This window comes from Micromys minutus (genome assembly GCF_963924665.1).
Source record: "Micromys minutus genome assembly, chromosome: 5".
Taxonomy (NCBI): Eukaryota; Metazoa; Chordata; class Mammalia; order Rodentia; family Muridae; genus Micromys; species Micromys minutus.
This window is the reverse complement of record NC_137974.1, coordinates 50408802-50552980: the sequence shown is the minus strand read 5'-3', so window position 1 is coordinate 50552980 and position 144179 is coordinate 50408802. Positions and strand designations below refer to the sequence as shown.

General features: G+C 37.6%; 1 protein-coding gene and 1 pseudogene across 2 annotated transcripts; one reads left to right on the top strand and one right to left on the bottom strand.

Annotated features, from left to right (window-relative positions):
- Nucleotides 1-85131: 85131 nt before the first annotated feature.
- On the bottom strand, nt 85132-127436 carry LOC308421129 (sal-like protein 2; the record flags this gene model as incomplete). Its single annotated transcript, XM_080917434.1, is given in 6 exon segments — nt 85132-86390; nt 86393-87263; nt 87267-87347; nt 87349-87672; nt 87674-88041; nt 127313-127436. Coding segments are annotated over 6 exon segments (3027 nt in total).
- A 1381-nt stretch (nt 127437-128817) lies between these two features.
- LOC308421128 (small nuclear ribonucleoprotein-associated protein N-like) lies at nt 128818-129506 on the top strand (annotated as a pseudogene). Its single transcript has one exon. The product of its transcript is annotated as a small nuclear ribonucleoprotein-associated protein N-like (transcript).
- Nucleotides 129507-144179: the final 14673 nt, after the last annotated feature.

Genomic DNA, 144179 nt, shown 5'->3' with positions numbered 1-144179 from the left:
GCACATGGCTTGTTTACTGCTAACTCCAGCCGGATGTCAGCGCCATCTTGTAATGGAGAATGTGCAGGCGGCGCCGCACAGGAGACGTAAACATTCAATGGAAAAAGAACAGCCTATTCAACAAATGGTGCTGGTCCAACTGGCACTCAGCATGCAAAAGAATGAAAATAGACCCTTTCTTATCTCCTTGTACAAAGCTCAAGTGTAAGTGGATTAAAGATCTCCACATTAAACCAGATACACTGAAAGTATTAGATGAGAAAGTAGGGAAAACCTTAGAACACATAGGCACAGGAGAAAATTTCCTGAACAAAACACCAATGGCTTATGCTCTAAGGTCTCATATTGACAAATGAAACTTAATGAGATTGCAAAGTTTCTATAAGGATAAGGACACTGTAAGAAAACAAAATGACAGCCAGCAGATTTGGAAAAGATCTTTACCAACTCCACATCAGATAGAGGGCTAAAATCCAAGGTTTAAAAGAGCTCAAAAAGCTAGACACCAGAGAATCAAACAACCTTTTTAAAAAATGGGGTACAGAGCTAAATAAAAAGTTCTCATTTGAGGAATATGGACTGACTGAGAAGCATTTAAGGAAGCTATTGACATCTTTAGCCATCAGGGAAATGCAAATCAAAACAACACTGAGATTCCATCTCACACCTGTCATAATGGCTAAAATCAAAAATTCAGATGACAGCAGATGCTGGTGAGGATGTGGAGCAAGAAGAACACTTCTCTACTGTTGGTGGGATTGTAAACTTGTACAACCACTCTTGAAATCAGTCTGGCGATTCTTCAGAATATTGGACATAGTACTACCTGAAGACCCAGCTATTCCACTTCTGGGCATATACCCCAGAGACACTTTAATATACAACAAAGATACATGCACCACAATGTTCATAGCAGCCCTATTTATATTACCAGAAGCTGGAACGATCCCAGATGTCATTCAGTAGATGATTTTATACAAAATTTGTGGTATATTTGTACAATGGAGTACAACTCAGCTATCAAAAAAATGACTTTTTGAAATTCTTATGAAAATGGATGCATCTAGAGAATATCATCCTGAGTGAGATAACCCATTCACAAAAGAACAGACATAATATGCAGTCACTGATAATTAGATAGTAACCTCAGAAAGCTCTGAACACCCCAGAAACAACTTACAGACTATGAAGTTCAAGAAAAAAAAGAAAAGAAAATGGAAAACCTCCATTATGCTTAATCCTTACACACCAAGAAAACTTTGACTAATTCCAGGTTACATCTTATTTTACATGTACTTTATGCTCATTGTAACTAGTAAGATATTAATGCACACTATCAAACCTTTAAAGAAACCAAGTACTGACAAAAATGTATTTGTGTACTTATATTCAAAATGCTTAAAATCTGTACATTTATATTTGTTTTTTAAAATAAAGTTGTTCAATTAAAAGTAAAAACAGAAAAGAAAAGAAACCTAACTTTAACATCTGTTATCTAGTCTTTTTGTAAGCTTAGCAGGCTCAGGACTTGACTGACATTCTCTCTGGCTCTTTCTTAAAGGCCGGATGAACCAAGTTGATTAGAAATTAGCAGCTATTCCTGATGCTGTTTTTGGAGACAGGTAGCTGGAACAGCAGGTCATTTCAGCCCTAGATAGAGTGCCAATATACCATTGGCGTATATAGTTGTGACTGTTTTATTTCTAATCTGAACAGGCAAGCCTAGTTGTTTTGGTACCTCCTTAACGAAATATCTTTGAGAAAACATGATAGGAAAATGCTTCCTTCTCACCAAGTGCATTCCAAGCTTAGTAATACTTCTTCCCTATGAAATATGTATATGAAATATTTAATACCACACAGTCATTGAAAGCTCCATCAATTTCTTGTTCAAACTCAAATTTCACAGTGAATACATTTGATTGATTCTTTTAATTCAATATTTGTACCCATTCAAGAATATTATCACTGTGGCACTTGAATAAATTAACTTGGATAAGCATAGTCACACAGCCAAGAAATATGTGCACACTGACAAAGAAAAAACCTCTTCTGAATATGCAATAGCTTCTGTATAAATCAAACTGACAGGAGGCTGACCTATGTATTTCAAGTATGATATTGTCAAGCCATGAAACTAAAGACTATGTGGAACTTCAAAATGCCTCCCAAAGTCATGAAACAAGTGAGAACGCCTAAAATAATGTTTTCATGACAAGGATCACATTGCAGACTAAGTGACTCTACGTGTATCACTTTCACATACCCAGAAGTATGAAAGAGTATCTATACTATCTGTACTCTGGTTTGGGTTATGAGTAGTCCCCAGAGGTCCATGTGCTAAAAGTCTGGATGTCTGGGTGGCACTGTTGGGATGTGATGGAAAATTTGTGAGGTTATTTATTTATTTATTTATTTATTTATTTATTTATTTATTAGTGAGTATTCTCTAACACTGGAATAACAGTTTCTTACAATCTAGATCTGGTAGGCAACCAAAGGCAATGACTATAGCCTATGATGTTGGAAATCTCAGGGGCTTTGCTAAGCAACAATTTATAAGCATGTATCTCATAGCTAATCCTGAGATACTCCTTTAATAAAGTTGTCTTCTTAAAAGAGCATTATCAGAAGGGTGTTTTTATTCAAACATTTTTAATTACATTTTTAATGGATGTATAAAATAAGACATTTGTATATAACCATAGACTTGGCTAACTCCTTACCACAGTCTTTACTTTCCCTATATCCTAACACCTTTCCCTATTTATATCTTTCTGCTCTCTGTGATTATCCCCACTGTTTTCATATCTTGTACATTCAGCTAATCTGTCTCCATTAAGGCCTCCCCCAATGACAACCACTCTAATGGTCTCTTTCTAGCTTCAACTCTACTACAAAAATCCTAAGCTAAGCACAATAGTTTAAAATGTTAATGTTAGTATTTTTAAATGAGAGAAAATATGGCATTTGTATTCCTAGGCCTGATTACCTTGCTCAGTATAATTTTTACCTATTTCATTAATTTTCCTACAAATTTTATAATTTTATTTCTTTCACCCTGGATAAAATAATATTGTGTGCATTTATATTCATCATTTACTTCTCACTTAATAGACATCTCATTTTGTTCTATTTCCCTAATATTGTGAATAGAACTGCAATGGATGTGGATCTGAAGATGTACATGTATCTTTACTGTAGAATAGAAATTGAAAAAGTGGGTAACAAGGAGGATCCTTCTCAGCTTTAAGAAAACCTTCACACTTATTTTCACAGTGATTGCACCACTATGTATTCCTACCAATAGTGACTAAGGATTCTTTTCTTCCACATCCTTGCCAGAAACTGTCATTTATTTTTATTATTAGAGCCACTTTGACATGGATTGTTTTATTGTTTTAACTTGCATTTCCATAATAGCCAAGAATATTGAAAATTTCATAAGATATTTACTAACCATTTGTAAGTTTTCTATTGAAAACTTTGTTCAACTTCACACCTATTCTTTAATTGGATTGTCTGTTATATTTTTAAAATAATTTTAGATCTTTTCTTTTATTTCTTATACATGTGGGTGTTTTGTCTGCCTATATTTCTCTATACCATGTGTGTGCAGTGACCACAGAGGCCAGAACCTGAGCTACAGATAGTTATGAGCCATCATCTGGGTGCTAAAATCAAATCTGAGTGAGTTCTGTGCAAAAGCATTTTTCTTAACCACTGCGACATTTCTTTAGCCCTGAATTGTCCATTTCCTTGATTTTTATGGAATTTCAAATATATATTAAAAAAGTTTTCTAGACTCTAATCCTGTGTCAGATATGCAGTTAGCAAAATTTTTCTTGCATTCTGGAAGTTCTCACACTGCAGGTTTTTTTTTTGTTTGTTTGTTTGTTTGTTTTTGTTACACAAAAGCCTTTTAACTTTTTGTGATTCCATTTTCCGACTGCCACTATCATCTAAGTTACCAGAAACCTATTCAGAAAATCCTTACCTATTTCTACATCTTGACAGATATTCCTTCATTTTGCATAAAGCATTTTCCAAGTTCCATTTCTAATGTTTATAAGGTCATTTAAGCAACTGGAAGGTTTTTTATTTGTTTGTTTCCCATGCTGAGGAGGAGGTAAGAATCCAGGTTCATTCTGCAATAAGTTGACCACCGTTTTTCCCAGCATCAATTTTTAAAGAGGATATTCTTTCTCAGTGTGAAATATTTGGTATCTTTTAACATTCAGGAAAAAGTTTCTATCTAAATTTGTATCTGAGCACTCTATAGGTTTCAGGAATTTTCTAGTGCCATCAGATGGAAATTCGAATGTTCGACTTCTTCCTTTCTCATTTGTGTACTCCACCTTCCCTTATTCTCCTGTTCTAGCTAAGATTCCAAGTGCTGTTCTGCAAAGAATGGAGAAAGGGAATGTCTGATTCTTGTTCTGACCTTATTGTGGAGACTTCAAGCTTTTAACTATTTACCATGATATAGGCTGTATGTCTGTCATATACAGCCTTTGTTATGTTGTATTATGCTCCTTCTATCCATAGCCTCCACAGAAATATTAGAATTTGTCAACATCCTTTCCTGCCTGGACTGAGATGATCATGTGATTTTGTTGTTGTTGTTGTTTTGTTGGTTTGGGTTTTTTTTTTATCTTTGAGTTTGTTAATGTATGAATTACATTTATTATCTTAGATATGTTGAACCATCCCTACATCTCTGAAATGAAGTCAATTTTGTGGTTGTACATGATCCATTTTAGATGCATTCATTCATTTCCTCTTCTCCTCCTCTTTTCTTCATTTGAATATTTTAATGTCTGTGTCTTAGTATTTGTCAGTGACCCTGGACCATGACTTTGTATGTACACTGAATATTTAACTGACTATTTATCTGACTGGGTTATTGAAATAATATTAGCTTCATAAAGAAATTGGGAGTGTCCTTTCTTTGTTTTTACACTAGAACTTAAGAAAGATGAGCACTACTTTTACTTTGAATGACTGGAACAGGTTTCCATTGACTTCATGGCACTTAGCACTGATGGATGCTTTTATTTGTTCATCTGTTTTATTACAGGTCACAGTCAATTATTTATCTCATGTAGTTTACCTTTGATTATACTAAATTTGTTAATTTCCTTTATGCTTTTTTGATTTATTATTCTTAGTGTTCTCTTGCTTCCTTTTAGTAAGTTTGGCTATGTCTCTCTCAATGTCATTTATTCCTTTAGATAGCAAATTTTCAGTTCACTGATTCATTTTATTATATTTATCATTTCTATTTAATTGATTTATGGTCTTATCTTAATCATTTTTTCCATATTTTTTGATTTTAAGTTAACTTTTGTTGTTGTTTCATCAGTGACTTTAGATGTATACATATTTTCTTTCAGCTAGATCTGATTTTTTTTAAATGTAAGCACATAGAGCTTTAAAATTTTTTCTCTTACTAGGACTTTTATGATATCTCAAAGAAATTTTATATTGTGCTTTTATTTTTAAGATAGTTATAAAAACTTTTTCTTATTTTTGTTTCTCCAAAAGATTATTCTACGGTGTGTTGTTTAATGTTCATAAGTTTGTATGCTTTCTATAACTTTAAATTCTGTTAGCATCTAGCTTTATCCCATCATTTTTCAATAAAATACGAGTTGATATTTAAAATCTCCTAAATTTGTTCAGACTTGATTGGTATACTAATGGGAGATCAATTTGTGAGAAAATTCTATAGGCTGGTAAGAAAAATTGTGTAGGGAATATAGTACTATGTTCTGCTAATATTTTTCATGTCCATTTTATTTATCATTCAATTTATTTCAATTTTTCTTTAATTATTTTTATTCAGGTGACTTTGTTATCAATGAAGCCAGGCATTGAGCTTTGCCATTAATATTGTGTTAGGGTTAACCTCTGACTTTATATCTAGGAACATTGCCTTGTGAAATTGAGTGCAGCTGTATTTGGCACACATGTTTAAGATTGTAAGATCATTCTGATGGATTGTTTCTTTGATGTTCTCTGACTAGATTTAAAGTCTACCTTGACACAGATGAAATCAGTGATGAAGAGCTATTTCCTGATTCTATTTGTTTGAAATATCTTTTCCAACTATTTTACCCTAAGGCAAGACCTTTCTTCGGTGGTAAGGTGTGTTTGATTGATGGATAAAAGAGAAAACATCTGTAATTTTTAAATCTAATTTACTAGCTAGTAACTTTTCATATGATAAATAATAGCATTATATCCAGCGTAATTACTGAAAGGTAGATATTAATTTCTGTCATTTAAAACTTTTTGTACTTCTTTGCTTTTCAGACTTTTTTTTCCCTTAACAGAATATTAGTATTCTATAGTTAGTTATCCAGTAGCCTCTTAGATGAATTTATCTTCTTTTTAAAAACCTGGTTTTGCATTTATTATATTTCAAAATTTGAAATAAATATTTGTAAAACTTTTCTGGCTTTTAACCTTTCTACTGAGAAGCTCAGCTGTTATTCAGACGGACCTGCTCCCCTGTGTTCAGTCATTACTTCTGGAAGCATTCCATACTCATTCCTGTTTTTTAACTGGCTGTTAAAACTGTTTGGTTGAATTATGAAAGGACTAGAGTGGAGAACTGCCAGACTGGTTTTCAAAGTGGTTGTAACAGCTTGCTGTTCCACCAAGAGGGGAGGAAGGTTCCTCATTCTCCACTAGAAACCAGGAGAGTTTATTTTCTGTGCTTCTTTATTTGGTGTCATTTGTATCTGCATAGACAATTTCTTCCTTAATATTTTATCGGATATTCTCTGAATTTACATTGCAAATATTATTATTCACTTTCTTCCCACTTCCATCATCTCTCAACTTCTTCATGCTTCCATGAATATGCTACCTCTCCCAACTACCCTCTACACCACAGCACCTTGGCATTCCCCTACATTAGGAAGATGAGCCTTCACTGTACCAAAGGTCTCTTCCCCATCTTTGTCAGACAATGCTATCCTCTAATACATATGCAACTAGAGCCATGGTTCTCTCCATGTGTGCTCATTGGTTGGTATTCCTTATCCTTCAGTTGAGAATTTTTTGTTTAGCTCTGTACCCCATTTCTTAATAGAATTGTTTGATTCTTTGGAGTTTAACTTCTTGAGTTCTTGGTATATATTGGATATTACCCCTCTATCAGATGTAGGACTGGTAAAGATCCTTTCCCAATCTGTTGGCTGCTGTTTTGTCCTCTTGTCAGTGTCTTAAGTCTTACAGAAACTTTGCAATTTTATGGGGTCCATTTGTTGATTCTTGATCTTAGAGCATAAGCCATTGGTATTCTGTTCAGGAAATTGTCCTCTGTGCCTATGTGTTTTAAGCTCATCCCTACATTCTCTTCTATTAGTTTCAGTATACCTGGTTTTATGTGGAGATCTTTGATCCACTTGAACTTGAGCTTTGTACAAAGAGATAAGAATGGATAGATTTGCATTCTTCTGCATGCTGCCTGCCAGTTGAAGCAGCAACATTTGTTGAAGATGTTTTTTTTTCCCCCACTAAATGGTTTTAGCTCTTTGTCAAAGATCAAATGACAGTAGATGTGTGGGTTCTTTTCTGGGTGATCAGTTCTGTTCCATATTCCATTTACCTACCTGCCTGTTTCCGTACCTTTTTTTTTTTTTTTTTTTTTTTTTTTTTTTTTTTTTTTGCACTATTGCTTGAGGTCAGGGATGGTGTTTCCCCCAGAAGTTCTTTTATTGTTGAGAGTAATTTTTTGCTCTATGAAAATTCAGTTGGAATTTTGCTGGTGATTGAGGTGAATCTGTAGACTGCTTTTGGCAAGATGACCATTTTTAAAATTTTGATCCTTCCAATCCACGAGCATGGGAAGGATCGTTTGATCTTCTGAGATCTTCTTCAATTTCCTTCTTCAGAGACTTTAATTTCTTTTAGATCTTTCACTTGCTTAGTTCTTGTCACACTGAAGTTATTTGTGTTATTTATGACTATTGTGAAGGGTGTTGATTCCATAATTTCTTTCTCAGCACATTTATGCTTTGAGTAGATGAAGTCTACTGATTTGTTCCAGTTAATTTTAAATCCAGCCACGTTGATGAAGTTGTTTATCTGCTGTAGGACTTCCTGGTGAAGGTTTTGATGTCACTTAAGTATACTATCACACCATCTGCAAATTGTTATATTTTGACTTCTTTGTTTCCAATTTGCATCCCTTTGACTTCCTTTTGCTGTCCTAGTGCTCTGTTGAGGCCTTTGAGTACTAAATTAAATAGGTAGGGGGAGAGTGGGAGCCTTTTCATATCCCTGATTTAAGTGACATTGCTTCAATTATCTCACCATTTAGTTTGATGTTGGCTACTAATTTGCTATTACTATTGCTTTTACTATATTTAGGTGTAGATATTTAATTCTTGATCTTTCCAAGACTTTTAATATGAAGAGGTATTTAATCTTGTGAAATGAATTCTAAGCATCTAATGAGATGATCATGTGCTCTTTTCTTTGAGTTTCTTTATATAGTGGGTTTGGTTGATGGAATTTCTAGTAGTGGACCACTCCTGGATCCCTGGGATAAAGCTGACTTGGTCATGGTGAATGATCATTTTGATGTGTCTGAGTTCTCTTTCTTCGTAGGGTCTTTGTGTGGCTTCAAACAATAAGCTAGGTAATGTTCCTTCTGTTTCTATTTTGTAGAAATGCTTGGGGAGTGTTGGTACTAGGCCTTCGATGAAGGTCTGATAGAATTCTGCACTGAACCAATTTGGTTCTGGTCTTTGGTTTAAAGGTAATAGAGTTTCCTTTGATGTGTAAAATGTGTCCTTCCTTATTATATTGGATAAAAAAATTTTATCTATTTTATTCTATATTAAAATAGCTACTGCAGCTTGTTTCTTGGGACCATTTGCTTGAACAAATTCTCCAGCCTTTTACTCTGAGGTAGTGTCTGTCTTTGTCACTGAAATGAGTTTCCTCTATTCAGAAAAAAAGCTGGATCCAATTTATGTAACTAGTCAGATATGCATGTCTTTTTATTAGAAGAATTGAGTCTATTGATGGTAAGAGATAGTAAGGAACAGTGATTGCTGTTTCCTGTTATTTTTGTTGTTAGAGGTAGAATTGTGTTTCTGTGGTTTTCTTCTTTTGGGTTTGTTTCAAAAAGGTTATTTTTATTATTTTCCTAAGGTGCAGTTTCCTTCTTTGTATTGGAGGTTTCTGTCTATTATCCTTTGTAGCTCTGGGTTTGTAGACAGATATTATGTAAATTTGTTTTTCTCCTGGAATATCTTGGTTTCTCCAACTATGGTGATTAAGAGTTTTGCTGGATATAGTAACCTGGGATGGCATATGTGTTCTCTTTGGGTCTGTATGATATCTGTTCAGGATCTTCTGGCTTTCTGATTGGTCTGCCTTTATATGTTACCTGTCCTTTTTTTTTTTTTTTTTTTTTTTTTTCTTTTATACTGCTTTTAGTACTCTTGCTTTGTTTCAGGAGGGATTTCTTTTCTGGTTCAATCTATTTTGAGTTCTGTAGGCTTCTTGTATGTTCATTATCATCTCTTACTTTAGGTTAAGGAAGTGTTCTTCTATAATTTTGTTGAAGATATTTAGATTACCAGCCATCTCCTAATGGGTTCTGTCTTCTTAAGGCTTATTTTTATTTATGTATTTTAATTTGTGTCTATATATCCATATATGTCACATGTCTCCAGGTACACATCATGGCAAGAAAAGGATATAAGATCCATTAGAGTTGGACTGATAAGTGTAAGTGTCTGTGAGCTATTTAGATGGGATGTTATTCTTCAAGTGGTGTCCTCTGAAGAATCAGTGTGCAATATTTAACAGATCATCTTTCTAATCTCTTTCCAATTTGTTTTTTAATTGTATCCTATAAACACTGGCAAATGCATTTAGTCACTTTTAGTGGTGTCAGTAATCTGAGTAGTTGCTGATAATTTTTTTAGTCATACACTTGGACTCTGTCCTTGCATGCTTTACAGGAGAGCAAAACATGAGCACTGCTGAGCTACTGTCAACACTTTGGGGCTCTTCTCTGCACTGTTTTTCTTTTCTCTGCCCTATTGTGTATGTCAGTTTTCTTACATTAAAGCTGTGTTATCTGGAATGGATAGAATGCATCATTTGAATGTTTTCAAGCATAAATTTTACATACTTTAAGCAGTATCTTCATTATTCCCATCTGCAAATTTGGCAAGAAAACAAAACAAACAAAAAAAACTTTAACATGGAAGTTCTGGAAACACAACTTGCTTTGTTTTTGATTTGCTGCTAATGGCATGGAATTAGTAAATTGAATTTCTATTATCTGATATGGCAAAAAACATAGTTTCTGAAAGTTATAGACCTACCAAAGTTATCTTGGAAGTACAGCATTACAGAAAAGTGTAAAACACTCATGAAGTTTAAGTGTTGGTAAGTTTGAATGTCAAGCTCAAGTGGAGATATCTAAATGGGTAATAAATTAAGCTGTTCTGAGCATTATATGATTGTGAAAAATAACACAATCATGTTGAGATCACGGAGTCTCATACAGCAGTAATAGCTCTTTGTATGTCTTGGAACATGAGGTAATCCATAAATCTTTTGGTGCACAGCAAAGCTGTAGGTTGACAGTAATCACTAGTCAAACCACAACACTTTGAAGAAGTCCAGAAGATTCCAGATAGATTGGCCTGCCTTCAGAATACGGTAACTTTGTTTGTGTCTTTCTCAATCCCCTAGTCTTGGTGAGTTGGATACTAATGATATAACACAACACATTAGAACTTCTCACCCACAGCATGCTTTGACAATCAGGAATTATTAGCATCAAATTATAGTTTTTCTGCTGAAATTTCAACTCCAACTATTCACTGCCTTCCCTTATTATAACTAGAGTACTGCTGTCTGTATAAGGATTTATTCCACTGCCAGAATAATTTGGACTTAAATTAATAGCAAAATAATTTGGAGCATTTTGAAAATTCGATAGGCAAGAGGAAAACTTCCCAATATAAAATAAAGACTATAGGCAGTAGTTAATTACTGTAATATTTTGAAAGTTATAAAGTAAAGTCTAGGTATTCATAAGCATGCCTTATTAAATGTCATAAATCAATTTACTTTTCTATTGTTTTTTCACTAGCCACAATAGATTGACTAAATAGTAATTCAAACTCAGTTACTGCTATATAAACATATTTAACATTCATATATTTTAATGTACATGATTTAGTACCTTTGATTAAAATAACTCCTTCCATCTACATTCCAATTTCTACAAAATAGTACTTTCTACATGACACTTTAGCTCCGTTAGACCAAGTGTTCACTGGTGACATAAAACGTACACATAAATCTGCACTTGAAGCTTAAGTACTGCTCTGTCGCTGTCCCCATTCCAGCTCAAAATCCCTTTAAACCTGGTGATTAGACCATTCAAGAACCTTGACTAATGTTTCTTGATCTTGAAGTTCACTATTAGCTAGATGATTCATTTATGCTCATGAATTATTTTGCCAAAGTTTCTCCATAGCAACTAAAAAGACCTGGAGGAATATTCATAAAAATTGCCATTTCCTACTCCATGAATATCTTTACAAATATTTCAAAATGAAGACAATAATTACAGTCTTTCCAAATGTACATTCACAGCTGTACAAGTATGAGCATTCATACATGTGCTGGTGCACACATACAGACACATGCACACACACACACACACACACACACACACACAGAGAGAGAGAGAGAGAGAGAGAGAGAGAGAGAGAGAGAGAGAGAGAGAGAGAGAGAGAGATGCATGCATTTACATGAATACATCCAAATTGAAATTTGCTAACCTTGAATGCTAGTGAATGTCTTTAATCCTAACACATAAGTTATCAAGAGTATTTGAGTTGACAGTTGGTATACAGGATATAATAAAACCCTGTTTTAAAAGTAATTACTTAAAAAAGAAAACCAAAAATCTTGCTGTGGGGTCCAATCTATGTACATAGGAGGCAGAGATAAGAGATTATTAAGTCCATTACTAGCCAGCATTACATGATAAAGATTGTGTAAAATCAATTAATTAATTTGTGAAATAATTACTATCTTAGGAAAGAAAGAAGAGGGAAGAAGAAGGAAAAGGGGGTGTACTTGAACTCATACCTTCTAACTCAAATTCGAAAGTTATGGCATTTATTTCAGTTCAGTGGGGTCTGGAAGATGTACACAGCATCTGCATGAGTACTACCTTTTTTTAAAAGTTTTTATTTAAGGGTCTTGAACAATTCTAGACCTAAGTATGTGAGAAGGATTGGAACCAACCTTTCCTAGGAAACATATAAGGCTATTTATTTCTGAAAGGAGAGCTAGAAACCTGACTAGTAAGCAGTAAATAGGTGAGATACTAAAAACTAAATTACATGTCAACCACAGTCAGATTTGTCAACCTCATCTATTTTTCAAGACCCATTCAAATAAGATACATCTAAAATTTCTCAAGACCCTAGTGACCCTTTATTCTTCAGATAAAGATGTAAGACTTCCTCTCCAGTGCTATGACTACCTGGATGCTGCCATGCTTCTTGCCATGATAAATAATGGACTGAAACTCTGAACCTATAAGCCAGCCCCAATTAAATGTTGTCCCTCATATAAGTAGCCTTCATGAGAATCTCCTCACAGCAGTAAAACCGTAAGAAAGAAGTTGGTGCCAGAGACTAGGGTATTATGTGATAGGACTGACCATGTTTTTGCTTGTAAAAATGTGGATTTGGGGACTTGGTATTTGGGAAGCAGTGAAATTCTTTGTTTTGTTTTGTTGTTGTTGTTTTTATAATTCTTTTTAACTGTTTTTTTTTTTTTTTTTTTTTTTTTTTTTTTTACAGTTCAGCCTTTATTCCTCTCTTAGACCTGGTCTGCCCTCTGACTTTTTCTCATCTCATATATCCTCCCTTCTCCTCATCTCCAAGAGATCTGAAGAGTCCAGGTTATCTGAGACTGCTGGTCTTCCTATGTGGTCACCCTCTTCCTCAGCTTCTTACAAGTTTTTCTTAATTCAACCACAAGTGTCTCTGTATTCTGTCCATTGGTTGGGTGTGAGTATCTGCATCTGAATCTTTCAGCTGCTTGTTGGGCCTCTCAGAGGGCATTCATGCTAGGCTCCTGTCTATAAGTACATGATAGCACCAGTAATGTTAGGCCTTGAGACCTCCCATTAAGCTAGATCCCAATTTGGGCCTGTCATTGGACCTCCTTTCCTTCAGGCTTTTCCGCATTTTTGTCCCTGCAGTTCTTTTACATGGGAACAATTTTGCATCAGAATTTTAACTGTGAAATGGCAACCACATTCTTCCACATGATGTCCTTGTCTTTCTACTGAAGGTGGGGTTTACAAATTCCCTCTCCCCAATGTAGCACATTTCATCCAATGTTCCTCCCTTGGAGTCTTGAAAGTCTCTCACCTCTTAGGTTTCTGGTACATGCTAAAGGGTCCCCATTTCACCTACCCCAAGAGGTTGCATGTTTCTATTCTTTCTGTGGGCTCTCGGGGCTTCAGTCTAGTTTCTCCCCAGAAGCCATCCCCACCCTGCCATTATAGTGTATGCATTTTCCCCTCCTTATTTCCTTTACACCCAGGTCCTTCCCTAACTCTGCCTCCCATTACTGCTTTCTTAATTCTCCCAAGTGGTATTAAGGCATTCTCATGTGGGTCCTTCAGCTTGTTAATTTGAGCTCTGTGAATTTTATTCTGGGTGTTATGTATTTTTTTCTAATATCCACTTATTAGAAAATACATACCAAGAATGGTCTCTTGGATCTGAGTTACCTCACTCAGAAGATATTTTCTAGTTCCATCTATTTGACTGAAAAACTCATGATATCCTCATTCCTCAGATGAGTAGTATTCCATTGTGTAAATGAACCACATTTTCTGTATCCATTCTTCCAAGGTAAAACATCATAGTTCATTCAAGCTTCTGGCTATCACAAACAAGGACACTATGAACATAGTGGCACATGTGCCTCTTTGGCATGGTGCTGTATCCTTTGGATATATGCCCAAGAGTGATATAGCTGGGTCTTCAGTTACATCAATTTTGAATTTTCTGAGGAATGTCCAGATTGATTCCCAGGGTAGTTATTCAAATCTTCAATCCCACCAACAATAGAGGAGTCTCCTTTTTTGTTCCACATCATTGCCAACATTTGTTATTACCTCAGGTTTTGATCTTAGCCACTCGGATTGATATAAGGTGGAATCTCAGGGTTGTTTTGATTGACATTCCCCTGATTACTAAGGACTTTGAACAATTCCTTAAGTGATCTCAGCTATTCAAGATTTTTCTGTTGTGAATTCTCTGTTTATTTCTATACCCCAGCTTTTGAACTGGTTTTTGGTTTATTCATGGTTTACTTAGTGAGTTCTTTATATATTTTGGATATTAGTTCTCTATTGGAAATGGAGTTAGTGAAGTTTTGGGGGTTTTTTGTTTATTTGTTTTGTTTTGTTTTCCAATCTATAGGTTGCTGATTTCTCATATTGACTATGTCTTTCGCCTTACAGAAGCTGTTCAGTTTCAGAAGGTCTCTGTTACCAATTCTATTTTTTTTAATTTTTATTTTACAAAACAAAAATAAATGTACAAATTTCAAGCATTTTTTGCATAAAATTATACAATACATTTTAGTCAGTACTTTTTTTCAGATTTTAAAATAATTTTTACATAAATCTATATGAATAGTCAGTACTTGATCTTTTTAAAAGTTTGACAGTATGCATCGAAAACCCAATAGTTACAATGAGCACAAAGTACATGCAAAACAAAATGTAACATGAAAATAGTCAAAGTTTTCGTGTTGTGTAAAGATTTTTTTGTTTTGTTTTGTTTTCTTTACTTCTTGGACTTCCTACAGTCTGTGAGTTGTTTCTGGGGCAGTGCAAGCCTCTGGGGTTAGCATCCCACTATCAGTGACTGCATATTATGTCTGTTCTTTTGTGACTGGGTTGTCTCACTCAGGATGATATTCTGTAGATGCAGCCATTTTCTTAAGAATTTGGTTAAATCATTGTTTCTGGTGGCTGAGTAGTTTTCCATTGTGTATATGTACCACAATTTTTGTATCCATTCATCTTCTGAAGGACATCTAGGTTCCTTCCAGCTTCTGGCTATTATAAATAGAGCTGCTATGAACATTGTGGTGCATATATCTTTGTTGTGTATTAAAGTGTCTCTGGGGTATATGCCCAGAAGTGGAATAGCTGGATCTTCAGGTAGTAGGAAGAGATAAAAACATCACTCTTTGCCTATGACATGATAGTGTACTTGAGTGACCCCAAAATTCCACCAGAGAACTCCTACAGCTGATAAACAAGTTCAGCAAAGTGGCTGGATACAAAATTAACTCAAACAAATCTGTAGCCTTCCTATACTCAAAGGACAGACATGTGGAGAAAGAAATTAGGGAAAAGGTACCCTTCACAATCGTCACAAAAACTATGAAATACTTTGGTGTGACTCTAACTAAGCAAGTGAAGGACCTATAGGACAAGAACTTCAAACCTCTAAAGAAAAAAATTGAGGAGGATCTCAGAAAATGGAAAGATCTCCCATGCTCATGGATTGGAAAAATCAACATCTTAAAAATGGCCATCCTACCAAAAGCAATCTACAGATTCAATGCAATCCCCATCAAAATTCCAACCCAGTTCTTCATGGAATTGGAAAGATCAATGTGCAATTTCATATGGAATAACAAAAGACCTAGAATAGTGAAATCCATCCTCAACAACAAAAAAACATCTGCGGGAATCACTATCCCTGACCTCAAGCTATATTACAAGGCAATTGTGCTGAAAACTGCATGGTACTGGTACAGAAATAGGCATGTGGATCAATGGAATAGAATAGAAGATCCGGAAATGAGCCCTCATGTATATGGTCACCTGATTCTTGACAAAGGAGCAGTAAACATTCAATGGAAAAAGGACAGCCTATTCAACAAATGGTGCTGGTCCAACTGGCACTCAGCATGCAAAAGAATGAAAATAGACCCTTTCTTATCTCCTTGTACAAAGCTCAAGTGTAAGTGGATCAAAGATCTCCACATTAAACCAGATACACTGAAACTATTAGATGAGAAAGTAGGGAAAACCTTAGAACACATAGGCACAGGAGAAATTTTCCTGAACAAAACACCAATGGCTCAAGCTCTAAGGTCAAAGATTAACAAATGGGACTTAATGAGATTGCAAAGTTTCTGTAAGGCTAAGGACATTGTCAAGAAAACAAAACGGCAACCAACAGAATGGGAAAAGATCTTTACCAACACCACATCAGATAGAGGCCTAATATCCAAGGTGTACAAGGAACTCAAAAAGCTAGACACCAGAGAATCAAAGAACTCTGTTACCAATTCTTGATCTTAGATCCTGAGCCATTGGAGATGTGTTTAGGAAATTTTCCCATGTGCCAATGAGTTTGAGGATCTTTCCCACTTTGTCTTCTATTATATTCAGTGGATCTGTTTTTTATGTTGAGGTTCTTGATTCTCTTGAACTTGAGCTTTGTGCAAGGTGAAAATATGTACCTATTTTCATTTTCTACATACAGGCTGCCAGTTAGACCAACCCCACTTATTGAAGACACTTTTATTCCCGGGTATATTTTTGTTTCTTTGTCAAAGATCAAGTGTCTGAAAGTGTATGGTTTTATTTCTGGGGCTTCAATTATATTCCCTTTATCAACTTGTCTGTCTCTGTACCCATATCTTGCAGGTTTTATCACTATTGCCCTGTTGTATATCTTGACTATTGCTCTGTTGTATATCTTGGTGTTGGGGATTGTGATTACCACAAGAAGTTTTGGCATTGTTGAAGGTTTTGTTGTTATTTTGTTTAGTTTTCTTTTTACAGATAAATTTCAGAATTGCTCCTTGCATGTCTTTGAAAAATTGTGTTGAAATTTTGTTGGGTTTTGAATTGAATCTGTGTATTGCTTTTGGTAGAATAGCCATTGCTGTTAATTTTATCAACCCATGAGCATGGGATATCTCTCTAGTTTATGAGGTCTTCCTCTATTTCTTTCTTGAGAGCCTTGAAATTCTTGTCATACAGATCTTTCAAATCTTTGGTTAGAGTTGCTCCAAGATATTTTATGTTATTTGTGACTACTGTGAAGGGTGTTGTTTCCCCATTTTCTTTCTTGGCCTCTTTATCATTTGTATAAAGAAAAGCTGCTGATTTGTTTGACTTAATTTTATATCCAGCCACTTTGTTGAAGTTGTTTAATCAGTTGTAAAAATTCTCTAGTAGAATTTTGGGGATTGCTTATGTATCCTATAATATCTTCTGCAAATAATGAGACTTTGCCTTCTTTTTTGTTTTTCCAAATTTATATACCCTTGGTCTCTTTTTGTTGCCATAACACTCTAGCTCAAAGTTTGAGTACAATGTTGAATAGATATAGAGAGTGTGGATATCCTTGAATTGTTCCTGACTTTAGTGGAATTACTTCAAGTATCTCTCCATTTAATTTGATATTTGCTGTTCATTTGCTGCATATTGCTTTCATTATGTTTAGATATAGACCTTGGATTCCTGATCTCTATAACACTTTTAACATGAAGGGGTGTTGAGTTTTGTCAATTGCTTTTCCACAATCTAAAGAGATGATCATGTGTTATTTCCCCTTGAGTTTGTTTATAATAGTGGCTTATTTAATGGATTGTCATATACTGAACCAACCTTGCATTTCTGGAATAAAGCTTATTTGACCATGGTGAAGATAGTTTTGATGTGTTCTTTGATTTGGTTTGTGAGAATTTTATTGAGCAGTTTGCATCAATATTCATAAGCTAAATTAGGCTGAAATTCTCATCTCTCTCTCTCTCTCTCTCTCTCTCTCTCTCTCTCTCTCTCTCTCTCTCTCTCTCTCTCTCTTCCTTTGGTTGATCCTTGTGAGGTTCAGGTATCAAAGTAATTTTGGCTTCTTAGAATGAATTAGGTAGTGTTCCTTCTGTTTCTTTTTTTATGGAATATTTTGAGGAATATTGATATTAGGTCTTCTTTGAAGGTCTGGTAGAATTCTGCACTAAAGCCATCTGTTCCTTGGCTGTTTTTTGTTGGGGGAGGGGTTTTAATGACTTCTATTTCATTAAGGAATATGTGCCTATTTAGATAGTTTACCTGCTCTTGATTTAACTTTGGTCTGTGGTATCTGTCTAGGAAATCAACAGTTTCTATTTCTTCTATATTTTCCAGTATAGTTGATTATAAGCTTTTGTAGTATGATGTTATATATTTTTGAATTCCTAATTTTCTGTGGTTATGTCTTTAATTTTATTTCAAATTGTGTTAATTAGGATACTGTCTCTGGGCCCTTTATTTTGGTGAAAGGTTTATTTCTATTGTTTATTTTCTCCAAAAAAAAAAAAAAAAAAACCTGCTTTTGACTTTGTTTATTCTTTGTATAGTTCTTTTTGTTTCAGTTTGGTTAATTTGGCTCTGAGTTTGACAGTTGCCTGCCATGTACTTCTTTGGGGTGTTTTTGCTCTTTATTTTTTCTAAAACTTTCAGATGTGCTGTTGTTAAGATGTTAAGATGCTATGGAGGTGTGTTGTTAAATTGTAGGATCTCTCCAATCTCTTTACTTAGTAATATGAGTTTTCCACTTAGCACTGCTTTTATTATGTCCCATAACTATTGGTGTGCTGTGTCATCATTTTATTGATTTTTAGGAGGTCTTTAATTTCTTTTTTTATTTCTTCCCTGACCAAGTTATCATTGAGAAGAGATTTGTTCAGTTTCCATGTGTATGTGAGCGTTCTGTTGTTTCTTGTTGTTATTGAAGACTAGACTTAATCCACAATGATTTGATAGTATGCATGAGATTATTTTAATCTGTTTATATTTAGTGAGGCCTGTTTTATTACCAAATATATTATATCATAAGATGCTGAAGAAAATTTTTTTTTCTTTTAGGATGAAGTATTCTATAGATATCTGTCAAATCCATTTGGTTCATAACTTCTGTTAATTTCACTGTGTCTCTGCTTAGTTTCTGTATCCATGTTCTGTCCACTGATAAGAGTGGCATGGTGAAGTTTCCCACTATTATTGTCTGGGGTTCAAGGTATGTTTTGAGCTTTAGTAAAGTTTCTTCTATGAATGTGGGTACCCTTGTGTTTAGGACATAGATATTTAGAATTGAACATTGAAATCCTTGGTGAATTTTTTGTTTTGGTTTTTTTTTTTTTTTTTTGGATGAATATAAAATATCTTTCCTCATCTTGCTAGATAACTTTTGGATGAAAATGCATTCTATTGAATATTAGGATGGTAGCTTCATTTTATTTTTGGGCATCCTTTGGTTACAAGACTTTTTTTTCCACACTTTTACTCTGAGGTAATGTTTGCCTGTGTTACTGTAGTGTGTTTCTTGTATGCCCCAAAATGCTGGATCCTGTTTGTGTATCCAGTCTGTTAGCTTATATTTTTATAGGGGAATTGAGTCTATTGATATTGAGAGATGTAAGAGACAGATAATTGTTACTTCCTATTATGTTTGTTGTTGTCAATGGCATTATGTGTATGTGATTCTCTTCTTTTGGCTTTGTTTTGAGAAAATTTATATCTTGTTTTTTCTTTGATGTAAGTACCCTCACTGTGTTTTCATTTTCCTTCTAGAATCCTCTGTTGTGCTGCATTTGTATATAGAAATTATTTAAATTGGATTTTACCTGAAATGTTTGTGTTTTTCCATCATTGTTGAATAAGAGTTTTGCTGAGTATTATCACTTGGGCAGGCATTTATATTCTGTTTGGGTTTGCATGACCTTTGTGCAGGCACTTCTGTCTTTTAGTGTCTCTGTTGAGAAGACTGTTATAATTCTGATTAGTCTGCCTTTATATGTATATATGTTTATAGGTCCATATGTTTATATGTTCATATGTTTATACATTTACTTGTTTTGTGTTTATACATTTATATGTTTATATGTTATATTTGACTTTTCTCCCTCACTACCTTTAATATTCTGCACATTTAGGGTTTGGTTATTATGTGACAATAGGATTTTTTTTGGTCTGGTCCAATCTATTTGGTGTTCTATAGGCTTCTTGTGCATTTATGACCATTTCTTTCTTTAGGCTAGGGAGCTGGGGGTTTTTTGTTTGTTTGTTTGTTTGTTTGTTTGTTTGCTTTTATTGAAGATGTCTTTGGGTCCCTTGGCCTATAAATCTTCTCTCTCCTTTATTTCTATTATTTTTAGATTTTGTTGTTTCCTTGTGTTCTAAGATTCCTGAATGTTTTAGTTGAGGAGATTTTTATGTTTTGAATTTTCTTTGACAATTTGTCAATATCTGCTAAGGAATCTTCTATATCTGAGATTCTGTCACTTATCTCTTTTATTCTATTGGTGATACATCTGTAAATTTTTACCTCTTTCCTATTTTTATCATTTACAAGGTTGCCTCAATTTTTGTTTTCTTTATATTTCCTACTTCCACTTTTAGATCTTTGACTACATTGTTCAATTTCTTCACTTGTTTGATTGTGTTCTCCTGTATTTCTTTAAGAAATTTATTTGTTTCCTTTTTATGGGCTTCAACCTGTATACCTCTGTTTTCCTATATTTCCTTCAGTGTTTCAGTTGTTTATAACCTACTGAAAGGACTCTATTATATTCATGAGATCGAATTTTAAATTAGCTTTTTGATTTTCAGGTTTGTTGGTATATCTAGGGCTTACTGTGGTAGGAGAACTGGGTTCTTTGATTTTTGTGGTTTTATTTTTTGATTTTTTTTGTTATATTTTATTTACATTTTAAATATTATTCCCTTTCTCAGTTTCCTCTCCATAGAACCCTATCCCAAGCCCCCTCCCCCTGCTTCTATGAGGGTGCTCCCCCACCCGCACACCCAACCCCTCCTGTCTCCTCACCTTGACATTCCGCTACACAGGGGCAATGCACCTTAGCATGACCAAGGACTTTTCCTCTCAGTGATGCCCAAGAGAGAACTGGGTTCTGATGATGCCAAAGTATATTGGCTTCAGTTACTTTTGGTCTTGTGGCTAGCTTCTTACCATCTGGTTATCCCTGGTATTAGCTGTTCTGGCTTTCTCTCTATAGAGCCTGCCTCTTGTGTTCCTGGGTTGCTGCAGGTCTCCTGGTAGACCTGTGGCCCGGGTTGTAGCAGTCTTCCTATGAGGCCTTCAGACTGTGAGGTCTTCAGAGGGGCATGTACACCACTGCCTTATTATGCTGACTGCAATGGTTCTTCTGGGAGGCCTTCAGACTTTTGGGTCTTCAGAGGAGCAGTCCACCTGTTGTCCTACATGTAGCTGTTCTCCTGCCAGGCCTTCAGACTATGGAGACTTTTGCCCTCTGTGCAGCAGAACTTCAGGGAGATGTTCCGACTGTAGGGTCAGTTGCGCTACATGCAGCAAAACTTCTGGGAGGCCTTCAGATAGTGGTGCATTCAGAGAAACAGTCAAGCTGATGATATGTCCTGGCAGAAGACCCTGGACAGATGGGGAGTTTGATTCAGGGGGCTTCGGTTTTGGGTAATGATGGGTCCTGAGTCCCTTAGGATCCTTGAAATTCCCAGAAGCTATAGATGTTTGGGGAGATCCATTTCTAGTTACCCTGTGTGCAACAAAACTCTTGGGAGGCCTTCAGACTGTGGTATCTTCATAGAAACAGACAAGCTGGTCATCTGCCCTGGCAAAGGCACTGACAGGAAAGGCCAGCAAAATGCTTTTTAATTGGACTTTAATTAGCCACCTTAGTCAAAATATGGAAAATATTTTTGATGAAGTAGATTTAAACTATACATTCCTGACACAAGATGTTTCTGTGGAGAATTTCACTGTGTGGTATAGAAACTGCTGTGGTATTTTGTTAAAGAATGTGGCTGCTTTTTGCCCTTGTCTGAAGAGTTTACTTAATGCTGAGGTAAAGAGATTTATTTCAATTCTTTATATTTCAAGAGAAGTGTCAGAAAAGCCCAGCATAGATTTTTGTCCTCTGGTTTAGTCTTATGAAGAGCATTTTGATCAAGATTAACAAGTTTAGACAAGAAAGAATACAAAATTTTCAGTTTAATTGATAAAAAAGGCACCAGAAAGTGAAATGGAATGGAATCATGTGTTAAAGGAGATAAACAGGTTAAGGGAGTGTTGATCTCACAGCAGGATGCCACCCAGCTAAGATAACTGCATTGGCAGTTGAACAAGAAATAGTTATATCATGATAGCTATTGTTATCTAATTCTAGTTTTAATTCAAAATTTTAATCTAGAATGAACTACAATCCAGAAATGGAGGGCACACCTGAGATTCACTTCTTGAGACTGAAAGACTCAAAGATTTGTCTGGATCTTAAGGAATAGTGGCTATGAGAAGCTTAGGCAGAAGCATGGTGATGTGGTACATACCTTTAATCCCAAGTCACAAAGGCAAGCACATCTCTGAGTTCAATACCAGCCTGGGACATAACAAATTTATGTAAAGGATAGGTTAAAGTCAGCCATGGTAGTATACATCTTTTATTTCGGGAATCAGAAGACAGAGGCGAGCAGATCTTTTGAGTTCAAGGTCAATCTACAAAGAAAGTTCCAGGACAGCCAAACTTAGGCATTGAAAATGCTAGAAAACCAAAAGCTTGAGATGATGTATTGGAAAATTAGGTACCATGTTCAAGCTTTAGCAAGCACTGGAATGTAGCAACCTTGGTCATGTAGCTCTGGCTTTAGAGTCAAGAATAGAGGAAACTATTAGAATAATTGATGCTGATTAGCCAGAACTAAGATATTAGTAGTGATTTAGAAGAGACAAGAGTCACTAAGAGAATATCTTCTTGAAAGTGTTTCTGAGAGCACAAAGAAGCTGTGCTACAGAGATATCCAGGTTGTACCTTGTTCTGCGGCACTTGGTACAGTTTAAGACATGCAATGTATACTTATACTTGGTAATGGATAAAAATCACCCAGAAGGTACTGGTTTTGAAGGCAGAAAGCAGTCATAGAGAACAGCTGAGGCATGGCATAGTAAGAAGCTATGGAAGGCCAATGGTAAAGGTACAGCTTCAGTAGCAGTTTGTGGCCCAGAACTGAATGGCTCATGAAAAGGAGCTAAGGCTTGGCATCCTTAAGGGAGCCACTGAGAGTCTATTGGTAAAGACTAGTTTCAGTAGAAGAAACCAGTAAAGTAGAGATGTGAGTACCATGTGGTACTCACCAAGAACACCAGCAACAGTGCCATCAACTCCACCACAGCTTAGAGTGCTACAAAGTACAGAGCTGGAGAAGCAACCCAAATCCTTTGGAGGAGCCAAGTAAAATGTGTGTAAATTCCAGATATTTAAAAAAAGAATCTGTAATGTTGAAGTCACCTTGGATACTCCTCGATGTTATAGATGGCAGACACCTGCCAGGAAAAGCTGCTAACAGGGAGTGGAACCAGCCAAAGAGGAAACAAATGTGCTTCAGTCAACAAGGCAGGAAAAAGTAACTGGAGATATGAAAGAGTGCTTTGCCATCAGGCATAGGGATGTAGCTGGCCTTTGCATTAGTTCACTATTTTCTCACTACAGCCTATAAGGATTTAGAACATTGATATTATGTTGAAGGTATGAGATGTGCTTTTTGGTTTTATAGAAAATTAGAGTTAAGACATTGCATGAATATCAGAAGAGACTTAGAACTTTGGACTTATTCTTGAGCCTCATATAGACTATTGAGACTATTGAAGCTAGATTAAAAGTATTTTTAATTGTGCTATGACTAAGTATGGATCCCATAGACGTGTATGTTTGAATGAGCATAGGGGGTGCTAGACAGTGGAATGTGGTCATTTGAATGTGCTTGGCCTATGGAAAGTGACACTATTAGAAATTGTGTCTTTGTTGGAATAGGTGTGTCCTTGTTAGAGAAAGTGTGTCCCTGTGAGGGTGAGCTTGAAGACCCTCCTCCTAGATGCTGGGCAGACAGTCTTCTCCTGAATTCCTTCAGGTCAATATGTAGAATTCTCAGGTGCTTCTTCTGTCTCTTATAGAAGCTGCCTTGGTCATAGTATATGTTCACAGAAATAAAAGCCAAATTAAGACAAACCATAATCCCAGCCTCTCCATATTTCTTCAGCAACTGAGCTAATTTTCTTAAAGCATAACACAAGATCTACTTGGTGTATCTAAGTGTTTCCATTTTATTCTAATGCCCCCTAAAAAAAAGAAAGTGTTTCATTCATTTCTATAAGATTCAGTCATTGCCTCATCCTCATCCTAGGCTGCATGGTGTTCAAATGGACAAGTGTAAATGATCTCCTATGATAGACATGTATAGGTGATAAATTAAATAGCTTATTGCTAAGTATGTATCTTATATTAAAACCACATCATTAATATCTGTTAAAAACAAACAATGCTATCAATCTTGCATGTAAGGTCATATTCATGTTTCACAGTTATTAAGTTGTTAGTCCCATTATAGAACCTTAATTTATTGAAAGGTTACGAAGTGATGTGTTTTTTTAATTCCCCCTTCTACAAATAACATTGAAACAAAATACCTACCCAAGGCAATTTATCACCATGCCAGGCTGAGAAAACATTGCATACGGCACAGTAAAGAAACACTAATTAGACCTAATTGAGAAAAATTAACACTAAACATAAATTACCAAGTATTTTAAGAGATAGTTTTATGGCTTTAAATACAGAAGAAATCATTCAAAATAACTAACTTTAGATAACATGTTTTCAAGAGCCATTCCTACTGGGTCTGATTAGCAAATAAACACAATTATAGTCTACTGAGCAGATCGTTTGTTTTTGTTCAAAGTAAAGATGTTAAAATACGTGATGTTCTACAGTTCCTGGCTTCAGAAGTTGTGCCTGGTAAGATTTTTTGTTTTGTATTTTCCAGGCTCTCTCACCAGTTTAAACTTTAACGCTGTATATACCAAGGTCTCTTCCTAGATCTCATTAGCTACATCTTTTATTGTTCAATGTGTATTTATTCATGACTGTCTGATTGGTTGATTGATGATGCCACTGCATATGTATGAAGGTCAGAAGAGAACTTATGAGAGTTGATTATCTCCTTTTACTATGTGACTTCTGGGTCTCTAACTCAAGTTGTTAGTGTTGGTACTAAGTGTTTCTACTTGTTGATCTGTGTTGATGTTCCTCAGTCATATCTGCTTATACTTAACAAGATTAGCCATATCTAGCCATTTGAAACTTAAGAAATAAAACCATTGGGTTGGCTGTTTTTACTTTACAGTGACCTTTGTTTTAGTAGTGACAGATACTGATTTCATCCCTCAGTATGAATAGTTATATTACCTTTTGCATGTAAAGATTATAGAAATATGGCATAACAAATAAATGTAGGTACATATTTAATAGGGAAGGGTGCTATAGCATGAGAAATATATGCCTTGGAAAATCCACTTAGTAAACAACAGAATCAATCTAAAATTTGAGATTAATCTGACCAATAATCCTTCTTCAAAGTCTTCCATGTAAGGCACTGGAGTTCCATCTATGCCCTTCATCTACTTAAGCACTTCCAGAACATTCCCAGGCAAAGTCAGATATGCCAGTCTGTGGTCTCCCCATATCTGTAAAGACCTTCAGCAACTTTGTAACTTGTAGCACATCTGAACAAAAATAATTCAAAAGAAAAAGCCTGGGCTCTGGTCATCAGAATTTTCTTACCTTGTATAAAATTACAAGAATGCTGCAACTGGTAATGTAACCTTATCTAATGTAGTATTCATTTTTTATCTGGAGACTTGAAAAATATTGAAATCAAGATATGCTATTACCTATTCAGTGACACAGGGTGCCCTAGCATACAAAACAGTTAATATCTAACTGAATTTACATCAGTAGCTATCAGGGTCACCAACTATCAGTGGTACTGCCAAGTGGATAGTTTCTTTAGGATATAAGTAGGAAATACATGCTCATGTAATATAATGGTAGTACTAATACACTTTAATAAAAGTTTTTTCAAGAACAGCCACTTTTTAGAACATACTTATGCTGACTCATGAAGAAAGAATAAAATTCTGATTGAGGGCAGACTTTCTGCCTGCCAGACCATTTGTCATCACCACAGACTCCATGATATTTAGCTCATGAAGCAACTAAAATATCTTCCCAGCTGCCTAAAGTCAGCAGCTTCAATAAGTTTAATTCTAAGTTTCTAAGAATATAACATAATGAAGTTCATATCTTTATTTTCCAGACCATAGTTTTTCAAGCTCATATATGTATTCTCTTCTATTCCCTGGTGTCTGAGAGGTAGTAAACAGTGAGCTGTGTTTCTGGATCAATAAATGACTCAGTGTGTAAATGTTTTGCAGGATGTTAGAATGAGGTTGATGTCCATGTATCTGTGGATCAGCTTCAAATGAGCAGTTCTGTGCATTATAGTTCCTGGAGGTCCTGAACAGGTTTGGATGATATCATCTCAAAAGTCTATGTCATTCTTTCAGAATCAAAATCTTCCCAGAAATTTGTTTCTATACATATTCACCCAGTGAAGGTGATCTTTGGAAATACATTCCTTTCAGAGAAAGATTGCATTAGTCAGACTCTAAAAATAAACGAGGGCCATATGGAACTCTGGATGTCACCTAGACTAAGTAGAAATATTTAAGCTGATGTAAATGACAGAACAATAACAGAATGATTCAAAGAGTTCCAAGGATAAGGTAAAAGTGGATTTGGGGATGTGAGTTTGTGTTTCCACAGTTAGCTTGAATGGAACACATCAAAAACTATCAAAACTTACTTCTAGGTGTGTCAGTGTGGGCATTTAAAGACAGGATTAACATACAAGACACTCACTATGGGAAGATATCACAAATTCTGAGGACAACTTTCAGTAGGCTGGGGGCCCAGATTGAAAAGTGAAAGTCAAAAGTACGGTGTATAAACTCCTTTTCTCTATTAACAAGTGTGTCTATTTCTGTGACCATTCTCTCTAGATGTCAGAGTCCAGCTTTTTCTGCCTTTTAATATAAACTCAAATCCAGGGAGCACTCTAGAGACCCCTGGACTTTAGTATCAGGTTGGCCATATAGAGGCGTCCATGCTGTTGCATTTACTATCTCTCTCTTTTGCAGAAAGTTGTTATTGAACTGCACAGACTTCAGCTTAATAAACCAGTCTGTCTTTGTTTGTGCTCTATTTCTGTGATAAGCACCATGACCAAAATAATATTGGGTGGGAGATGTCTGTTTGACTTATTTATCCTAATCATGGTCCATATGAAGGAAAGTCAGTGTAGGAACATAAGCAGAAATATGGAATCAGGAATTAAATCAGAGGTCATATGTAATAAATTTACTAGATTTCTCCCGAGCTTGCTCAGTTTACATTTTCATATATCCCAAGACCACCTGCTGGGTTGTGACCTTCTACATTAAAGAGTCAAGAAAAATTTCTCCACACTTGCTTATAGACAGAGTCGTAAGTGAAATTTCCTCCTCCCAACTGACCCTAATTTGTTTCAAGTTGACAGAAATAAGTAGCCAGCACATGATTTAACCAATGAATTAGAAAAACTGCACCTGTTCTCTGCTCTATTTCCAGATGTGCAACAGTGCATGCCTTCCCAGAGGCCTGCCAGCACCAAGGAAACCTAGATAAGGACCCCACTCCTGATCCTCTTTCTGACAAACCCAATATTTATAACTGCACCCTGTCCCTGCTATTTACATCTCCCCGCACAACTCTGCCTGATTTCTCAGTGTAGCCATTCAGAGATCTTAGGTCACACTGGTTTTATTTACCCCAGGGATAAGATTAGCACCTCACTCCCAGAAGACATGCTGGCCATAAAATTTTCAGGAAAATTACTGGCTGATCCTGAAATTTCACTAGTGAACAAACTCCAAGCCACTCAAGCCAGAAGACAGAGAAGAAGCAAAAACCAAGAGGGCAGGAGAACATTCAAAAACACTCATCCAACAAAGATAAACTTAGAAATCAGCCTCTAAACTTATAATATTTTCAAAACCCAGATGGCTAAAGGTCAGAATAAGAAAACAATGGCAAGACCCAGGGCACTATGACACCACCAGGGCCAAGCTATCTTCTATGACAAGCACTGAGCAAACATTGCTGAAGAATAAGAAAATTAGCTTAAATCCAATCTTATGTAGATGATAGAGGCCTTTACAGAGAAAATAAATAAATCCCATAAAGAAACACAATGAAATACAAACATGTAAAGGAAATGAACCCAGGTTCTCAACAGAGACTTTAAAAGCCCAAAGGGCCTGAGCAAATATTTTGCTGTCTGTTAGAAACCACCGATGCCAGTCTAGACTAGTATACCTAGTAAAACTTCCAGTCATCACAGATGGAGCAAACAAGATAATTACATGACAAAATCAATGTCAAATCAGTCTATCTACAAATCCAGCCCTACAGAAGATAATAGAAGAAAAACTCTAACCTAAGGAGGTCAAGTACACTAAAGAAAACACAGTAAATAATTTCACGTCACCAAAATGATAAGAACGGTAGCTTTGAAGATATCTATCCAACAGTTCATACTATCTCCCTACTAGGTCCAGAGTAATTCCAAAATTCTTGCATAAGCATTATGTTCCTAGCAGATGCCTAATAAGGGGTTAGGTAGCATTGATGAGTCCCCTATTTTAATAACAACAGTGTATAAGTTGGTGGCATAAGCCTAACTTTTTAGAAACACTCAGGAAGTAGAAGAATCATGAGTTCAATCAATCAAAAGGCCAAGAATAAACTATTGTTACTTTTATATTAAGATGTAAGTAGAAAACAAATGTGTCTTATAATCTTGAAAATTTTGCCCTCCCCAATTAATTTTCTTTGAAACTCCAAGGACTTTTTCCAGTCTGTGTACTACATGCTATCAGCTGAGATCTTTGGAATGGCAGAAGTGTTCAATTAGATAAGAGACAGCATAAACAGGGAGTTGTTATGCTGCCCAGAGACTAGCCAGTGTGTGTGTGTTGGGGGGAGGAAGAGGAGGTAGTGTGTGTTGTCTAGCAATGAAGGTACAGAGGAGTTTTGGGAGAGTGTTCTCTTCCCTAGGAAGTGTTACAGCTCTTATATGACAAATGCTCTCAGGTGATGAAGTAATTTTCACACACCTTTTTCCTTTTGGATAAGATCTTATAAAAAATTTTGAGGTAGTTTGCAGTCTGACAGTAGATGCTTTTTATTGCCTTTGTCTATGGTATTAGAGATGGCTCATCTTGATTTACAGGGGGTTGGGAGTTCTGCCCCTATTGGCTGATGGTCATGAACCTCTCTATGGAGAGCTATCATCATGTGATAGGGGCCTCATGGAAAGTAGATGAAGCTCCTACCATACTGTTTGAATTCTAGAGCCTCCAACCCAGGTCAATCATACCAGGTTTCCTAGCACAGACCACTGCCCCACAATTCTCCCTTTTCTTTTGACAAAGGAGATTTGTCTTCAGAATAACTGTCTTCTTTGTTGAGGAACAGTTTGACATTGAAATAAGGTTATTAGTAACCTTTGCAATGCTACTACTTATCAGCTGCTTTAGAAATTGGATTAGGCAGTGTGCTAAGAGAAGCAAGGCACCAATAGCTAGTACAAGGCCAAGGAGGGTGAAGAAGGTGGACAATCAAGAGATGAGAGTACTTGGGGGTAGGGCATAGCAAACCCAGATGTTTTTCACAGAGCTCTTAGAACATTTATACATCTTGTTCTAACAGCCCAGATTCATTGTTATAGAAGCAAGATTCCTGCCCAAGCAAAACACAAGCCCCTCCCTATTCAGCACTCAGTAAGACCAGGGCTCTTTGGCTTCAGAGAACAATTCCTGCAAAGGAGGTTATTTGGTATTGAAGGAGCTCAGGGCTGTCTGCAGTAGAAGCCATTACCTAGTCTACCTAGTCTACCTTGTCCTGGAAGTCACTGGCCATATGTTTTGTTTGGACTTGGGCTGCTCCAGCAGTTCCCCTCACACCCAGTCAGACAGCAAGGCCCAGTCCAATAAACAGAGGGAAGAGCTCTCTTATGTTTTGGCTTCCTCCCACCTCCAACACAAGTTCTTCAGATTCATGGAGACAAACCCGAGGAATAAATATTGGGTGGAAGGGGGTACAGATGCCTTAGAAATGGGGGGGTGTTTTAGTTATGGTTTTACTGTTGCAAACTATGACTAAGGCAAGTTTTATAAAGGACATTTAATTGGGCCTGGCCTACAGGTTCAGAGGTTTATTCCATTATCATCAAGGCAACAGCATATAAGCAAGCATAATGCAGGAGGATTGAGAGTTCGATATCTTCATCTGAGGGTTGCTAAAAAATATTGTCTTTCAGGCATCTAGGATGAGAGTCTTAAAGCCCACATTTAAAGTGATACACCTACTCCATGGCTATACCTACGCCAACAGGGCCATATTTTCTAACAGTGTCACTCCCTGGGCTGAGCATATACAAGCCATAGCAGGGGTTAACACAGGCACCTGTAGTACCTTTGCACCACTGGAAAGCAAGAGCTGCTACATAGATGAGGCAATAGTAATATCACAGGCACATGTAAGTGGGGTTTTGAAGAGGGTCCTACAAGGCAAAGGGGGTGGGGAGTGGGTTGAAGAGAGAAATATCTTGTGGTTTCCTTGTGGGTACATGGAGTTCATGAAGAGAAACACTAATGGGAACAAATAATGGTTGAGAGACAGAAGCACAGAAAAGGCATTGAAGGAGATGGGGTGGGTGGTTAAGGAAGGAAGTCAGCTGCATATTGAATATTCTATAGCCTGAAGAATGCGGCTTAAAGTTTCTTTTGAGAATGATTTTTTTTTCTGTTAAAGGATATTAACATTAGTAAAGACAGATTTAGAGCTAGAGACAAGCTCACAGATGACCTGTAGGTCAGTTATTGGCATAGTCTTTAAAGTAAAGCTTATTCATGACTCTGGTTTGCCAATGAACTCATGGGTCACTGATGAAATACTAAAAACGAATTTTTAAATTCAAGAGCATAGTGCCACTGTGGTTGGTAGATTCTATTCTGCAGCTCCTATGTCTGCAACATATACATGTGGATACCTCCTGGAGACATTGGCCTGTGTTTCAATAAGAAAAGTAGAAGAAAGTACTAGGGGGTAGTGGAGATACAATCTGGGTATAAGAAAATCTGAATTCTGGCCCAACATCCTTCACGTGAGCAATCCTGGGTTCCTATGACTTTGTTTCATCTGGTGTAGGTTTTCCTAGTGAAGGATCTCCTGTGGTGTGCATTGGGAAGGCTAGGAAGAGAGAGGCTGGGCAGTAGCAGAGTTAATATAAAGAATGACAGAAACAGTCAAGACAATAGAGAAAAGGGAAGCTTGTAGAAGGTACATGGCCTGGGCAGGTCATGGATGTCTTTCCAGGAAATCTTGCTAGAAAAATCTTCTTGGTGTAGTGCTTCCTTTGTCTCCTCCTCCATCCCTGATCTTCCAGCAAGAGGGGGGACATCTTCTTGATTAGTTGGTTGGTATCAGGCATTTTGGCAGAAACTCAGATAGGCTCAGCTTGCTCCTGTGAAAAAACAAACAAAACCCCTCCTAGTTGTAAGGAGAGGGATTGGTCCCTTACAAATTCCATGCAAAGGATCATACCATCATACTAGAATGGAGAGGTAACTTTAGTATATGCCAATGAGGAGAGATAGAAGGGTATTTGGAGGTTTTATAGATGTTAAATATTTTTAGAATAGTCAGAACCATCATTAATTGTAGATTAGGATGGTAAGTATTTGTTTCTTGTTTTAGAAGTTGAACTTTTAGAGATTGATGTGTTCTCTGTATTAGTCTCTGGCCCTGGGTGTTGTTAGGAATTCCTGTATGGTAAGCAATTTATCCTGAAGGTTTTGAACTAAGAGCTAGTGAAATCAGGGCCATTATCAGTTTTTATCTGTTGAGGAATTCTTATAATGGCAAAAGTAGAAAGCATATGGTGAATTGACTTTTTTAAGTTTTCACTAGTTTGGGGTGTAACCCATATAAAATGCAACTATTATCTTTGGCAAAAAGAAATTTCTGTCTACTGAATTGGGAGTACAAGTAATATTAATTTTCCATAAGGCATTGGGTTTGCAGTCTCAGTGATTGATGCCCATCATTTGTAAATCTGGGATGGTAATAAGGAATACAAAAGGAGAGCATGCTTTTATTATTTTTTGGAGTTGAGGAAGTGAGATGTTGGTTAATAGTCATGAAGTCCCTTTATATTTGTCTGTGTTCATGGATGGAATTGGACTGCTTGCTCAGTGGAGTCTATGCATTTTCCTTTTGAGTGGCATTTTATCAGCCAGTGCATTTCCCTCAGATATTGGACCCGGCAGGAGCCTATGTGATCTGACATTCTAGATGTAAATGGGGGAGGCTTTTCCTGTAGAAGAGTGGAAACCTGAATGAGTAGAGGGGAATATAGGTTGATGTCTACTTTGACAAAGGATCTTAACAACTAAAGGAGCAAATTGACAGCATACACATTGCCTAACAAGAGGTTAAGGGGGGTGTTAACTTCTTCTTCTTCTTCTTCTTCTTCTTTTTTTTTTTAAACGACTTTATTTTGCAAAACAAAGGTAAATGTAAAGATTTTAAACATTTTTTGCTTAAAATTATACATTTTTGTCAGTACTGTTTTTTCAGACATTAAAATAAATTTTACATAAAACCATGTGAATATGTTTTTTAGTCAGTACTTGATTTTTTTCAAGGGCTTGACAGTATGCATTGAAAACGTACTAGTTGCAATAAGCGTAAAGTACATGCAAAACAAAACGCAACATGGGAATAGTCAAAGTCTTCTTGTTTTGTGAATATATGTATATTTTTTGTTTTCTTTATTTCTTGGACTTCATACAGTCTGTGAGTTGTTTCTGGGGGAGTGCAAGCCTCTGGGGTTAGCATCCCACTATCAGTGACTGCATATTATGTCTGTTCTTTTGTGACTGGGTTATCTCACTCAGGATGATCTTCTCTAGATGCAGCCATTTTCTTAAGAATTTGGTTAAGTCATTGTTTCTGGTGGCTGAGTAGTATTCCATTGTGTATATGTACCACAATTTTTGTATCCATTCGTCTTCTGAAGGACATCTGGGTTCCTTCCAGCTTCTGGCTATTATAAATAGAGCCGCTATGAACATTGTGGTGCATATATCTTTGTTGTGTATTAAAGTGTCTCTGGGGTATATGCCCAGAAGTACAATAGCTGGGTCTTCAGGCAGTACTATATCCAATTTTCTGAGGTATCACCAGACAGATTTCCAGAGTGGTTGTATTAGCTTGCAACCCCACCAACAGTGGAGAAGTGTTCCTATTTCTCCGCAGCCTCGCCAGCATCTGCTGTCATCTGAGTTTTGGATCTTGGCCAATCTAACTGGTGTGAGGTGGAATCTTAGGGTTGTTTTGATTTGCATTTCCCTGATGGCTAAGGATGTCGAGCACTTCCTCAGATGTTTTTCGGCCATTCGGTGTTCCTCAACTGAAAATGATTTGTTTAGCTCTGTACCCCATTTTTAATAGGGTTATTTGATTCTCTGGTGTCTAGCTTTTTGAGTTCCTTGTACACCTTGGATATTAGGCCTCTATCTGATGTGGTGTTGGTAAAGATCTTTTCCCATTCTGTTGGTTGCCGTTTTGTATTCTTGACGATGTCCTTAGCCTTACAGAAACTTTGCAATCTCATTAAGTCCCATTTGTTAAACTTTGACCTTAGAGCTTGAGCCATTGGTGTTTTGTTCAGGAAATTTTCTCCTGTGCCTATGTGTTCTAAGGTTTTCCCTACTTTCTCATCTAATAGTTCCAGTGTATCTGGTTTAATGTGGAGATCTTTAATCGACTTACACTTGAGCTTTGTACAAGGAGATAAGAACGGGTCTATTTTCATTCTTTTGCATGTTGAGTGCCAGTTGGACCAGCACCATTTGTTGAATAGGCTGTCCTTTTTCCATTGAATGTTTACTGCTCCTTTGTCAAAAATCAGGTGACCATATACATGAGGGCTCATTTCTGGATCTTCTATTCTATTCCATTGATCCACTTGCCTATTTCTGTACCAGTACCATGCAGTTTTCAGCACAATTGCCTTGTAATATAGCTTGAGGTCAGGGATAGTGATTCCCGCAGATGTTTTTTTGTTGTTGAGGATGGATTTCACTATTCTAGGTCTTTTGTTATTCCATATGAAATTGCACATTGATCTTTCCAATTCCATGAAGAACTGTGTTAGAATTTTGATGGGGATTGCATTGAATCTGTAGATTGCTTTTGGTAGGATGGCCATTTTTAAGATGTTGATCTTTCCAATCCATGAGCATGGGAGATCTTTCCATTTTCTGAGATCCTCCTCAATTTCTTTCTTTAGAGGTTTGAAGTTCTTGTCATATAGGTCCTTCACTTCCTTAGTTAGAGTCACACCAAGGTATTTCATAGTTTTTGTAACTATTTTGAAGGGTACCTTTTCCCTAATTTCTTTCTCCACATGTTTGTCCTTTGAGTATAGGAAGGCTACTGATTTGTTGGAGCTAATTTTGTATCCGGCCACTTTGCTGAACTTGTTTATCAGCTGTAGGAGTTCTCTGGTGAAATTTTTGGGGTCACTCAAGTACACTATCATGTCATAGGCAAAGAGTGATGTTTTATCTCTTCCTTTCCGATTTGTATCCCCTTGATCTCCTTTTGCTGTCTAATTGCTCGAGCCAGGACTTCCAGTACTATGTTGAATAGGTAGGGGGAGAGTGGGCAGCCTTGTCGGGTCCCTGATTTTAGTGGGATTGCTTTAAGTTTCTCGCCCTTAAGTTTGATGTTGGCTGTTGGTTTGCTCTATATTGCTTTTATTATGTTTAAGTATGGGCCTTGGATTCCTGTTCTCTCCAGGACTTTTAACATGAAGGGGTGTTGGATTTTGTTGAATGCTTTCTCAGCTTCTAGTGATATGACCATGTGATTTTGGTTTTTGAATTTGTATATATGGTGGATTACGTTGATGGATTTCCTTATGTTAAACCATCCCTGCATCCCAGGGATGAAGCCTACTTGGTCATGATGAATGATCGTTTTGATGTGTTCTTGGATTCGGTTTGTGAGGATTTTGTTGAGTATTTTTGCATCAATATTCATAAGTGAGATTGGTCTGAAGTTTTCTTTCCTTGTAGGGTCTTTGTGTGGTTTAGCTACGAGGGTTATTGTAGCCTAAAAAAATGAATTGGGTAATATTCCATCTGATTCTATCTTTTGGAATAGTTTGGCGAGTATTGGTGTTATATCCTCAATAAAAGTCTGATAAAATTCTGCACTGAACCCGTCTGGACCTGGGATTTTTTTGGTTGGAAGGCTTTTGATGACTTCTTCTATTTCTTTAGGTGTTATAGGGATATTTAGATGGTTTACTTGGTTCTGGTTTAACTTTGGGACCTTGTATCCGTCTAGGAATTCATCCATTTCCTCCAGATTTTCCAATTTTGTGGAGTATAAGTTTTTGTAGTAGGATCTGATGATTTCTTGAATTTCCTCAGTTTCAGTTGTTATGTCCCCATTTTCCATTCTGATTTTATTAATTTGGATACTCTCTTTTTCCCCTCTAGTAAGTCTGGCTAGGGGTTTATCAATCTTGTTGATTTTCTCAAAGAACCAACTCTTGGTTTTGTTGATTTTTTCAATGGTTCTTTTTGTTTCTATTTGGTCTATTTCTGCCCTAATTTTCATTATTTCTTGCCGTCTACTCTTTTTGGGTATATCTGTTTCCTTTTGTTCTAGGGATTTTAGCTGTGCTGTCTGGTGGCTGATGTGAGCTCTCTCCAGTTTCTTTGTGGAAGCACTTAGGGCTATGAGTTTTCCTCTCAATACTGCTTTCATTGCATCCCATAGGTTTGGGTATGTTGTGTTTTCGTTTTTGTTGAATTCTAGAAAATCCATAATTTCTTTCTTTATTTCTTCTTTGACCCTGCTATCCTTTAACAAAGCATTGTTTAGTTTCCATGTGTATGTGGGCTTTTTGTTGTCTTTGTTGTTAAAGACCAGCCATAGACCATGGTGATCTGAGAGGATGCATGGGAGTATTTCAATCTTCTTATATTGATGGAGGCTCGTTCTGTGTCCAATTATGTGGTCAATTTCGAGAAGGTGCCATGGGGTGGTGAGTAGAAGGTGTATTCTTTTACTTTGGGATAGTATGTTCTGTATATATCTATTTATTTTAGTTGGTTCAAAGTCTCTGCTAGTTTTGCAGTGTCCTTGTTCAGTTTCTGTTTCCCTGATCTGTCCATTGGTGAGAGTGGAGTATTAAAGTCTTCCACTATTATTGTGTGGGGTGAAATGTATTTTTTGAGCTTTAGTATGGTTTCTTTTATGAATGTGGCTGATTTTTTATTTGGAGCATATATGTTAAGAATTGAGAGTTCCTCCTGACAGATTTTCCCGGTTATGAGTAAAAAGTGTCCTTCCTTATCTTTTTTGATAACTTATGGTTGGAAATTTACTTTATTTGATATTAGAATAGCCACTTCAGCTTGCTTCTTGGAGCTGTTTGCTTGGAAGTTTTTTTTCCACCCTTTTACTCTTAGATAGTGTCTGTCTTTGTCTCTGAGATGAGTTTCCTGTATGCTGCAAAAGGCTGGATTTTGTTTATGTATCCAGTCTGATAGTCTATGTCTCTTTATTGGGGAGTTGAGACCATTTATATTAATAGATATCAAGGAATAGTTGTTTCTGTTTTCTGCTATTATTGCTTTTTTGGGTTGAGTTGTGTCTGTGTTTTTTTTTCTTCTTTTAGTTTTCTTGTTTAGGAGTTTTCTTGTTCTTACTAGGCTGTATTTTCCCTCCTTGTATTGGGTTTTCCACCTATAATTCGTTGTAGTGCTGGGTTTGTGGTCAGATATTGTGTGAATTTTGATTTTCTTGAAATATCTTCGTCTTTCTATCGATGGTGATTGATAGTTTTGCTGGGTATAGCAGCTTGGGCTGGTACTTGTGCTCTCTTAAGGAGTGCATGATGTCTGTCCAGACTCTTCTAGCTTTCATAGTCTCTGTTGAGAAATCGGGTGTGAGTCTGATTGGTCTGCCTTTATATGTTACCTGACCTTTTTCCCTTACTGCTTTTAGTATTCTTTCTTTACTTTGGGCGCTTGATGTTTTTACTATTATGTGTCGGGATGTATTTCTTTTCTGGTCCAACCTATTTGGAGTTCTGAAGGCTTCTTTTATGCTCGTGGTCATCTAATTCTTGAGGGTAAGGAAGTTTTCTTCTATGATTTTGTTGAAGATATTATTGTGCCCCTTAATTGATACTCTTCTCTCTCTTCTATTCCTATTATCCTTAGGTTCGGTCTTCTCATTGTGTCTTGGATTTCCTGGACATTTTGGGTTAGGAGCTTTTTATTTTTTGCATCTTCTCTGGCTGTTTTGTCTATGTGTGCAATGTTGTCTTCTGCCCCCAAGATTCTCTCTTCGATCTCTTGTAATCTATTGGAAATGCTTGCTTCTGTGACTCCTGATTTCTTTTTTTGGTGTTCTGACTCTAGGGTTATCTCTTTTAGTGTTTTCTTTATTGTGTCAATCTCTGTTTTAATTTCCCTCTTCCATTCCTTTATTTCTTTGGTTCTGTTTTCCTCTAGTTCTTTGAGTTCTTTGAGTGTTTTTCTTGTTTCTTCTTTAAAAGCTTCTGAATCTTTTTGCTTTTCCTCACTTTCTTGTTTAAGTAACTATCAGCGTCTTGAGGCATGATTTCAGGTCTGTGTCTCCTTTTTCTGGAGTGTTTGGAGTTCCGATGTTTGCTGTTATGGGAGAGCTGGGCTCTGGTGTTGCTAGATTGTCTTGGTTCCCTTGGGATATACTCTTTCTCTTTCCTCTTGCCATTTTGTTGTCAGTGATATGTTCTTACCTTTCCCTTGTATCTGGTCTGTGTCCCTGGTTCTCCAGTGGTTGAGGTGTCAGATGGGTCAAGACCTGTTTTATGCCTCAGAGTCATCGGGTGTGAGCAGAAGTTCCAACATTTTGTTTCTGTTTGCTGGATCAGGCACAGTTGCTCAGCCTCTATGAGCCGCCGTTCCGCCTGGCAGGTAGGTCAGGCTCCGCTCTGCATCCGGAAGTCGCCTCCGAGTGGAAACAGAAGTTCTAATTTTTTGTTCCCAATCGCAGTTGCTCAGCCTCTATGAGCTGCCGTTCTGCCTTGCAGGTAGGCCAGGCTCTGCTCTGCCTGTTTTGGTAAATATTAAAAAGTAAAAACCTTTTTTCCTGCTCTAGCGCCAGCACCCAGGGGGCCATAAGATACTGTGGAAATCTCTAATTTGGTGGCTCCATGCCACCTCTAAGAACTCAGATGTGGTTGACTTCACTGCTCCTGCATATTGTTTTCACTAACTTTCCTTGACCACACAGTAAAAACATGACTCACAATCATTAACTCATCAAACAGGTTTATATGTTAAATTTACAATTCACAAACCCTTTACTCCATAAACTTACAACTCACAAAGTTATAAACTGCACATCCAGAGAAGATAAATTAGACCCTTGTAAAACTTTTGAAATAATGATAGCAACCTCATCAAGCTAGAGATGTGCTGAGAAAAAAATAAACATTGACTTTCATTTTCTTCTTCCAATATCCCCCTCCTTTCTCTCTCTTATACTCTCCAGACTCTTTTCCCACCTACCATTCCAATGTCCACTCATGTATCGCCTTATCATCAACCCATGCATCACCCTTTCTGTTTACTTAAAAAAATTACCATCAAATGTAAGCTGTTTAAAAACTATTACCTCTTGAAAATATTTGAAATGACTATGTTTTTTCAAAGTTAGTTAGCTTTGGTAGACTATAAAAATAAATTTGTCTTTAATTCCATCAGAAATCTGAGAATGGCCAAATATCTAAAACATAGGAAGCCTAACATGGCTTCTAAAATTGAAACAGGTTGTTAGGACAAATATCTATTAGTAGTCCCCTGTTACCAACATGTGAGAGCAAGTCTTCAGCCTCTGGCCCAGGATATTAACAGACTTTTGAAATGCAGAAATCTTAAAGAGCTGATAATTTTGGTTCAGCAAAGATTATTACTTAACTATTCTGCACAATGTGTCTCTTTTTGGACAGTATTAGTCTGTAGATGAAATAGGCAGTTTCTGCCCAGTGGCTGCTTAACCACAAAGTATACCTCACCTGGAGGTAGAGATGCTCAGTTTCTTCATTAAATCTACCAAAGAAGAACAGTAAGATACAGATATGTATGAAAAAAGATAAAAAAAAAACATAAAATGTCCTAATTTGTGACTTTATCATGTTTTTGAAAACCACTTATTTACAAAAAGCACTTTCGAACTGTTAAGCTTTGACCACTCTTGGCCATTCCTAATTGAAATATCTCAAAAAAAAAAAAAAAAAAAAAAAAAAAAACACCCTTTTAATTGACTCAGAACCATGAGTTTGTTATTTGGCCCTTAACTTGTATTGTTTAATCAACTATAAACAGTGTATAGGAGCAGAAAGGTAAAAGTTGGAAATATGAGAGGTTGGAGTCAGTGGAAGGTTCAAAGATGGTTATGCTAATAATCATGAACAGATTGAATCTCAGGCTGTTTAAAAAGGACAGAACAAAGGAGAGAAAGGCATGAAAATAAAGACACACTTTGCAACCTTCTCCTCCATCCTGGCTCCTTTGTGGTTGTGGCTCCTTTGTCCTTCAAGAACACTCTATTCCAGAGCCTTATTGAAGGCTCTGCACTTTGCTGTCAGGCTGGGTTTGTAGCCCAGCTGGCTGGACTTTAATCTCAGCACCCCACTGAGCATTGTCCCAGACCGAGTTCACAGGTCTAGCAGCACCCTGCTGGGATTTGTTTCCAAGCTTCCCAGCCCGAACTCTTATGGTCCAGGCAGAGCACACCAGAAGGTTCCTTCCTTTGGAGAGGTTGCTTGAACCTGCCTTCCCTCAGACTGGCTGTGCAGGACCACACTCAGTGTACAACATATAATAGCAGTTATAGATCTGGGTCTAAGCTTTGCATACCCAGATGTATTATATATGTTAAATATACAATACCTCTATTAAAGCAACAATATTAATCTCAATTTTAAATCAACAAGAAATTATACCAATGAAAACCTTAAATATGTATCAAATAAATTCTATACCACTGTAAAGATAATAACTTCATCTTTGTATCAATTAGAAAGACTTTAACCAATATAAGTTATGAATTTAGCTTAGTTGCCAAAGAAGATTATGGCTGTACAAATCAATCTGGCTAATTCTTCCCTGTTAAGTTATAACCATTTCTAAATTCTTTATTTAAAAAAAAAAAAAAAAACAACCTTAGAATAACCACCTTCACTCTCCAAAGTCCAGGGATTTGGGACGATGACTCTTCATAGCTTCTTCAAGCTGTATATATGGGTACTGAGAATCTAGAAGTGAGGAAAAGAATGAGGAAGCCACCCAAGCTTCAAGAAAGAAAGCAGAACTGATATTTGATATAGTCTCTGACATCAGAAATCTAAGCAGGCCAGTTCTGCATTCTGATGGCAAGCTTTACCATAGCTGTACATTCTACAATATATAAAGCTCTAAATTAAACAGTTTACTATGGAGATATGTGTTTTTGTTTGATCCTCTTGAATTCAGTTTTTCAGGTGGTCTACCTCTATCAAATCTGATCCATACAACTCTAGAAGGCACACAGAGTTGAATCACACTTTTTTAAAAACATAAAGACAAAACCTTTCTCCCAAAGTAGTGTGTCCCTTAGTTGGCAACTAGAATATCTTGTTGTTTTTTTTTTTTTGCCCAGAGAAATAATATAACCATAAAACTCAATATCACACCCATTTTGAAATTTAAAACAATATAAAACAAATGAATAAACTAAAAACTCATATGATCTTATTATTAGCCATCTAATGTCAAGCAATCTACTGAAATTCCCATCGATCCCACATTAAGAGAATAAGAGCCTTTTGTTGTAATTTTAAAATAAACACAAACCCTCACTAGCCAGCATCTGACAAGCCACATGGCCTTAGCAGAAAATTCACAAAACAAACTAATACCTATTATCAATTTCAATATTAATAAGAAGAAATTTGTAAAACCAGGACCTTAGCCCAAAGCACTTCGGTCTGTCCAGCTATCAATCTGGAATATCAGATCTTCATTTATTAATAATTTCCCTAATATGTGTCCATATTCATTTTACCTGGTGTACAGACATTTATCTTAGCCTTAAAAACACAATGAGCAGGTTAAGTTGAGATTTGTGAGGGGGCATTTTGAATCCTAGGGCAATAAGGGAAGATATTAGCTCATTTTTAAGTTGGGAAGGGAAGGTAGAAGAGTGTCCCTATATTAAAATATGATCCACATAGTGGTATATATTGAATTCTTTCTCTAAATAAGGCTTTAATGTAGTGGCCACAGACTCCTGTCAAATGGTTGGACTGTTGGTTATTCCCAGTGGAAGGACAGTCTATTCATATCATGAAGCTGGGCCAGAGATGCTAATGAGTACTTAGAATGCAAAGTGTTCACTATCTCAGGGTGGAGAGTGATGAAAAAATAATAGTCATTTATGTCTATTTCTAATAGGGGAACATTGGCTGAATGGGTGAGATATGAGGCAGCTCCCTTTGGAGAGAGCCATAGACTCTCAATGGTTTTGTTAATTGACTCAGATCTTGTATTATTTTCCATCCCCCCTGAGCTCTTTTTTTTATATCATACCCAGGGATGTTTCATAGACTGTGGGAAGGCTGGCTATGTTGTAGTAGTAGCTGTTCTCCAGCTTTGTGAGAACTCTAAGTGTCTCCCTTGATAGAGGCCACTGCGGGATACAACTGGCTTTACTGGAGAGTCAATCAAGGGAGAAAGTATCAAATATAAGAGGGGCCCCTAGAATTGGAGGTAGTTTGGAAGAAATTTTTAAGGAAATATTTGATATTAACACTGTTTATAGGTAATATCCTGTCTTGATGTGGTCTCTTTATATCATTGAATTGTAATTACTACCTCTACAGCTTGTCAGATACCACTCCCTAGAAGACTAGTAGCTACTTGAGCTACCAGTGGGCACATGAGGGTGGCAGCTCCATTGGGGTCCTCCCACCTATAGACTGGTTTGATGATAAATGCAAAAGAGATAACCCCTATGCCTGTTTGTGGGGGTCCAGGTATCAGTTATGTAAGATCACTTGTCTTAAAATTGTCTTGTCATTTCCAATATCAGTAAGGCACTTGAATGGCTGCCACACGTGACTGAACTACAGATATAATCCATTGTGATGTGGTCTTTATATCCTGGTTTGCCACAATCCACCTCCTAGGAACCTTGGAAAGCTATTCTAGATTCAGAAGTCATACCTCCCCATAGAGTGGTTTTAAGAAGATCTCTGACTGTGGGGTTGTGATTTTTTTTTTCTAGTCTCATTCTAGTTCTGAGAATAAAATCAGATTGGGGTTCTGCCATCTTTCTTTTTCTTTTTCTAAATTGGCTATTTTCTTTACATACATTTCAAATGTTATTCCCTCTTCATGGTTACCCTTCTGGAATACCACTATCCTATCACACATCTTTCTGCCTCTATGAGAGTGTTTCTCTACCTACCCACTTTCTCCCATCTCACCACCCTAGCATTCCTCTATATTGGAGTAGTGACCCTTCACAGGGCCAAGGATTTTTTCTCTCATAGATGTTTGGAAGGCCATCCTCTGCTACATGTGTAGCTGGAATAATGGGTCCCTACACATGTACTCTTTTGTTGATTTAGTCTCTGGTAGCTTGAGGGGGGGTGGTCTGGTTGATTGTTATTGTTGTTCTTCCTATAGTGTTGCAAGCTCCTTCATTTCTTTTTCTAACTTCTCCATTGGGGACCCCATTCTCAGACCAATAGTTGGTTAAGAGCATCTGACTCTGTATTTCTCAGGGTCTGGCAGAGCCTCTTGGGAGATAGCTATATCAGATACCTGTCAGCATGCATTTCTTGGCATCTAAAATATTGTCTGGGTTTGGTGACAGTATATGGAATAGATTCCCTCAGTCTCTAGATGGTCTTTCCCTCAGTCTCTGCTCCAGACTTTGTCTCTGTATTTTCTCGTGTGAATATTTTGTTCTCTCTTTTAAGCAGGACTGAAGCATCCCCTCTTTGGTTTTCCAACTTCTTAAGCTTTGTGTGGTCTGTGAATTGTATCTTAGGTAATCTGAGCTTTTGGGCTATTATACACTTATCAGTAAGTGCATAGAAACTCTGTGTGTGTGTTTGTGTGTGTGTGTTTTGTTTTATTTTGTTTTTTTCAGATTTGGTTACCTTACTCAGGATGATATTTACTAGTTCCATCCATTTGCCTAAGAATGTCATAAAGTCATAAAGCTGAGTAGTACTCCATTGTGTACCACAGTTTCTGGATCTGTTCCTCTGTTGAAGTATCTGGGTTATTACTAGCTTCTGTCTATTATAAATAAGGCTTTGATAAACATAATGGAGCATAATGGAGTATGTTTCCTAATTATATATTGGAGCATCTCTTGTGTATATGCTCAGGAGTGGAATGGTATAGCTGGGTCCTCAAAAACTAATATGTCCAATTTTTTGAGGAAATTCCAGACTGATTTCCAGAGTGGTTGAACCAGTTTGCAATCCCACCAACAATAGAGGAGTGTTCCTCTTTATCCACATTCTTACCAGCATCTGCTGTTATCTCAGTTTTTTATCTTAGCTATTATGACTGGAGTGAAGTGAAATCTCAGGGTTGATTTGATTTGCATTTCCCTGATGACTAAGGATGTTGAACATTTCTTTAGGTGCTTCTGAGCCATTCAATATTCCTCAGTTGAGAATTCTATGTTTACTTTATTGGACAAAATGAAAGCAGTGTTAAGAGGAATATTTACATCTCTAAGTGCCTCCAAAAAGAAACTCGAAAGAGCATACACTAGCAGCTTGACAGCACAAATGAAATTTCTAGGACCAAAAGAAGCAGATACACCCAAGATGAATAGAAGGCAGTAAATAATCAAACTCAGTGCTGAAATCAATGAAGTAGAAACAAAAAGAATTATAAAAAGAATCAACAAAATCTGGAGGTGGTTATTTGAAAAAATCAACAAGATAGATAAACTCCCTAGCCAAACTAACTAGAGAGCACAGAACCAGTATCCAAGTGAACAGAATTAGAAATGAGTGGGGAGACATAACAATAGAAAATGAGGAAATTCAAAAAATTATAGGGTCCTACTACAAAAGCCTATACTTAACAAACTGAATGAAATGTCAATTTTCTAGACTGAGTGCAGTTACCAAAATGAAATCAGGACCAGATTAAAACCATCTAAACTGTCCTATAACTCCTAAAGAAATAGCAGTAGTCATCAAAAGTCTCCCAACCAAAATAATCTCAGGACCCAATGAATTTAGTGCTGATTTCTATCAGACTGTCAAAGAAGACCTAATATCCATATTCTTTAAACTAGTTCATAAAATATAAACAGAAGGAACACTCCAAATTCATTCTGTGAAGCCACAGTTATGCTTATACTTGAACCACACAAAGACATTCTAAAGAAAAAAAAAAAAAAAAAAAAAACTTCAGACCAATCTCCTCCATGAAGATCGATGGAAAATAGTCAGTAAAATTCTCAAATACTAAATCCAAGAACACATCAAAAACACCAACTATCATGATCAAGTAGGCTTCTTCTCAGGGATACAGGGATGATTCAATATATGGAAATCTATCAACTTAATTCACTATGTAAACAAACTCAAAGGAAAAAGAAAAAAAACACATGATCTTATCATTAGATGCTGAGAAAGTTTTCCACAAAATTTAACACCCCTTCATCTTAAAAGTCTTGGAAAGGTCAAAAGTTCAACACTCATACCTAAACATAATATAAGCAATATTCAGCAAACCAGTAGCCAACCTCAAACTAAATGGTGAGAAACTTGAATCAATTCCACTAAAATCAGAAACTAGACAAGGCTGTTCACTCTCTTCATACCTATTCAATATAGTACTCAAAGTCTCCTGACTTTTGACAAACACATACACACACACACACACACACACACAGAGAGAGAGAGAGAGAGAGAGAGAGAGAGAGAGAGAGAGAGAGAGAGAGAGAGAGAGCAGAGAGGAGGCAGGTCTTCTACACCTGAGAGTAGAGTGAGCCTATCCAAAGTTTGAGTTGCACAGAGACCTGTTCATAATACCCTGCTGGTTGTGCCTATTGTGTTCCATTGGAAACGTCTTCCTGACCAAAGAGTTCATCAAAACCCCATGAACTATCTCCTTGACCCCAATTTTGCCTGACATCTTAATGACATTCATCTCAAAATATGTCCTCCCATGTTAAAAACATAGGGATGTGCAGGGAGAAGGGGCAAATAGGGGCAAATACTCTCCCATCTTAGGGCATATGTAGGTTGGGAATATGGCTCTGTAGGAAAGATTTTGCCCAGGTGATGTGGATGTCATCTTCTGTCACTGCCTGCCTAAATTCTTTTTAAGTCTGAGAATTGGAATAGGTACCAGTGGAGTGGTTTGCTTCAATTGTGGTTAATATTAACAAGGTATGTGCATTGCTTTGAGATTCTAGTCCTGTATTGGAGTTCTGAGTAGCATGGCGAGGAGCAGGGCTTGTTTTTGCAAATGAGTCACAAAATTTACCAAGGTGTTGCCTGGTAGATGGTTCAGAGTAGAGGACTACAGAGTTTGGGAGGGTTTTGTCTAAGTGATTTTTAGGTCTTTGCTTTTTCTGAGTTTGGGAGTAAGGAGGAGGTATACCTTGGTTTGGTAGGAGAAGACAGAGTAAGGGGAGTGAACACTGGAAGTTCATTTGGTTTTGTTTTCTTTTGTTTTTTTTTTTTTTTCTTTCTTTATTTTCACCAAAGTAGACATTTTAAAATTTATTTGTTATTGGATATTCTCTGTATTTACAGCACAGGTGTTATCCCCTTTCCACCAATTTCATCCAACCTCCCCACCCATTGCTTTCATGAAGGTATTCCCTCTCCCAACCTCCCTCTCCTACCTCAGCATTTTCTTACACTGGGAAAATGACCCTTAGCTAGACCAAAGTCCTCTCCTCTCATTGATGCCAGAGAATGATATTCTTTGCTGCATATGCACCTAGAGCCATGGGTCTCTCCATAAAAGCTCATTGGTTGGTGCATTAGCCCCTAGGAGCTGTGGTGGGTTTGGATAGTTGATAATTTTGCTCTTTTCAAGGGGTTGGAAACCCTTTCAACTTTTTCGGTCCTTTGACTTGCTTCATTGGTGTTCACATTTTCAGTCCAATGGTTAGCTGTAAGCATCCTTTTCTGTATCACTATGTCTCTGGCAGAGCTTCTGAGGAGGTATCTATATTAGATTCCTGAAAGGAAGCACTACTTGGCATCAGCGATAATGCTTGGGTTTAATGACAACATATGGGATGGATCCCAAGGTGAGGCAGTCTTTGGATAATCTTTTCTCCAATTTCTGCTCCTCTATTTGTCCCATTATTTCCTCCCATGAGTGTTTTGGTCTCCCTTCTAAGAATGACTGTGGCCTCCACCTTCGGCTTTCCTTCTCTTTGAGTGTCATAAATTCTGTAATTTTATTCTTGGGTATTCTGAGCTTTGGGGGGGGAGTAGTACCCACTTATAAGTGAGCACATACTATGACTGTTCTTTTGCTCTTTCTAACTCTGTGAAAAATTAAGTTGAAATTTTAATGGAGATTGTATTGAACCTGTAGATTGCTTTAGGCAAGATGACTATTTTTACTATGTTGATCCTTCCAATCCATGAGCATGGGAGATCTTTCCACCTTCTGAGGTCTTCTTCCATTTCCTTCTTTAGAGATTTGAAGTTCTTGTCATACAGATCCTTCACTTGCTTTGCTAGTGTCACACCAAGGTATTTTATATTCTTTGTGATTATTGTAAAGGGTGTTGATTCTCTAATTTCTTTTTCAGCCAGTTTATTGTTTGAATAGAGAAAGGCTACTGATTTGTTTGAGTTAATTTTATATCTAGCTACTTTGTTAAAATTGTTTATCAGCTATAAAAATTCTGTGGTATAATTTTTGAGGTCACTTAAGTACACTATTATATCATCTGCAAATGGTGACATTTTGACTTCTTCCTTCCCAATTTGTATACCTTTAACCTCTTTTTGCTATTTGATTTCTCTGGCTAGTACTTCCAGTACTATATTAAATAGGTAGGGAGAGAGTGGGCAGCCTTGTCTAGTACCTGATTTTAGTAGAATTGCTTCAAGTTTCTCACCATTTAGTTTGATGTTTGCTACTACTGATTTGCTGTATATTGCTTTTATTATATTTAAGTATGTGCCTTAAAATTTCTAATCATTCCCAGACTTTTAGGATAAGGAGGTGTTGACTTTTCTTAAATGCTTTCTCAGTATCTAAAGAAATGATCGTTTTTGTTTGTTTGTTTGTTTTTTATTTGAGTTTGTTTATATAGTGGATTATATTGATAGGTTTCCATATATTGAACCATCCTTGCATCCCTGGAATAAAGCCTACTGGTTCATGGTGAATGAGCATTTTGATGTGTTCTTATATTCAGTTTTCAAGAATTTTATTGGGTGTTTTTGCATCAGTGTTCATGAGGGAAATTGGGCTGAAGTTCTCTTTCTTTGTAGCATCTTTGTGTGGTTTACAATGAGTGTAATTGTGGTTTCAAAGAATGAGTTGGGTAGTGTTCTCACTGTTTCTGTTTTGTGGAAGAGTTTGGAGAGTGTTGGTATTAGGTCTTCTCTGAAGGTCTGATAGAATTAATCACTAAACCCTTCTGGTCCTGGACCTTTTTTGGGTGGGAACCCTTTTAATGACTGCTTTTATTTCTTTATGTGTCTCATTTGTTTTTCTAATGGAGCCCTATACTTGGATAAGGGAAAGACATATAGGAAAAGCAGATGTTTTATTTCCTGTTTCCTCTGAGAGATAAGGAGGCAGAGGTGGGTAGATAAATTTTATTTATTCTGCTGGAGCCTGACAAATACAGAGGTGGGTGCTTGCAGCCAACCATTGCACTGAGAATGGGGTCCCAAATGAAGAGAAAGAACTGAAGGAGCTGAAGGGGTTTGTAACCCCATTGGATAAAGATCAATATCAACCAACCAGACCCCCAAGAGCTCCCAGGAACTAAACCACTAACCAAAGAGTACACATGAAGCAAACTATGGCTCCAAATGCATATGTAACAGAGGATGGCCTTGCTGGGCATTAGTGGGAGGAGAGGTCCTGTGAAATGCTAAGTGCCCCAGTGTAGGGGGATGCCAGAGTGAAGAGGCAGAAGAGAGTGAGTGGATTGGGGGACACCATCATAGAAGCAGGGGGAAAGAGAATGGCACAAGGGGTTTCTAGAGGGAAAGCAGGAAAAGGCAATAATATTTAAAATGTAAATAAAAATATATCCAATGAAAGGAAAGAAGAAAAAGAAAATAATGAAAATCACCAGAGAATCTATTCAGCATATGTTCAGTATAGTGAAAGCTAGACCGAGCTAGTGAACTGTAAGCATTTTTTTATAATTTAATAAATTATATATTAATAAGAAAAAAACTTATTGCTTTCTTTTCAGTGTTTTATTCTAAATTCCAAGCTTTCTGTTTATACCTTCTCTTTAAAATTAGATAATTAATGAATTTTCTTCTTTTTTAAGTACAAAGTATAAAAAATAATTGTTTTTCCTAAAACTTATATCTTCAACTGGAAAAGCAGAAGCTCTTATGTTTCATTTCAGGATGCCTGTGAGGAGGAAGTAGAGAACAGATGGTTCACTTCCATTCAGTGCTTCTCTTGCATTAGGAGCAGAGCAAACACTGATAGATTTCCTCATCAACTTCTGTACTCATATATAAGTATTATAAAAAAAAATAGAAAAAATTTTCCAAAGCATCCCAGAAGCAACCCAAAACTTCCAGGAGAAAAGTTTGTCAAGTTATAAAATGCATATGAATGTTTAATTTTTAAAAATGCAAACAGTTTGATGGATTTGGGAAGACTGTCATTATTTCTATAATGATTTTGTGTAATTACTACCCCAAACAAAGTTGGATTGGTTATCTGAAATCAAAGCAAAATACAGATTAGTATTAATGGTTTTCCTGTAAATCATCCATTGTCTAAAAGATAGAGTTTAATACTCAATTGTTCTCTCTTGTACCTGATGAGTCTACCAGTTTCTTTGATCTGAAGCAGATTACAGTTGAATGCTAGAATGAGTGAGTAGAAGGTTGGATGAAGGATAAACCTGCTATATGTGCTTTTATGGTCTTGGATAAGTCTAAAACTGCTTAGAAAAATCCAAGGAGCATTGCTACCAAAACCATGCTAGCCAAAAGCTTTGTGTTGATATACTATCCTTTCCTCTGTACATGAACATAAAGGCAAACAAACTTGAATACAAAACTCAGTGTCAGCAAAAGGAACCTGATACTTTTAACAATTTGACCTTTGTTTGAAAACCAATTATAACACCCCTCTTGGTTACTTCTTCAAACATACCAATAGTTGAGAAATAATCACTAATATTTGAAACTATTCATTGGTGGTGGAAACTTTGAGACAGAGGCAAGGCCTAGCTGATGGAAGAAAATTATCATAAAAAAGATTTATTTTATTCCTTTCTCTCTCTGTCTGAGTTAGGGTTTACATTGCTCTGAAGAGACACCATGACCAAGGCAACTTTTATAAAGGACAGCATTTAATTTAGGCTGGCTTAGTGGGTCAGAGGTTACATCCATTAAACATGGCTGTGCTCAGGCAGGAATGCTGGAAAAGCTGAGAGTCTTACATCTTCATTCAATGGAAGCCAGGGGCAGAGTGTTTCCAGGCAGCTAGAAGAAGGGCCTCAAAACACCCACAGTTAAACACTTCATCAAACAAGGCCATTTCTACTCCAACAAGACAACACCTTCTATTAGTGCCACTTCTAGGTCAAGCATACTCAAACCACCTCTCTCTCTCTCTCTCTCTCTCTCTCTCTCTCTCTCTCTCTCTCTCTCTCTCCTCTCTCTGTCTGTGTATATGTGGTGTGTGTCTCCATCTCTCTGTCTTTCTCTGTCTGTTTCTCTGTCTCTCTGTCTCTCTCTCTGTCTCTCTCTCTGTCTCTCTCTCTCTCTCTCTCTCTCTCTGTCTCTCTCTCTCTCTCTCTCTCTCTCTCTCTCACACACACACACACACACACATTTAATCCCTGTCTATCATGAGTTGAGAAGCTGCTTCTATCACATGTTCCCATCATGATCCCCTTTTTCTGCAAAAATGATTTTTTATTCGTGTTAACTTACTCAGATATTTTGTCACAGCACTGAAAATTACAACTGAGAGTAGTTATGAAGAAAATAGAGGACAGGGGAAGCAACAAAAAGGTAAGCAATGAATGTTTAATCTACTTTTATGAACTGTTAAATGCCAATGAAGGGTATAGCCAGAAAGTAACCATTCTATCTTCCTTTCTTACTATATGACTCAAATAAAGTCTTTAGAAAAACAAGAATGCAAAAGGAAGAAGTAAAGGAGGAAGGAAAATGTCCATACCTATTCTGATACCCATTATGAGCAAGAACCTGTGAGGGAAAGAAAAGAATAGGTACATATATTTTCTACGTTCTAGTTAAAATATTATTGAACAAGTAGAAATACTTGTAAAGTATTACAACATATTATTTGTAAATTATTACAAAAGTCTTTATGTAACTATATGTCAAAAATAACTCTGCTGAGTAAAAGATGCCAACCTCAAAATGGCAAGCCATGAAGACTAAAAAGAGTTGTTAGTTATTAGGCAGAAGATGGAAGTAGAGACAGTTTTGACTGTAAAGTAGCACAAGGGAATTGAGTTGTTTAAAAAAATTCTGACTATAAAAAGCTCCAAATATGTTAAAATTAATAGTGTTGCATATTCACAATGTAATTTTTACAGTATAAAGTATTTTAAACAAATAAATGCAAATGCCCCTTGATGATGCCAGTATAAATAATCAAAATGGAATGTGAGTAAATTATCATAATAATTGTAATTGTACAGAGTGTAAGGAGACAGTGTAATACTTCAATACATGTATACACCTTTCTGGCCCATAGTAAGAGGGTATCTGGATCTGCCCAGAAAGGCTGTACTTGCAGACCAGACACCCAGGTGCTTTTCCACCTGGACCAGCAGAGAACCTGGGACACAGGCCTAGTAAGATTGCACATTGAATACCCAGAGCACAGAAAGTGCTTGGCAATGATGTCCAGGCATGTGTCAGAGAGAATCGTAATCTGCCAGAGAAAGGCAGTGCTAGAAGACCAGCTCCACAGGCACTTGTGCACCTGGACCAGAGGTGAGCCTGACACATAGCCACCGGGAGTTCTCAGTGAGCAGAGAATTCTGTGCTCACAGGAAAGGAACCCTTTTTGGCCTAGAGAAAGAGCCAGGATCCTGCCACTAGTACTCAGGACCAGTGGGCAAAAAGCTGAGCTCCCAGAACAGCCTCACTAAAGGTCCCAGACCTGAGCTCCCAAATACAACTGAGTCACTGCCACCAGAAGTCACTGCTGGCCCACAAAATGCCAAACACTTAGAAGCAATTTTCTTCCTTAGCCCACAGGCCTTCAGATCCATGGGAGAGACAGTTGCCAGTCACTTACAACAAGACCACATATAATCACAGATAACAAAATGGCGAGAGGAAAGCAAAAGAACTGAAGTAATGGAAACCAAGACAACCTGGCAACATAAAAACCCAGCTTTCCCACCAAAGCAAGTAGTGGATTGACAAACACTCCAGAAAAACAAGACTCAGACTTAAAATCATACTTCACAATGATGATGGTTATCTTGAAGAAGACCATGAATAACTCCCTTAAATAACTACAGGAGAACACATATAAACAAATAAAAGCTCTTAAAGAGGAAACACAAAATTAGTCAAAGAAGTACAGAAAAACAAAACCAAAATGGGGAACGAATTGAAAATGGAAATAGAAACAATAAAGAAAACAGAAAAAGTGACAACCCTGGTGATAGAAAACCTAAAAAAGAAATCAGGAGTGACAGATGCAAGCATCACCAAAAGACTATAAGAGATGGAAGAGAGAATCTCAGGGCCTGAAGACAACACAGAAAACATAGACAAAACAGTTAGAGAAGATGCAAAAACCAAAAAGCTTCTAACCAAAAATGTGCAGGAGATCTGGGGCACAGTGAGAAGAAAAAAAACCTAAGGATAATAGGAATATAAGAGGGAGAAGAATATCAACTAAGAGGCACAGTAAATATCTTTAACAAAATTGTAGAAAAAAGTTATCTCCCCGTAAGAATGAGATGACCATGAGCATAAAAGTAGACTACAGAACTCCAAATAGATTGGACCAGAAAAGAAATTCTTCCTGACATATAATCATCAAAACACAAAGTGTTGAAAACAAAGAAATAATACTAAAAGCAGTAAGGGAAAAAGACATATAACATATAAAGACAGACCAATCAGAATTACATCCAACTACTCAACAGAGACTATGAAAGTTAGAAGATCCTGGACAGACATCATGCAGACTCTATGAAAACACAACTGTCAGCCAGGTTACTATACCCAGCAAAACTCTCAATCACCATAGATGGAGAGACCAAGATATTTCAGGACAAAACTAAATTTACACAATATCTGAACACAAACCAAACCCAAGAAAGAATAGTAGATGAAAAACACAACACAAAGAGGGAAACTACACCCTAGAAAAAACAAGAAAATAAATAAGCAAAAGAAGAAGACAAAGAAGAAAAAGAAGAAGAAGAAGAAGAAGAAGAAGAAGAAGAAGAAGAAGAAGAAGAAGAAGAAGAAGAAGAAGAAGAAGAAGAAGAAGAAGAAAGACACACAGACAAAATTTTACCTCAAAAAGTAAAAATACCAGGAAACAAGAATCACTATTCCTTAATATCTATTAATATAAATGGACTGAATTACCCAATAAAGAGACATAGACTGTCAGTTTGGATACATAAACTGAACCCAGCGTTTTGCTACATACAGGAAAGTCATCTCAGAGACAAAGACAGAAACTACCTCAGAGTAAAAGGCTGGGAATAAACTTCCAAGCAAATGGCCCCAAGAAACAAGCAGGAGTAAATCATTCTAATATCAAATAAAGTAGACTTTAAACCAAATGAGTTCAAAAAAATAAGGAAGGACACGTTCTACTAATTACATGAAAAAATTATCTGGATGAATTGTCAATCATAAATATATATGCTCTAAATTTAAGAAAAGCCATATTCATAAAAAAACCCTATTATAACTAAAAATATACATTGCAACACACACAATAATAGTGGGGGACTTCACTGCCCAACTCTCATCAATGGACAGATCATGGAAGCATCAACTGAACAGTGAAGCAGGGAAACTAGAGGAGGTTGTGAAACAACTGGAATTAACAGACATTTAAAGAATATTTCATGCTAAAACAAAAGAATAAACCTTCTTCTCAGCACCTCATGGCACGTTTCCCAAAACTGACCATATAGTTGGTCACAAAACAAGCCTCAAAAGATATAAGAAGATTGAAATACTCCCATGCATCCTATTAGATCACCATGGTCTACAGCTGGTCTTTAAATAACGACAAAGACAACAAAAAGCTCACATACACATGGAAGATGAACAATTCTTTACTCAACAATAACATGGTGAAAGAAGAAATAAAGAAAGAAATTAAGGATTTTCTAGAATTTAATGAAAATGAAAGCACAACATATCCAAACCTATGGGATGCAATGAAAGCAGTACTAAGAGGAAAACTCATACCTCTGAGAGCCTCCAAAAAGAAACTCACAAGAGTATACACTAGCAACTTGACAGCATAGCTGAAAGTTCTAGAAAAAAAAAAGAAGTAGATACACCAAAGAGGAGTAGACTACAGGAAATTATCAAACTCAGAGCAGAAATCAACCAAGAAGACACAAAAGAACCATAAAAACAATCAACAAAATCAAAAACTGATTCTTTGATAACATTAGCAAGATCAATAAACCCTCAGCCAGAATAAATAGAGGGCAAAGAGGGAGTATCTAAATTGACAAACTCAGAAATGAAAGGGGAGACATACAACAGAAATTGAGGAAATTGAAGAAATCATCAAATCCTACTACAAAAGACTATACCCAACAAAATTGGAAAAATCTGGAAAAAATGGATAAATTTCTAGACAGATACCAGATACCAAAGTTAAATCAGGATCAGATAAATTATCTAAACAATTCCATAACACCTAAAGAAATATAACCAGTCATCAAATGCCTTCCAAACAAAAAAAGCCCAAGACCAGATGTCTTCAGTGCAGAATTCTATCAGACATTTATTGATGACTTATTGAATAACAATACTCTTCAAACTATTCCACAAAATAGAGCCAGATGGAACACCACCCAACTCATTGTTTAAAGCTACAATAACTCTCATACCTAAGCCACACAAAGTCCTTTAAAGCAAAGAGAACTTCAGACCAATCTTCTTTATGAACATTGATGAAAAAATACTCAATAAAATTCTTGCTAGAACAGAACAAAACGATCTTTCATCATGATCAAGTAGGCTCCATTCCTGGGATGCAGGGATGGTTTAAGATAAGGAAATCCATCAATGTAATCCACTATATTAACAAACTCAAAGAAAAGAACTACATGGTAATCTCACTAATTGCTGAGAAAGCATTTGACAAAATTCAACACCTCTTCATGTTAAAAGTCATGGAAAAAACAGGAATCCAAGGTCCATACCTAAACATAATAAAAGCAATATACAGCAAACCAACAGCCAACATCAAACTTAATGGTGAGAAACTTGAAGCAATCCCACTAAAATCAGAGACTACACAAGGCTGTCCACTCTCTTCCTACCTAATCAACATAGTACTGGAAGTCCTGGCCGGAGCAATTAGACAACAAAAGGAGATCAAGGGGATACAAATTGGAAAGGAAGAAGTAAAAACATCACTCTTTGCAGATGACATGATAGTGTACTTAAGTGACCTCACAAATTCCACCAGAGAACTCCTACAGCTGATAAACAAGTTCAGCAAAGTGGCTGGATACAAAATTAACTCAAAAAAATCAGTAGCCTTTCTCTACTCAAAGGACAAACGTGTAGAAAGAAATTAGGGAAAAGATACCCTTCACAAGAACAATATGAAATACCTTGATGTGACTCTAACTAAGCAAGTGAAGGACCTGTATGACAAGAATTCCAAATCTCTGAAGAAGGAAATTGAAGAAGATCTCAGAAGATGGAAAGATCTCCCATGCACATGGATTGCAAGGATCAACATTATAAAAATGGCCATCTTACCAAAAACAATCTACAGATTCAATGCAACCCACATCAAAATTCCAACTCAATTCTTCATAGAGTTAGAAAGAGTAATTTGCAGATTCATCTGGAATAAAAAAAAAAAAAAAACCGAAAATAGTGAAATCTATTCTCAACAACAAGAAATCTTCTGCAGGACTCACCATCTCTGACCTCAAGTTATATTACAAAGTAATTGTGTTAAAAACTGCATGGTACTGGTACAGAGATAGGTAGGTAGATCAATGGAACTGAATAGAAGATCCAGAAATGAATTCCCACACATGTTTATGTGATTTTGACAAAGGAGCTGAAAACATTCAATGGAAAAAAGACAGCCTCTTCACCAAATTATTTTGGCTCAACTGGCAGTCAGCATGCAGAAGAATGAAAATAGATCCCTTCTTATCTCATTGTACAAAGTTCAAATGCAAGTGCATAAAAGATCTCCACATAAAACCGGGTACACTGAAACTATTAGAAGAGAAAGTGGGAAAAACCTTAAAACACATTGGCACAGGGGAAAATTTCCTGAACAGAAGACCAATGGCTTGTGCTCTAAGATCAAGATTGAGAAATGGGCCTTAATGAGATTGTAAAATTTCTGTTTGGCCAAGGACCTAGTCAAGAAAACAAAATGGTAGCCAACAGATTGGGAAAAGATCTTTAAAAATCCCAGATCTGATAGAGGTCTAATATTCAGTATATACAAAGAAATCAAGAAGTTAGATGCCAGAGAACCAAACAATCCTATCAAAATATAGGGTACAGAGCTAAAAAAAAAAAAAAAGAATTCTCAATTGAAGAATATCAAATGGCTGAGAAGCACCTAAGTAAATGTTCCAAATCCCTAGCCATCAGGGAAATGCAAATCAAAACAACCCTGAGATTCTGCCTCACTCCAGTCATAATGGCTAAGATCAAAAATTCAGATGACTGCAGATGCTGGTGAGGATGTGGAGAAAGAGGAACACTCCTCCACTGCTGATAAGATTGTAAGCTGGTAAAACCACTCTAGAAATCAGTCTGAAAATTGGACATAGTTATACCTGAAGATCCAGTTATTCCACTTCTGGGCAAATATCCCAAAGATGCTCCAACAGACATTAAGGACACATACTTCACCATGTTCATAACAGCCTTATTTATAATAGCCATTAGCTGGAAAGAACCCAGATGCCCTTCAGTAGATGAATGGATACAAAAAATTGTGGTATATTTACACAATGGAGTACTACTCAGCTATTAGAAACAATGACTTTATTAAATTCCTAGGAAAATGGATTTATCTAGAGAATATCATCCTGAGTAAGGTAACCCAATTACAAAAGAACAGACATAATATGCAGTCACTGATAATTGGATACTAGCCCAAGAAAGCTCTGAATACCCAAGAAACAACTCACAGATCATATGAACCTCAAAAAACTAAAAGGCCAAAAAGTAGGGGAAAAAAAAAAAAAAAAAAAAAAAACAAGTGTATAGCACCCACTCAGTGTTGTACACCTAGATCTTAACTCATTAATAACTCAAGAGCTAAGAAGATAGCCTTGTGGCAATTTTGTTATTTAAAAATCATTATGTTCAATCTATACACACCAAGAAAACTTTGACTATTTCCATGTCACGTTTTGTTTTACTTGTAATTTATGCTTATGATAACTAGTAAGATTTCAAACCTTTAAAATAAATCAAGTACTGACAAAAATATATTAATATAGTTTTATGCCAAAATGCTTTAAAAAATTTTCACATGTATCTCTCTTTTTTTTCTTCTTAAATAAAGTTGTAAGAAAAAAAAATGAATGGGAAAATCCCAAAGACATCTCAATTCTACAGAAAGAACTCTAGCCTACAGAATGATAGGAGCCAGGGCATAACGTCTGCGAAAAAAACACACACATACAAATCACATTATACAAATCACATTATATTATTATATAAAGAACTACTCATGAAAGCAGTAACAATGAAAAAAGAGGGATGAACTTAAAGGAAAGAGGGACATAGAAGAAGGTAAGGAGAGAGGAAAGGGATGTAATTCCATGATAATATCAAATAAAAACAATACAATCAAGAAATATAATAAAAACAAAGTAGGTTGTGAGGCAGCAAGATATAGGTGGGGTTTGTCGAAAGAAGGAACAGGGCTTTACTTTGAAATAAGGTGGTGAATATAGGCCATCCTATGGTCAGACACTAGAATAGACAAGGCACACATGTGTAGAATATGAATATTGACAAGGATATCTGGGAACACAAAGTACCATCAACTCTTTTCTTATTCCAGGTTTTTAAAAGCTTTGTGACCTAAGGTCAGGGTCCTAAACTCACTGATTGGGCCAAAGGTTAATTGCTCCAGCAGTGTGATGATTTCAGTCCCCCCACAGGCATCACAACCACCCTGTAAAAGAATAATTCACTTACCCTCAAACTTATAGCAGTATCTTGAGATGCTTCTCTGACCTCCTGATGTCTCAGTGTAAATTGAGCCACACTGTGAAAAGTCCTAACCACTTTGTTCTGCTTCTGCTCTTGAATAAAGTCCTTCAGACATTGCAAAGTGTTTCTGGCCTCCCCTGAATTTTACCACTCACATAGAAAATCTAAACTGCAGTGAGCCTTACATTTACAGGCTTAATTGTAAACATCCTCAAATTAGAAATAAAATGCAAGACATCTGATTTTTATAATATAGGTTGAGAGGGTCCAAGAGATCAGTGTACAAAATAGAATCCCTATAACTACTTGATATCTGGACAGCTAAGTGCAAAGCAGAGGGCAAACACACTCAATACTGGGGATCCTGAAGCTTCAGTTTCTGTAGCTGATGGCAGTACCCAGGGAAGCTGTAAACCAGACCAGCTAGCTTCACAGCCCACTGTTTAAAGAATTGTACCCCAATTTACTTCAAAGCAAAGCAAAAATCCTTACCAGTGCGCAAAGCTAATTAACACCCCCAGTAGATATTAACTCACAAAAGCCAGAAATCTGCAAGTCTTTTCTTAGTTAAAAGTCAACCCCAGAAGGAAAACAAAGAGAGTCAAAAAAGAGAACAAAAGATGCAAAGAATCAATTTTCATTACAGTTGCCCCCTTGCAGCTAAACTTTGCTCAAAGTCAAAAAAGAAATGCCCATTTCTAATCAAGATCTCTGAAAGTTATGTTACTTTGGATACCAAATCTCCAATCTCTCCCTTCCCACGATCTTTGCATCAAAGATCTAGTGAGCGGATATCCTTAGTCCTCTGCCTTTGTTCCTTTCTCTTTAACTAAGAGCTCAGAAAAACAGCTGCTCTTCCAAGTGCATTGGTTTTTATTGAATTGGAGACATTTTATTAATAAACTTAAAAGAATGTAACCTCTCAGGTCAAGTAACCTTCATAGTTTTACCGTGTAAGAAATGATAGAAATTGATTACATTTTGTTTAAACACTTTCGAAAAAAATGTTTTTAAGAAGGTTTTATGTTTTTTAAAGAGCACTTTTTTTTTATTTTAAACGATTTTATTTTTCAAAACAAAGATAGATGTAAAGATTTTAAACATTTTTTGCTTAAAATTATACATTTTTGTCAGTACTGTTTTTTCAGACATTAAAATAAATTTTACATAAAACCATGTGAATATGTTTTTTAGTCGGTACTTGATTTTTTTCAAGGGCTTGACAGTATGCATTGAAAACATACTAGTTGCAATAAGCGTAAAGTACATGCAAAACAAAACGCAACATGGAAATAGTCAAAGTCTTCTTGTTTTGTGAATATATGTATAGTTTTTGTTTTCTTTATTTCTTGGACTTCATACAGTCTGTGAGTTGTTTCTGGGGGAGTGCAAGCCTCTGGGGTTAGCATCCCACTATCAGTGACTGCATATTATGTTTGTCTCTGAGAACTTTGAAAAGCTTTGGAAAGTCAAGTTCTAGCTGGAAGAGAGGATGAAGTTTGAATAGAAAGAATCTGATTCCTTCTGCAAGTTGAGCAGGCAGAGTTCCAGGTCCCAAGAGGGAAAAAAAAAAAAAAAAAAAAAAAAAAAAAAAAAAAAAAAAAAAAAAAAAACTCCTTCCTTGGGTTTCTGGGCAAAAGGAAAATTTAAGATTTCTTAGTTCTTCCTCATGCAGCACATTTTCATGTTGAGATTTCAATGAGTAACCAACCATTTTTTTTTTTTTTTTACATTTTGTATTCATCTCTCATGGGGAGAGGGGGGGAGGGGGAGTTCTATTGCTTCAATGAAACAAATCCCATAGCCAGAACTTATGCTAAAGAAGAAACTGGGTTTTTCTGTTTTGTTTTGTTTTGTTTTGTTCTTTGTTTGTTTGTTTGTTTTGCTCACATTCTTACATTGCTCTTCATCATTGGAAGTAAGGATGGAAATACAAACAGGACAAGATTCAGGAGACAGGAGCTGATCAGGGGCTATATACACAAAACATCATGTCCAACCAGCAAGTTGGGGAGGAAAGGGTTTATTTGCATTACACTTCCACATGGCTGTTCATCACCAGAGGAAGTCAGGACTGGAACTCAAGCAGGTCAGGAAGCAGGAGCTGATGCAGAGGTCATGGAGGGATGTCACTTACTGGCTTGCTTCTCCTGGCTTGCTCAGCCTGCTTTCTTATAGAACCCAGGTCTACCAGCCCAGGGATGGCACCACCCACAATGGGCTGGGCCCTCCCCCCCTTGATCACTAGTTGAGAAAATGCCTTATAACTGGATCTCATGGAGGCATTTCTTCAACAAGGCTCCTTTTTCTGTGATAACTCCAGCTTGTGTTAAGTTGACACAAAACCACCCAGTACAGGTGGTGTTGCTTACTGGTTTGCTTCACATGCCATGTTCAGCCTTCTTTCTTATAAAACATAGTACTACCAGTTCTGGGATGTAACTACCCACCATTGGTTGGGCCCTCCTGCATTAATTGATCACTATTTGAGAAAGTGTAAAGTTGACACAGAAAACCAGCTAGTACAGCATCTCAAGCTGACTTTGAACTTGTGATCTTCCTGCCTCCCCTTCTCAAAATCACAGGACACAATATCATAGAACCTTCATATAATTTTAATAGTTATTCATATTGAAGCATAAATCCTCCTGGATTTACAGTGCAGTCATGGCTCAGCAAATTCACTGTAAATTGAAAATGTCCTGAATGAATCATATTAGAATAGGCAGTACAATCCCAGACAAATCACACCATGTAGCTGGTCTTACATGGTAGGGTTTATTGGCAGAAGCAGCATCTGGGAAACAATAGAAGAAAAGGAATGTTGGATGAAGGGATGAGTCTTTTATCCAAGCTGTGACACATGTGATACATTAGCAGCAGGTGTCATGGGCTAGAGAGATGGCCTAGCCATTAAAGGCTAGGCTCACAACCAAAAATATAAGAGCAAAAGATGTCTAATGATTAATGTCATTTATCAGTTCTTTTTGTAGTAGGGAGAAGAAACTTGCAGAATCCACCTCTAGTAGAAAGACGGGGCATGAACTGAATGGCTGGGGTTAAAAACCCTGATCCAGAATTCCTCCAGTCTAAAAGAACTACAGACACAAAAAAATGGAGAAGAAACTGGGGGAAAGGAGTTTCAGTGAATGGACCGAATTCGGACACAGGCTCCAAGGCCTGACACTATTACTGATGCTATGATATACTTACAGACCGGGACCTAGCCTGGCTGCTCTTAGAGAGGGCCAAAAATCAACTGACTGAGACAGAAATAGTTACATCCAACTAATGGTCTCAAGTCAGAGACCCCTGGAAAAAGTGGAGAAGGGAAATCTCAAAGGAAGACCAGCAATCTCAGCAAACCTGGACACCCCTGCTCTCACCAAGATCTCTCAGACACTGAGCCACCAACCAGGCAGCATATGTTATCTGGTCGGAGACCTTGACACATATAAAGCAGAGGACAGCCTGGTCTGGCTTCAGTGAGAGAAGATGCACTGAAGCCTGGAGAGACTTGAAGTCCCAAAGTCCCAGGGAATGGGCAGCTCTGGTGGGGTATGAGTGTGTGTGTAGGGTATGTAAGGACAACCTCATGGAGTTGGGAGAGAAGAAATGAGACGAGGAACTGCCAGAGAGTGGACTGAGAGGAGAATAACGACTAGACTGTAAAAAAAAATTAAGATAATATATTTTTTAAAGTGCCATTGTGTGGCTACTTGGAATTATTATCTAATGAGTACTGTTGCCTAGCCTGATTGTAAATGTATATAAGTTTGGAGACATTTAAGTCAGGTATTAGTTTTAGAGGTTTGAGATTTTCTAGGAGGCATCCTAGTCCAGAGCTGGAGATAAGGTCAAAGATGAGATACCCATTGAGTGTGTAGATGTTATTACGGTATTCTTACCAATGTCCTGAGGATAAATTAATAATGTTAAATTAATCTTACCATGCCATGTCAAGAAAAATAGATTAATAAAATATTGGAATGAGTAGCCAGTCTAGATTTACTGAGTCTTTACGCAGGACCTAGTGGCTGAGAGCTGTGGGCCCAGGGCTGGGGAGAATGATTTACCAGCAGCACAGCATGAGGAAGTAATATAGAGAAAAAAACTGTTTCCTAAACAATGAGAGGGAGAAAGTTCACACAAAGGTAGAAGTTTTAAAATGAGTCACCTAGAAGGCCAGTCATAAAGACCTTGGATAAATCCATCTCTTAGACCTCGAGAGAGTGCCCAGTCCTCTCTTGGGACAAGGGAACCTGTTGCAGTAAAGAAACTTACCTATCTGAGGGTGTTTGGATGCAGTCAGTGAGGTGGCCTGTGTGGCAGGCAGAATGGTTATGATGAGGTTCGGGCCCATGGAGCTTAACCCACGCAGTGGCAGTCATTCCATGTGGAGCCCAGAACCCATCTCGGCCTATGCAGCAGAGGTGCTCTAAGTCTGAGCACCAGTGTTAGAATAGGCAGCTCAGACCCAGACAATTTACACCATGTGGCAGGTCTCATGTGGGAGGTTTTATTGGCAAAGCCAGTCTCTGAGAGATGGTGGGAGGAAAGAAGAAAGAGGGTGTGGGCTGGAGGGACAGTCTTTCATCTAGCCAGACACATGTGACATGCGTCGGTTGTCATGGTGACAGACACAGGAGTGGCACTGTCTTCTAGAGATGATGCGTCTTGTCATCACCGATTGGTCCAAGAGCTGGCTGCAAAGATGGACCTGACGTTAACACATTAAATGGTCCTAATTTTCTAACACACTCTCTGACCCTTAGATATTCTCAGAACTCTTATTTTTTTTTAAATCTTTTCAGGCAAAGCCTATTTTTCTAGGAGGATGTTAGATTTCTTGTATAATTAATTGAGTATTGTATCCAAGAGAACTCTGGCAGCAATAGAGGCTGGTGTCTCAGCTGCGTCTCCGTTGATATCTGGAATAACTGGGAGATGTGCTCACTCTGCTGTCCAGCAGCATGTCACAGGGATAGTCTACAAATCACTGGCTTAGGAAAAACTCCAAATTCAGATTACAAAGTACGGCTTGTACTGGAACTGTATCAGATTTTGTACTATTTGAATGCCCAAACACTGACTGCAAACATGGGGAATTAGAGGCTGCATAATAGCACTCATATTTCAGAAGTAATAAGTGATAGCCAGATAGGTTCTGGAAAAGGAATTCCCTCCCAGAGCCAACCCCAGAGCAGGTAGCTGTGGATCAGAGCTAGAAATTTCCAAACATTATTTAAAGCATTTCAGATGGTTTGAGATACACTTAAGCTAAGTTAGTGTGCCCCAAAAGATAAGGACCCTAAAAGGAACCCACAAAATGCACATAATGTGTCTGAAGGTCCTAGTGGATGCTGATATGGACCATATGAAATAAAATATGTGTCTTTAATTCCAGTGATCAAGGGGTAGCTCTCCAACTCCTCTGCCCCAGGGGAATAAGCCACCCAAAATAGTTTGACCTTCAGATATACTTCTTTGACTTGAAGGATTCACACACATTAAATCATAGCACTTATGAATGACTAGCAAAAAGAATGAACTAAAAAGAGAATCCCAAACATTAGACAAATAACAGCGTCACACACTAACTTGGGATTAGAAATCTGGGGCAAGTAAAAGCAATGATTCATTAATATTAGCAGTCAGCTCAGCAGAACAAATAAATTAAAATCATGATAAGAAATTCTTGTTAGTAATAAATAAAAAATCCCTAAATATCATATCAAAGTATCGAAAATACTATGTAATTATTGTAAAATAGGAGAAGTTTTTTAAAGTGCTATAAAACCACAGCTTAGTTAGACTGAGAATTCTTTAATCAAACACTATTAACATCATAAATGTATTTTAGAAATTTTACTAAGTATACAATTTATTGATGTACTTTTTCAATATTTCTAATAAACTGATATAATGACTATTAAAAGAAAAAGAGAGATAAGTGAACCGCAAAATTAGAATAAATGTAAAATAAGGTAACTGTAAAATGTTCAAAATCCACAAACAAAAATAAAACATCTAGTCTTCATGTAAAAATGCAGTTTTGCAAGTTAGGACTCCATAGGAAGCTCACCAAATTTAAAAGTAAAACCTGACACAGTTGAGCCTATGAGATATTAAATTGGTAAAGTACTTGCCACACTCAGATGCAGAACTGAGTTCAATCCCCGGCACAATATAAATAGACTGACATGGAGCTGTGTATTTAAATTTTAACACTACAGAAGTGGGAGTAAAGGTCCTCCTAACTCACTGACAAGTAAGTAACCTAATTCTAAGTCCCAGAGAGAGACCCTGTCTCAAAAGAACAAGGAGGATGACTCTTGAGGAAGGATATTTGACATGGGTTCTGGAAACCATACACACAGGTGTATATACCCACACATATTCTTGCACAGATGCAATTTTTTTAAAAGTAGTTATTTTTTATAATACGCTCAAAGCTGAATACAGGAAAGATGTAATAAACAGCCTTTTATTCCCTATTTGGCCAGAAAAAACAGATTAAGTGACAGTTTTGGTAGAGAAATCTACTCTGTTTGGGAACATGTTAGAGATTCAGTTAGAGGTGCATTTGGTGGGTTGTAGTGATCCGAAATCACGAGAAGACTCTGAATTATGTAGATTTCCCTAAAACCCACATACTTCGTGCCTCCATATTGTACATACTCATTCCTTCCATGCTGGGGTCTAGCGACCAGAGCCAGGCATCTAGCATCAAGTGCAACTGTCCCTGCATTGCCTTCAATGGTGCTTCAACTCTGTCTTAATTTCTTCATCTGTGAGGCAGGCATGTTAAAAGTGTCTATCTTTTAGCGCTGTTATGAGGACTAAATGGCATGTCACCTCTAGAAAGGAAACTGGAACCTAATAGATACTCAGCAATGCAAATTTTAATACTACAGTGATCCATAACTACTTATGCAGAAAACTGAAATTCAATCTATCGTCCTGACAGAGCTGCTGATCTTTCATGAGACCGGAAGGCACTTAATGTTAAATAACATCAACACACAAAATAACACACCACAAAACAAACAAGCAAGCAAAAGGCAGCTGGTAACAAAGAATGGAAAGAAACAAAGAAAACACATCCATGGCATTTCAGTGTTACAACGTTGTAAAGGGACAGACTCTAAGGTGATTCTGGGGGACACAGGTAGACTGGTATCACACTGGAAGCCTGGGCTTGGCTTGACAGAAGGGAATTATAGGGTTCTCTGAGCAAGAACAAAGCAGCAACAAGGAGCACAATGGTTGTGGAATGATATTGTCTATCAAAATAATCCTTGTAAGCAAGTCGAGGTTTTCATCAGGAACATGTCTTATTTCTTGTTATGGTGACTATGAAAGCAGTTCAACAACAAACGTCCAAAAATGAGTTAGGGGTCAACGGCTAACTTCAAATATAGTCTCTGCTTAGTATCTCCCTGTTATGGGGCAGCCCCACACTTTCTCCCTGTTCTTAGAGCTCAAAACCAAGCATAAATCATTGCCTCTTCTATTATTTGATCCCCAGCCTGGTATAAGCAAATAAAATTGAGAGTTCAGTAGTTGGAGCAGTGGTCAGAAGAATGTGAGAGAGTTATTGAATACCACCGAGAAGAGGTTAGAAGATAAAGAGAAACGTCACTGCCTCCACAATGCTAGGGCAACTACGAAACATACTAATGGTAAATGTGAGTGGCAGGACTCAGAGGACAAGAAATTCGGGGAATTGGTCAAGGAAACCAAAGAAGGGAATGGGAAAGCAGAGGTACCACTCAATGTATTCATCCAATATTACTAAGCAGGCATGAGCCAAAACACAAGAAAGCCCAGAGTTCAGACAAAAGTGTTACTAGGCTGTAAGATTGCTCTCCTAAAAAGAAATGTGCTGTGTTCTGAGGAACAAAACTCTAGGATGGAGAGTGAGCATTATCTGGAAACATAAAATGGTAACCTACATTTGAAGTTCAAACTAGAGTCAAGAAGACAGTTGTACAGTTCCACATCTTTGGTGCTTAATTATTGGGATCATCTTTCCTCTACAGTTCTAATAATAAAAGCAAGGTAAGAATAAAATTGAACATAGAGTTTGTATTTTCTGGACCATATGTAAATAATAAAGCAAAGTCATATTAATTATTCTTTACACCTGCTGTAAATGCTCTTAGTTGGACCTCCATCTAACTTTTTAGTGTTTCAGATAGACATATTTTACTGTCATGCCTGGGAAAGATATGCTATTAAGCTGGATTCCTTATGACAGGAAGAAAAAATGAAAATGAACAAATTGCCCATACCAAGATTTCTATGCCATGCATTTTGTTTGTTGTCCTTGTTTGTTGTTTCATAATCACTGTCTGCTTTAAAACAGAAATTCTTTACCTTATTCTGTAGCATATTGCTGAGTGAGCAAAGCTTACTAAATGCACACAAGTAGCACTCTGTCCCTCCCTGGAAGTACCAGTGAGTACGATGTCACTGAAGGTCAGAGGCATAGTGGAGTTTGGATCCCACAGTGATTTGCTTTGCTGCAGCTATGCATATATCTCAGTATTTATTCTTTAAGGACATTTTAAAATGAAACAGGTCTCTGCTGGACTATGTCTGAAATTGAAGTATTTCATTTAGCCTGAATACCTGGAGGTAATTATTCTTAGGCTCTTCATCTTTTTTCTACTGTCATTTCTTGGATTTGGTGAGAATTAGCAAAAAAAAACAACTTACAACTTTGGCAAATCCAAGGTCATTTTTATAAAAACAAGGAGACTGTCAAGACACTTTCATGTCACACAAATGGAAGCTAGTAAAAGAAACAAAAATGAAAATAGGATAAATTTAGCAAAATAAGAGGCACAGGAATAAGAAAAAAATTGTGTCCTTAAATGATGAGTTTCTCACATCACACTCACTGAGGAGAGTGAACTTTCCTCTAATTGTGTTCCTCTGATGGTTCAAAGATGATGATGCACCATACCCTGCACCACTTGTCCCAAACAGCTCATGTCCACAGAAGCCCTGTCTCTCCTCACAGGCATCATTTTGTCCTCAAAGGCTCCTGAGGACAGGGAGACATACTGTTCTGGAGAAATCTGCCAAATCTGTTTCACTTTTTCTCAACATTCAATCTCTTTTGTCCATTTCCTTGACTCTTCTCTACACACTCAAAAATAGTTAAGTAGATTTAAGTTGTTGTTTTTTTTAAGTTAAGTAAACGATGACAAGATTGAAAAAGTGGATTAAGCTACAGATCTCGACCTGCAGGTTGTTGGTCCCATATGTGAAGAGCATAACTTAATGAAGATCTCAGAAAACATTGGCAGTAATAAAATATTTCTAAATATCCATCAACCAAAAGGTAATTTAAAATAAAAGAAGTAATGAGCCCCAGGTGTCTTGGCAGTACCTACCTCTGTTGTGTCACATGGCTTCACTGCAGCCAGGGTTCTGAGCAGAGGGCCCTGTCCTTGTGCACTGCACATAACATCATGGCACAGAGTGCCAGAAATGCCGTCATTTAGGAAGTCATCCAGGAACTGCCTCACATGGGGATCCTTCCTATATTGAGTCAACAAATCCAGTCACTGTTGCTAATGCCAATAATGCTTGCTGACAGTAGCCTGATATGGATGTCTCCTGAGAGGCTCTGCCAGAACCTTACTCATACAGATGAGGATGCTTGCAGCTCACCATCAGACTGAGCACGAAGACCCTAATGGAGGAATTAGAGAAAGGACTTAAGGAGCTGAAGGGGTTTGCGACCCCATAGGAAGAAAAACATAAATTAAACAACCAGACACCCCGTAGCTCCCAGGAACTATACTACCAACCAATGAGTACATATGGAGGGACTCAGGGCTCCAACTGAAGATGTAGCAATAATGGCATATTGTCTGGCATTAATAGAAAGAGAAACCTTTTGTACTGTGAAGGCTAGTTTCCCCAGTGTATGGGAATTCCAGGACGACAATGAGGTGGGAGTAAGAGCAGCTTCATAGAATCATAGAAGAGGGGATATGGGAGAGGGGGGAAAGGGGATAACATTTGAAATATAAGTACATAAACATCCAAACAAACAAATAACAAGCAAACAAAAATATCCTTTGGTCAGACTCTTGCTCACTGTATGTTATAAAATATAGCATTTGTTGTACATACAAGATTTCTGCTCTAACAGAAACAATATGGCATAATTATAAAGAGTAAGAATTTTAATGTTTTCAATCATCCTTCATTATATACCAAATTAATATGTCTTTGGCATGTTGTGTTATAATGTTTTTGTTTTCATTGTTCTTTGATGACTAGAGAAATGACTCAGCAAGTATTGGTTTTTACTGTCAAGCCTGAAAACCTGAGTTCAAACTGTAAGGCTTCACATTGGCAAAAGAAGAGTACAAGCTTTCACAGGCTAGCCTCTAAACTCTAGGTACCAGAGAAGTATACATGTATGAACCCCAAAATGAGTGCATGCATAGATAGAGAGATGAACAATTGTTAGATAGATGATCGATGTAATTTAATTTTTTAAAAGATGAATGAGATATTGACTTGAAAATCACACCAGTTAATTTTAAATATGCCTTGACTAGCTCAAAGGCAGGGCAGTTCTAATCTTCCCCACAGCTAGCACACTTTTGTTGCAGTAAATCTTAAAAAGTGGAAACTTTTTATTCCTTGTTAGTGCCAGCACCTGGTGTGTGTGGGGGGAGGGAGCATATGGCACTGGGGGAATCTCTAACTTGGTGCTCCATGCTGCCTCTGAGAACTCAGGCATGGCTCACTCCATCATCCCTGTTGCTTTTGTCCTGGGTGTATACGATCGCCCTGGTGTGTTGTTTTCACTCACTTTCCTCCACCACCTGGTAGAAACATAACTTCACAATATTTATTTTATCAAACAGGTTTATATGTTAAATTCTCAATCCACAAACCCTCATACAATAAGCTCACAACCAATGGACAAAGATATAAACTTCCCATCCAGATAAGATAAATTAGACTCATAGAAACCCTTAGAAATAATCATAATAACCATATCAAGCTAGAGATGTGCTGAAAGAAGCATAAGCATACACATCTGCTTCCATCGCTCCTCTGTATATATATATATATATATATATATAATGTGTGTGTGTGTGTGTGTGTGTGTGTGTGTGTGTGTATGTATGTGTGTATGTATGTATGTATGTATGTATGTATGTATGTATGTATGTTGACATTGGCTGCTTATGCTCAGCAAATTTTTAGTCAAAGTGTTGCTGACAATAAACTTGGTTTATCTAAGCAGTGACCCATGTAGTTTTCACTTGTTTCAACTTGCATCATTCAAGTGAGTTCTGTCTCATGGATATTTGTGATGTCCCAACCCGTTTTTTTGATGCAGGTGTGAATAACTGTTATAGCATGCAACTTATAAAATATGAAGAATTTACATAGAGTAGATGAAGTATTGTCCAAACAAATATTACCTTTCACTAATAAACATTAAAACATTAAAGAGCTAAGCAGTATAAATCAAGAAAGAGTTAAGTAGACTTTCAAATAATCCCTATATATCTTAAATCTCAGACAGTATACACCTTACTTCATTAAGTTATAATTTAATATAACAATGTGTCATAAATGAATATGAATTAGGTTAGGAGTTGTCAAAGCCTTCCTTTGGGCTACATTAGAGTAAATATGAATGGTTGGTCAGTATGTGTCAAACCAGCAAATGGAGGAAAAATTCTTTCCTCCTGGACATTTACAGCCGAGACTACTTACCTACAAAGACCTGCTAAGACTACCTAACTTCTTAAACCTGTGCTATACCTCATGAACACATGAAGATTCTGGTGCTTGTGGTAGTTGGTGTTGCTCTGTAAGAGCATGTACAGCCTACCTGGAGCCAGCTTTTCTGTGTATTTTTCTGTCATTTATTTAAGTCAGGGACAAAACTGTGCAAATGCTGATACCATCATGCTATCCATGTCACCTGTTGACTTAATTCATGTATTGTATATATTAAACAAACCCTTTTATTGACACTGGAAGGAATTTCTTCTGCTCATTTGTAATAGTGTTATTTTCTCTTTATCTCACCAAGAGTTTTTACACTTGCATATGTATATAAAGTAAAATAAGGACTCAATTTTGTTTACCTTACAGATTTAGTGATACATAGGGGATTTATTAAAATGTAGGTTGATATTGCACTTTATGTAAGAATTACTTTAGAAAAAAAAATTGCCTTCTTTACCACATACCACATTTACTCCTACCTCTCACCCCTGGCATGGCTTCGTCCTCAGTAAGTGACAACACCACCTTCTCTGGCTGGGACTGTATTTCGACAGTTTCATTACTTGCCTTCTTTCTTCACCATTTAGCAAACTATTTTAAATGTTTCCCTGTCTTGGCTATCTCTCCAGTGGCTCCAGAATATGCTCATTTATGACTGAGTTTGCTTTTGCTCAGGTTTTCTGATCCACCACTAAGTCCCTCTATGTGTCATTTGTCACCAGCCTCAGTACAATGCTTTCTCAAGTGAAGTGATTCTGCTTCCCTCTCCCTAAAGCAAACAAGATGTTTTCAGCATCCTCCACTGCCCCATGCCACTTCTTCCAGACTCTTACCAATGTTCCTGGCTGGCCAGCTCATTATTCATTGGGCAGGACTCACTAGCTGCACAGCCTTCTTCTGAGCAGCTACTATAGCTCCTACATGGCAGCTTGTCCTGCAAAAGGTGTTTTCCTGGAGCTGGGATTGAACCTTATACTTTGTGCTGGCTAAATGCTATACCACTGAGTGCTATGTCCAGCCTCAGGGTGAGTGTTTTTAGGAGCACTCTATTTAAACAGGAACTAAATCCTGATAGTCTTTGTCCCCTGTCAGAGTTTCTGTCATTAATGCTACTACACTATGGTTTTGTTTTTACATATCATGTATCTTTTCTACTATCTGTGCTTTGCATGAAGTGAATATTTTCTTATTACTGTAGAAAAGAGTTTAGCATATAGTATAGGACTAATTTGCATTTGCTCAACAGACAAATATCGAGTATTAGATTCTGAAATACCATATTAAAAATTTTTATTTCACCTTTTCAATGCAGTATTGAATATATTATATAAATTTCCAAGCTGCTGTGTGAAGTGAGATGTTTACTTTGTCATATTCATATTGGTAATCACTCCAGTGTACAAGGTTACTGGGCCTTAGTTTGGGCTAAATTTGGATGTAGACACTATTCTTAGTATTTTCTAAGTTGATGGTCTAAAGATTAGGCTAGCTTTTTCTTTTATTTCATTATTTTCCCTTTCTTTCTTTCTTTCTTTCTTCCTTTGTTTATTTATGTTTTACTGAGCATTCATTAAAGGGGTGTCAGTGTGTAGCATTTCTTCTTATTCCAGCCTTTAATGGAAATGGATTTTAGCTCTCTATGCATGTGTGCTGTCATTTTTAAGGGAGTGCTGTTTGACAAGAAAAAAAAATCCTTTTTGTAATCTCAGTTCACATTTTATAGCAAATAGTTCTGGTGGTACTTTATTAATTACTTTTCTGATATCAGTTGAACTTATCAACATTGTCTCTTAATGAATAGTATAGTGATTTACATAAATAGGTGCCTATTGTTAAGCCATTCATACATTCCTTAGACAGATGCTAGACCATGAGAATGGGGGTTTTTGGTCAAATATTCTACATAATAACTGCTGCTTGTACATATGCAGTTATTAATTAGACACCCTGTTATCCTCAATTTAAAATAGTTCTTTTTTTGTACTATAATAGTACTGTTATGCCTAAACATGTTCATGTGTTCATACAGACACCAGGATAGACAACCAGACTCTGAAACCCTTACATTTGCCAGTCTAGTTTGAAAGACCTGGTTCAACCTTGGTCAGTATCTTTGAGTATCACAGTGTTAGACTTGCCACAAGAGTTAGGAAAAGCCATACAGTGACACACTGAGTGTATCCTACTTTTCTTACTCTTCCCAGTCTTTTTCAAAAAATCCAATGTATTTCACAGAAGAAGTTGTTACTATTTGAAGGTGGGTTGTTCAAAACATACTTTTCTGATCTATTCACCTACAGGAAACACTTCTGATCTACGTACCTGGAGCTAAGATATTTAGAGTAAGTTCCTGGTGTTTTCTTGGGAACCAGATGAATGATACATGTGGGAAGTCACAGAGAATTTCTCAATCTAATAACATTAAATGTCCTAAGTAAGTCCTTGGAAAAAAGCTGACCAAACTTAAGATGAAAATAAACAAAATTAAAGACACAGGATTTAGTTACAAAATTAGTGAATTGCTGATCAACCTGTAAATGGTATGGAAGCCATGCCTTGCAGAAAATTCTATTAGAAAGCTACCTGATTCTTTGACTGAGATCAGCTGAAGAACATCTTAAGTAACATGTATTAGTGTTTGTTTTCTTTTGTTTGAAAAGAAATGTACTCTGAGTCTTTGATTGCCAAGAATAGTATAATACAATGAGGATTTTAAAATGGCTTTGTCATTTTGCTTTACATGGGATGACAGCTGCTTGCTTTCATAGCTCACATCACTTCATATAGATCTTGAATTTTCTGATATTCAAAATTAAACTTTATAAGGTTATTAAAAAATAAATTGTGTTTTATTACATGGAATGCACAGTTGCACCCTTAGAAACATGATCAACCCTTTATCAGATGCTTTGATATAAATGAAGACCTAAACTGTGAGACATGACACATTGAAGAACACCAGGGAACAGTCTGGTACTGAGCTGCCTGAGTAGGGTATTACTACTCCATCAATGTGTAGATCTACGAATCAAGTAGGTTCTCCCACTTCAGCACAAGTCCAACTTTTCTGACATCCTGCACAGCTTAAATTTACATAGGAATGGAATGGACTATCTACATGGGAATGGAAAATGACTAGAGCATGTTTGCTATTGATAGGGCAGTTTAAAACATGGTAAAAAAATTGCTAGATATTTTAAGTATATGGAATTCTGTATATATTTGTATGAAGATCATCAAAACAGTAAATCAGGTGTGGTTTGTATGATTAACCTGTTGATAGCACAGTGTTAAAATGTAAATGGTGAATCATGAATGTTGAACCAAAGTGAGAAGAGAATTTGCAAAGATAATTAACAGTAGAGTTGGATACAAGAGCTGCTTACAAGAGGAATGTGGTGGGTCTACATACATACACACACAGAGACACACACACACACACACATCAAATATACACACCACACACACACACACACACACACACACACACACACACACACCACACAAACACCACACCACACACACACACACACACACACACACACACACACACACCACACAAACACCACACCACACACACACACACACACACACACACACACACACACACACGGACAAAGAACTTTATCTCTGGAAGACCCTGTTAGAGTGAACCCACTTCATGGTGCTCTGTGTTCTTTTTGACAAATAATGACTGCCCTTCTTTCTCCCTGTTGAGTTCTTCCTACATGTCCTATATCCATTTCTATTTTAGGAGTCAATTTTTTCAGCACCTAGAAATAGCTATCTTCAGAGCTAGGCAGCCTACATAGCACAGCTGCACACATGCCCCCCATTTCTATTTTTTATTCTCTCTTCTCTTTTTTCTCTTTCACTTTTTCTGTCTGTGCCTCTCTGTGTCTATTTCTCTTTCTCTCTGTTTCCTTTATTTAATTAAATACAATTACATCATTTAACCCTTTTCTCCTACTTCTAGCACTTCAAATTTCATGGCCTACTTTATGATTCATTAATTATTATTTGCATATATGTGTGGATAAATACATAAGCACAACCTGAGTCTGGTTAGTACTGTTTGTATGTAGTTGTTTTCATGGCTGAACTTTGGGATTGTATAACCAGTTAGGGATGTATCCCTGGAGGTGACTAAGTCTCTCTTCCTCTCAGTACTCATTAATTACATATAGGTTTTCATTTGGGTGTGGGACCTTGTGAGATTTCCCCTGCACACATGGGCATGTGAACTCATTTTTGTCAGTGCTTGTTCTTGATTGGAATACTACCTTTTGTGATATTATAAATAAAGCTTTTTTGTTCAGAAGACACAATCTCACAGCACATATCCTGGTCCTCCGGATTTCCAATCTTTCCATCCCCTCCTCCATATACCCCCTGAGACTTAAGTGTAGAAATTGTGTTAGAGATGAAGCAATTGTGAGTATGAAGCCCTCAGTGAGTTTTTCTCTATATTGTGACCAGTTGTACGTTTCTGTAACAGTCTCTGTCTGCTACAGAATGAAGCTTCCTTAAAGAAGGGTAGGGCCAAACTTATCTGTGGTTCTCAGTATTTAGAATGCAGTTGAGGTATGTGCAAATCTAGCAATTAGAAATTCTCGCTGCTTTTGAAGAAGATTGGATTTCAATTCCCAGAACAAACCTTGGGCAGGTTATTATCACCTAAAATTCCAGGCCTAGAATCACAAACACTCTCTTCTGACTTCCATGGACATCTGTGGATACACACAGAAGCACATGTAGAGGCCAAAAGAATCTGTTAAATCTCTTTGAACTTTGATTACTTGCAGTTCTGAGTCACCCAAGAAAGGTTAGAATCCAATCTCTGTCCTTCTGCAAGAGAAGGTAGTGTTTTAACCACTGAACCGTTTTTTTCTAAGCCCTAAATAAAATAAATATTCCTTTCAATTTAGAATAGTTTTTTTATACATAATATAATCTGGCTATTGTTTTTCTTCCCTGCATTGCTTCCAGTTCCTCTCCACCTTCCTTCCATCTGGATCTACCCCATTTCTGACTCTTACTTTAAAACATCAGACATCTAAGAGATCATAATAAAATAAAAATAATATGATAAACACAAATTAAAATGAAAACCTACAAACAGATGGAAAAGAGCCAAAGAAAAGGTACGCACAAAAAAAAAAAATAGTTATAGATGTACAGAAACACTTGCTTGCACACCCATGAATCACATAAAGAAAACAAAACCAGAAGCCATAATATATAAGTAAAGAGTCTGGGGGAGGGATTGACAAGGAAAAAACAAAGCCTGACACAATATTATGAGACAAGGAACCTCCAAAGATGCCATTAAGTTCAATTTTTTTAGTTAATAATTCAGCGGTCAGTAAGAGTGAGACTCTATTGGAGTAAATTTTTCTTTGCAAGGAGTTATCGGTTATGGACAGCTTCTGGGTTAGAGATGTAGCCATTTGTCTATTTCCCTGTTCAGTTCTGTGGCCCAATCTAATGCAGAGCCATTTAAGCCTTATCCATCCTCCCTGTCTCTGTGAGTTCACATGTGTGTTGGTAATGCTGTGTTTAGAAAGCTTTGTTTCCTTGGTATCCTCCATCAAGTAATTTATTTTCATTAATTTATTCATTTTACACCCAAGTATCAGCTCCCACCCACTTTCAGCACCCTTCCTGAACACACTCAGCTCCTTCTCCTAATCCCTCTCTCCACTGAAAAAAAGAAGTCTCCCTGGGTATCACCCTACTCTGACACATCAAGTCACTGCAGAACTAGACATATTTTTTCTCACTGATAAAGTGTGAAGAAACTAGAGTTCTGTAATGGAAACAAAATTGAGTCATTTCAAGGGAGAGGGCACAGATTTCATAATCCCAAGTCGCTGCCCAAAAGTGAGAAAAATTTACATCAACAGAACATACGGGGCCATTATTTAAATTGTCATGGTTTGTGTCTATTAAAGCATTTATAAGACTCTAACAATTCCCAGATCTGGAGATTTGTCTGTTAGTATGTTGCATACTTTCAGAATTCTGACAAAACATTTATCAAATATTTCTCAAAAATACATTATTTATTTTCTTTTTTTGCTCACCAAAGAAATTCCCATTGAGTGTTTTTTCATGACAGACACTTTTTCAAATGTTGATACTTGATCAAGGGATGAGATCTCAACCTTCGTGGACTCTTGCGAAGGATAAGATAAAGAAGAAAAAATCACATATTCCAGATCTCCATAGAGAACCATTGAAAGCATTGGATAGGACTTTCTGAACAGGTGGTACAGGAAGGTGCATTTCAGGAGATTTTCTCATTCAGTACCACAACATAGCCTGTAGACTTCAGAGGAGGTATGAGCTTCAGAGGAGATATGACTCCACTTCAGAAAGAATTATAGACACCTAAGTCCAATGACAAAATAGTTAAGAAGAGTGTGTCTGTCTCTTCTTCTTGGGTGTGAAATTTAGGCTCAACTTTGAACATTTTGAAAATAACTAAAGATTCTGGAACATGGAAATGTTCTGTCTCCTACTCTTTGCTTGTAATTCTTTAAAAGAACAGATGGCCCATCTCACTGCCAGAAAACTTTCTCCTACTTAATTTAACACACAGACCTCTCTGCTCCCATTTCCCCTCTTATCTATTGTCAGTACAATACATTTTAGAACACAATTATTTTTTAATGTCTTTCTGTTTTTCTTGACTCTCCCATGTGATCGTCCCAGGGCAAATGCTGCCTGTAGTTTTCTCATACTACCCATGGTGACAAGAGAAATTGGTTTGTGTGCCAAAATTATTTCCCACTGTTCTTGGATATACAATCAAATTCTACTTTCCAGTTGCCATTGTTGTGTGCTTGCTTGTTTATCTGACAATGATCAAGAAAAAGTTGATAAAATTAAGTTCAAATTTATGTTTACCCTAGTGATAATGTTCTTATTCTCTTTCTTTTTCTCTCTGTTTCTGTCATTGTCTATCTTTGTCTCCCTGCTGACACATATCCCTGGGATCCATGAATAACCACATGAATAAGAGTCTAAATCATCAATAATATTTTTCAAGGTAAGAAATAAATTCTCTCTTGTGGTTCCATAAAATGTATGGGTTTACCAGCTGTACCATCTGACATTTTATTCTCATATGCTGACTTGAGCCTGGGACAGGATTACAGAACTCTGTTTACAAGGCTGTTAAAACCTATGAGAATCACTGCTATTTCCACCAGGACAGACTGAACTGCTTGCTTCAGTCCTGCAATTGATTACTTCTGTCTCATGCCAAAACCTGTCTTAATGAAATCTCCTGATACTATACCTCCATAATCAATGATGGCTAATGTTCTGTTAATCAAAATATTATGGCCATATTAGGCATTAGCACAGCAAACTCCTGATATAAAGTTCAGATCCACTGGGATGGTGAGAAGCTGCTTACTAAGCTCTGCTTAAGAGCAGAAGAGGAAATTCAAAGATATATAAAAAGAATGAGAATGGCTCTTCTTCCCAGTGCTATAACATACCTGATTAACTGCCATGAGCTATAAACAGTTTATAGTGCTCTGATTAATCTCTAGGAAGACCTCACTTATCAACAAATCCAGATCTAGGATTCAACAGCTTCAACAGCTCACTGCAGATGCCTTTCAGAATATAAAAATATCTATGTAATTGAAGAATGGGAAAAAATGTTAGAAATGGGCTCATAGAGAAGCAGTAAAGCTTCTAGAAACTGAAAGATAATCAAACTCAAAATCCTTCAGGGTAACAGTATATTAAAATGAATCTGGGTGTGTGTATCTCAGCCATTTCAGATCAATTCCCTTTCCCAAAGTTTTGGGTTTATATATTTAAAACTTAAAAAGCAAGTAGTATGACAATTTCTCAAACCAGCAGTCTAATTTGGAAAATAAAAGTGCCCATTTTATAAACACTTCACTGTACATGGAAATATGTATTTTTATAAATTCATGAGACTAATGTACGTGACCTAATGCACATGTACCTGAAAATAGACTTTGAATAAACAAGCAGCTGGATCTTTAAGAATTTGGACTTGTTGGTCTCTTTTTCATCATCCAAAAACCAGATTCTTTTATTTGATGAACTCTCTCCCATAATTAAACCCACTGACTCATAGTTTAAATAACAGTGTACAGTAGGACCTTGATAAATCTTAGAACACCCTTCATTACTACTTTTGGGAAGGTAAAAACAATTAATACATACTCTTCTCACTGCAAATGTGGCTGCCTGCACTTGACCTTCACAAGACTAGACCCCAAAACAATCAACTACCAGGGAGAGTTTCTCCAGGTCTTATTCCACATCACAAACTAATGATGGATGCTGGGCAAAAGGAAGTAATTTCCTTCAGGTAAGTGGCCACTGGTGCATCTCTAGACTACCACAGATCGTTCCAAAGCTGCTCACACATATGACGCTGGCATAACTCCGTGGGCCACAAGGTAAAGCAACCAAATTTAAATGTAAGGAGAGATTTTGTAAGGAGGCAAGTTCAGGAAACTGGGGATGGTTTGACTGGTGCTGAAGAGACACGGAAACAGTAGGAAATCTTAAAGAAAGTTGAGCCAACAGAGCTGACAGTGCATCCACCAAGAACCATATAATAACAAAAGCCCTAAGACCAGATTCAGGAAAACTCTTCAAAGATCTCATAATTCAAATGACTCCTAAAATAATATAGATTATTAATGTATCATTGAGTCTCTCTTAGGGCTTGAGAGTGAGGCCCAATTGCTGAAGATAACACACGTGTACAACTCTTAATTCAGATCATTAGTGCTCGATATGATCTGAAAGCCTCTTTCTTGTGGCCTAGCTTCCATAGTCCTGGAAAGTACTGTGCAATCTTTGAAAGTAGGGAAACAATTAAGCAGTTCTACTCAGCTGCAACACATATTTCCAGCATGGCAAGATATGCTTTAAAATGCAAGAAGTGGCGCTTACATATCAGTGGCAGCTAACAGCTATTTCATTGGATTTAAGACTCATGCAACAGGAAGAAATTCATGCAAGGTGCTATAGACCTACCCAGTTTCTTGGAGCTAGTAAGGTCATGGAATCTATTACTGTGTTTTGCCAGACCAACATAATTTCTTGCTATATTCTAAATCTTACCCCAATACTCATAGGTAAGTGATCCCTCATCAAACAAGCCGCTCATTACACTAAATGAAGACCATTACAGAAAACCACAACTGGACAAAATGCAGAGAGCAACAGAGTATGAGTAACTAACCCCAAATTAATAGATACGTCTATACCACAGCTTATGCATCAATGGATCAGAGCACGTCAGGAAAGCGAGGGTAGAATTATTTGTAAGAACCAGAATATCAGAAGATCTGCTGTGAAACATCCTTTCCTATAAACAAGGCAAGTATTAATAAAGTTGAAATGACCAATGGAAACTTTAATATCAAAAGGGAAAAGTTTCACAAATTCCCATCTCAAGACAAAGAACTGCAAGTAACTATGTCTGCTAAAAGAATTAGCCTCTTCCAGAACTCCCTATCATTTATCCAGTGTACACCAGTCAGCTTTAAAATTAGACAACAACAAAAATTAACTCACCAGGTATTTTGAGTGTGTGGATATGTGTGTATGTGTGCCTATGTGTGTGTGTGTGTGTGTGTGTTTGACTGTGTGTGACAAATATAATCAAAGAAAAGTTGTAACTACTAACTGGAGAGTGGAGGAATATAAGAGAAGTTCAAGGGAAGGAGGGAATCGAGGTAAGAAAGAGAATATATAATACAATTCTATTATGATGAAAAACATTTTAAAAACTAAAAAAAAAAAAAAAATGTGTATGTGAGAGAGCCCAGATTTGGAACTCTCCACCTGGCATTAGAGAAGTTCCCTGAGTCTCCTTCCCTCTCCAACCACTTATCCAACCACCTGGAGATATGGAGGGTCCTTGAGCCCCCCATCTCGCTGCCCAACTAATTAATGTAAAGGTTACCAGGACCACCAATAATTATGTGCCTAGTTGCTATTGCTATACACTGCCATCAAAAATTGTATAAAAATCTTATGACAGTAAGAGAGGCTGTCACCCGCCCTCTGGGTGCAGTATGACCCCAGCATGCTAGAACAATATACCCTTTGCTTTTGCATTGAACTCTATTCTTGAGTCTCATATGGGGGAGTCACCTGGTAGCTAAAGCTCACTTTGAGTCTTAAAATTTGAATATTAACTTTTATCTATATAAGAACAAAATGGGCTGGAGAGATGTCTCAGCAGTTAAGAGCACTGACTACTTTTCAAAGGTCCTGAGTTCAATTCCCAGCAACCACATGGTAGCTCACAAACACTCATGATAGGATCTGATACCCTCTTCTGGTGTGTCTGTAAACAGAAACAGTGTACATATATATATATATATATATATATATATATATATATATATATATATATATATATAATAAATCCTTTAAAAATAGAGTAAAACTGAAAGTATTTTTAATTATATAGTTTCATAAAACTGTGTGTGTGTTTTTGTGTGTGTAATGAAAGTAGATGTGAAATTGTCTAGCAGGACAAAGCAGACAAGGAGGGGAGAGGAGTGTGATAAAAAATATAGTCAATATACAATATGTCCACAAATAAAAACTTAAATACGTAAATTATTCATTAACAACAAATTCATACTTATAATCAAGGATAATAAGTACATGTAAATATCATAGGAGGATATTTAAGCCCCTTTCTTTATTCATTATGTAATTTGACCCACCAGCAACTAATATTTCCTCCACATAGTCATCCTATTCTGTTTCACAAAAGCAGCTGAGAGTCCAAGTTACTTCAGAGGTCACCCAGGGGGTTTCTCAGCCCTATAGTCTTTTTTGTTATGCTGCCTCTGCAGAAAGGTGCATTTCTAAAGGAGCATTTAAAGTGCACTGTGGCAAAGAAGGTAGAGGGTACCCTTCAGGAGAACAAATATATGCAAGCTACCAAATCTCTGAAGTTTTTCAAAGAATTCCTCAAAAGTTTATAACAGGAAAAATGGATCCAAATCAGAGTCTCCGTTTAAGTTATTCTTGTGATGCATGCTGTGAACTAAAGATTGGTGACCCCCCCAATATAACATTAAAGTAATTATATTCCTTGTGAAACAACAGGACAGCATGATGTAAGATGTAATTAGAGCAAAGTATTTGAGCCCTTGAGAATGGTATATGCCTGTAATCCCAGCTACTCTGGAGGATGCGACAGAAAGAGTACATGATAAAGGCCAGTGTAGGAGTGAGAGCTTCTCTGAAAGTGAAATTTTAAAAAAGAGTAAAGATATAGTTCAGTGGAAGATCACTTACCTAGCATGTCTGAGGTCCTAGATTGCAGTCAGAGCACTGGCAAAACAAAACAAAACAAATAAAAAACCAAAACCAAACCAAACAAACAAAGTAGTATCATGTGAAAAAAAAAAAAAAAAAAAAAAAAAACCAGCAGAGAGCTCCTTAGATGTCTTTGCTCCATGGAAGAAGACAAGGAAAGGACTGTGTACAGCTAAGTCATGTTGATATCTTGACCTTGGAACTATGTTCTGGCAGTGTGGTTTGATGAGGAAGGCCACAATAATCCAGAGGAGAAAGTTCATTCACCAGCCACAGCTTTGCAGGTGGAGTCATTTTCTCACACCAGAAATTCTGTATATGAGCTATGATGGCCTCTGCTTCATGCCCACCTCATATTCAGCTGGTGAAATCAGACCTATAAGTGATGGTATTCTTGCTAGTCAGTTACTATTTTACGTTTGATATTTTTTTGTGTGTGTGTGAACAAGCTTTACTGAGATACAATGGGGTTTGTTGTCTTAAACTGGCACTTCATTGCTTGACTCTATCCACAATTTTTTAGATTTCTCTTGGTCCTATCTGGGATGAGTTTTCTATCAATGTACCTGCATCATCAACTTAGGCAACTAATAATCTCTGGGAGCTCTGATAGGTGAAAAGGGGACTGAATAATAATTTAATAGGAACCATGTAATTCAATTTGAGTTACTTTGAAGAATGAGAAATTTATGGCCTACTTTTGGAGGAGAAAAAGTAATGCTGACTGGGGAAAATAAATGTACACTACTTAGATTAGAAAAGTCAGTGTGGGCTAATATTTTATGTTTATCATTGTAGAATATCTAACAAATTTCATTCAAAAAACACTGAGTGGGTTTATAAAAAAAGGTCTCTATATCATAAACATGTGCCAGTATCTTCTCTATGTGATTATCTCGCTAATTGTATTGACTTTGCTTGAGTGAAATGAAGCACTTTGAGGCCTTTGTTGAAGGTTGCTAAACTGAGAAATTGGAGAAACTACAGCCTTCACTATAGTCATAGATCATATAAAATACTTTGGTGTTACTCTAACCATGCAAGTGAAAGGTCTATATGACAATAACGTAAAGTCTCTGAAGAAAGAAATTGGAGATCTCAGAAGATGGAAAGATTTCCCATGTTCATGAATTGGTAGGATTAGTATAGTTAAAAAGGGCCATCTTGCCAAACACAACTTACAGATTCAGTGTAGTACCCACCAAAATTTCAACTCAAATTTTCAAAGTTAAAAAGACCAATTTTCAAATTCATTAGAAATAACAACAAACTAACAAACAGGATAGTGAAAAGTATTCTAAAAATAAAAGAACTTCTGGGGGAATCATGATTTCTAACCTCAAGCTGAATTGCAGAGCAATGATGATAGAAACTGTATGATATTGGTATATAGGCAGGCAGGTAGATCAGTGGAATGGAATTGAAGAACCTACACACCTATGGTCACTTGATCTTTGACAAAGGAGCAAAAACTATCCAGTGGAAAACTGCAATTTCAACAAATGGTGCTGGTTCAACTGGCAGTCAGTATGTAGATTAATGAAAATTGAACCATTTTCCTTTTCTTGTGCAAAATTCAAGTCTGGGTGGATGAAGGACCTCCACATTAAACCAGATACACTGAATCTAATAGAAGAGAGACTTGGGAAGAACTTTGAATATATATGCACAGAAGAAAATTTTCTGAACAAAACACCAATGGCTTATACACTAAGATTAAGAATTGACAAATGAGACCTCATGAAATTGCAAAGCTTCTGTAAGGCAAAGAATACTGTCAATAGGACAAAAGGTCAAACAACAGTTTTGGGAAATATCTTTATCATTGCTACATCTGATTGAGGGTTAATATCTAATATATACAAAGAACTCAAGATGTTAGACTCAGAGGATCAAATAACCCTTTTTAAAACATGGGGTACAGAGCTAAACAAAGAATCTCAACTGAGAAATATCACATGGATGAGAATCACTTAAAAGAAATCATGAACATTCTTAGTCATTAGGGTAATGCAAATCAAAACAACCCTGAGATTCCACCTCACACCAGGCAGAATGGCTATGATAAAGAATTCAGGTGACAGTAGATGGTGGCAAGGATGTGGAAAAAGCAGAACACTTCTCCATTGTTAGTGGGTTTGCAAGCTGGTAAAACTACTCTGAAATCTGTCTGGAAGTCCCTAAGAAAATTGGACATAGTACCACCTGAGTCTGACAAATACAGAACCTGATGCTCACATCCAACCACTGGGCTGAGAATAGTGTCATAAATGGAGGAGTAACAGAAATTATTGAAAGAGCTGAAAGGGTTTGCAACCCTATAGGAAGAACAATAATATCAACCAACCAGATCCCCCTAGCTCCCAGGGACTAAACCACCAAACAAAGAGGACACATGGAGCGACTGCGGCTCTGGCTTCATATGAAGCAGAGAATGGCGTTATTGGTCATCAGTGGGAGGAAAGACCCTTGGTGCTATGAAGCCTGGATGCCCCAGTGTAGTGAAATGCCAAGGCAAGGAGGCAGGAAGAGTGGATGATTGGTAGGGAAGCACTCTTATAGAGGCAGGGGGAAGGGAGAAGGAATAGTAGGATTCAGGAAGCTAGGAAAGGGGATAACATTTGACTTGTAAAACAAGGCTTAATTTTTTTTTTTTTTGTTTTTTTGTTTTTTTTTTTTTTTTTTTTTTTTTTGGCCAAACACCTTTAATGATGAACAAAAAGATTCTAGTATCTCTCGTCTGCTCCTACACACTTCACTGTGTTAGGGAGCTCTGGAGCCCACTACCTTAGAGAATCATCATTGACATTAGCTAACAGCAAAACTCGGTCTTCTCAGAACTCCTGTTCCACAGGATCCTATGTTAAGAGTAAATACTATATCTCACTACAAAACAAGAGAGACAGGGAGGCAGCACGTGAAGCTCTGTCTCTCAACATCTGTGAAAAATAAGACATAAGCTTGCCATGGTCAGGCAAGACTGGGGAGGAAAGGGGTTTTTGAGAAGACAACAAAGGAAATATAAGGGGCAAGGGAATAAAATAGGAAACATCTCAAACTAAAAACATTCTAGTGACAGGAAGCACCCCATGGCCCCTGGTACCTTTGCACACCACGTCACTACTAGCTCAAAGAAAATGTTCATACTCGAAAGAGCTGAAAATCAAGTCCCCTTGCATCAAGCCCTACTCTTCAACAAGTAGATTCCCAGTGATGCCTGTTTTAGCAACAATCCTCAACTCTCCACTGTTAGTCAAATAACCACCCTTACCAATGAGGCTCTTTAGAGTCAGGAACTTCATACTTCCTAAAATATCACATGAAAGAACTCTTGGTAAGAAATGAGAAGTTAAAGGAGTCCTAGTCTCTTGACAAGCCACTATCTTTGCCTTAATTTGTCGAGTCAAGGACAGATTGAAAAAGAATCCCAGTCCTTTTTTTCATCCCTACCTCCTAGGGTTGAGCCACCAACTATTACAATATCTTCATTGCCAGAACCCTCTTGGAGCAGGGGAAAGGAGAATGTTATAGTTACTTCTTTCCTCTGATGTGCTTGTTGGGCACAGCCTCAGCTACAAGAGGCTGAAGTAGAAGGGAGGCTATGTTCTCCTCTGCCTCTCTGGATCATGTCATTGGAGTCACCTTGTCAAGCACAGTTCCTGGGCTTTGACAGCAATGATGGTTCTAGTGCTCAAGTGGCAATTCAGGTAGATCTAGAACTCCAGGGCTTGGTGGAAAACTGTGCCGTGGTTGCAGAAAGAAAAGAAACCTACCACCCCTCACAAGCTTCAAGAAGGTCCTGGCCCAAGAAAGTCTTGAGGGTAACTTGGTCAAGATCACCAAGGAGTAGCTCTGGACCTTCCATGGACAGTTATCAGCCCCTTTGAACAAGGCTGCCATTCCAAAGATGGGGTTCTAGTATACGTGCCAGAGGGAAAGGGAAAGAGAGAGCTCCCCCTTGAGAGCGTGAAAGCTATAGAGAATTTGTTTTCCTTAGTTACACGGAACAAAAAGGTGATAACTATTTCTCAGGGAACGTTCTCTTTCAAATGCAATTGTCAAACTCAGGGACTAGAGAGAAGCCACTAGAAACATCATGTCTGAACTTGAGAAAAGACAAGAGAAAGGTGAGTAAATCTTGGAGGTCCTTCTACAGAGCTCTCAGTTTCTGTTCTTGGGTTATAGGGGACCAGTTACAGAAAACAGGCTCATGGGATGGCGGGGTCATCCTTTCGAGGGAATGGGGAGAGCCCTGGAGATGGAATGGAGGAACAGCCAGGGACCAAGGGAAGAGTAGCAATATTCTGAGGGCCATGGGGTGCAAAAGGTGGTACCTGGTGGTGAGCCAACAGCATGTGCTTCTTGAGGGTAGCACGGTCAAAGAAGCCCTGCCTGCAGAAGACACAAGTGAAGAGCGGCCCATCCTTGGGGTGGGTCTTCTGATGCTTCTCCAGAGCTGTTTGGGAAGGAAAGCTCTGGCCACACACTTCACAGGCCTTTCTGATGCTGCTCTCTCCTGGCTCCTTTTTCATGGCTTCTGGTAAGTTCAGCTCTTCCACTGAAGGGGTGCTGGTGCCCTCCCCTTCTTGAGTGAGTGCTGCCATCGGGTTTGAGGTTCCCTCCAGTTTGGCCTCTTCCTCCACGCCTCTGGAAACGTCACTGCTTCCTTGCTCCATGGGTTGTTGATGATCCCGGTTGTCGGGAGGTGGTGGAGGTGGCGGCAGGGCGTGCTGAGTGGCTTTCTCGGTACTGTCCATCTCCTTCGCGTTAGTGGGTGCTGCTTCCGACGCTGCTACTTCCTCCTCTACCCCAGATGCCTCTTCTGTGTCACCTCGAACCGATATGGCCTTCTCTCCCCCACTGTCTGAGCCTCTTCCTGCTAGGGAATCTTCATCCGTCACGTCTTCCTCTTCTTCCTCCTCTTCTTCCTCTTCCTCAGACATCTCTTCTGGAGATGGCTGCTGGGACTGTGGCTGGGGGAAACCTCCTGGTCCGGAGCCTGTAGACTGCTCAGAGCTGTTTTCCTGGGCAGCTCCCCCACCTTCAGGAAGTGTGGAACACCCGTTGGGGATCTGGCCCCCCAGGTGCATCCGAACATGCTGCTGCAGAGTAACAGCGTTAGTAAACTTCTTCTGGCAAATGGGGCAGGAGTTCTGGGCCCGGACAGCTGGACTGGTCTTGTGACCTACGAAATGTGCGCACAGATTGCCCCTGGTGGAGAAAGCTCTGCCACACACTTTACACTTGAAGGGCCGCTCACCTCCATGTTGGCCATAATGCAGGCGTAGAGCCCGAGGGCAGCTCAGCACCCGGAGACAGATGACACACTGGTTAGGTCCAGAAGCGGAGGATGAAGGTGCCGGGGCAGAAGTTGTGGGAGCTCCCGAGGCAGTAGATGCCACCGCCACAGCTCCTTGGCGGTCAATCTTTTCTACTAGCTGCTGCAGCTTTGAGGTCTCTGAAGGCAAGCCCCCAAGGGTTCTAGCACGTAAGGGAAGGGGAAACCTCCAGTTGACTTCAAGTGATTCGTAAGCAGTGCCCAGCTTGGTAGTGATGTCACCAGCTTGCTTAGCTGCATTCGGGTTGCGGAGCCACTGTCTGCTACCCCAGCGATGGCGGGGCCCTCACTCCCTGGGGGAGTATTCTCGTCAGCTTTACTCTTGGGCTCCACTGCTTTCATGAGCACAAACTTGTTAAAAACAGGGAGCCCAGGAGCCACTGCTGTGCTTGTACCAGTGGACAGCAGTGTCAGGCTCTCTGTGACACTGAGTGCTGTGGTGGAGGACACCAGAGGCTTGCGTTCAACACTTCCGCCTGGTGTGGTTGCCTCCTCTTCTGCTTTCTCTGGAGGCGCAGACATTCCATAAGGCAGCCCACTGCTGGTGATGACGTAGTCTAGGTGCTCAGGTACTGGATGTGGATTCATTTGCACATGTGGGTACTTCTGACGATGCCGGTGGAAATGTACTTTGAGGTTGCCCTGAGTAGTGAACGGGTTACCACAGACATTGCACTTGTAGGGCCTCTCACCCGTGTGGGAACAAAGATGGATCTGCAGGGCACTGTCACTGCCGAATACTTTTGCACAAAAGCGGCATTTGTGCCTTCCACCGGGCTTCTCCAAGGAACTGATCACCTCCCCATAGCCCAGCTCACCGCTTCCATTCTTTGGCTTCAGGAGCCTTGTGGAGGCAGCACCCTGGAGGCCCCTTGCTGCCCCAAGACGAAGCTGAGTGGCCAGGAGTCCTGTGGTGCCTAGGAATGCCAGATGAGGTGAGGCAATCAGCTGATCCGTGCTGCCTGGTAGGGCAGGAGAGGGGGCAGGGATGGGTTTGTGGCTTCACCCAACCCCTCCTACTGAGAAGGGATGTTGTAATCCCAGTGGATGGTAAAGGTGGAAGAAAGCCTGCTTAGGTGGTTCTGCCTGAGGAGGAAGAAGATGAGGAGGAGGATGTCAGTGTCTTGCCAGTCTGCGCTGGCTTGATGGGACTGAAAAGAGGCAGTAGGGGTTTGGTGGAAGAGGCAGTCACTGTCCCAGGTAGTTCTGAGGGACTGGCAGGGGCGCCCACTGTCTGCCCTAAGGAGCCAAGTAGCAGCACCTGGTGGCAGCTTTGTTCAGTCATCTGCATCTGATGAATTTGGCGCTGCTGCAGCACTAGTAGCTCTTCCAGGATCAGAGGAATGTTCAAGTGGCCACTACCTACACCTGGAGGGGGAAGGGGAGGGGGAGGGAAGCGGGTGGAGGAGGGGAGGTGCAGGGGTAGACTCTGGAGGTAATGGGGTTGCTCCCAGCTTGGGACTGGCCAAGATCAGGCCCCCTCCTCCCCCAGCCGCTGTACCTGTGGCAGCGACCAGAAAATGCCCAGAAGATTCCTCTCCCCTACGCTCTGGCCCCCAGGCAGGATCCGGGGCCCCAGAGGACCCAGAATCTGGGGGATTGCTGTGGTCTGTGTCCATGACCTGGGGCCTACTGTGGCCCTCTGGCCAGGGCATAGAGGGGACTGAAGAGTTGCTGGGGTTCTCCTGGCTCCCAATTATCACCATTACCGGTGGGTCAGTGCAACATGCGTTCTGGTGAGCGAGGAATTCGGTCGGGTCTGAGAACTGTGCACAGCGTCCTCCTCACTAGCATCACCTCCGCAGGCTCCCCGCAGCCCCCCCCACCCCTCCTCCAGTGGAGAGCTGTTCCCGGTTTCCTGCGCCATTTCTTGAGAAGTGGAAGGCGGGATGGGTTAGGACACAATGGGTATCTGGTCTGGGGGGGGGGGGGGTGAGACGCTGCGGCAGGCAGTCTTTGCACCCAGCGGCCCAGACTGCCAAGGCTTGATTTCAATAGTGCAATAGGCACTTCGAATCAGAACTAGACTTGGGCAAGTAACATGAATGTTTCTTTTCCTCTTTCTCCTTTCTCCCCTAAACACACACACACACACACACACACACACACACACACACACACACACACGTGAATGCATATATACATATGCACATATACAAACACATACATGGATGTGTATGTAAGGTAAATACATATAAAATTGTCATGTGCTTCATACCAATTAGGATCGTCACTAACACAAACATAAAATGGCAAGTGTTGGTAAGATGATGATGAAACTAGAAGTCATGTGTTGTTAGTGGAAGTTTAAAATGGTTCAGCCTTTCAAGAAACAGGTTGAAACATGGAATTGTCAAATGACCAAAAAGTTCCATTTCTCTGTACATAAACAGCCAAAGTAGTTGAACTCAAGAATGCAACCTAAATTAAGAACGGTATTGTCCAGAATAGTATTAAGTACAGAAACCAGATATAAAAAGCCTTCATCCAGTTGTATCATGATGGGCAACGCACGGGTCCCTGGATGTTTGGAAGAACTGCAGGTGTCAGAAGAGCTTTCCATCCTAAGCAGAAGGGTGAGTCAACTTCTGCCCACGTTCTACCCGGAGAAAAGCAGTAGAGAACTCTCACGGTTCAAGCAGCAGAACTGAACAGGGGTGCACACTTTCAATCCAAGGCCAGACCCGGCCCAGTTGCATCGAGACGACCCCCCCCCCCCACTTGCACAGGTCCTTGGGTGCTCAGAGGAGGTTCAGGAACTCTTTTCCTCCTAAGCTGAAGGATTTTGTATATTTTAAAACCTGATACAGAAGACTCGGTACACTTCTGCACACAGCAGAGACTGCAGAGAAGCCTTGCAAGCACTCTCCCAACTGAGTCCACAGTAAGCCCTCAGCCTGCCACATACCCTCACCAGCTATCCAGGGAGGGAACACTTGGTGATATCATGACCAGATAGGGAGGTGAACTGTGGGATTGGGTCCTCTATGGCCCACTGAGAGAGCTGGGTGACTGCCATCAAAACTCAGGACCCACCTGGGCAAGGCTGAGCTTCCAAGAATAGCCTCCGAAGAGCTCTCCCATCTTAACCCACGGAGACAGAACTGAGTCACTGCAATCAGAACTCACTGATTACCTACAAAGAGCCAAAGACCCAGAAGCAATTTCCTTCCTGAGCCCTCAGGCCCTCAGATCCACAGGAGAGACAGGCTCCAGTCAGAAGCAACAATATCACCTATAATCACAGATAACAAGATGAATAGAGGAAAGCAAAAGAACCTAAGCAATGGAAACCAAGACAACCTGGCAACATCAGAACCCAGCTCTCCCACCACAGCAAGTAGTGGGTTGCCAAACACTCCAGAAAAACAAGAGTTAGACTTGAAATCATACTTCATGATGATGATGATGGAGATCTTGGAGAATTGTATAAATAAATCCCTTAAACAATAACAGGAGAGCAAGGGGGGAAAAAATCACTCAAAGAACTACAGCAAAACACAACCAAACAGATAAATGAATTGAAAACAGAAGTAGAAACAATAAAGAAAACACAAAAAGAGACAACCCTGGAGATGAAAAACCAAAAAGAAAAAAAGAAATCAGGAGTCACAGATGCAAGCATCACCAACAGACTACAAGAGATGGAAGAGAGGATCTTAGGGGATAATGACAGCACAGAAACATAGGCAAAACAGTCAGAGAAGATACAAAAATCAAAAAGCTCCTAACACAAAATGTCCAGGAGGTCCAGGACACAACGAGAAGACCAAACCTAAGGATAATAGGTATAAAAGAGAGCAAAAAATATCAACTAAAAGGCACAGTAAATATCTTCAACAAAATCATAGAATAAAATTTTCCTGCCCTTAAGAACAAGATGACCATGAACATAGAGGAAGCCTACACAGGTCCAAATAAATTGGACCAGAAAAGAAACACCTCCCAACACATAATAGTCAAAACACTGAATGTTTGAAACAGAGAATCCTAAAAGCTATAAAAGAAAAAGGACAAGTAACATATAAAGGCAGACCAATCAGAATTACACCCAACATCTCAACAGGAACTATGAAAAATAGAAGATCCTGGACAGATATCATACAGATCTTAAGAAAACACAAATACCAGCCCAGGTTACTATATCCAGCAAAACTCTCAATCACCATAGATGGAGAAACCAAGATATTCCAGGACAAAACCAAATTTATACAATATTTGTCTACAAATCCAGCCCTACAAGAAAATAATACATGGAAAAATCCAACACAGTGAAGAAAACTATACCCAAGAAAAGCAAAAAAAAAAAAAAAAAAAAAAAAAAAAAAAAAAAAAATCATGCAAGGAAAAGAAAAGCACACAAACATAATTCTACCTCTAACAACAAAAATAACAGGAAACAAAAATCACAATTCCATAATTTTTCTTAACATCAATGGACTCAATAAGAAGAAATATATTATCAAACTGGATACATAAATATGAGCCCGCATTTTCCTGCATACAGGAAACTCATTTCAGAGACAAAGACAGACATTACCTCAGAGTAAAAGGTTGGAAACAAAACCTTTCAAGCAAATGGGCCCAGGAAACAAGCTGAAGTAGCTTATTCTAATATAAAAAAAATAAATTTTCAACCAAAAGTTATCAAAAAAGACAAGTAAGGACACTTTTTACTCATCAAAGAAAAAAAAATCTATCAAGATGAACTCTCAATCTTGAACATCTATGCTCCAAATACAAAGACACCACATTTATAAAAGAAATCCTATAGAAGTTGAAAGCATATATTAAAACACCACACACAATAATAGTTGGAGACTTCAATATCACACTCTCATCAATCAACAGGTCATGGAGACAGAAATTAAACAGAGGAAATTCAAGAAATCATCAGATCCTACTACAAAAGCCTATACTCAACAAAACTGGAAAATGTGTTGGAAATGGTAAAATTTCTAGACAAATACCAGATACCAAAGTTAAATGAGGATCAGATAAACCACCTAAACTGTCCCATAACACCTAAAGAAATAGAAGCAGTCATCAAAAGCCTCCCAACGAAAAAAAGCCCAGGACCAGATAGGTTTAGTGGAAAATTCTATCAGACTTTTATAAAAGATCTAATACCTACACTCTCCAAACTAGTACACAAAATAGAATCAGAAGGAATACTACCCAACTCTTTCTTCGAAGCCACAATTATGCTCATACCTAAACCACACAAAGACACTACAAGGAAAGAGGACTTCAGACCAATTTTTCTCATGAACATCCATGCAAAAATACTTAATAAAATTCTTGCAAACCAAATCCAAAAACACATTAAAATAATCATTCAACATGACCAAATAGGCTTGATATCAGGGATGCAAGGATGGGTCAACATACAGAAATCTATCAACTTAATCCACAATATAAACAAACTCAAAGAAAAAAATCCACATGATCCTCTCACTAGATGCTGAGAAAACCTTTGATAAAATAAGATCTCTTTATGATAAAGGTCTTGGAAAAATCAGAAATCCAAGGCCCATACCTAAACATAGTAAAAGCAATATACAGCAAACCAGTAGCCAACATCAAACTAAATGAAAAGAAACTTAAAACAATCCCACTAAAATCAGGGACTAGACAAGGCTGCCCATAGTCCCCCTACCTATTCAATATAGTACTGGAAGTCAAGGACAGAAATATTAGACAACAAAAAGAAATCAAAAGGATTCACATTGGAAAGGAAGAAGTCAAAATATCACTATTTGCAGATGATTAGATAGTATACTTAAGTGACCTCAAAAATTCTACCAGAGAACTTTTACAACTAATAAACATCTTCAGCAAAGTGGCTAGCTATAAAGTTAACTCAAACATACCAACTGCCTTCCTCTATACAATAGATAAACAGGCTAAAAAGAAATTGGGGAATGGACTCCCTTCATAAGAGTCATGAAGACTAGAAAATACCTTGTGGTGACCCTAACCAAGCAAGTGAAGGATCTGTATGACAAGATCTTCAATACTCTGAAGAAGGAAATTGAAGACTATCTCAGAAGATGGAGAGATCTTCCATGCTCATGGATTAGTAGAATCAACATTGTAAAAATGGCTATCTTCCCAAAAGTAATCTACAGATTCAATGCAATCCCCCTCAAAATTCCAACTTAATTCTTCATAGAGTTGGAAAAAGCAATTTGTAAATTCATTTGGAAAACAAAAAACCTAGAATAGCAAATTTTATTCTCAAGAATAAAAAACACTTCTGGGAGAATCACCATCCCTAATCTCAAACTATATTACAAAGAAATTGTGGTAAAAAACACATGATATTGGCAGGTAGATCAATGAAACAGAATAGAAGATCCAGAAATGAACCCACACACCTATGGTCACTTGATTTTTGAAAAAGGAGCTAAAAACATTCAATTGAAAAAGGACAGCTTTTTCAACAAATGGTCTTGGTTCAACTGGCATGCAGAAGAAAGCAAATTGATCCCTCCCTATCTCCTTATATAAAGCTCAAGTCTGAGTGAATCAAAGATCTCCATATAAAACCAGATATACTGAAACTAATAGAATAGAAATTGGGGAAGAGCTTAGAATACATAGGCTCAGGGGAAATTTTTCTGAACAGAACACCAATGGCTTATGCTCTAAGATCAAGAATCAACAAATGGGACCTCATGAAATTGCAAAGCTTCTGTAAGGCTAAGGGCACTTTTAAGAAGACAAAATGACAGCCCACAGGTTGGGAAAGGTTCTTAATGAATTCTACATCTGATAGAGGGCTAGTATAAAACATATACAAAGAACTCAGAAAGCTAAACTATAGAGAATTTAATAAGCCTATTAAAAATGAGAGACAGAGCTAAACAAAGAAATCTCAGCTGAGGAACATGGAATGGCTGAGAAACAACTAAAGAAATGCTAAATATCTTGAGTCATCAAGGAAATGCAAATCAAAACAACCCTAAAATTCCATCTCCCACCAGTTAGAATAGCTGAGAAAAAAACTCAGGTGACAGCAGATGCTGGTGAGCATGTGGAGAACTAAAAACACTCCACCACTCTTGGTGGGGTTGTAAGCTGGTACAACCAATCTAGAAATCCACCTGGCTGTTCTTCAGAAAACTGAACATAGTACTACTTGAAAATCCAGCTATTTCACTCCTGGTCATATACCCCAAAGATACTCCAGCATATAACAAGGACACATGCTCCACCATGTTTGTAGCAGCCTTATTCATAATAGCCAGAAGCTGGAAAAAACCCAGATGTCCATGGACAGATGAATGGATACAGAAAGTGTGGTACATTTACACAATGGAGTACTCCTCAGCTATTAGAAACAATGACTTCATGAAATTTGTATGCAAATGGATGGAACTAGAGACTATTATCCTAAGTGAGGTAACACAGTCACAAAAGAACACACATGGTGCTCACTGATAATCGAATACTAGCCCCAGAGAGCTCTGAATATCCAATACCCAAGAAACAATTCACAGACATTATGAAGCTCAAAAAAAGGAAGGTCAAAATGGGGATGCCTCAGTCCTTCATAGAAAAGAGAACAAAACTCTCATGGGAGGAAAATCAAGGTCAAATAGAGAAACAGGGGTTGAAGAAAAGATCATTCAGAAGCTGCCTTACCTGAGAATCCATCACATATGCAGTCACCAAATCCAAGTACTATAGCTGATCCCAAAAAGTACTTACTGGCAGGAACCAGACAGAGATGCCCCCTCAGGGACTATGCTAGTGTCATATAGGTACACCTGAGAATGCTTGCAGCTAACCACCAGTCTGAACTTTAGGATCCCAATGAGGTTGCTAAAGAAAGGACCTAAGAAGCTGAAAGGGGTTTCAGCCTCATGGGAATATAACATTATCAGCCAACCAAACCCTCCAAAATTCCCATGGAGTAAAACACCAACCTTTGTTAGTATTTTGAGGGATCTATTGATCAAGTTGAGTATGTAGCTGAAAATAGCAGTGTCTGGCATCAATGTGAGATGAGGCCTTTGTTCCAGAGAGGGCACCTTTTCTAAATGTAGAGGAATCACAAGGCAATGGGGTGAAGAGGGGCATCAGAAGGGAGTGCACCTTAGTGAAAGTAACTGGAGGGGGAGGATAAATGGGAGTGGGGTGGGGTGAAGGAATAAGAACTCAAATATAAATATAGAATATCTAATAACAAAAGGAAAAAGAGAAAAAAGAAAAAGCCTTCATGTCATAAATGAATGAGTGAATTCCTAGGTGCCTCAAAATAAAATGAAACATTGGTCCTACATGAGTAGCTTTTAAAACATTATGCTATGTAAAATAACTGGGCAAATAGCAAATGATTTTACTTCTGTGAGATGCCTAGAGAAATCAAATTCATAGCGACAGACATCATAATGTATGTAGGGGCTGAGAGGATAGAAGTCCAGGGAAATATTCTTTAGTGGTTGCTTGTGTTGGGGTAATGAGTAGACTCTGAATGGATAACTTGTGCTAGTCATAGAGCACTGCAAATGCTCCCAATACACCAAGACCTCACTCAAACCATTAATGTGGTTAAGAGTGAGAATGTACACATTACACCAGCTATCAAAAAGCAGATCATCTTTGTTTGGATAATGAAAAACCTTATAAAATTTGGGAAGACTAAGGCTAAGAACATCTACATGCCTTATTATCATGGAGAAGAATTATAGAAATCTCAGCTAAAAGCTGAACAGGTTTTTATCATGAGAAAGGTAATTAATCCTGTCATCTAACTAAGGCTATTTGACATTCTTCAGGTAGGGGGAAAGAGATTAGAGTTCCTCAGACAAGGTCAGAGATAGAGAAGTTCTACTATTGGGGGTAGTTTCCCATATTGTACCAACCTCAGAGGCTGTCTGGTCATGGAGAACTTTGACTTTAATTAGCAGTTTTCCCCCAAAGAGGCAGTTTTGAAAGCCTGGAAATCTAAAACAATTGCTACAGCATGGAAGATCAGCCAAGGCTGTAATAACTGAAAGTCCCCTAGTTATGCCGACCCTTTCCCCAGAGAAACTACTCAAAATAAAGCCACTGATTCAGTTACTAACACTGCTGTTTTTACCCATTCTAGCAAGAGTGGTGAATGTGCTGATTTACTGTCAGTGCAAAGTTAGAGGATCCTTTGTTTTTTCAGTTTAAGGGCTACATTAAGTTCATGTCTGCAAGAGTTTTCAATCTCTACATATGCTGTGCACCTTGTCCTTTGTATCTGTTCTAGTGATATAAAAGCACCTGATTTCCTGCCCAGTAGTTGCCCAGAGAAGACACTCAAAATGTATACTCACACAGGCTTTGTCTCTTTGAACTCCACTTTGTTTGTCTTGTTTTCCCGTATAGCAGTAACTGAAAGAGCACACAGAATGATTTTCTTACAAATCTTGTTGAGCCCCATACATGATAGACTTCAAGGCTTTGTGGTATACGAAGCATGTTGTCTCTGGGTTTTTTTAGATGGACAGATATTGGGTACAACAATAATAAAATAACAAAAAACAAACATCCTCTGTATTTGACCCCAAATTTATAATTGTATTTTTTATCACCCCTCCTAGCAGATATGCCATTTCTGTAACTTTCCTCCCATAATATACCATTCTGCTAAGTGAATGCTCAGTACAAAACAGAGCAAAGCTAGTCAGCTTCCGGTACAGTAGCAGCATGAGTGTTTCTCATGTAGAAGCAACAGAAAATAACCTCCGCAAACGGTCCATGTCCATACTAAGTCCACCCATGGACCCTCACTATTGTAATATCTGACTGTGTTAAGACACTTGAGGACCATAACTGCTTATCTCTAAATCTCTTCTGATGATAGGTGCATAGTAACCAAAGAGAACATGGAAGAAAAATAACAGTATGGAGAAAAGGAGAAGAGAAAGAAATGAGAGAAAAGAAGGAAAATGAATGAAGGAGAAAAAGGAAGACCAAAGAGAAATAAAAGATAGAGAAGCTGGGAGAAAGGAAGGGAAAAGAAGGAAGGGTTGTTGTTTGTTCAGTATTCAAAATTAGAACTATAAAGCCCGTATTTATAAAACTACAGCTTGGAAAGATGATATAAACTAGAGCTTCTTGGAACTTATGCTGGGAGAGAGGGTTGCTAAAAGCTATGCTCAGTTCTTAAAGCAAAAAGATCTCTCTATGAATCTATCTATCTATCTGTCTATCTATCTATCTATCTATCTATCTATCTATCTATCTATCCATCTATCTATCATCACCACCCTCTGTGTTTGTGTGTGTGTGCTCTGTCAGTCTTGTGGTGGGTTGTCTAGAACCCAAATTTAAAAGAAAGAAAGAAAGAAAGAAGAAAGGAAGGAAGGAAGAAAGGAAAGAAAGGAGAAAAAAATGAAAGAAGGAAAGAAAGAAAAGAAAGAAAGCCTTGTTTTCCCCCCTGAAGTACTACCCTTCTCAGTTGCCAAAGCATTTCACGGTTCTTTCATCTTGCCCTTTTTTCAATTGTTATCTGTAGAAAAGGGCTGTTTTGTGTTGAGTCAAACTATTATAGACCTGACTGTTGAGATTTTAGTCTAGTGTTCACAGAGCAGTAAGGATGTCGCACAATATATGGCAGCTATTACTGCCTCAGAAAAGGCCGTCTCAAAAACAGCCACCAACGAAAAGAACATTGCTCTGAAACAAGGATCTTTCTGCCCAGGAACTGGGCACTCAATTTCCCTGACACAGCTTGGATGAAAGACTCTACCACCTCAGATTCTATTTTTGCTTTTCTAGTCTATCTCCACCTTTCATAAAAACAATCTTTATTTCTCTCTCCTTCATCTCCATGGCTTCCAGAATGTTTTATGGATTTAATATAAAGTAACATGTACTTTATCTTCTGTGCAAAATCTATGTTAACATATATGCATATGTACAGTTACATATATGTTTATTAATATATTAAACATATTATATCTGCATCTATGCATCAATATGTGTGTTTTAAAACCTAAAAGTGGAAGAAGGGCTAATCTAAGAGATAAAGAACAGGAAGAAAGGAAGAAGATAAAGAAGAGAGGAGAGATGGGGAGGTCTAGGGTGAGATTATGGGTATATTACAATGGTATATATCTAGGAAAATGTTACAATAGAACCTTTGTTTTTTGAAGGGTTGTATAATAAGCAGTGTATGTGTATATGAAACCTTAATAAATTCACAGTAGGAAATTTTTTTAAATTTCTTGATTCACAATTGCTGGTAATTTAAACTGCTCGCTGAGCTACTTTGACAGTTCTGAATATTTGGGAAAATATTATAACCAAATAATAATAATAATAAAAGCAGTAAAAAAATAGCCAGGAATAAGTTTAACCTCATCTTCCCCAACTATATTTTACTCCTAGCATTTGCTACCTTAGTGGCAGCTATTTAGTGCTAGGTGTTCAGTCTTTCATGCAACACATATTTCTCAAGAGCACACTTGATGCTAATCGCCATGATTGATTATATGAAATCAAAATGAATATGATTGAAAAGGTGTACTCTAAAATGCCATGCACAGCACTCTGCACTCTGTAGTCTAAGGTGGCCTTCCTTTCTCCAAAATGTTTGTATCTAAAGCTGTTTCTGTTTTAGGTCCTTTTTAACAATGCAAAAAGTGACACCAAAGTTAAAGACAAAACTCATGTATGTTTCATATATTCTTCCAAATAAGATGAAGAAAGGTGTTGTATAAAACATTCAGTGTCTGTTACATACTGGACTAGGATGCTTCTGTCCATCATAAAGAACACTGAGCACTGAAATAACTTTGAGGGAAAAGAATTTATTTACAAAATACATGGAGCTCTTGTCTTAAGAGGTTGTCCTCAAGGCCAGTATCAGCATGAACTAAGGGTGGAGTTTTAGTATACTGATGTCAAAAATCATGTGTGCAGGGCCAAGTGGAGAGTCCGTGGTTTAAATAAAGCAGCCATTTCTGAACAGTAGCTTCATCCACCAGCATCATAACCCACAGAGAGCCAGTGTGGGACTCATAATGCATTTCTGGGTCCAATAACGTCCACAGTAAGTGACTCCTAAAGGCAGAAGGGCGAGGTAATTGGTTCATCCAAGCTTCTCCTTATCTTTATTTCAACTCTACTAAGTTCCACAAGAGAGAAGAAAAAACTCTTCTATCTGCACAACTCACAAAGTTTCATAAGATTTCTGTAGCATTTCAAATTTTGGAAACTTAGATGGAGTGCTGGGCTATGCAGTAGGTTGTGGGAGGTGCTGAGTCCCGGGGAGCAGGTGCTGGGGAAGAATGTGGAGGAAAGCAGTGGCTCTCACTTTCCAGGGAGTGAGGAAAAGATCCTGGAGAAGAAGAGCTGAAATGAGGAATGACTTTCTGCTCCTCCCCCTCAGCGCCATCTGTCTCATCCTGTGCTGCTGCTGATAATTTACCCCCATTGCTCTACAAACTTCCACCAGCTTCCTGCACTGTGCCGTGCCGATACGGCTGTGTGAAAGAAGTACATGAGACCGGAGCTCACCACGTTTTTAAGAATTCTGCCCAGTGGGCCTTGTTTCTTTAGGTGCAGAAGCAGTACCTCTTCAGTAGAAACTGTAATTTAGAGTTTGAACTTGGACACATTCCTGCATTAATAACATGTGACCAAACCCTATCACCACTTTGGTGATACGTTTTGGGTAGGGCAGAAATAGCAGCTAACCATCCACCTGGGGGTCACAGGAAAAACAGCCTATGTTGACTGCAAAGAATGGCACTGCTATTTCGGTTTTATGTTAGTACTACAGTTTCAAATGATAGTATGTTCACTAGGACATAAATTCATCATACATCAAACATTATCTGAACTAAATGTTCCAAGATTCAATGTAGAAGAGCCACACTCTGTGTGTCTGGTAGAAAAGCAAAGTGCAGCAACCCAGGCAGTGACTGGCACATCTTATTATGTTATAGTTTATATTATACCATATAACACACTTTTCTGCCAAGTGTTAAATAGATATGTAAATCTACATATACATGTCATGCTTGTTGCTAAATGTTGTAGGGCACCATTGTTGTTAAAAGATGACATCCTGGGTTTCAGCACCAATGTTAGGAAAAGGATGAAGAGAGTGGAAGAGATATGGCCCATGGAGGTGCAGCAATTCCTGGGGCCAAGGGAAATGCCTCTGGGGGCCCATGTTGGGAATCCCTTCCCACTGAGGGACCAGCCACATGATGGTATAGTACAGAATAGAGTTTATTCAGGTCATGGAGGAGTTTAGAGGATAGTAGAGGCGGAGAGAGAGTGAGAGAAGGGAAGAATAGAGGAGTAGAGGAGTAGAGGCCGGCCATGAGCATGCAAAGAGAGAAGAAGGAAGGGAAGGGGAAGAGGAGAAAAAGAATAGAGGAGTAAAGGGGGAGAGCAAGAGAGAGAGAGAGATCAAGAGCGCAAGAGCAAGAGAGGAGGAGGGGCAAGCAGTCCCTTTTATAGTGTCAGATCACTGGGGTGGAGCACATCTGGCTACTGCCAGGTAACTGAGGGGTGGGGTTTACAGAATCTCAACAATGCTGACTTGTCAGAGTGACCTAACCTGCCCAGTTAGACAGAGTCCTGAAGCAGAGCAGGTCCCCGTAGCTCAGGATGAAACACTGTTTGTACAGCTCAATGAGAGGGAGTACTCCAGAGAAACAGAACCAGTAGGAAAAAGAAACCATTTTTTAAAATTACTAATAAATTATAGAGACCATAAAGTAAAAGCACTGTTGGGCTATCGGGTTGGAGATACAACAAAGCTCATGATCTAGTTCAATCTTTTCTGCTGACAGAATTCATCTTTTGCTGGAGGTGATAAGTTCTTTGGTTTACTCCAGGATTTAGCTGGTTAGATGAAGCCTACCCACATTCTGAAGAGCATTTTGGAAGTCTGTTTTTTTTCTCTTTTTTGGTAGGTGTGTTGTCAGTTTCTGAGTCAATTGACTCATCCATGAAGGAGCCTTACAGAAACACCCAGAATAGGGTTCACCACCTATACAAGCATCACCACCCAGACAAGTTAAGATGAGCCATCTGAATTCTAGGAGCTGTACGTTGTTCAGGAAGGAGCAGGAGGGAGTTGCTGTTGGAGTGCATTGTGTTTACAGTAAACGCTTACAGTAGTAGCTATGACTGCACAATGCTAAGGCAAAAGGAACAGCAAGATTCTAAATAAAGCATAGTCATTCAGCAATTTTAAGTCACTCATGATATAAGGCAGTAAGAAAATATAATTAAGCTTAATTCTTGAACTTCATAAGAAAAATGCTAGAAGTCCAGTTTCAACAAACAGCTTCTTGTCCAACCTTGCTATTGTTGAAGGTACTTGACTTTCTCTTTCAGTAGGGAATGAACAGCAAAGGAACAGTAAGAGAAACAGAGCTCAATTGGGTTCCTGGATGTGTGAAGCTAAGAGCTATGGGTCCTCCCTGGCTTTCCTCTCTAAGACGTAGTTTCTACACCATGTCTATACTCCTAAGAAAAAAAAGATTCTCTGGGATTTTTTTGTTGGCAGCTTTGTTCCCAGATGTTACATATTTCCTCAGTCTGGAAATCATACTTCATAAGTAAAAGAAGGATCATTTCTCTGAGACATTTACAATGTATGCTAAGATCTGCTTTCACTGAGATATACCCACTGCACTCTGTTGATAAAGTGATAACCTTTTATAATGTTTGCCTGAAGGCCAAAATCTGGAAACTTCTCTTCTTGCCATAAGACACATCCACTGAATGTGAATAGATCCACATGAAAAACAAAGGAGATGTGACCCAGATATACTCTGAAAGACCTCTTAGTGTGACTAATCCTTTCCTGTACTTCCAACTGGTAGTTGGAATAGATCCCTGTAAGCTAGTTCTTTTACACAGCTCAGAATTTGATGTGTATCCTTGTTTAATGCACAAGTTGCCTTGGATTCTATGACTAAATGCCATTATTCTCAGGGAAATAGCACATCTACCTTTTATGTCTCAGTGGAACTTGAAAACCTAAGTTTATATTTCTGAGACCATCATCAGCCATAAGGAATGTCTTTATTACAGTTAGATTGATCAGCAGTACTGTACCCAAAAACAAATGTCTTAGTGTCTGTGTTTACCAATCTGATGAATAGACTCAGCTGGCTCCACTAAGTCAACACTGACTCATTTCCCAAGAACAAAATTTACAGTATGCCATGTACTGTTATTCCCAGTCATGTTTTGAAGCATTAAAAACCCTCAGAAAATCAATAGTGAGCCAGAGAGGTGTCAATGTGATTCTGAAACCTTCATCCACAAAAAAGGGTGATGGGCAGCATAAGAGAGCATGGATTGTTCACAAAGACTACCTTCCTAAGTTACATAGAGCAAACCTCTTCTAAACATTTTAAGTTCCAGGGGACCCAAATCAGTTTGTCACTAAAGCACATTAGCCCTATATATCTACAGGTGATATTTTCCAGAACCCCCACTGATGCTAAGATCCAGGGATACTGAAATGTCTCCTATAAAAATAGCTAAACCTAGTTTTTAAAACCTCTTAGATAAACTATAACACCAAATACAAGGCAGTGCAATTTTCATACTACATTTTTTAAGGAAATACCAACAAGAAAGATACCCTGATATATTCAACAAAGAGTATTTTTCTCAAATATCTAAATTGGCAGGTTTTTTTTTTTTTTTTTTTTTTTTTTTTTTTTTTTTTTTTTTTTTTTTTTTTTGTAGAAGTGGGACCCGAAGAAAGAGTATTATAACTCATCTCATGATTTAATACAATTTACTGTTTTAAATGTTATGATAGTTCATGTAAATAAATTTACAGATCTGAAAAAGTAAATGTGTGTATTAAACAATGAGTCTTGATCTGGATTACTTAAAGCATCGTCAACATTCATATGGCAAAATCTTGAATTTCATAGGATGAGTGACAGACCAAGTTCCTGAGGTGCAGAAATATCCTGGGTGCTGTATTCTCCTCCAGCATTTGCTTGGACATTATCCCCTCAAAGCAAAAAATGACAATAGTTCATTTCTATCCCGAAGAGGAGTAATACATTATCTAGGGCATATCTCAGTGGCAACATGTGTACCAATGGTATGTGATGCTCTGAGTTCATTCCCTTTATGTGTAAAGTGGTAAAATGATGTATTAGAGAAAAATAACCAAAGAGGTAGAGAATATCTGTCAGCTGTTCACTCTTCATTTACACTTGAGCTCACTGAAGAAAGATGCCATGTCAGGGATCAGCAAATGGCAGCCCAATACAATGTTCAAGCTATCTACCTGTTTTCATGGCCTTTAAGAAGACAAAAAAATATTTAATTTTTTTTAAATGATAAAAAAAGAAATTTCATAGGTGAATTTCTATCAGAATAAAACAGGGTCAGTTTTTTACCAGCACATTGCCAGGGCTGTTTTCTATGTCAAAAAGGGTAAATAGACCAGAGTCCCAAATCCTAAACTATTTACAACTTGCTCTGATTTCATGTTCTACTTGAAATTTACAATTTCCTCAGCAACACACCTCTGGAAGGTCTTTGAGTTTTCAGACATGATTGACTGAGTATAGGAAAGTCACAGGGAATGTAGGTGAACCAATCCCTTGGACACTGGACCTAGACTGAATAAAAAAGGAAAAGCAGGTAGCCAACCAGTTATGGAGATATATTTGACATGCAGATGACAAGCCGTCTTACTCTCCTGCCAGCATAAGTGATACAGCCCTTGCCTCCAAGTGGATTTTACTTTCAAACTGTGTGCATTAGTAAACACTTTTTTCCTTTGGTTTGTTTTTACAGGTAGTTTGTCACAGTAATTAGAAAAGTAACTAACACACTGGCCCTAACTACATGAAAAAGAGGACCACAATTTTGCTAAGTATTTCTGAGGGTTTGGGGTGGCAGTGGGGATCAGAGAACCTCCCAGTCCTCTGATTCTGCCTTCACAGAAAAAGAACTTGGGAAAGTGCTCTGAATACTTCATTTTTCAAATGTTCTCCAGGATAACTGAGATAAACAATCTTACATCCTGGCAGATATCACCTCCTCTTCTATCTTATGACATTTTCATCATTTTGTTCTTCAAAACAGGATTATCCTCATAGACAGTGAAATCCCACGAGTCATATGTGTTCAGTTTCTTCCGCAGCATCTTTCTCCGTTTAGAGGTTAGCACTTTAAGAGAGATGTGTAAGCTTGCAGAAGATTAACAGATTTATAAAAATCGCTGGACTGCTGATTTTAAAACCAGCAGCCAGTCCTTAACTTAAGAAGGACTGGAGGTGCTAATGCAAAGTACAGGCAGAGTGTGATAGATACCAAGGATGTAGAAACATCTCAAAATAAAGTACATGACTGCTTGACTTAAGCCCCATACACATGAGAGAGAGACAGAGAGACAGGGAGACAGACACACAGAGAGAGAGAGAGAGAGAGAGAGAGAGAGAGAGAGAGAGAGAGAGAGAGAGACTGACTCAAAGTGACAAAGTTTGAAATATAGAGCTATCTTAAGGGTCACCCTGAAGATAGAGGTGAAAGAGGTTCTTCTTGTCTGTACACCCTGAACAAGTCCTATAACATGGAATGAGCAGCTCATTTCGAATGACCCCCAACAGAAATGAGCACACAGGTACTTGTAGAAAAAAGCTCTTATTCCTCTTATTCAGTTACACTGTCTCTGCTAGATCTATTTAATTCTATATAAAAATATTTCCACACTTTTTAGAACAACCAGCTGTGATGCTCAGAGTACAAAGAGACTGGAGCATGATGGGACATGCTTAGGATCCCAGCATTCCAGTATTTGGGAAGCTAAAGCAACAGCATTGAGTTGTAAGCTACCTGGAGTTCATAGCAAGACCCCGACTCAAAAAAAAAAAAAAAATAATAATAAAATATACAGAATGAAAGAGAAGTTGAAGCAAGAAGCTTTTTTCTAGAATTCAGATTGATTTTTTTCTCTTCAATTCTTTAAATATTCATTTTTAGACTTGAAACTTCTTAGTGGGTATTTTGACTTCCATTCTATTTGAACAGAAAAAAAGCTGAGCCATAGCTGAGCTTTGCAGACTGGATAGAAAACTACATTCTCTAACCCAGGATAGGGCACAGAAAATGATGGGAAGATAATTGAAACCACATTGAACACAAAACTGGTCCATTAGTTAACTTATTTTCCAATGTTAATAAGACACAACCACAGACATTGTGAGTATAGAAAAAGAGATTGTTTAGCCCTTATTTCTGGTCCAATATCAAAGGGTCCCATCAGATGATGATCTTCTTGGTGGCAGAGTCCTGGAGTCTCAGAGTTAAATCATAACCTAATAAGAGTTAAATAGTAAGACATCATAGGACAGTATCCACTAAGTTCACAACAGATCTCTCCTCAAGATACTTACTACATTGATTGCCTGAACACTACAAGAACAAAGTGCTAATGACCTTTTCAAAGACTCTATACCTAGAGCCTCCTATAAAAATGTTAAGTGAGGGTGAAATTTAAAATACAATACAATTAATTATATTATTTTCTTCTATGCTATAAATTCAAACTTTTCTAGATTAAATTAATTTTAAGTTAAAAATTATGGTTGTTGGCAATTGGCAAAGTTAGTAAATTTCTTGACTCCTCCCAAATTACTTAATTTGACTATTTTCCCTCAGTCCTGAAACTTTTCCCAAGTTGAGAAAAAATATGATAAACATGTTTTAGCCTCTCTTGGTCTTTAAAAATGTACAGTTTCTTCTTAAGAATTGTTGTATGTCCTGGGTAGCATGGTAAATATTGGCAAAGCTTTCATTAGAAGCAATAATCACAGCTGCTAATGTCATATTAATTGGAGCTGACAGATCTGTAGGGGTTTGGGGGAGTGGTTAGCATAGCAATATCACGGGACACTCAGTTACTCTTCACCAACATAAAATCATAGCAAAAGCAGATTGTAGGGAACATAAAAAAAGAGTGAATAGATGGCCAACCAAAGACTTGGAATATCTCATCTATTTTCATGTCCTGTCACCTCTGCTCTCAAGAAAATCAACATAAATTTGCTCTATATTAATCACTCTATTTATTATTTTATGATATTTATTATATATATATATTATCTGTTACAGTAAATATTATAAACAGATTGCTCATCTTTATCGGGCCCCACGGCCTCACTCCGCGGGTGCAGCCGCTTCTAGTATGGAGCCGTGCGCATGGACTCTGTCACTCGGTCCTCAAGCCGTATTCTCTGGAACGTTCCCTTCCCAGGTGGTTTACTCTGCCCGCCCTGGTGCTTCTGCCTCCATCCCGGGTGGAATTACTGCCCAGGCGTCTTCGATGCTCCACTGTCTGGCACAAACATGACTAATGCCCGAAAGATTTTCATACAGGTTTATATATTCAATTCTCAGTCCACAAACCCTCTATACAATAAGATTACAACCAATAGACAAAGATACAAACTTCCCTTCCATATGAGATAAAAGACCTATAAAATCCTTAAAATCTTCATCGCTACCTGATGCCAATTAAGTCCATCTGCATCCAGCTCATCCTTTATCTTCCTCTCTTCCCTCTCCTCCTTCTTCTACTCTGACCCTCTCTCTCCAATTTCCTTTCCCCTGCCCAATCACCAGCTCTTGTCTTTTTTTACAAATTAAAATGGGAAGAAGGTTCTGATGAAGTCACCTGAGTGTGGGACTAGGCAGCCCTTCTTGGGGAAGTGAAATTAACATCAAAATCCAAACTGATGCAGCAACAATTATCCACAACAATTACCTAATCACTTCATGACATTAATGGCCATAAATAATCAGTATGTTTGTATTTCTGTTTTCTACTAAAACTGCGTCTTATTTAGGGTTTCCATTGCTATGAAGAGACAACCATGGTCAAAGGTAAGTTTTATAAAAGACAACAATTTATTAGGGCTGGCTTACAGTTTCAGAGGTTAAGTCTATTATCATCAAGGCAGGAAAATGGCAACATCTAGGCAGGCAGGGCTGAGAGTTATAAATTTTTATCTGAAGGCTGCTAGCTAAATATTCACTTACAGGTGGCTAGAATGAGGGTGTTAAAGCAAAGCCCACAGTGAAACACCTACTCCAACAAGGCCAAACCTGTTCCAACAGGGCCACACCTCTTAATAGTGCCATTCCCTGGGCAGAGCATATACAATCCATAGCAAACTGCATGAATATTTTTTATTTATAAATAGGCAAGTTTTATAACGGTCATTTCTTATTGGTCTAGGTCAATTGGCACTGCCTCTCACTGGCTTCCTGGTACTATTTTTGCTGCTTCCCACCTCTGCCCACACAGTGTTTGGTCCTTAGCAGTAGTCTTAGATTTTGAGCAGCTATTTAGAGACCTGTGTCAAGCGCACGACCTATCAATTTTCTGTGGTACACAACAGATTACCAAATATTTGGCAATATAACACAACATATATTTATTATCTCACATCGCCATGGACTAACAATTAATGCACAGCTTAGCTGCTTAAAATTTCATAAGGCAGTGCATGACCTGGGGTCATATGTGAGTCTTGTAATCTCCAGGGTTTTGTGCTGCCAACCTACAGCAACTGTTTAAAGTCACTTTTTATGACTACAAAGTTGATCAAAGCCTTGAATTAGTTTAGCAAGATAGAGGTTACTGCCTTTAGACTATCTTTTAAAGAGACTAATTCAATGGTGGCTAGTCAGAAAATCAACTGACTAGAGGCTTATATATGGAAATGCCTTCCACATTTTGGCCCTGCATATGGTTTTTTAAAAAAAGAGTTAAAAATGCAGTACACATATGACTCTATCCCAATAGTTGTAGAAATGAAAGATGTTTAAAACTAAACAAGCTGAAGATAATTCTGACTTTCTGCCTCTTCACTAAAAGCAAGAAAATGATCTTGTAAAGAAGGAAAATTGTACCTCATCAGCAGCATAGAAAGAGTTTAGGCCAAATGAGTTCAGTAGGAACTAGCCTGCATAGAGAATAATTCCAAGAGACTTCTCAGCCAAGAGATGAGCTAGCTGAAGTTCGCTACTTTATATTCCCATTACATACTACTCTTTGGCTAATTCAGTGTAAAGGTGTACATTTCTATTTTCAGTCCTTGATATCAGAAATAGTATGTGGTTTCAATATTCAACATTCTCCTTTAACACGTCATCTGGGAAAACATTATATAAATAAAAGGATTAAATAAAATCACTCATCTAATGGACCTAACAGATAGATTCTTTGAAAGCTTAGACATCTGCTACACATGCAGCTGGAGCCATGGGTACTCTGTGGTTGGTGGATTAGTACCTAGGAGCTCAGGGATGGAGGTGAAGTAAGGTTGGTTAATAGTACTATTCTTTCTATGAGGTTTCAAACCCCTTCATCTTCTTTAATGCACTTCTCCATTGTGGTCCCCATGTTCAGTCTGATGGTTAGCTATAAGCATCTTAATCTGTATTAGTAACGGTTAGGTAGAGCCTCAAAGGAGACATCCATAAAAGCTCCTGCCCACAAGAACTTCTTGGTATCAGCAACAGTGGTTGGGGTGGTGGCTGCAAATGGTATGAATCCTCAGGTGAGTCAGGCTCTAGTCTCTGGATGGCCTTTTCTTCCGTCTCTGCTTTACTCTTTGTTCCAGTATTTTCTCCCTTTGAGTATTTCGATCTCGCTTCTAGAAAAGGACTGAAGTATACAAATTTTGGTTTTCTTTCTTCTTAAGGTTCATATAGTCTGTGAATTATATCTTGGGTGTTCTGAAAATTTGGGCTAATATCCACATATCAGTGAGTGCACACCATATGTATTCTTTTGTGTCTGGGTTGCATACACAGGGTATTTTCTAATTCCATCCATTTTCTTAACAATTTCATAAGGTCATTGTTTTTCATAGCTGAGTAGTACTCCATTGTGTAAATGTACCACATTTTCTGTACTCTTCTTTTGAAGAACCTCTGGGTTCTTTCCAGCTTATGGATATTATAAACAAGATTGTTATGGACATAGTAGAGCATGTGGCCTTGTTATATGTTTGAGAATCTTTTGGGTATATGCCCAGGAATGGTATAGCTAGTGACTCTGGTAACATTATGTCCAAATTTCTGATGAACCTCCACGCTGATTGCCAGAGGGGTGGTACCACCTTACAATTCTATGAAGAGTGAAGGAGTGTTCCTCCTTCTCCACTTCCTTGACAGCAGCTACTGTCATCTGAGTATTTAATCTTAGCCATTCCAACTGGTGTTAGGTAGAATTTCAGGGTTATTTTGACTTTCATTTGCCTGATGATTAAAGATGTTGAACATTTCTTTATGTGATTCTCAGCCATTTGATAATCCTCAGTTGAGAATTTTTTTTAGCTCTCTACCCCAATTTTTAATAGGGTTATTTGATTCTCGGGAGTCTAACATCTTGAATTCTTTGCATTTATTAGATATTAGTCCTCTATTGATTGAAGAATTGGTAAAAATCTTTTACAATCTGCTGGTGGCAGTTTTGTCCTAATAACAGTGTCCTTTACCTTACAGAAGCTTTGCAATCTTATGAGGTCCAGGTCCCGTTTGTCTACTGATGATCTTAGAGCATAAGCCATTGGTGTTCTGTTCAGGAAAATTTCCCCTGTTTCCATGTGTTCAAGGCTCTTCTTCACTTTATCTTCAATTAGTTTCAGTGTATCTGGTTTTATGTGGTGGTATTTGATTCACTTGGATTTGAGTTTTGTACAAGAAGATCAGAATAGATCAATTTGCATTCTTCTATATGTTGACCCCCAGTTGAACCAGCACCATTTGTTGAACAACTCCTGGTCATATACCCAAAAGATGTTCGAACATATAGCAAGGACACATGATGCACTATGTTCATAGCACCCTTATTTATAATAGCTGAAATCTGGAAAGAACCTAGATTCCTTCAACAGAGAAATGGATATAAAAAATGTGGTACATTTATACAATGGAGTACTACTCACCTATTAAACTCAATGACTTCACAAAACTCTTAGGATGGATCTAGAAGATATCATCCTTAGTGAGGTAACCTAATCACAAAATGAATAAATGAATAAATAAATAAATAAATAAATAAATAAATAAATAAATAAAATTTAAAATCACACATGGTAAGTGTGATATTTGCTCTGATATGTGGATATTAGCCCTAAAACTCTGATTACCCAGAATACAATTCACAGGCCACATGAAGCTCAAAAAGAAAGAGGAACAAAGTACAGATGCTTTCATCCTTCTTACATGGGGGAATAAAAATATTCACAGGAGGAATTTTGATGGGTATTGCATTGATTCTGTAGATTGCCTTTGCAAGATGACCATTTTTACTATATAAATTCTGACAATCAATGAACGTGAGAAATCTTTCATCTTTTGATATCTTAAGTTTCTTTCTTCACAGAATTGAAGATCTTGTTGTACAGATCTTTTATTTGCTTGGTTAGAGTCACACCAAAGTATTTTATATTATTTGTCAGTATTGTAAAGGGAGTTATTTTTCTAAATTCTTTCTCAGCCTGCTTATCACTGAGGTAGAGAAAGGCTACTGAGTTGTTTGCGGTAATTTTATATACAGCTACTTTGACGACGTTATTTATCAAGTTTAGAAGTTCTCTGTTGTAACTTTTGGGGTCGCTTAAGCATACTATAATATCATCTGCAAATAGTGATATTTTGACTTCTTCCTTTTCAATTTTTGTCAGTTAGACCTTCTTTTGTTGTCTAATTGCCCTGGCTAGGACTTCTAGTACTATATTGAATAGGTAGGAGAAAAGTAGGCAATCTTGTATAACTCCTCGTGTCAGTCGGACTGCTTCAAGTTTTACTCCATTTAGAGTGATGTTGGGTACTGGTTTGGTGTATATTGATTTTACTATGTTTAGGTATGGGCCTTGAATTCATCTTTCTAAGACTTTTATCATGAAAGGTGTTGATTTTTCCCAAATGCTTTCTCAGAATCTAATGAGATGATTATATAGTTTTTTTTTTTTTTTTGAGTTGGTTTATATAGTGGATTATGTTGATAGATTTAATTACATTGAACCATCTCTTCATCTCTGCAGTGACTCTTACTTTATCATGGGGAATGATCATTTTGTTGTCTTTTTGGACACAGTTTGCAAGAATATTATTGAGTGTTTTTGTATCGATATTCATAAGAAAATTTGGTCTAAAGTTTTCTTTTTTTGTTGGGTATTTGTGTAGTTTAGGTTCATGGGTACTTGTGGCTTCAAAGAATAAATTGAGTATTGTTTATTCTGTTTTTATTTTGCAGAATAGTTTGAAGAGTATTGGTATAAATTTTTCTTTGTAGCTCTGATAGAATTATTTACTAAAGCCTGGACTTCTTTGGTTGGGAAACTTAAAGAGTGCTTCAATTCCTTTAGGGACTATGGGAAAGTTTGGATGGTCCATCTGATCACAGTTTTATTTTGGTACCTGGTATCTGTCTAGAAAATTGTCCATTTCATACAGATTTTCCACTGTTGTTGATTATAGGCTTTTGTAGTAGGATCTGATGATGTTTTTGTATTTACTCATTATCTGTTGTTATATCTCCCTTTTCATTTCTGATTTTGTTAACTTGGGTACTGTCTCTGTGCCATCTGATTTATCTGGCTAAGGGTATATCTATCTTGTTGATTTTCTCAAGGAAAAGCTCCTGGTTTTCTTGATTCTTTGTATAATTGGTTTTGTTTCTGCTTGGTTTATTTTAGCTATAAGGTTATTTCCTGACATCTACTCCTTTTGGGTGTATTTGTTACTTTTTGTTCTAGAGAATTCAGTTTTGTTGTCAAGATGCTAGTGAATGCACTCTGCAGTTTCTTTTTAAAAACACTTAGAGGTGAGTTTTCCTCTTAGCACTGCACTCATTGTGCCCCATAAGGTTGGGCATGTTGTGCAGTTATTATCATTAAATTGAAGAATGTGTTTAATTTTTTTCCTTATTTAGTCCTTGACCATGTTATCAGTAAGTAGAGTATTCTTCAGTTTCTATGTGTATGTGGGCTTTCTGTTTTTGTTGTTGTCTTTGTTGTTATTGAAGAAAAGCCTTAGCCTATCGGGATCTGACAGAAAGCATAGAATTGTATCAGTTTTGTTCTACAACTTGAGGCCTGTTTTGTGACCAATTATATGGTCAATTTTGGAGAAGGTACAATGAGATGCTGAAAATAAGGTATATTCTGTTTTAGGATAAAAAGTTCTATAGATATATGTTAAATCCATTTGGTACAAAGCTTCTGTTAGTTTCACTGTGTGCCTGTTTAGTTTATGTTTTCTTGATCTATCCATTGATGATAGCAGGGTATTGAACTCTCACACTATAATTATGGGTTGTTTAATGGGTGCTTTGAAATTTAGAAAGGTTTTTTTGTTGTTGTTGTTGTTGTTGTTGTTTTTATTTTTGTTTTTCTTTTGTTTTTTTTTTAATGTCAAAAGTTCACGGGCTTCTTTGTTCATTTTTTTTTATGGAACAACTTTATTTTAAAAAACAAAGGTAAATGTACAGATTTTAAGCATTTTTGCATAAAAGTATACAAATCCATTTTTGTCAGTGCTTGGTTTTATATAAAGGTTTGATAGTGTGCATTATGATCTTACTAGATACAATGAGCATAAGGTACAGGTAAAACAAGATGTAACCTGGAATTATTCAAAGCTGTCTTGGTGTGTAAAGATTAAGAATAATGTTTTTTTCTTATCTTTTTTTTTTTTTTCTTTTCTTGAACTTTATATAGTCTGTAAGTTGTTTCTGGGGTGTTCAGAGCTTCTGGGGTTAGTATCCAATTATCAGTGACTGCATATTATGTTGTTCTTTTGTGACTGGGTTATCTAACTCAGGATAAGATTCTCAAGATGCATCCATTTTCTTAAGAATTTCATAAAGTCATTGTTTCTGATAGCTGAGTAGTACTCCATTGTGTAAATGTACCACAATTTTTGTATCCATTTATCTACTGAAGAAAATCTGGATTCTTTCCAGCTTCTGGCCATTATAAATAGGGCTGCTATGAACATTGTGGTGCATGTGTCTTTGCTGTATGTTAGAGCTTCTCTGAGGTCTATGCCCAGAAGTGAAATAACTTGGTATTCAGGTAGTACTATGTCCAATTTTCTGAAGAATCGCCAGACTGATTTCCAGAGTGGTTGTACCACTTTACAACCCACCAACAGTGGAGAAGTGTTCCTCTTTCTCTGCATCCTAGCCAGCATCTACTGTCATGTGTATTTATGATCTTAGCAATTCTGACCTGTGTGAGGTGGAATCTCAGGGTTGTTTTGATTTTCATTTCCCTGATAGCTAATGATGTCAAGCACATTCTTAGATGCTTCTCAGCCATTCGATATTCCTCAACTGAGAACTTTTTGTTTAGCTCTGTACACCATTTTTTAATAGGGTTGTTTGATTCTCTGGTGTCTAGCTTCTTGAGTTCTTTGTATAACTTAGATATTAGGCCTTTATCAGATGTGGGGTTGGTAAAGATCATTCCCACTCTACTGGATACTGTTTTGTTTTCTTGACAGTGTCCTTAGCCTAACAGAAACTTTTCAATCTTATTAAGTCCCATTTGTCAACATTTGACCTTAGAGCAGGAGCCATTGGTGTTCTGTTCAGGAAATTTTCTCCTGTGCCTATGTGTTCTAAAGTTTTCCCTACTTTTTCTTCTAATAGTTTCAGTATAGCGGGTTTAATGTGGAGATTTTTGATCCACTTGCACTTGAGCTTTGTACAAGGAGATAAGAAAGGGTCTGTTTTCATTCTTCTGCACGCTGAGTGCTATTTGTACCAACAACATTTGTTGAATAGGCTGTCCTTTTTCCATTGAATGTTTACAGCTCCTTTTTTAAAATCATATGATGATATGTGTGAGGGCTCATTTCTGGATCTTCTGTTCTATTCTATTGATCCACGTGCCTATCTCTGTACCAGTACCATGCAGTTTTCAGCACAATTGCCTTGTAATATAGTTTGAGTTCAGGGATAGTGATTTCTGCGGATGTTTTTTTGTTTTGAGGATGGATTTCACTATTCTAGGTCTTTTTTTTTTATTCCAGATAAAATTGCACATTGCCCTTTCCAACTCTATGAAAAATTGGGTAGGAATTTTGATGGGGATTGCATAGAATCTGTAGATTGCTTTGGTAAGATGGCCATTTTTATTATGTTGATCCTTCCAATCCATGAGCATGGGAAATTTTTCCATTTTCTGAGATCTTCCTTGATTTCCTCCTTTAGAGGTTTGAAGTTCTTGTCAAACATGTCCTTCATTTGCTTAGTTAGAGTCACACCAAGGGATTCCACATTGTTCATGACTATAGTGAAGGGTATCTTTTCCCTAATTTCTTTATTCACATGTTTTTCCTTTGAGTAGAGGAAAGCTACTGATTTGTTAGAGTTAGTTTTTTTTATCCAGCCATTTTGCTGAACTTGTTTTTCAGCTGTAAAAGTTCTCTGGTAGAATATGTGATGTCACTTAAGTATACTATCATGTCATCTGCAAATAGTGATGTTTTTACTTCTTCCTTTTCAATTTGTATCCCTTTGATTTGCTTTTACTGTCTAATTGCTCCATCCAAAACTTACAGTACTATGTTGAGTAGGTAGGGGGAGAGTAGGCAGCCTTGACGAGTCCCTGATTTTAGTGGGATTGCTTCAAGTTTCCCACCTTTAAGTTTGATGTTGGCTGTTGGTTTGCTCTATATTGCTTTTATTTTGTTTAGGTATGGGCCTTGGATTCGTGTTCTTTCCAAGACTTTTAACATGAAGAGGTTTTGAATGTTGTAAATTGCTTTCTCAGCATGTAGTGAGACGACCATGTGTTTATTTTTTTCTTTCAGTTTGTTTATATAATGGATTACATTGATAGATTTCTATATATAAAACCATCCCTCCATCCCAGGGATGAAGCCTACTTGATCATGGTGAGTGATCATTTTGATGTGTTCTTGGATTCAGTTTGCAAGGATTTTGTTGCGTATTTTTTCATCAATGTTCATAAGTGAGATTGTTCTGGAGTTCCTTTCCTTGCAGGATCCTTGTATAGTTTAGGAACGAGGTTTACTGTAACCTCAAAAAATTAGTTAAGTAGTTCTTCATATGATTCAATTTTGTGGAATAGTTTGCAGAGTATTGAAATTAGGTTGTCAATAGATGTCTGATAAAATTCTAAACTGAACTTATCAGGACCTTGTCTTTTTTTTGGTTGGTAGGCTTTTGATGACTGCTTCTATTTCTTTATGTGTTATGGGATTATTTAGATGATTTACCTGGTCCTGGTTTAACTTTAGTATGTGGTATTTGTCTAGGAATTCATTCATTTCCTCCAGATTTTCCAGCTTTGGTGAGTATAGGCTTTTGGAGTAGAATCTTATGATTTCTTAATTTTCCTCAGTTTCAGTTACTATGTCTCCACTTTCATTTCTCATTTTGTTAATTTGGATACTCTTTCTTTGCCCTCTAGTTAGTCTGGCTAAGGATTTATCAATCTTGTTAATTTTTTCAAAGAACCAGTTCTTGGTTGTGTTGATTCTTTGAATGGTTTGTTTTGTTTCTATTTGGTTTATTTCTGCTTTAAGTTTGATTATTTCTTGCTGTCTACTACTCTTGGGTATATCTGCTTTTTTTGTTCTAGAGCTTTCAAATGTTCTGTCAGGTTGCTTGTGCATGCTCTCTCCTGTTTCTTTTTGGAAGCACACAGAGGTTAGAGTTTGCCTCTCAGTACTGCTTTCATTGCATCCCATAGTTGTGGCTATGTTGTATTTTCATTTTCATTAAATTCTAGAATAGCCTTAATTTCTTTCTTTATTTTTCTTTGACCCTGTTATCATTTAATAGAGCATTGTTTAGTTTCCATGTATATATGTGCTTTTTGTTGTCTTTGTCTTTATTAAAGACCAGATTTAGACCATGGTGATCTGAAAGGATGCATGGGAGTATTTTTATCTTCTTATATCTATTGAGGTTTGTTTTGTGACCAATTATATGGTTAATTTTGGAGAAGGTGGCATGATGTGCTGAGAAGAAGATATATTATTTTGTTTTGGGATGATATGTTCTATAGATATGTATTAATTCCAATTGGTTCATAACCTCTGCTAGTTTTAATGTGTCCTTGTTCAGTTTCTGTTTCGACTATCTGTCCATTTGTGAGAGTGGTGTGTTGAGGTCTCTCACTATTATTGTGTGGGGTACAATGTATCTTTTGAGCTTTAGTAGGGTTTCTTTTATGAATAGGTGTGCTCTTGTATTTGGAACATTTATGTTAACATATTTGACAGTTCCTCCTGACAAATTTCCCCTGTAATGAGTAAAAAGTGTCCTTCCTTATCATGTTGGATAACTTTTGGTTGACAATCTACTTTATTTCACATTAGAATGGCCACTCCAGCTTGCTTCTTGGAGCTATTTGCCTGGAAGGTTTTTTTACCAACCTTTTACTCTGAAATAGAGTCTGTCTTTGACTCTGAGATGAGATTCCTATATGCAGCAAAATGCTGGGTTTTGTTTATGTATCCAGTCTGATAGCCTAGATCTTTTTATTGGGGAATTGAGTCCATTGATGTTAATAGATATCAAGGAATAGTGGTTGCTGTTTCCTGCTATTTTTTCTTTTGGAGGTAGAATTTTGCCTGTGTGTCTTTCTTCTTTTGGTTTTCTTGCTTCAGTATTTTCTTGTTTTTACTAGGATGTAGTTTCCCTCCTTGTATTGGGTTTTCTACCTATAATTTGTTGTAGTGCTGAGTTTGTGGTCAGATATTGTGTAAATTTAGTTTTGTCTTAGAATATTTTGGTCTCTCCATCTATGGCGATTAAGAGTTATGCTGGGTATAACATCTTGGGCTGACACTTGTGTTCTTTTAGGATTTGCATCATGTCTGTCCAGGATCTAATAACTTTCAGAGTCTCTATTGAGAAATCGAGTGTGATTCTGATTGGTCTGCCTTTATATGTTACACAACCTTTTTCCCTTACTGCTTTTAGTATTCTTTCTTTGCTTTGGGCACTTTGGGCACTATTATGTGTCTGGAGGAATTTCTTTTCTGGCCCACTCTATTTGGAGTTCTGTAGGCTTCTTTTATGCTCATGGTCATCTCATTCTTAAGGGTAGGGAAGTTTTTTACAATTTTGTTAAGATATTTACTGTGCCTCTTAGTTGATATTCTTCGCTCTCAACTCTTCCTATTATCCTTAGGTTTGGTCTTCTCATTGTGTCCTGGATCTCCTGGACATTCTGGGTTAGGAGCTTTTTGGTTTTTGCATCTTCTCTGACTGTTTAGTCTATGTTTTCAATGTTGTCCTCAGCCCCCGAAATTCTCTCTTCCATCTCTTGTAGATCTCTGGTGGAGATTCTTGCATCTGTGACTCCTGATTTTTTTTTAGGTTTTCTATCTCTAGGGTTGTCTCTTTTCATGTTTTCTTTATTGTTTCCATTTCATTTTAAATTCCTTCTTCCATTCCTTCATCTCTTTGTTTCTGTTTTCCTCTGTTTCTTTGAGTTTTTTGAATATTTTTCTTGATTCCTCTTTAAAAGCTTCTAATTCTTTATTCTTTTTCTTATGTTCTTGTTTAAGAATCTCTATCATCATCTTGAGGTAAGATTTTGGGTCTGAGTCTTCTTTTTCTGGTGTGTTTGGCATTCTGCTGTTTTCTGTGATGGTAGAGCTGGGTTCTGGTGTTGCCAGGTTTTCTTGGTTTCTCCGGGTTACGATCTTTTGCTTTCCTCTTGCCATCTTGTTGTCTGAGATTATACATGGTCTTGTTTTCAGCGATTGGTTCTTGTCTCTCTTGTACCTGGCCTATGTCCCTGCCTCTCTGTTGTTCCTGTTGATAGATGGCCTGAGCACCTCTTCTGCATGCACGGGCCGTCATGTGGAAACAGACACCCTAAGGCAGGATTCCTGCTCCCCTGAACCAATCGGGGGTGGGGACGCATGTTCCAAGTGCTGAGCACAGACCTCTCTGCTCTCTGGCCCCTTGGAGCACTGGCTCACCAGGCCTGTGTCCCTGGATCTCCGCTGTTCCTGGTGGCAGATGGCCTTAGTGCCTGTTCTGCATGCATGGGCTGTGGACTAGAAACAGAGAGCCCAAAGCAGGGTACCTGCTTCCCTGAACCAACAGGTGCAGGTGCACTTTCTGCGCACTAGGCACAGACCTCTCTGTTCTCTGACTACTCGGAGCACTGTCTTATCAGGCTTGTGTCCCTGGATCTCTACTGTTCCTCTTTTTTTTTTTTTTTTTTTTTTTTTTTTTTGTAAATGTGGGCTCCCTTCCATTTGTAGCATAGATGTTCAGAATTTCAAGTTTATCTTGGTAGATATTTTTCTTTGGGGAGTAAGAAGTGTCCTTCCTTGTATTTTTATAGCTTTTGGTTGCAAGTCAATTTAAGTTGATATCAGAATGGCTCCTGCAGCATGTTTCTTTGGACCATTTGCTTGGAAAATTTTTTTCAGTCTTTTACTCTGAGGTAATGTCTACCTTTTCAACTGAGGTGCATTTCCTTTTGCTGCAAAATGTTGGGTCTTCTTTATATATCTAGTCTGTTAATTTATTTGTTTTTTTTTTATTGGAGCACTGAGTCCATTCATATTAAGAGATATTAAGGAATAGAAATTTTTGCTCCCTATTATTTTTGTTGTTAGAGTTAGAATTATGTTTAAGTGGCTATTTACTGTTTTAAGATTGTTCAAAGAAGCTTATTTTCTTGCTTTTCTATGGTATAGTTTCGCTTCTTGTATTGGAGTTTTCCATCTATTATCATTTGTAGGCCTGGATTTTTAAGAAAAGTTTTGAATTAGCAATAATCCCACCTCAGATAAACTTTATTCGCTATGATATTGACATTGCACAAAGCTAATTTTTTTAAAAAGATACAGTGTAAATTTGTTTTTGTCATGGAGTATCTTGCTTTCTCCATATATGTTAATTGACAGTTTTGCTAGGTATACTCTCCTGTGCTGGCATTTGTGTTTTCTTAATGTTTCTCTAACATCTGGCTATGAGCTTTTATATTCTCTTTTTAAAAGTCTAGTGTAATTTTGGTAGGTCAGTCTTTATGTTTCTTGGCTCTTTTCCCTTACTGATTTTAATATTCTTTCCTTGTTTTATGCATTGGGTGTTTTGACTATTATGTAACAGGAGGAATTTATTTTCTAGTCCAATTTATTTGGAGCTCATGGGCATCTCTTTTTAGGTTAAAGAACTTCTACAATTTTTTGGGAGCTATTTACTGCCCCGTTAAGTTGGAAATCTTTGTACTCTTTTATACATATTATGCTTAGGTTTGGTCTCCTTGTGACCTGAATTTTCTGAATGTCTTTGGTTAGGAGCTTCTTGCATTTTGCATTTTCTTTGACTTTTGTGCCAATGTTTTTATGGTATATCCTGTCCCTGAGATTCTTCTATCTCCTGTATTCTGTTGGATATTCTTCCATCTACAACTCCTGATCTCTTTTCTATATTTTTATTTCCAGATTTGCCAGTCTTTTTTATTTCTTTATTGTTTCTATTTCCATTTTTAGGTCATGGATGATTTTGTTTAATTCCTTCACAAGTTTGGTTGTATATTCCTGTAATACTTTAAGGTATTTTTGTGTGTCCTCTTACAGGGCTTCCATTTATTTATCTGTGTTTTTTTCTTTTTTCTTTTCTTTTTTTTTAATGGATACCTGATTTTTTTATAACAACTTTATTTTACAAAACAAAGATAAATGTACAGATTTTAAACATTGTTTGCATAAAATTATACAATACAATTTTGTCAGTACTTTTTTTCAGATTTTAAAATAATTTTTACATAAAACTGTATGAATATATTTTTTAGTCAGTACTTGATTTTTTTAAAGGTTTGATAGTATGCATTGAAAACTTAATAGTTACAATGAGTATAAAGTACATGTAAACAAAATGTAACATGGAAATAGTCAAAGTTTTCTTGTTGCATAGAGTTTTTTTGTTTTGTTTTGTTTTGTTTTCTTTATTTCTTAGACTTCATACAGTGTGTGAGTTGTTTCTGGGGCAGTGCGAGCCTCTGGGGTTAGAATCCCATTATCAGTGACTGCATATTATGTCTGTTCTTTTGTGACTGGGTTATCTCACTCAGAATGATCTTCTCTAGATGCAGCCATTTTCTTAAGAATTTGGTTAAGTCATTGCTTCTGGTGGCTGAGTAGTATTCCATTGTGTATATGTACCACAATTTTTGTATCCATTCGTCTTCTGAAGGACATCTGGGTTCCTTCCAGCTTCTGGCTATTATAAATAGAGCCGCTATGAACATTGTGGTGCATATATCTTTGTTGGGTATTAAAGTGTCTCTGGGGTATATGCCCAGAAGTGGAATAGCTGGGTCTTCAGGTAGTACTATATCCAATTTTCTGAGGTATCGCCAGACAGATTTTCAGAGTGGTTGTATTAGCTTGCAACCCGACCAACAGTGGAGAAGTGTTCCTATTTCTCCGCAGCCTCGCCAGCATCTGCTGTCATCTGAGTTTTGGATCTTGGCCAATCTGACTGGTATGAGTTGGAATCTTAGGGTTGTCTTGATTTGCATTTCCCTGATGGCTAAGGATGTCGAGCACTTCCTCAGATGTTTCTCAGCCATTCGGTGTTCCTCAACTGAAAATGATTTGTTTAGCTCTGTACCCCATTTTTTAATAGGGTTATTTGATTCTCTGGTGTCTAGCTTTTTGAGTTCCTTGTACACCTTGGGTATTAAGCCTCTATCTGATGTGGTGTTGGTAAAGATCTTTTCCCACTCTGTTGGTTGCCGTTTTGTTTTCTTGACGATGTCCTTAGCCTTACAGAAACTTTGCAATCTCATTAAGTCCCATTTGTTAATCTTTGACCTTAGAGCTTGAGCCATTGGTGTTTTGTTCAGGAAATTTTCTCCTGTGCCTATGTGTTCTAAGGTTTTCCCTACTTTCTCATCTAATAGTTTCAGTGTATCTGGTTTAATGTGGAGATCTTTAATCCACTTAATCTTGAGCTTTGTACAAGGAGATAAGAACAGGTCTATTTGCATACTTTTGCATGTTGAGTGCCAGTTGGATCAGCACCATTTGTTGAATAGGCTGTTCTTTTTCCATTGAATGTTTACTGCTCCTTTGTCAAAAATCAGGTGACCATATACATGAGGGCTCATTTCTGGATCTTATATTCTATTCCATTGATCCACATGCCTATTTCTGTACCAGTACCATGCAGTTTTCAGCACAATTGCCTTGTAATATAGCTTGAGGTCAAGGATAGTGATTCCCGCAGATGTTTTTTTGTTGTTGAGGATGGATTTCGCTATTCTAGGTCTTTTGTTATTCCATATGAAATTGCACATTGATCTTTCCAATTCCATGAAGAACTGGGTTGGAATTTTGATGGGGATTGCATTGAATCTGTAGATTGCTTTTGGTAGGATGGCCATTTTTAAGATGTTGATCTTTCCAATCCATGAGCATGGGAGATCTTTCCATTTTCTGAGATCCTCCTCAATTTCTTTCTTTAGAGGTTTGAAGTTCTTGTCATACAGGTCCTTCACTTCCTTAGTTAGAGTCACACCAAGGTATTTCATAGTTTTTGTAACGATTGTGAAGGGTACCTTTTCCCTAATTTCTTTTTCCATATGTTTGTCCATTGAGTATAGGAAGGCCACTGATTTGTTTGAGTTAATTTTGTATCCGGCCACTTTGCTGAACTTGTTTATCAGCTGTAGGAGTTCCCTGGTGGAATTTTTGGGGTCACTCAAGTACACTATCATGTCATCGGCAAAGAGTGATGTTTTTATCTCTTCCTTTCCGATTTGTATCCCCTTGATCTCCTTTTGCTGTCTAATTGCTCCAGCCTGGACTTCCAGTACTATGTTGAATAGGTAGGGGGAGAGTGGGCAGCCTTGTTGAGTCTCTGATTTTAGTGGGATTGCTTCAAGTTTCTCGCCATTAAGTTTGATGTTGGCTGTTGGTTTGCTGTATATTGCTTTTATTATGTTTAAATATGGGCCTTGGATTCCTGTTCTTTCCAGGACTTTTAACATGAAGGGGTGTTGGATTTTGTCAAATGCTTTCTCAGCGTCTAGTGATATGACCATGTGATTTTGGTCTTTAAGTTTGTTTATATGGTAGATTACATTGATGGATTTCCTTATGTTAAACCATCCCTGCATCCGAGGGATGAAGCCTACTTGGTCATGATGAATGATGGTTTTGATGTGTTCTTGGATTCGGTTTGCAAGAATTTTGTTGAGTATTTTTGCATCAATGTTCATAAGTGAGATTGGTCTGAAGTTCTCTTTCCTTGTAGGGTTTTTGTGTGGCTTAGGTACGAGGGTTATTGTAGCCTCAAAAAATGAGTTGGGTAATATTCCATCTGATTCTATCTTTTGGAATAGTTTGGCGAATATTGGTGTTATATCCCCAATAAATGTCTGATAAAATTCTTCACTGAACCCGTCTGGACCTGGGCTTTTTTTGGTTGGGAGGCTTTTGATGACTTCTTCTATTTCTTTAGGTGTTATAGGGTTATTTAGATGGTTTACTTGGTCCTGGTTAAACTTTGGGACCTTGTATCTGTCTAGGAATTCGTCCATTTCCTCCAGATTTTCCAATTTTGTGGAGTATAAGTTTTTGTAGTAGGATCTGATGATTTCTTGAATTTCCTTAGTTTCAGTTGTTATGTCACCAGTTTCCTTTCTGATTTTGTTAATTTGGATACTCTCTCTCTGCCCTTTAGTTAGTCTGGCTAGGGGTTTATCAATCTTGTTGATTTTCTCAAAGAACCAACTCTTTGTTTTGTTGATTTTTTCAGTGGTTCTTTTTGTTTCTATTTGGTCTATTTCTGCCCTAATTTTGATTATTTCTTGCTGTCTACTCATCTTGGGTATATCTGCTTCCTTTTTTCTAGGGCTTTTAGCTGTGCTGTCAGGTTGCTGATGTGAGCTCTCTCCAGTTTCTTTTTGGAAGCACTTAGGGCTATGAGTTTTCCTCTCAGTATTGCTTTCATTGCATCCCATAGTTTTGGGTATGTTGTGTTTTCATTTTCGTTGAATTCTAAAAAGTACTTAATTTCTTTCTTTATTTCTTCTTGACCCTGCTATCATTTAACAGAGCCTTGTTTTGTTTCCATGTGTATGTGGGCTTTTTGTTGTCTTTGTTGTTGTTAAAGACCAGCCGTAGACCATGGTGATCTGAGAGGATGCATGGGACTATTTCAATCTTCTTGTATTGATTGAGGCTCATTCTGTGTCCAATTATGTGGTCAATTTTTGAGAAGGTGCCATTGGGTGCTGAGAAGAAAGTATATTCTTTTACTTTAGGATTATATGTTCTGTATATATCTAATAATTCTAGTTGGTTCAAAGTCTCTGCTAGTTTTGCAGTGTCCTTGTCCAGTTTCTGTTTCTATGTTCTGTCCATGGTGAGAGTGGGGTATTAAAGTCTCCGACTATTATTGTGTGGGGTAAAATGTATTTTTTGAGCTTTAGTAGGGTTTCTTTTATGAATGTGGGTGCTTTTTTATTTGGAGCATATATGTTAAGGATTGAGAGTTTCTCCTGACAGATTTCCCGGTAATGAGTAAAAAGTGTCCTTCTTTATCTTTTTTGATAACTTTTGGTTGGAAATTTACTTTATTCAATATTAGAATATCCACTCCAGCTTGTTTCTTGTGGCTGTTTCCTTGGAAGTTTTTTTCCCACCCTTTTACTCTGAGATAGTGTCTGTCTTTGTCTCTGAGATGAGTTTCCTGTATACAGCAAAAGGCTGGATTTTGTTTATGTATCCAGTCTGATAGCCTATGTCTCTTTATTGGGGAGTTGAGTCCATTTATGTTAATAGATATCAAGGAATAGTTGTTTCTGTTTCCTGTCATTATTGCTTTTGTGGGTTGAGTTGTGTCTGTGTCTTTTTCTTCTTTTAGTTTTCTTGTTTAGGAGTTTTCTTATTTTTACGAGGCTGCATTTTCTCTCATTGTATTGGGTTTTCCACCTATAATTCGTTGTAGTGCTGGGTTTGTGTTCAGATAGTGTGTAAATTTAGGTTTGTCTTGAAATAGCTTCATCTCTCCATCTATGGTGATTGATAGTTTTGCTGGGTATAGCAGCTTGGGCTGGGACTTGTGCTCTCTAAGGGTGTGCATGATGTCTGTCCAGGCTCTTCTAGCTTTCATAGTCTCTGTTGAGAAATCGGGTGTGATTCTGATTGGCCTGATATGTTACCTGACCTTTTTCCCTTACTGCTTTTAGTATTCTTTCTTTGCTTTGGGCACTTGTTGTTTTGACTATTATGTGTTGGGAGGTATTTCTTTTCTGGTCCAACCTATTTGGATTTTGAAGGCTTCTTTTATGCTCCTGGTCACTTCATTCTTGAGGGTAGGGAAGTTTTCTTCTATGATTTTGCTGAAGATATTTACTGTGCCTCTTAGTTGATACTCTTCTCCCTCTTCTATTCCTATTATCATTAGGTTCGGTCTTCTCATTGTGTCTTGGATTTCCTGAACATTTTGGATTAGGAGCTTTTAATTTTTTGCATCTTCTCGGCTGTTTTGTCTATGTTTGCAATGTTGTCTTCTGCCCTTCGAGATTCTCTCTTCCATCTCTTGTAATCTATTGGAAATGCTTGCTTCTGTGACTCCTGATTTCTTTTTTTGGTGTTCTGACTCTAGGGTTATCTCTTTTAGTGTTTTCTTTATTGTGTCAATTTCCATTTTAATTTCCCTCTTCCATTCCATTATTTCTTTGGTTCTGTTTTCCTCTAGTTCTTTGAGTTCTTTGAGTGTTTTTTTGTTTCCTCTTTAAAAGCTTCTGAATCTTTTTGCTTTTCCTCCCATTCTTGTTTAAGTATCTCTATCAGCATCTTGAGGTATGATTTCAGGTCTGCGTCTTCTTTTTCTGGAGTGTTTGGAATTCCGATGTTTGGTGTTATGGGAGAGCTGGGTTCTGGTGTTGCCAGGTTGTCTTGGTTTCCTTGGGATATACTCTTTCACTTTCCTCTTGCCATTTTGTTGTCAGTGATATGTTCTCACTTTCCCTGTATCTGGTCTGTGTCCCTGGATCTCCACTGGTCAAGGTGGCAGATGGGCCCAGCCCTGTTCTATGCCTCAGAGTCGCCTGGTGAGAACAGAGGTTCCAAAGTTCTGTTCCTGGTCCCCGGATCAGGCAGGTCGGAGAGTGCACCCTGCGTGTGCACTCTGCAGAGATCTCTCTGCTCCCTGGCCACTCAGATCTCCCACTCACCAGTCTCTCAACCTTAGGAGCTGGTGGTCTGCGCGGCAGATGGTCCGGGCTCTGTTCTGTACCCTGAAGTCGCCTCTGGGTGGAAACAGAAGTTCCAAAGTTCCGTTCCTGGTCCCAGTTTTTCAGCCCTAGGAGCTGGCGGTCTCTTTTTTATTTTCTTTTCCTTCCTTTCTTTCTTTCTTTTTCTTTCTTTCTTTCTTTCTTTCTTTCTTTCTTTCTTTCTTGTATTTCTTTAAGTGAAATATTTATGTGCTTTTAAAGTTCTTTATCACCATCACAATATGTAATTTCAAATTCAAATCTTGCTTTTCTGGTGTGTTGGGGTATCTTGCTCTGGTGAGAGAACTGGATTCTCTGATGATGCCAAGTAGACTTGGTTTCTGTTGCTTAGGTTCTTGTATTTGCCTCTTCCCATCTGGTTATCTCTAGTTTTATTTGGTTTTGCAGCCTCTGAATGGAGCTTGCTTCTCCTGTTGGCCTATGAACCTACAATCTTAGGAGTAAGAGCACTCCTGAGAGACCAGCCTTTTCTGGGTAGGATTTAGGATTGGAGAGCTGTGAGAGCCAGCCTTAGCTCTGCACACTGATGGCAACTGAAAGGCTCCTGTCCCAGGCTGCTCAGCAGTTCTTGTGCCCTGTGTGCTCCTGGCAGGTCTTTCTATGGACAGTTATTGAAGCAAAAGTGGGGTCTTACCTGTGGGCCTAGGAGTATGAGCACTCTTGGGAGAGCAGCTCTTCTGGGCAGGACTTGGGTATGGAGGGCTGAAGGAGTTCCTGAGTTCCAGAGCACAGGTGAAGACAGAAATATCTTAAACTTCCTAAAGTATTAAAACATGTAAAAAGGAACTCTTCCAAACTTTTTCCATGGATCAAGTATTATAATACAAAATTTAGATAATCTCACCCCCCCTCAGCCCCACAGACCCTATACACATATAGCAAACAGACAAATAAACAAACTAAAACCACTATTGGCCAGTATCTCTGAAAAGAAGTAATAATCAACGTTAAAACAAATACCATACTGGATTTTAAGCTATATTACAATGCTCTAATAATCAAAACTGACATGTAGAAAATAATGGAACAAAAGTAATGACATAAAGCTAATTGTATCTAATTACAGCCATCTGATATTTGTCACAGTTGCCAAATTATACAGTGAAGAAACAACAGCATCTTCAAAAACTGGTACAAAATTAGAAACTGGATATGCACATATAGAATAATAAAACTAAATTCATACCTATTATTCTACACAAAAGTTAACCACAGATGGACCAAAGATAGATCTGAAAAGAGAGTTCTCAATCAAGGAAATAAAAATGGTTAAGAGATATCGCAAAAAGTGTTCATCATCTTTTGTAATTAAGAAAATGCAAATTAAAACTACTTTGAGAGTTCATATTACTGAGTCATAATGGCTAAGATCAAAGAAACAATTAACATGATTCCACTGTTGGTGGGATTATAAAGTGGTGCAGTTGGTAGGAAAATTAACGTGGAGTGTTCTCAACAAAATAAAAGAAAGTTTATCATATAGCTTAACCATAATACTCCTTGGCATTTCCCCAAAGTATTAAATCCCTGATTTTAGAGACACTTGCTCAGTTATATTCATTGTTACTCTATTCATAAAAGCTAGAAACTGTAACAACCTAAATGTTTTTCAATAAATAAATAATAACAATATTATACATGTACACAATGCAATACTCTTCAGCCATAAAGAAAATGAAGTCATGAGATTTGCAGGTAAATGCATGGAACTGGAAAATATTTTTATCTAGGTAACCCAGACCCAGATGCAGAAATACAAACACAACATGACCTCACTTATTTCTGAGTCTCAGCTCCAAATCTTTAGATTTGAATGTGTAACCTGAAGTACTCACAGAAGCCAAAAAAGTAAAAATGGTCTATCAACAAAGGAGAAAACACACCCTAGAGAGGAGCATAGTAGGACACAATTTCTATGGTAGACAGATTGCGGAGGAACAATATGCCATAATAAAGGAGAGTATCATAGACAGAGAAAAGAAGGCAGTATCAATGAGTAACAATAAGAAAATTAGAAAATGCTATAGGAAAGTATTTTATAATCTCATTTTAGCATATATACATATACCTTTCACCTTCTGTGACACAAATCCACCGAAGGTGGATTGTAATGAATTGTAAAGGTGATAATTCTCCCCTACCAAGAGCTATAAATTATCTAGAACCTAGTGCCAAGCATGAGAAACTTCCCTTATACTTATTAGCCATTATAGTCTATAGACTCCTAAAACAACACAGATTATTGTCTTTGTCCTTGTTTGCCTTCTGGAACTTGAATATAAGACTTTATTGCTAAAGACACCACAAATTTGGAATATAGGAGTAACAGACATTGAGCTGGACAGGCCAGGAAGTCGCCACCTTGAGAACTAACTCTCAGAAGATCAGTATGTGCGATGCAAGCTGACAAATGAAAAAAGCAGTCAATAGTCCCACCCACATGCAAATTATGAATCACAATTACTGGCCTAAGAAGTTATCTTTAATGGTGCAATAGAAACACCTTTATCATTCTGGTGACGAAAAAATGCAGTAACCATGTAAAGTATGCTCTAAGCTCCAAGTGGAATCCACACAAGAGCTCTGGATTCACTAGTGAAACACACACACATGCAATACTTTAATATGCCTTAGCTATCTCAATGGTTGGGCCACTTCCAAACTTTCCCATAGCTAACACACTCTCCCCTCCAATACTGTTGAGTTATTACTTTCTAAAATCTATATTTTTGTCTGCTACCCAAGACTTCATCAGGGTAGTATCCCCTGATGGTTATTTCTCACCTTCAATGATTCTCATGATTCTATCCTCTTTCTTCCTTCTACCTTGACTATTCATCCTCTCCCTGTTCTGCATTTTCTCTCGGGTAATTCTGAAACTCTCACTTCTGTCTACCTTCCCTGCCATTGGCCATTGGCTCTTTATTGATCAGCCAAAAACCATCTGTTGGCAGGCACCTGCAACAGACCTGTGAATTCCCATGTGAGAACAGATCAAATCCCAACATAAGACCTACTCAATGAAAAGAAAGTAATGTCTAAAATTGTAAACCTATCCATTCAAGTGTAGAGAAGTCATATACCCTGGAGAAGAATATAGTTCTATCTTCTACCAAAATCAATGTGATTTCTCATTGCATTCTAATTATTTATTCTTATAATCCAAAGATGGGTGACGCCTTAACCCCTCACAAGAGAAACTTCTTATTGCAACAGAGAGAGACTATTACAGAGAGACACAACTATCAAAATGCAGAAAATAGGTGACAGTGTGGTGCCCTGATCGGTGATACAACCCTAGGGGGAAAAATAACAATGAGGTGAGCAGGAAGATTCTAAGAGCTAGAAGACCAAGATAACTGCTGCAAGATAGTGTCTTCTAGGCATGACAGGGAATCTGCACCCATAAAATCTCAACAGAATGCTTGCCTAAGCAATATCTGAACAATTATAATAACAGTTGACACACTAGGTTGATTGGGCAATTTCAGAAGGACACAACCTTAGGTGAAGACTTACAGGCAATTAGCAGCTTTTAAGAGAGGGAGAATCAGTTTTCTACAGGAATTAGATCTATGATGGGCTATCCATCCTAAATTATCAGCCTTAAATCTATTTACATACGATTAACACTAAAGAAACTCAATAGCACTGCCTGCAGGAACCAGATGCAGAAGAGGTGACCTTTTCCTGCATTGACAAAACAAGTGGATTAGCAGAGAAATTGTATCGTATTTGCAACAAGGAGATGACAACCATTTTTTTAACCTGGTGCTTATAGCTGCCTATCTTTCCCACCACAGACCCAAGCCACTTTCCGGCAGTGCTGCAGTGAAGAGTGGGGAGAAAAGGGAGACTTGCTTGTTCAGGTTCCTTTCCAGAGGCCTAGTCCTATGTTCCATGGCCTTTTATAGTGGACAGGATCGCTTACACTTGAGAAGAACTACTGAACAGTACATGCCAGAGGTCAAGGTAAAGGTCAAACATAGAAGGACAGCCTCACGGAGCAACGGAGAGTAGCACTTGTATCCACAATGTTCTCAGCAACAGCAAGTTTGTGTGGTGAATATTCACACAGAATTGAGACACCAAGAGGTGGTTAAAACAGTATTGGAACTTCCAGGTGGAGGAAGTCAAGGAAAACAGGACCCATCCACTGTCTGTGAAACTTTGGTCAAGCTTACACTGTGTGCTAATAGCCTGCATCAAACCTTTATTTATAGTCCTTCCCCAAGTTTTAAGGATTTTGAAATTTTTGCGTTGACAACGGCTATTAGGGAACAGCAATCATGATGGTGGGTAAGAATAGCAAGCTGCTGCAGCATATTGCCTATAGGATGAGATGCATCCTGCAAGATGGAAGGATCTTCATTGGCACCTTTAAGGCTTTTGACAAGCATGTGAGTTTGATCCTCTGTGATTGTGATGAGTTCAGGAAGATCAAGCCAAAGAATGCAAAACAGCCAGAACGTGAAGCAAAACAGGTTTTGGGTCCGGTCAAGCTATGGGGAGAACTTGCTTTCCATGACTGTGGATGATCCCGCCTCCTAAAGATACTAACATTACTCATGTGCCACTTGTTGGCGCTGCAGGTGGCCCTGGGGTTGGAAGAGCGACTGGCAGAGGAGTGCCAGCAGGTGTGCCTATTCCCCAAGCTCCTCCTGGATTAGCAGGCCCTGTTCCAGGAGTAGAAGGCCCATCCTAGCAGGTCATGGCCCCACAGGGAAGAGGCAAAGTTGCAGCTGCTGCTGTTGCTGCTCCTGCTATCATTGCAGGAGCCCCAACCCAGTACCTGCCAGGACAGGGCAATCCACCTCCACCTGTCAGCACAGCAACCCCACCTCCAGGAATTATAGATCCTCCACCTAGTATGAAACCACCGAAAGGCCCACAAATTGGCCTTCCCCCTGCTCGAGAGAGAAGGAAAGAGCTGGTGAACCTATCTCAACAATGTGAATTTGCAGTAGCTTTGAAGTAAATTTAACTTGAGACAAAGTGAAGATAAGACTTTTAGATGCTTTAAAAAATGGATTTCTTTTTAGTTAGATGTATATATGAGGACGGGGTTGTATATGCCTGTGAAATAGGTGCTTGCAAAATCTAAGAGGGCACAGAATTTCTTGGAACAAAAGAAAAGGCAATTAGGGACAGAGCAAATGTGGGTTCTGGGAAAGAAACTTAGGTCTTCAAGAGTAGGATGTGCTTTTAGCCACTCATTCATCTTTCCAGACCCTCTTGTTTTGTAATTACAATTTAGCCCATGGAAAAGTAGCAACTGAACATATATGTACCTGTTAACCACCTCTGAGATCCATCTCCACTATTTTTCCCTTTCATTTTCTGTGTTCCTTAAGTGTTATCTGAATATTCCCACGTCTACCCTGATTCTTCCCTTCACTGAACTCTCTGAAAGAGTCATCACTGAACTGAAATGCCATTAATGTAGCTATCATCAAGATCACACACGACTTCAAAAGTCTAGTTGTCCATTTTCAACTACAAACAAGAAAGCCAGACACTAAGGCCTGACTGCCATCTCTCCTCAATAGCTATTGTCCAAGTTCAGACGACTTCTTCCTCCCAATTCCTGTCCATCTCCCTGTCTCTTACCCAATGATAACTGAGATAAATATTACATCTATTACATCGGCTTTCTCCCTGGTTACACTCCAATCATCTCTCAGTCAACAGTCAAATTTCCATAAAAAGAATGTAAGCATTATTTACTTCTTTAAAACGTTCATTAACTGTCTCTGCTCACTTCACACTTGTCCATGGCCCAGTATTTGCATAGTGCTAGCTGGCTCTCCTTTTATTCCTATAGATCGCCCATACAACACCTCATGTGTAAATTCCATTTCACTTACTAAGCTTTTTGCTACTTGAGAGTAAGACCTACTTGACAAGAATAAAGAAATTATTTAAGTTATTGATTCTACAAAGCAAAATCACCTTTTTGTGAAAATTGTTTTAAGTCCTAAGCATTGGAATTAATTAAATATATTGATTACAAATATCCAATTTGAAGTAATTCCACCCCCATATCTTTAGAAATATCCATATACTCAGATGGCCCTTGAATTATGGTTTTTAAACTATGCAGTTCTATAAAAGCATACCCATTTTTGTGGTACAGTACACAACATATCACAAAAAATATTCACAAACTGATTATAAAACAGAATTTGTGATTATAAACTTGTGGACCCAAATGAAATCCAGTATGTTTTCTGAGTGTATGTGAGATAGACTGAGATAAGTCAGTGGTTAGGTTGGCCCAATTAATTTGTTACTTAAAATATATTTAAGTCATAATAAGCTATGTTTTGTCGTTGCTAATATTGTTTGATGTTTGCATAGCTGTGACTATTTAACAACTAGTAGAATTAAAGGCTTTCAGTAAATTGTGCTCATGCTCTCCAAGCATAGAAAGACTCCAATATTCTGTGACTCATGAATTTCAGAGGAAACTCATAGCTCTCATTACCAAGACAAGAGAAAGTTGAAACCATAAAGCTTGCTCCTTTGGGGTGGAACAGAGAGAAACAGTGTCAGGAAACTTCTGATCTACATGTAAGGCAAAGCTATCAGTAAAGAATCTTCAACCTGAATAGTATTTCTTTTCATTATATGATTAAATAATTTTTATGTATTTATTATACATTATTTGAGCAACAATTACATTAGATTTTAGATCTGAAAAGTAATGGGTGTACCAAGGAGACCCGGAAAATGTAAAGCCCTAGAGTAAAATCACTATCAGCAACATCTTCCTACCACATGCAAAGAATCTGCAGAACAAAGTATCTAAGATCCTACAGTTTGAACCTTTCCTTCATGAGTGCTTATGGTGGTGAATATGTTTCAGAAAAAAAGTACCCTATATTTTTCAGAACAGTAACTACCAACACATGTACCATAACTTGATGGGCACTGCAGAGATCAGGCTAGTCTGCAGCATCTTGTCAGTGGTCTAGACAGCATAATAGCTTCAATTTTTATGTTTTTGTTCAGTTCCTTACCTGCTTCCTGACTGTTTATTAGGGACAAGAGGATGTAGGAAGGAACACTGTACAACATAATTCCTCTTTCCCCATTTTCTAAGTTATCTTTCTGCTGTTATCATAAGACATCTTGACCAAGGTAATTTACAGAAGATAGTTTATTTGAAGATTGCAGAGGCTTAGAGGTCATAATATGACAGGCCAGGAATATGACAGCAGCAGGCAAGCAGACCTGGTCCTTTTGAGTTTATATCTTTATTCACAAGTAGGAAGCAGGGAACTAACTCAGAATTGAGCAAATCTTTTGAAACCTAAAAACCCAGTGACCCACTAAAAACAGTCACACCTCCTAATCTTTTCCAAATATTTGTACAACCTGGGAAGAAAATATTCAACCCTATGAGCCTGTAGGAACCATTCTCATTCAGACAACTACAGCATATTCCCTTTTGTGGTCAAGGTTACAAAATGGAAGGAATCACTTCCCACGGGTTTGACTATGTGTAACTCTTAGAAGCAGTTGCTCTCAAGATGCTAGGGCTGGGATTCTTATTGCTGTATCCTATGTGATTTTCTCTTCCCTAACAATTTCCCCAGCTGGCTAACAGGATCAATAAGCCAGTTTGGATTGGAAAATTTTGACAAGGGGACATGAGAAAGAAATCAAAGAAAGGCTACATGTTACTCCCAAGGCTCCTACTCTCAGGCATGAGGCCACAAGCAGCATCTAGAAACATAACCCTAGAAGAAAAAGCCAGAATTAGAAACCTGATTTCCTGTAGTGCTGTCTTTCTAGGCGTACTCATCCAGAACATCTAGTGAACGACAATTTATCTTTGCTCCAATTTCTACATTCTTCCACTTGAAGATACCCACCCCAGGAGACTCAGATTTCCTAGGGAGAATATGCCTAGAGCTGCAGTGACAAATGGGGTAGTTACTTCTCTCCAAGAGGCTTATGTTTACACAGTAAGAAATAACTTTTCAAAGAGGAGAATAAATCATGAGAACATTTTAGTCATTTCTCTCAACTGTAGTGTCAACAATGTATGATTGATGACCTTGTTTTCACTCTTCCTGTTATGTTTCCTCCAGCCATTTTCCAAACCCTACTTGGGGTTTGATTACGATCTATGATCATTTCAAATTGCATCATGTCAAAAGCAGGTATCAGAAAGCGCTGGGCTCTCACATGGACTGTAAGCAGCTAGACAGGAATCGGTGAAACCAAAGCTGCCCTAGTCACCTTCTAGCAACCACGTTGAACCCTCAGATTTTGGCCTATTTTTCTATGTTTTCATCTTCCCATCTTCTAGTTCCCAGCCCTGTATTATTGTAAAAACAAAAGATATTCAAGATTTGTTGGCTGATTATTGTATGATTGAAAAGGTAAATGGAAATAAGTTAATTCTACAAATCTTCACCTGAGTCCTTTAGTTTAATAACAATAGATTTTCATGGGTTTGCACAAATTCTGTTGTAATTTTGAGAGCCTAAAATTATGTTTGACTCATACTAATATGAAAAATCATTGCCTATTGTGTTAGCATTGCTCTTGTAGTTTAGAAATACCTTCCCATGCACCAAACATGACAATCTCTATGAAAATAAAACAAATAAAAAGCATGAAAAGCCTTCCCCACATTTCTTATATTATTTTTTTCATTCATTTAATAAACACTTGTTGAGCATTTTTTAAATAACAGTCAGCATCAGTCATTTGATATTTGATGATATATAAAATCTGATCTTCAAGTCAGTTACAAATTTGTAAAAGAATATGCAGATGTAAATGAGTATGAGTCATGTACAGAGTCCAGAACAGTTTTGGCCAGAAAGTGACACAGGAGTGATGAGGTTTGAGTACCTTGTAGCCTGTAGCATTCACATTTGAGTTGGGTCATGAAAAAAATGTACAGACTTTCACTGTTTCATCCTGCTTCCCCCTCTGTCTGTCTCTGTCTCTCTGTCTGTCTCTTTGTCTCTCTCTGTCTTTCTCTCTGTCTCTATTTCTCTCTCTGTCTCCTCTCTGTCTCTGTCTGTCTGTCTGTCTGTCTGTCTGTCTGTCTCTCTCTCTCTCTCTCTCTATCTATCTATCTATTTATCTATCTATCTATCTCTATCTCTCTGTGTGTGTGTGTGTGTGTGTTTGTGTGTGTGTGTGTGTGTGTGTGTCTACCTCTCTCCCTCTCTCTTCTTCTCTCTCACTCTTTCCCTCCCGTGTTTCTGGGTGAATGGTTGTGTAAAGAGAGATGTGGGTTATTTTTTTGTTTTGTTTTGTTTTGTTTTTTTGTTTTCGGGGGCTTTTTGTAATGATTCTATTGTAAAGGTTCACACATTTGAAATCTACTACTTTCATACTTAGGGCAGAGCTGCTCCCTGCCCTAATAAAGCCCACTGGCCCAATTAATTCTTATTATGACAATTTCACTCTTTTTCTTACAATTTTGGATTGCTTCGATGAAGACTTTCTATATTTTTTATTTTTAAGCTTTATTTAAAAAAACAAAGATAAAAGAAAAAAATTTTAAACATTTTTGCATAAATGTATACACATACATTTTTGTCAGTGCTTGGCTTTTTTTTTTTTTAAGGTTTGATACTCTGCATTAAGGTCTTACTAGTTACAATGAGCAAAAAGTACATGTAAAACAGGATGTAACCTGGAATTAGTCAACATTTTCTTGGTGTGTAAGGATTGAGCATGACGTCCTTTTTTGTTTTGTTTTGTTTTTTTCTTGGACTTCACACAGTCTGTGAGTTGTTTCTGGGGTAGTCCAAGCCTCTGGGGTTAGCATCCCACTATCAGTGACTGCATATTATCTCTGTTCTTTTGTGACTGGGTTATCTCACTCAGGATGATATTCTCTAGATGCAACCATTTTCTTAAGAATTTGGTTAAGTCATTGTTTCTGATAGCTGAGTAGTACTCCATTGTGTAAATGTACCACAATTTTTGAATCCATTCATCTTCTGAAGGACATCTGGGTTCTTTCCAGCTTCTGGCTATTATAAATAGAGCTGCAATGAACATTGTGGTGCATGTATCTTTGTTGTATATTGGAGTGTCTCTGGGATATAAGCCCAGAAGTGGAATAGCTGGATCTTCAGGTAGTACTATGTCCAATTTTCTGAGAAATAACCAGACTGATTTCCAGAGTGGTTGTATCAGTTTACAACCCCACCAACAGTGGAGAAGTGTTCCTCTTTCTCCGCAACCTCGCCAGCATCTGTTGTCATCTGAGTTTTGGATCTTGGCCAATCTGACTGGTGTGAGGTGGAATCTCAGGGTTGTTTTGATTTGCATTTCCCTGATGGCTAAGGATGTCAAGCACTTCCTTAGATGTTTCTCAGCCATTCCATATTCCTCAATTGAGAACGTTTTGTTTGAAGACTTTCTATATTATACAGCCTTACCCAAATCCACAATATTAAATCTCATCACCAAAAATCTCATTGAAACCTCTAAAATGGTGTTTGACTAAACACTTAGGTACCATGCTCATCAATGCAGACAATCAAAATTAACTATATCAGGTCAGGAAAAAGGCCAAAGCGGAAGAGTTATATTTTAAAATTCTTTTCACATCTGCCAGTCATCAGAAGAACTTCCAAATTTAGCAAGACCTAATCTGTTTGTTATTGTTACTGTTGTTGTGAACATAATTGTTATAACAAAATGCCTGAAGCTAAACATTTTCTAAAGAAAGGTAATTTACATTTATTTATTTCATAATTTCAAAGGCTCAAAATGCACAATTGGCCACCCCTATTGGCTCAATCTGTGATGAAAGCCTCCAGAGCTGCATGAGCCACATCATTGTGCAGAAAAGATGTGAAAGGAGGACTCATGGGGTCAGAAAGACAGCAATAAAGACAAATAGGTTGCTTCCTCCCATATCTATGCTTGCAATAAACATCCAGAGTCCTATAGTTGTACCTTAGGACAGTTGTGCCTTTCATGATACACATATTCTAATATCTGCTATCAAAGGTTTCATCATCTTTTGATATACGACAGAAAAGATTGTGCCTTCAGTCAATGAACGATGGGGACTAACCATATCCAAATCCCTTCAGTAGATAGTCTACAGGCTGCTCCCTCATCGCCATTCCTCTTCCTAGTAACTGTTCTTCATTGTCTTGTCATATTGATAAGCTAACCAGCATCAACAGATGATCAATTCCCAGAGGACCCTTGTTTCTTTGCACCTAAAGGAGATATTTTCAATACAGTGCAAATTTCTCCACCCAAGCCTGGGTAGTCCTTGCTGGTTATGTGGGTTTAGAACCTTGACTTCTGGCTTCCCTTCATCAGAACCAGGACAGTAAATTATGAGCTTTAATGTTCTTGGGCATTTTCATTTTATCAAAGGGACCCATTAAGGACATTTATTTATCCAGACTTCCTGACAGCTGCCTGTACCAAGATGAACCAAGATGAACAGAGGGAGAAAATTCAAAGACAGAAAGTAGGGTAGAGTAATGAACTCAGACCTCATTAGAAGATAGAAAATCATAAGCAACCAGAAAGAAAATGCAGAAAGATAAAAGCTAAATTGATAAATTTATGTTAGCAGAGTGTAGATGTTGGGGGTGCAGGGGGGACCTGTATTGAAATCCTATAATATTTTAAAGACTCCAATACATTGCTTATTCTTATCCTCACCCAAGTCCTCTGCAGTAGCCTTGGTAGTCAAATTTCAGTCTGCAGAAACCAAATTTAGAGAAAAAAAAATCCTCTCTCTACAAAAGAATGTTAAGGTATCATGGGGCCTGAAACTTCCTACAACTGTAGGTGTTTCTAATATAAAAATATGTACAAATTAAAAATGACAGTGAAAAGTAAGAAAAACTAGAGTTTTAAAAAGCAAACAGGTAAATGGGGAAATGCTCTAAAAAGTCAGTTAAATGTGTTTTCTTTCTTAACCAACTACCTACCAGGTTACCTAGTTATTCATAATTTGACATAGTATTTTTATCTATGCTTTCTTTGACTTCCTCTACCTCTTGCCAAACTTCCACAATATTTTCTTTTTCACTCATTTTTTTTGAAACAGGGTCTCTTTAGACTAAGCTGACCTTAATTCATGATGTAGCTAAAGATGAGAAGCTTCTGATCTTCTGATCTTCCTGCTTCCATCTCCAAGGAGGTGGAGTCACAGGTTTGTCCCACTTTAATTAGTGATATTTCTAGCTGGACATTTTGTCCACTTTACTGGTTGTCATGTATATAACACCCTTCTCCACCCTTCCAACCTTCAAAACTAAGTAGGAGATAATGAAGGTTAGAGGAGAAAGGGGGAATAGTTCTCTTTAGACTACTTCTTACTGATTAGGAACATCAAGTTCCTTGGGCCAAGTCCAACTTCATCACCAAGATATCTCAAACCAGCATCCAGCAATCCAGCAATCTAGCAAATAACAAATGGCAAAAACAGCAGGGGACAGCTGTCACAGGGATCAGCAGCCATAGAGAGCAGCAGCCACAGGGAGCAGCAGCCACAGGGAGCAGCAGTGGAGCCTCTCCACAGCCATCTCCTCCCTTGGAGCTTTGTAATATTTATAACTTTTCAAGAGTCCCAAGAATTCTGAACCAAAACTATCTTCAGTGGCAAAATAATGCCCCTACTAGACCATGAGACAAATCATAGTTAGCTGCTATGGAAAATCAAAAGCAACCTGTATCCCACATCTGAGATTAAGGCAAAAATATATTCACATACCATTTCTGTGTTTTTAAAGAGTAAAGAAAAACATCACTATTATATTTTCTACCAAATATAAATCTTCATAGCACAATTGATCAAATTTGTTTTATCACTAATAGTTTAGAAAGTTTCTTTGAAAGAATTTGGGGTTTTTTAATTGCAACAAATCTTAAAATCCTTTGAACTACAAATAACTGTTAGTCCTGGCTCCACATGTATACATTACTTTGTCTTTATCCTCATTGTTGTACCTGGTAACATAAGGCAGTCCAAAGAACCTTCCTTAGAAATATTCTCATACCTAGAGATCAATGATAAAGGCAAACCATACAAAGTTAACTGAAAAAACAAAGAAAATCAACTCATCTTCTAAAGCTGAATACATCTCTCGCTCATTTTCTTATCTGCACTACCACATGGCCTGTTGCTCCTTGGTAGTCTTGGCAAAAAAAAGTGAGTAATGAAAAACAAAAATAAAGGTGAAAAATAGCAGATACGTGAATATCACATCAACAGATATGTGAATGATGTACTTCTACTAATTACAAAGGTTGTACAACTTGCTTAACAAGTAACAAGAGCCTCCTCAGAATGTCTAGGTCTGTGAATAAGAAAGAAGCAAAAACAGTCAACTGAACATCAACACAAAATTGTATTGTTCGCTTTCTCAGACTTTGAATGAGCCTCAGATGTACTTTTATAAAATTTGCCAGTCTACTCATTTTTAAAGTAGAATTCAATGACATTAAGTATATTGATACTGTTTAGGAGCCATCCCCAATAATGTTCTTCAGAATTTTTGATCCTAACATTTGGAAATCTGTACTTGTGGTTTGAAAATAAGTAGTCCCCATAGGCTCACAGGAATTTGCAATATTAAGTAGGAGGCGTGGCCTGGTTGGAGTAGGTATAGTGTTGTTAGAAGAGTAGGTCACTCCGGACGAGCTTTGAAGTCTCAGACTTTAAAGACAGGTAGAGATGAGCATAATCTTGCTGCTACATGTCAATCTGGGTGTAGAACTGTAATTTCAGTCTCTGTTGATGTGTCATTCCATGATGATAATGGACCAAATCTCTGAACTGTAAGCCAGCTCCAATTAAATGTTTTTCTTTGTAAAAGTTGCCATGGTCATCATGTCTCTTCACAGCAATAAAAACCCTAACTAAGACAGCACCCATTAAGCAAAAGCTACCCATCCTTCATTCACATCAGTCCCTGGCTATCTCTGTTCTTTCCATCTCTTAGATTTGACTATGCCAGAACTTCCTATGAATGTAACTTGTTCTTATGACTTTAGCTTATTTCATGTACATGCTTTCAAGTTTCATTCATGTTGTAGAGTTGTAAGATGTATCATGCTTAGTTTTCTTTAATTTAAAATTTTTGAACAACAGTTTATCTATATGCTGCACTGTGTGTATCTGTCCATCATGAACATCCTAAATGCTTCATAAGTTCTGTGAGTAAATATTTTATGACTGTCATCATACAAATACCTGTATGATTCTAGTTTCTGATTTTAGTTATTGTCAGTAAATACCCATGAGTAAAATTGGCAGACTACATGGAAATTGTATTATGAATTGGTTCATTGGCAACTGGTTTGTTATTCAAAAAAAGTTATATCTTCCAATTCATAGAATTTCAGTTTTTTTAATTTTAGAGAGGTTAAGGTAGCTCAATGGTAAAGCAGTTTTCACATGAGTTTGAGTTCAGGTCCCCAGACTCCACTAAAATGTGGAAGTAATAGTAGACATTAATAATCCTAATGACCCCAAAGAATGTCCAGAGCCACCTAGCCTGGATAAATAGTACAAAAATAAACAAAAGACCATGTCCTTAACATAGTAGATGGTAAGGACTCACAAGGCATGAGCATTCACACAAGTGTACATGGACAAATAAAAAGATTTAAAAATATATTTTCAATTCCTGTATATAGTTGTTGTCCTGTTTTGTTTTGATAATGTTTATCCGAATGTATATAAAGTCATATCTCACTATGGCCCACAATCATAATCCCATATAATTAAAAACAGGCAACCTTCTTTTCTCTTCCTATTGAGCTACTAGCCAGTTTTGACAGAATTATCCATCTAGTTACATAGATGTGTTCATGAACACCTTCATTTTTGTCTTACAGATTCTTACATTGATTGACTAAAACATGCATCAATAATGGGGTGAATAATGATTGATCTTCTTAGGGGTAAAATGGTGGGTTTTACTTAATAGAAAAAAATTCTAACATATATGGTAGCTGCACAGAATATGTGACACTCAGGTGTCACATTCAGAAAGAGAAAAAATATAGTATTCCTATATTGACCACATGACAGGGCTTCTAAGTACAAGGAGTACTTAGATCTCTAATTGTGATTGTTATGGGTAAACTGTCTCTAGTGGGGTATCTGGTTTATCTTAGAGTCTTATTTCTAGAAGCATATATTCTTACAAAAAATTTATGTCTAATCTTAAGGGACAGCTCCCTCTTTTATGAACTGATCCCATGTTTAGCAGTCCTCGCTGTTAGAAAATGTTATTCCATTGATAATTATCTTGAGCCTCCTAACATACATGGATTAAATCCATGAGCATGAAACTGTTCATGTTGACATCTCTTGATAAACACACACACACACACACACACACACACAAACACAAACATACACTTATGGTCATATTTCAGTAACAGTCATCTATAGACCTCCACTGTTTTGGGCAGCTTCAAGGAATAAATCAGACAGCAGATAAAAAAGTAAGCAAATTGATTCAGTTTGACCACTACCTGGACTAGTTCTAACTCTAATAATCCTACACAGGAAAGGTATATATACAGTTGCTGGTAATGTGGCACAGAATCAACACCTAAGCTATAAACTGACTTAATCAATCACTCACACTGTACATCTTAAAACTAGTAACCATTGTTCAGTCAATGACTACCAATAAAATAGTAGAAATAGTGCAGATTGGCTTTGAGTATCTAGAACAAGTTGATATTTACATAAAGAGACACTAAGTAGATCAGTAGTCAATATGGTGGCCTGCATAAATTTTATCAAACATTGCTATTGCCTGGGGGAGAAATGATGTTTTATGACCTACTATCAAAAAAAAAAAAAAACCCAAATATTTAAGAGAAAAGTTAAAATTGCATCTTGACCTTGGTCATAAGAATGAAGGTCTTGCTGACTGGTCAAAGCCATTGCCAAGATTTACAAACAAAATTGTGAAATAACAGACATCCTTCTGCAAGACAGAAACTTGATGGGTAGCAGTGAAAAAATGGGTTATTCTTGTAGTTAAAGCAACCAACATTTTGCCTAGATCTATACTTCAGTGAACTATGCCTCTCAAAACTAATCAAATTGGTGGCTAAAGCTACAAAATTATGGTATTTACATTGTTTTAAATTGCTTTTTGTAAAGGGTTAAAACTGAAGAGCTTTTTAAAAATATATTTACATGTCAAATGTAATACCCTCCATAAACCCCTATGTATTCCCCTCAATTCCCTGCTTCTATGAGGGGGTTCTCCCACGCACACACCAAACTACACTCTCCTGCCTCCCAGCACTAATATTTCTCTACACTGGGGCATAGAAACTTGGAATGACTAAGGGCTTCTTCTCCCCCTGATGCTAAATAAAGCCATCCTCTGCTACATATGCAGCTGGAGCCATGGGTCCATTAATTTGTAAAATCTTTAGATAGTGGTTGAAGCTCTGGGTGGTGGGTATTGTTGTTCTTCTGAGTATGCAAACCCTTTTGCCTCCTCCAATCCTTTCTCTAACTCCTCCAATGGGAACCCATTCTCAGTTCAATGTTTGACTGTGAGCATCGACCTCTGTATTTGCTATGATCTGGCAGAGACTCTCAAGAGACGCTATATAAGACTCTTGTTAGCATGCATTTTTTGGTATCAGCAATATTGTCTAGGCTCAGTGGCTATATGTGGGCTGGATATTCAGGTGAGGAAGTCTCAGGATGGCCTTTGCTCCAGAGTCCTCTTCAAACTTTGTCTCCATATTTCTGCCTGTAAATACTTTTGTTCCCCATTCTAAGAAGAATAGAGGCATCTACTTTCTGGCCTTCCTTCACTTTCAGCTTCATAATTTCTGTGAAGTGTTTCTTGGTAATTCTGATCTTTTTGGGCTAGTATCTGCTTATCAGTGAGTACATACCATAAGTCTTCTTTTGTGACTGCATTACTTCACTCAGGATGATAGCTTCAAGTTCTATCCATTTGCCTAGGAATTTCATGAAGTTATTCTTTTTAATTGCTGAGTAGTACTCCACTTTGTCAATGTACCACAATTTCTCTATCTATTCTTCTGTTGAAAGACATCTGGGTTCTTTGCAGCTTTGGGTTACTATAAATAAGGGTGCTCTGATCATGGTACAGCATGTTTCCTTGTTAGATGCTGGATCATCTTTTGGGTATATTCCCAGGAGTGGCATAAATGGGTTTTCAGGTAGTACTATGTTCAATTTTCTGAGGAACCGCCAGACTGATTTCCAGAATGGTTATACCAGCCTCCAGTCCCACCAACAATGGAGGACTGTTTCTTATTCTATACATCCTCTCCAGCATTTGTTGTTGCCTAAATTTTTTTTATCTTAGCAATTCTGACTGGTGTGAGGTGAAATTTCAGGGTTATTTTGATTTTCATGTCCCTGGTAACTAAGGATACTGAACATTTATTTAGGTGCTTCTCAGCCATTCTGTACTTTTAAGTATAGATTTCTTTAATTTTCTCTATGCTCAGATTTTTAATAGGGTTATTTGATTCTAAGTTCTTGAGATCATTGTATATATTGGATATTAGCACTCCATCAGATGTAGGATTGGCAAATTTTTTAACAATTCTGTTGGTTGCCATTTTGCCAAGTGTCCTTTGCCTTACAGAGCCTTTGCAATTTTCTGAGATCCCATTTGTCAATTCTTGATCTTAGAGCATAAGCCATTGGTATTCTGTTCAGGAAATTTCCCCCTGTGTCCATGTGTTTCAGGCTCTTCTCCACTTTATCTTCTATTAGTTTGAGTGTATCTGGCTTTATGTGGAGGTCCTTGATCCACTTGGACTTGAGTTTTCTAAAAGGAAAATAAGAACGAAGAGATTTGCATTTTTCTACATGCTCACAGCCAGTTGGTTCAGCACCATTTGTTGAAAATGCCATCTTTTTTCCACTTGATGGTTTTCGCTTGTTTGTCAGTGATCAAGTGGCCATAGGTGTGTAGGTTCATTTTTGAGTCTTCAATTCTAGTCCATTGATCTACCTTCCTGTCTCTGTACCAATACCATGCAGTTTTTTTCTGACTATTTCTCTGTAATACAGCATGAGGTCAGAAATAGTGATTCCTCCAGAAGTTTTTATTGTTGAGAATAGTCCTCCCTATCATGGGTTTTTGTTTTTTTCAAGTTAATTTGCAAATTGCTCTTTCTAACTAAGAACATTGTTACTATATCAATCTTGCCATCTAAGATCTTCTTCAATTTGTTTCTTCAGAGGCTTGAAGTTCTTGTCATACATATCTTCCCTTGCTTGGTTAGAATCACACCAATGTATTTTATATTATTTGTGACTATTGTAAAGGGTATCAATTTACTAATTGCTTTCTCAGCCTGTTTATCCTTTTAGTAGAGAAAGAAAAATGATTTGTTTGAGATAATTTTATATCCTGCCACTTTGCTGAAATTGTTTATAAATTGTAGGAGTTCTCTGGTAGAGATTTTGGGGTCACTTAAGTATACTATAATATCATCAAATAATGATATTTTGAACTCTTCCATTCTAATATTTACCCATTTGACTTCTTTTTATTGTATAATTGCTCTGGCTGGGACTTCCAGTGCTATATTGAATAGGTAGAGGTTGAGAGGGCAGCCTTGTCAAGTCCCTGATTTTAGTGAGATTGCTTCAAGTTTCTCAACATTTAGTTTGGTATTGGCTACAGGTTTGCTGTATATTGCTTTTACCATGTTTAGGTATGGGCCTTCAACTCTTGATCTTTCCAAGACTTTAAACATAAAGGGGTGTTAAATTTTGTCAAATACTTTCTCAGCATCTAATGATTTCTTAAATTTCCTCAGTTTCTGTTGTGATATCTTCACTTTCATTTTGATTTTGTTAATTTGGATACTTTCTCTGTACCCTCTAGTTAATCTAGCTAAGGGTTTGTCAATCTTTTTGATTGATTTTAAAGAACCAGCTCCTGGTTTTGTTGATTCTTTGTATAGTTCTTTTTTTTTTTTTCTAAATGGTTAGTCTCAGCTCTGAGTTTAATTATTTCCTGCCTTCTACCCTTTTGTGTGTATCTGATTTTTTTTGTTCTCAAGCTTTCAGGTGTATTGTCAAGTTGTTAGTGTATGCTCTCTTCAGTTTCTCTTTGTAGGCACTCAGAGCTTGGGTTTTCCTTTTAGCACTGCTTTCATTGTATCCCATATGTTTGGACATGCTGTGTGTTCATTTTTGTTAAATTCTAAAAAGTCTATGATTTTTTTATTTTTTTCTTTTGCCAAGCTATCATTGTTAACCTTCCATGTGTATGAGGTTTTTTTGTGTTTTGTTGTTGTTGAAGACCAGCCTAAGTCCACAGTGATATGATAGAATGCATAGGACTATTTTGATCTTCTTGCATTTGTTGAAACTTCTTTTGTGACTGATTATATGGTAGAGAACTGTGGCACATGGTCAACTCCTGGAGCAGGCAAAAACCAGGAGAATTTTGTCCTAGACAGTTCCTCAACTCCTGTGTCCTGAGGGCTCCAGGCAGGTTCTTCTTGGGCCAGGAATTTTCACAGAAGAGGTGGTCTTACCTTTGTTCTCATGTGTGTCCTGAGAGTCCAGATTTCTCCCAGCAGTGTCTGAATAGAGACCTATGGCACAGGGTCAGCTCTGGGCCTGAAGGGCTTTTTAAAAGCTAACTTT